This window comes from Electrona antarctica (genome assembly GCF_951216825.1).
Source record: "Electrona antarctica genome assembly, chromosome: 8".
NCBI lineage: Eukaryota > Metazoa > Chordata > Actinopteri > Myctophiformes > Myctophidae > Electrona > Electrona antarctica.
This window is the reverse complement of record NC_136789.1, coordinates 30291874-30434373: the sequence shown is the minus strand read 5'-3', so window position 1 is coordinate 30434373 and position 142500 is coordinate 30291874. Positions and strand designations below refer to the sequence as shown.

At 44.3% G+C, this 142500-nt stretch overlaps 4 protein-coding genes across 4 annotated transcripts in view; 3 read left to right on the top strand and 1 right to left on the bottom strand.

Moving 5' to 3' along the window:
• p2rx5 (purinergic receptor P2X, ligand-gated ion channel, 5) overlaps window positions 1-35065 on the top strand; it is a 42518-nt gene extending 7453 nt beyond the window's left edge. The window contains exons 2-12 of the mRNA XM_079507868.1: window positions 3561-3711; window positions 6471-6542; window positions 9838-9913; window positions 10733-10817; window positions 11059-11139; window positions 12121-12262; window positions 23987-24120; window positions 24424-24517; window positions 24688-24753; window positions 33447-33535; window positions 34765-35065. Of these exons, the coding sequence (XP_079363994.1) occupies window positions 3561-3711; window positions 6471-6542; window positions 9838-9913; window positions 10733-10817; window positions 11059-11139; window positions 12121-12262; window positions 23987-24120; window positions 24424-24517; window positions 24688-24753; window positions 33447-33535; window positions 34765-35014 (1240 nt within the window). The 3' untranslated portion in view covers window positions 35015-35065. The remainder of the gene's footprint in view (window positions 1-3560; window positions 3712-6470; window positions 6543-9837; window positions 9914-10732; window positions 10818-11058; window positions 11140-12120; window positions 12263-23986; window positions 24121-24423; window positions 24518-24687; window positions 24754-33446; window positions 33536-34764) is intronic.
• Window positions 35066-41216: 6151 nt separating this feature from the next.
• Window positions 41217-44606, bottom strand: emc6 (ER membrane protein complex subunit 6). Its single transcript, XM_079507783.1, has 2 exons — window positions 44349-44606; window positions 41217-42427 (listed from the first exon to the last, which is right to left on the bottom strand). Exon 2 carries the CDS (start codon window positions 42352-42354, stop codon window positions 42022-42024), a length of 333 nt encoding a protein of 110 aa, XP_079363909.1. The 5' UTR covers window positions 42355-42427; window positions 44349-44606; the 3' UTR covers window positions 41217-42021.
• A 69-nt stretch (window positions 44607-44675) lies between these two features.
• On the top strand, window positions 44676-55714 carry shpk (sedoheptulokinase). The gene is made up of 7 exons (XM_079507291.1): window positions 44676-45069; window positions 45375-45516; window positions 47380-47554; window positions 48085-48237; window positions 48859-49034; window positions 50650-50850; window positions 52561-55714. Exons 1-7 carry the CDS (start codon window positions 44932-44934, stop codon window positions 52962-52964), a joined length of 1389 nt encoding a protein of 462 aa, XP_079363417.1. The 5' UTR covers window positions 44676-44931; the 3' UTR covers window positions 52965-55714.
• A 4425-nt stretch (window positions 55715-60139) lies between these two features.
• On the top strand, window positions 60140-110627 carry trpv1 (transient receptor potential cation channel, subfamily V, member 1). The gene is made up of 16 exons (XM_079507865.1): window positions 60140-60246; window positions 62142-62266; window positions 62690-62842; window positions 64574-64711; window positions 74030-74328; window positions 87103-87282; window positions 89938-90090; window positions 91319-91414; window positions 92230-92300; window positions 93287-93452; window positions 97153-97219; window positions 98088-98319; window positions 99483-99627; window positions 107264-107391; window positions 108944-109059; window positions 110493-110627. Exons 1-16 carry the CDS (start codon window positions 60167-60169, stop codon window positions 110612-110614), a joined length of 2271 nt encoding a protein of 756 aa, XP_079363991.1. The 5' UTR covers window positions 60140-60166; the 3' UTR covers window positions 110615-110627.
• The last annotated feature ends 31873 nt before the right edge of the window (window positions 110628-142500 follow it).

Below are 142500 nucleotides of genomic sequence, written 5' to 3'. Positions count from 1 at the left end.
TACGTAAGCATAGGATTTGACTCAAAGTGGATCTACCACATCTAAATCCGTTTTGATTGTTTCGGAGTAGAGGCTCAACGAAGGGAATAAGACGATTAAGGATAGACGATTAAGCCTATAGCTTTCAAGCTGTGATTCTCTGGTTTGGGAATACAGATGCTCCACATATTTGATGATCTATATTCCACCAGAAGCAGGCCATATTGTGCTTGATTTATTGGCGATACGGTAACGGTGTGCTGGTGGAAGAAAGATGTAATTGATGAATTATTATCTGATGAATTGAAAATGGTGGACCCTGCTGTAAACAAGTGTATAAGGCTTTATCATGGTGTCACCCACACAGTAACAGTTTTTGTATTGACTTGTGCTTTCGTTTGAACTGTACCTATTCTGCAAACTGTTAATACAATTTTCAATCAATAAATCAAACCATATCCATGATAAAAAGGAGCACTTTGAACCATTTTCAACCTTACATCTTCAAATAATTGGTCCTCACTAATGCTCATGATGAAATAGCAAACATTTTGCGTCTCATTGGTGGCCTATGGTCGGACCATTGAGAAACATGCAGTAAAAATGATATCATTGATGTTGATTTAATTCCAAGCTAATAGAAATGACAGCCTTTCTCTTCCTTGAAAGTTGAAAGCATGCAGAAATAAATCTGTTGGTCCGTTTGCCATTTGCAGTGTTAAACACAGCATTAACACCTCTGTAGCACCCCATATGTGTGCATTTTAGGTTTTGTGGTGTGGCTATAATTGTCATGTCAGACCTGAACAGTGTTTGTGGCAATTAAGTTTGTAGAGGATTGGAGCAATGGTACACCTTATTGGCAACGTGTGGCCCTCAGGTGCCCCTGGCAGCCGTAAGCTGGGTGTGGCCCCTGGGACCCCTGACTCAGTAAGCTGGGTGTGGCCCCTGGGGCCCCTGACTCAGTAAGCTGGGTGTGGCCCCTGGGGCCCCTGACTCAGTAAGCTGGGTGTGGCCCCTGGGGCCCCTGACTCAGTAAGCTGGGTTGTACAACGTGGCCCATGGTGTGATACATTCGATGTATTCTGGTATCTGGTATACTTACTTTTACTTACCTTATCAATCAGTCCATATTGGCTTATAGAGGGTATGCGCATGCATAAAGTGAGTGGCAAATCGAGTGGCAAAGTGAGTTTAACATTGTTTAACGTTGTTTAACCCATTTTGGGCGGGAACCCCTTTTGGTGTTAGCATCATGTTATGCTTTAGCTATTGAAAAATAGCAGATCTACAAGCTCATAGCGCGCCACCGAGTGGCGCGCTACGAGCTTGTAGGTCTGCTATTTTTGAAAAATCGTTCAAATGTGGCACAAGTCATTGAATATATATTTCAGAGTGAACATTTTTAACTAAAATATTTGCTTCTGGGGGGTCCCTGGAACTACATATTTTGAGATGGGGGTCCGTGGCCCAATAGAGATAATTCTGGGGGTCCTTGACATGAAAAAGGTTGAGCACCACTGACATAGAAACATGGGTTTTTCAGATTTCTTTTAGGATTTAGATTTTTTTAATTTACAGTCCAAAATGGGTTAATGGGATTTTCTCTGTGTCTGTGAAGCCTTTTGAGCTGCAATGAAAACAGGCAAAACTGTGAAAACAGTGACATCTGCTGCTGGCAAACCCCATTGCCATATATGGGATTTGCTGGCTCTTACATGTTACATCACACTCCACAGGAAAATCACTTGTTTGAGCCAGAAAACCCCAGACCACAGAAAATCTACTGAATGTTAAAAGTTCAGGGTTTTTTTGGGTGCAATTGCGCTCAGAAAACCTAGTGTCATTACATAGCTTGTCCAGCATTGTTCTGATTACTGAACTCAGCCAAGAAGGAACACATTGAGCCACACCAGCTACCTCCATCAAACTGGTATCTAGGGCAAATATATGGTACCATGTTACCCATACCATGTTTCCAGTCATGGACATGTCTGGAAGTCACTGGGGATTAGAAAGCTCTTGATTGCTAGGATAGAAATACATCTTACGATGCACTTTTGGGAAAACCTTTCAAATGACACCAGTGCACGTTGGCCTCCCTGTATGGTATGGTACCAACCAATCTGAGATCCCATCGGCAAAAAAAACGAGTTCCTTTGAAATTGAGTCGCAGCGCTCTGAATCTGTCTTGAGAGATTAGGTATCAAGTTAACCAAGGCAGGGTGGTTAAGTTAAACGGCAAGGTGCTAACTAAGTGCAATTTCCCATCGACAGCCCATACATCCAAACAGCAAAGTCCTATCTGATTGTATTAAACGACGTCAAACTCAACAACATACGAAAAGATTGAATTATCCTGTTGGTTTCATAAAAATCACACCTATGTGAACTGAGTGGTGCAAGGTCTTATATAGCCTGATCAGCTGTGGTCTGACGTAATGTCAGTGACCATAGTAACCATGCTCATTTTTTTGGTACAAACGCGGGTACACGGGTACAAAGCCAGTTGTTGGAGTGGTTTGCACCACTCAAAAATCCACCGTAGACATGTTATGAGCTACTTTCTGTCCTCGCAGGTGATTATTTTTCTAAGTGTAGGAGTTTGGAAGTGCTCGTTTATCACTCAACGGCCCTGCGTAGTGCGTAGTGCGTAGTGCGTAGTGCGTACCGCCTGTTTTGAATGTGCACATAATACAGGACAGGAGGCAGCAGGACGTTGCTTTGTTGAAAGCGAGCGCTTCCAAAATCTGATGGCAAAGATGGCCGCGGTCTGCAAATGGTCAATTAGTTCCTTCACTTAGGGTCAGTGGAGGCTATGTATAGAGGGTATGCGCGTGACATCATCATCATACCTGGAAGTTATGCGGGAAAGCCTACTGAGTGGAAAAAAACTACTTTTCTGGCCTTGATATCCGATACTGTACATCCAAACAGAAAAGTCATATCTGATTGCATTAACCCATTTAGGCCTGACGTCGAAATTAAAAAAAGGTATTCTGAAAGAATATATATTCAAAGATTTGTGCCACATTTTCACGATTTTTCAAAAATAGCAGACCTACAAGCTCGTAGAGCGCCACTCGGTGGCGCGCTATGAGCCTGGAGATCTGCTATTTTTCAATAGCTAAAGTATAACATAATGCTTAGTTAACGGCCACGCTACACCAGGCTTTTCGCGCACAAAACGCGCGCGTTTACCCTAAACGAATTTAGGTCCAGTCCTATTTTTAAAAACGCGCGGGCCGCGCGTTTAGGGTAAATGCGCGAGAAAAGCCTGGTGTGGTGTAGCGTGGCCGTCAAACACCAAAAGGGGTTCCCGTTCAGAATGGGTTAAACGACGTTAAACGACATTAAACTCACTTTGCCACTCGATTTGCCACTCGATTTGCCATTCACTTCATGCATGTGCTTTCTTCCCAGGTGAAATTGGAACATTCTTTTTCCGTTTCCGTTTCATTCTTTCCCCCCCCCCCCCCTGATTTTGAAAAGATTCAGATTTCATGCAAAAATGTTTTTGAAAGAGTGTTAAAAAACAAAACAATGAAACTCTAAGCTGAAGGTTTCACTGTATTCCACAGGTGGGTCTTTGTTGTAAAGAAGGGCTACCAGGAGAGAGAGGAAGCTATTCAGAGCTCCGTCATTACCAAACTCAAGGGTGTTACGCTAACCAACAGCTCCCACTCTGGGCTTCACCTTTGGGCTGCCGAGGACTACGTCATACCCCCAAATGTGAGTTCCTAAATATAATGTCTGTGTGTTGTGTTGTGTTGTGATAAGGCGGCGGCGGTGGCTCAGGGGTAGAGTGGCTGGATGGATGGTAACCGCAAGCTTGTCAGTTCGAACCCAGGCTCCCCCAGAGTTAGTGTCAAAGTGTCCTTGAGCAAGACTCTGAACCCCTAATTGCTCCTGATGTGCTGGTTGGTGCCTTGCATGGTTTCCACCGCCATTGGTGTGTGAATGTGTGCGTGAATGGGTGAATGTAATGCACAATCTACTGTATGTAAAGCACCTTGGATAAAAGGCGCTATACTATATAAATTATAATAAATGACAGCAAAAAGATTAGGCAAAATAATCACACAAATTACATATCTCAATTTAAGATTTCTGGATTTTCATAAACTTTTTTTTCCCCCTAAATTCTTTAGTCAAGTAAACAAATTCCCTGCAATCATAAAATACAGGCAGTACTATCTAAAGCACAATATAATTTAGAGCAATTATCGACGCATTAATCATATCGAATACCAGCTCAGTGGCCTTGTGGTTAGACTGGGACTGGGAGGTCGGGGTTCGATTCCCGGCCGGGTCATACCAAAGACTTTACAAATGGGACCCAGTGCCCTGCTTGGCATCAAGGGTTGGATTGGGGGTAAGTCCCTGCGACATACTAGTGTCATGTCCAGGGGGTGTACTTGTACATCAAGCTGCCTCACGCTACGCCCTGTGGGCCTCATGGCTCGGCAAGGCTTACTTACTTAATCATATCAAATATCAGACAGAATTTACATCACTCCTTTTCTTAATAGATAAAAATGTATCGAACCTCTAAACCAGTACAATTAATTCACCCTTTTGGTTTTCTGTGCAGTCTGATCTCCCAGACTGGACTTCATTAGGAACACAGACTTAGCATCATGTGTAGGAATGCAACACAGCTGTTGGTCTACACCAGTGGTTCTCAACCAGTGGTCCGGGGACCACCAGTGGTCCTTGAGGGGGTTCCAGGTGGTCCCCATGCAGCTAGAATGATGGAGAGTTGGTAACCAAATGGACCCCTAGTCTATAGAGATCTTTAACTCTTGAGAGTGTAAAATGTATGCCCTCATGAGTTAGATTATTGTTAAACATCTGCATTACTTATTTTACAAGAAGTCGACACGATTAGAGAATGTAGAATAATAGTTTTTTTGATCAACGTCTGCCTCTTCTCTCTACTAATGGTAGCAACATCAATACAGCATGGATCTTATCCAACGATAACAACAATATTCAAAGTTTTGTGTCTGTCAAATGCTGAATAAATAATGGACCTTGATACAAAAAGGGTTGAAAATAAACTGTTATCGTTGCTGTCGGGCGGAAACAACCTAACTCCTTTTTTTTCATAAATCAGTGCTATGAACACACTTTACGTCTGTGTTGTTTCATAAATCAGTGCTATGAACACACTTTACGTCTGTGTGTTGTTTCATAAATCAGTGCTAGTATGAACACACTTTACGTCTGTGTGTTGTTTCATAAATCAGTGCTATTGAACACCCTTTACGTCTGTGTGTTGTTTCATAAATCAGTGCTATGAACACCCTTTACGTCTGTGTGTTGTTTCATAAATCAGTGCTATGAACACCCTTTACGTCTGTGTGTTGTTTCATAAATCAGTGCTATTGAACACCCTTTACGTCTGTGTGTTGTTTCATAAATCGGTGCTATTGAACACCCTTTACGTCTGTGTGTTGTTTCATAAATCAGTGCTAGTATGAACACGCTTTACGTCTGTGTGTTGTTTCATAAATCAGTGCTATTGAACACACTTTTCGTCTGTGTGTTGTTTCATAAATCAGTGCTATTGAACACCCTTTACGTCTGTGTGTTGTTTCATAAATCAGTGCTAGTATGAACACCCTTTACGTCTGTGTGTTGTTTCATAAATCAGTGCTATTGAACACCCTTTACGTCTGTGTGTTGTTTCATAAATCAGTGCTATTGAACACCCTTTACGTCTGTGTTGTTTCATAAATCAGTGCTATTGAACACACTTTACGTCTGTGTTGTTTCATAAATCAGTGCTATTGAACACACTTTACGTCTGTGTGTTGTTTCATAAATCAGTGCTATTGAACACACTTTACGTCTGTGTGTTGTTTCATAAATCAGTGCTAGTATGAACACCCTTTACGTCTGTGTGTTGTTTCATAAATCGGTGCTATTGAACACACTTTACGTCTGTGTGTTGTTTCATAAATATTGAACCAATGGAAAGTAGTAAAAAACGCTTTGAACAAAACCTTTTAGTTCCATTGGACCCTCAAACCGTCTGCTAAAGCAACTAACTCCACCACCTCTCACCCTCTCATGGGAGTAATTGACAATATATAAAGTCACAACACCAACTTTGATGAGGCTGTATTGCTTTGTTTTCAAAATATAAGGTTTTCTTAATTTCCTGAAAAATGTATATTTTTTTCATTTCCTGAAAAAATGAGCATTTTGGAATTATGAGGTTTCCTCCCGACAGCAGAGATCTATAGTTAGGTGGTTTCTTGCCGACAGCAGAGATATACTGTTACGTTCTTAGCTTACGCATGTTTCATGATAACTACTTTTTATATTATGTGATGTATACCATGCTTTTTTGTTATTGCTTCATGTAAATCGCTCTGGATTAATGTAAATCGCTCTGGATTAAGAGCGTCTGCTAAATGCCTAAATTGTAAATTGATATACAACAAGTCATAAAACATGAATGTCTTTATGTTTCTTTGTAGGGGGAACAGGTGTTCTTTATTGTCACAAATTACATCGAGACACCAAACCAAAGACTTGGGTTCTGTGCTGAGGTGAGTATATATAATGGTCACGTTGTGCCGACAGCAAGCTACACCACAGTCTCCTTTTATAGTTATCTGTATATATGCATATTTCGGTTTTATTAAATGTTTATTCATTATTATTCACCATGAGTTTCTACCAAGTTAGACTAGCTATATTCGCCCAGGCGGTGGCGTAACCGTCTGGGCACCCGACTGGTAATCCAGTCGCAGTGTGCCGCGGGTTCGACTCCCGAGCCCGACACGGCCTTTACTGCATGTCTTCCCCCATCTCTCTCCCGTTTCCTGTCAGCCTACTGTCTGTCCCTTCAAAAAAACAAACAATAAAAGGCGTAAGCCGGCAAAAAAAAAAAGATAAAAAAAAAAAAAAGACTAGCTCTATTCCACCAGGTGCTCCACATAAAAGACAATACAATACGACATACACACTGTTCTTTAAATAAACACATACATTCAACAATTCTTACTACTAACCCAGTGGTTCCCAAACTTTTTCATGCCAAGGACCCCCAAATTGACACTAATTAGCCCCGTGGACCCCCATTTAAAAAATATACGGTATGCCAGGGACCCCCATAAGAGAAGATTCTTACGGCTCTAGCAGTGATTCTCAACCCGTTTAATTTCAAGGACCCCCCCAGTTTGAAATGCATTAGAGTCTACGGCCCCCCATTTAATGGCATTTCTATCTCTGAGACCCCCATTTATATTGTAAAATCAATGCTAATTTAACTCTGAGTGTACATATGGAACCAAATGGACCCGTTGGGGTCCATTTGGTTCCATGTGTACACTCTCTGAGTTACAGACCCATAAGGTTCCAAATGATCATTTAGCTGGGTCCCCCCTGGAACTCCCTCAAGTACCCCCTGGGGGTCCCCGGACCCCACTGTGGGAACCACTGTACTGACCCATTCGGACTGTGCATGACTGTGACAATAAAGATGATTAATTCGGTACCATTACACTGCCTTCCTGAAATAAGGAAGTAAAATATATAGATAAATATGATTCATTTCAATATGCAAGCTCATTTGTAATCTCAACACATCCGGACACCATGTAATTAGAGCCTACATTACTGACAGTAAAGTAAAGAATTTTTTTTTTTCCAAACAGTGATTCAGCAAATCACATTGTTCTACAATCGAACCATATACTTCTAGCTTTATTGATATAGATTTGTAACTTATGCTGCGTTCACACAGGCAGATGCAAAAGATGCAAAGATGCAAAGCTACTGTACACAGTGTATTTGTAGCTGTTGTAGCTTTTGCGGCAGCTACAAACGGCGGATGCATCTTTGCATCTTCATGTCATTGGCTTCCATTGACAATGAATGGCAGACTGTAGCTTTGCATCTTCATGTCGCTGGCTTCCATTGACAATGAATGGCAGACTGTAGCTTTGCATCTTCATGTCGCTGGCTTCCATTGACAATGAATGGCAGACTGTAGCTTTGCATCTTCATGTCGCTGGCTTCCATTGACAATGAATGATAGACTGTAGCTTTGCATCTTCATGTCGCTGGCTTCCATTGACAATGAATGGCAGACTGTAGCTTTGCATCTTCATGTCGCTGGCTTCCATTGACAATGAATGATAGACTGTAGCTTTGCATCTTCATGTCGCTGGCTTCCATTGACAATGAATGATAGACTGTAGCTTTGCATCTTCATGTCGCTGGCTTCCATTGACAATGAATGGTAGACTGTAGCTTTGCATCTTCATGTCGCTGGCTTCCATTGACAATGAATGATAGACTGTAGCTTTGCATCTTCATGTCGCTGGCTTCCATTGACAATGAATGGCAGACTGTAGCTTTGCATCTTCATGTCGCTGGCTTCCATTGACAATGAATGGCAGACTGTAGCTTTGCATCTTCATGTCGCTGGCTTCCATTGACAATGAATGGCAGACTGTAGCTTTGCATCTTCATGTCGCTGGCTTCCATTGACAATGAATGGCAGACTGTAGCTTTGCATCTTCATGTCGCTGGCTTCCATTGACAATGAATGGCAGACTGTAGCTTTGCATCTTCATGTCGCTGGCTTCCATTGACAATAAATGGCAGACTGTAGCTTTGCATCTTCATGTCGCTGGCTTCCATTGACAATGAATGGCAGACTGTAGCTTTGCATCTTCATGTCGCTGGCTTCCATTGACAATGAATGGCAGACTGTAGCTTTGCATCTTCATGTCGCTGGCTTCCATTGACAATGAATGGCAGACTGTAGCTTTGCATCTTCATGTCGCTGGCTTCCATTGACAATGAATGATAGACTGTAGCTTTGCATCTTCATGTCGCTGGCTTCCATTGACAATGAATGATAGACTGTAGCTTTGCATCTTCATGTCGCTGGCTTCCATTGACAATGAATGGTAGACTGTAGCTTTGCATCTTCATGTCGCTGGCTTCCATTGACAATGAATGATAGACTGTAGCTTTGCATCTTCATGTCGCTGGCTTCCATTGACAATGAATGGCAGACTGTAGCTTTGCATCTTCATGTCGCTGGCTTCCATTGACAATGAATGGCAGACTGTAGCTTTGCATCTTCATGTCGCTGGCTTCCATTGACAATGAATGGCAGACTGTAGCTTTGCATCTTCATGTCGCTGGCTTCCATTGACAATGAATGGCAGACTGTAGCTTTGCATCTTCATGTCGCTGGCTTCCATTGACAATAAATGGCAGACTGTAGCTTTGCATCTTCATGTCGCTGGCTTCCATTGACAATGAATGGCAGACTGTAGCTTTGCATCTTCATGTCGCTGGCTTCCATTGACAATGAATGGCAGACTGTAGCTTTGCATCTTCATGTCGCTGGCTTCCATTGACAATGAATGGCAGACTGTAGCTTTGCATCTTCATGTCGCTGGCTTCCATTGACAATGAATGATAGACTGTAGCTTTGCATCTTCATGTCGCTGGCTTCCATTGACAATGAATGGCAGACTGTAGCTTTGCATCTGTCCGTGTGAATGCAGCATTATATTCCCCCCCCCCCCCCCCCCCCCCCCCCAACATGACCATTTATTACTTGCCTGGTTTACACAGTCATTGTATGCAAGCATCTAGTTTGATTACAGATATTCTAGATAAGTGAAAAGGGATACTGTATACAATTTTATCATCACTTTCAAATGTTTTTTTTTGTGGCTTTCGCCTTTTTTACTCGCTGCAGGGTGTTTCGTTTGACCTCTATAAAAGAAAAGAACCCCTTTTAATAGATTATTTTTGACTACAGATTAGCATCTTCAAGCTGCGTAAATGGTGTCATATACTCATTGTCCCTCGCAGAGCCCCAAGGTTCCAGACGGACAATGTTTAGAAGATGATGACTGTACGGAGGGTGAAACTGTAATAGCGGGCAACGGTGAGAACTGCTCGTCTACTAATACAGGGATTCTCAACGTTTTTGGCTGGGGACCCCCGGAAATGCTTTGGCCATGTCTCGCGACCCCCCGGGGTCACGAGACATGGCCAAAGCATTTCCGGGGGTCCCCAGCCCCTCCCCACCCCCAATACAAATCATAAATGAATACTGAAACCAGATATAATCATTAAGGAAAGTTTATGCATGTACTATGTAAACTCTTCATTTCCATTTTCCAGCCATTCATTAAAAAAAATCATTAATTATTATTATTTTTTATATATAATTTGGGGACCCCTCAAAAAAATGTGGCGACCCCCCGAGGGGTTGCAACCCACGGGTTGAGAACCCCTGTACTAATATACAGTGATATTGGAGGGTTGGAGAACCCTATTAATACATTACATTGTATTCACATTTGTAATTATGTTATGTTCAAAGTTATCTGACTTTTGTTTTGGGAATCTGTTAATGTTAATGTAATGAGTATTACGACTCATGTTCTGTTCTAAGTAGGATAGGCATTTATAAGCTTTTAGCTTCTGCCTATTCCTGTTGATCATCTTCATGTTTTGTTTTGTTTTTTGTAACAGCTTCCATTCATTGTCTGTAAATATTGTATTTGAAACTGAAGGATGATCAAATAAACTAAACTAAACTAAAGATAAAGGTCATTTCTTTCATAGTTTGGTTACATTTTCAGCTCAATGAACAAATATTTTTCCTTCTTTCTATCTTTTTTTCTTTTCTTTCTTTCATATTTTAGCAGAACCTTTCTGTTAAGATCCATACCCAAGAATCTTTCTTTCTCTTTGTCAGGATTAAAGACTGGATTGTGCGTAAACAGCACTGGGACCTGTGAGATTCATGGCTGGTGTCCTGTTGAATACAACAGAAGACCAATGTGAGAATCAACTATTATCTTATCAATATGTATCTAGACCTCTGTGAATTCACTCCTTACTATTAGAACTGACCTAGGCCAAGGCTTTAGGCATTTAATCTGCAGATATGTCCCACTACATTCTCACTACAATCGTTTGTATTTACTGACATACAGTTACGTAAGTCTATTTATTACGCAAGTCTATTTATTACTGCTACTGCATGGTTTTAACACAGTCATTCCTCTCTTTAATTTCCAGAGAGCCCTTATTGTCCGAGGCAGAAAACTTCACCATCTACATCAAGAACTTTGTCCGCTTTCCTAAATTTGAATTCTCCAAGTGAGTGCTTATTAAGTGGCGCAGTGACTGCTATAGCTATACGGCTCCACACTTTTAAGAGCAGGCTGTAGAGACATGCTGACCGAAGGGGGTGTAGATATCCTGATGCCTGGTTAGAATAGCTTTGAGACTAGTGCAGGGGGACGTACTATTTATATACCGTAGTATATGGCACTGGCGAGAGAACAGTCATCTGAGATGTCCTTGACAGCAGGCCTTGCCCCGGACAGCAGGCCTTGCCCCGGACAGGTGTCAGATCAGAGGGGGTCTATCCTGCTAGCTGTGCTGCTCCCACAGCGGTGTTGTTTTTCCAAATTCAACAATAAAGCGGAGTGACAAACAGAGCCCATGAATAATTCATCTGTCATGATCTCAAGAGTTATTACGCAGCCCTGAGGCCAATGTTTCATTGCCATATGCACAGCCAGCGCAGTGTGCCGTGCCAAATGGATTGTTGTATGGAGACTCTGCTCGTTGCTATGTTTAAATGGATTGTTGTATGGAGACTCTGCTCGTTGCTATGTTTAAATCGTGACGTATGCGGTCTGAGAATGTCATAACTGTGACAGAGAAGTATGCATATGACATTAACCCATTCAGGCCTGACGTCGAAATAAAAAAAACGTTCGCTCTGAAAGAATATATATTCAAAGATTTGTGCCACATTTTTACGATTTTTCAAAAATAGCAGACCTACAAGTTCATAGCGCGCCACTCGGTGGCGCGCTATGAGCTTGTAGATCTGCTATTTTTCAATAGCTAAAGTATAACATAATGCTTAGTTAAAACACCATAGTTAAAAGCTATAATATGACACAGATGCGTCCTCAGGTCTAAATGGGTTAACCTGTTACTTGAAATGCTCGACACCGCCACGCTTGGCATGTGGCATTATATGAAGCATGATGTTACGTGCCGCATGTTGAAAGCCTAAATTGGAAACGGCCTAATTCCGCTGTGTATTTAACTATTTGGTCTTAGGTCTAATGTCCTTGACACGTCCGACGACACATACTTGAAGAGATGTTCCTATGACGGAGAGAACCATCCTTACTGCCCCATCTTCCGCCTGGGAGACCTGGTCAGTAGGACGGGACACGACTTCCAGAACATGGCTGTTAAGGTATTGTGTTAATACTCTCCAACTCACCAATAGATTGAGCAAATATTTATTGCGACCCACCGGTCGCATTTACTATGAAAACGTGCATTTTCCGTCAGTCAGTCAGTCCGTCCGTCCGTCCGTCGGTCCATCCGTCACCGTCAGTTCTCAACAGTCCTGAAAATTATCCCATTTTGACCTGAGATCCGATTCTAAAAATGAAAAAGCTATGTTTCTATGTCAGTCGCTCTTCGATTTTTCAAAAATAGCAGACCTACAAGCTCGTAGCGCGCCACTTGGTGGCACGGTGGCACGCATATGTTGATCTGACCTCATCAAACCCTGTACACTCAAGACCCCCTCCATATATGGCCAGTACAGAATTCATTCCATATGTTGATCTGACCGCCCCATGCCAAAGCGCCAGCATTCGCCCAGCAGTCTGCTGTCACCCAGGCAGGTAGGACTAGGACAGGGGTCTTCAATAGGCGGACCGCGGTCCACGACCGGACCGCGGACCACGACCGGACCGCGGACCACCTCTCTGTGGACCCTGGGCAATTTTTATTTTATTTTTTGAAAATAAAAATAAAAGTTTTCTTTGCCTCAACACAATACCTCTCATTTGCTGTGAATTTCTGGAGGGGAATATTTGTGAAACATTTTATTTCCATACTCCCCAGTATTGGTTGGTTGGGACTGGGGATCCGATTTGTATAAGCTTGCCTTGGTGTGACTGTACTAAACAGGCATAGAGCCCCGCTCTCCGCTGGCCGCTGCGTGGCCCGCTGCGTGGCCCGCTCTCCGCTGGCCGCTGCGTGGCCCGCTGCGTGGCCTGCTCTCCGCTGGCCGCTGCGTGGCCCGCTGTGTGGCCTGCTCTCCGCTGGCCGCTGCGTGGCCCGCTGCGTGGCCCGCTCTCCGCTGGCCGCTGCGTGGCCCGCTGTGTGGCCCGCTCTCCGCTGGCCGCTGCGTGGCCCGCTGCGTGGCCCGCTGCGTGGCCCGCTCTCCGCTGCCCGCTGCGTGGCCCGCTGTGTGGCCCGCTCTCCGCTGGCCGCTGCGTGGCCCGCTGCGTGGCCCGCTGCGTGGCCCGCTCTCCGCTGCCCGCTGCGTGGCCTGCTGTGTGGCCCGCTCTCCGCTGGCCGCTGCGTGGCCCGCTCTCCGCTGGCCCGCTCTCCGCTGCCCGCTGCGTGGCCCGCTGTGTGGCCCGCTCTCCGCTGGCCGCTGCGTGGCCCGCTGCGTGGCCCGCTGCGTGGCCCGCTCTCCGCTGCCCGCTGCGTGGCCCGCTGTGTGGCCCGCTCTCCGCTGGCCGCTGCGTGGCCCGCTCTCCGCTGGCCGCTGCGTGGCCCGCTCTCCGCTGGCCGCTGCGTGGCCCGCTGCGTGGCCCGCTCTCCGCTGGCCGCTGCGTGGCCCGCTGTGTGGCCCGCTCTCCGCTGGCCGCTGCGTGGCCCGCTCTCCGCTGGCCGCTGCGTGGCCCGCTGCGTGGCCCGCTGCGTGGCCCGCTGCGTGGCCCGCTCTCCGCTGGCCGCTGCGTGGCCCGCTGCGTGACCCGCTCTCCGCTGGCCGCTGCGTGGCCCGCTCTCCGCTGGCCGCTGCGTGGCCCGCTGCGTGGCCCGCTCTCCGCTGGCCGCTGCGTGGCCCGCTGCGTGACCCGCTCTCCGCTGGCCGCTGCGTGGCCCGCTCTCCGCTGGCCGCTGCGTGGCCCGCTGCGTGACCCGCTCTCCGCTGGCCGCTGCGTGGCCCGCTGCGTGACCCGCTCTCCGCTGGCCGCTGCGTGGCCCGCTCTCCGCTGGCCGCTGCGTGGCCCGCTCTCCGCTGGCCGCTGCGTGGCCCGCGCCGCGCTCATGGGACCGGACCTTAGTCTTTTTCAAAAACTATTAGTGGACGTTCAGCATTTCTAGTTGAGGACCCCTGGACTATAGTCCAGTAATAATGTAATTTGACCTCTAACTAATTGCAAAAAAAACAAACTCAACTGATTTTGCATCTTCAATATATCCTGAATAACAGAAAGAAAGTTGCCTGGAATTGTCTGAGGGGAAAGTGTTGAAAATAGCCTGTACAGTATGGCCACCATTGACATCCTATTATAAGGCAATATTTTCTAAATTTCCTTATGCTTTAAGTAGCATGTGACATATCAAACTAGGTTGTTGTCATGATGCTGAAGCCATTCCAAGCATTAGTTTTGCATAAAAACACTCATTGGGCTAAATTTGGCCATAGCAACTTGCCAAAATGTAATGAGGTCAGCACATTTGGGCAAGTTGCTATGGCCAAATTTAGCCCAATGAGTGTTTTATGCAAAATGAATGCTTGGAATGGATTCAGCATCATGAAAACCCCCTAGTTTGATATGTCACATGCTACTTAAAGCATAAGGACATTTAGAAAATATTACCTTATAATAGGATGTCAATGGTGGCCACACTGTACAGGCTATTTTCAACACTTTCCCCTCAGACAATTCCAGGCAACTTTCTTTCTGTTATTCAGGATATATTGAAGATGCAAAATCAGCTGAGTTCGTTTTTTTTGCAATTAGTTAGAGGTTGATCCTGTATTTTCCATAGATTTCCTGTACTACTAGGACATCATCATTCTTTACCACTGTGTAAAAGGAAAAAAGGACTAAATCATATCTTAGTTTTTAATCTACAGTCCCATTGCAAGTTGCTTTACTCTGTCCTCTACCCTGAGCCATCCCACCCTAGTTGCTCTACTCTGTCCTCTACCCTGAGCCGTCCCACCCTAGTTGCTTTACTCTGTCCTCTACCCTGAGCCGTCCCACCCTAGTTGCTTTACTCTGTCCTCTACCCTGAGCCATCCCACCCTAGTTGCTCTACTCTGTCCTCTACCCTGAGCCATCCCACCCTAGCATAAGGACTCTGTCCTCTACCCTGAGCCATCCCACCCTAGCATAAGGACTCTGTCCTCTACCCTGAGCCATCCCACCCTAGTTGCTCTACTCTGTCCTCTACCCTGAGCCATCCCACCCTAGCATAAGGACTCTGTCCTCTACCCTGAGCCATCCCACCCTAGCATAAGGACTCTGTCCTCTACCCTGAGCCATCCCACCCTAGTTGCTCTACTCTGTCCTCTACCCTGAGCCATCCCACCCTAGTTGCTCTACTCTGTCCTCTACCCTGAGCCATCCCACCCTAGCATAAGGACTCTGTCCTCTACCCTGAGCCATCCCACCCTAGCATAAGGACTCTGTCCTCTACCCTGAGCCATCCCACCCTAGTTGCTTTACTCTGTCCTCTACCCTGAGCCATCCCACCCTAGTTGCTCTACTCTGTCCTCTACCCTGAGCCATCCCACCCTAGTTGCTTTACTCTGTCCTCTACCCTGAGCCATCCCACCCTAGTTGCTTTACTCTGTCCTCTACCCTGAGCCATCCCACCCTAGTTGCTCTACTCTGTCCTCTACCCTGAGCCATCCCACCCTAGCATAAGGACTAGGGGTTAACTCTGTCCTCTACCCTGAGCCATCCCACCCTAGCATAAGGACTAGGGGTTAACTCTGTCCTCTACCCTGAGCCATCCCAAGTTGCTTTACTCTGTCCTCTACCCTGAGCCATCCCACCCTAGCATAAGGACTAGGGGTTAACTCTGTCCTCTACCCTGAGCCATCCCAAGTTGCTTTACTCTGTCCTCTACCCTGAGCCATCCCACCCTAGCATAAGGACTAGGGGTTAACTCTGTCCTCTACCCTGAGCCATCCCAAGTTGCTTTACTCTGTCCTCTACCCTGAGCCATCCCACCCTAGTTGCTTTACTCTGTCCTCTACCCTGAGCCATCCCACCCTGCTTTACTCTGTCCTCTACCCTGAGCCATCCCACCCTGCTTTACTCTGTCCTCTACCCTGAGCCATCCCACCCTAGCATAAGGACTAGGGGTTAGGTTGCTCTACTCTGTCCTCTACCCTGAGCCATCCCACCCTAGTTGCTCTACTCTGTCCTCTACCCTGAGCCATCCCTAGTTGCTCTACTCTGTCCGCTACCCTGAGCCATCCCTAGTTGCTCTACTCTGTCCTCTACCCTGAGCCATCCCACCCTAGCATAAGGACTAGGGGTTAGGTTGCTCTACTCTGTCCTCTACCCTGAGCCATCCCACCCTAGCATAAGGACTAGGGGTTAGGTTGGCTGTAGTGAAGTTGGTAGGGGTGTCAAAAAAAATCGATTCGAATTAGAATCGCGATTCCCGTTATGAACGATTCAAAATCGATTCATAATTTCCAATTTAATTAATTCATTATTTTATTATTATTATTTTTATCTGGTTACAGTTACAGGAGTTTTCACTACATGGTGTTTGTGATATGAAATGTAAGCTCACCCTAATCACAGTAAACATCAGGTCTTCAGTCATTTTCAAGTTACTGTAGTATAGTCACTTCAGTTGGCTGGAGTAGATCAATCGAGAATCATTTTGAATAGAGAAGTTTGAATAGAGAAGTTTTTGGATTGAGAATCGAGTTGAATCGACTCGTGACCCCAAGAATCCGAATCGAATTGAATCGAATCGTGGAACACCCAAAGATTCACAGCCCTAGAAGTCGGTCAAATAGAGTAGGCAGGTGTCCGGCGTGGAGTGAGATATTCTGAAGCCAGATTTGAATTTGTAGTTTTTCGTTTTTGTTTTTCTTCTTTTTTGTTTTGTTTTTTTAGATACTTTTCAACCTATTCATTATACTAACCTCTCTATGACCTCTAGAAACAGGGCGGTAGTTACTGGGGTCTAATTTGATTCCTTTTTGACAATGAATGGAGCATTTACGTCATATGTGGCATGGACGGGCACATCGGCTGTTTGGTTAATTATGGGTGGCCGAGGACCTCTTGTGGTTGAGATGAGGTCTCGTATTTTCTTCTAAATATTTTCAAACAATGTTTACATTCTTAACTTAGCTTTAGGATGTTAGGATCATTTTGTGTACATTCTTTATGTTAGTACAGTATTTGTTTTCACTAGGAACGCAAGCGTGTGTCGGCTGTGGTTCTTATTTGAGTTAATAATAGGGGTTGTGTGGCATCAAGGCGCATGCGCAGGCTGGCTGTGGTCAGTCGGAGAAAGTCTACAGAGTGGACGGTCCAGTGTTATATTACCTGCTGCTGCTACTGCTAATACTGCTGCTATTGCTACTACTGAAGCTCATACTAATGCAAAATCAACCACGTGTAGAGTGCACACGGGTCGGTCATAGGAAACTGTACACAGTATAGTTAGAGTGTGTGTGTTTGTGTATGAGTGTGTTTTATAAATAAATGACAAAAGGCAAGTCGTTGTTTATTTAAGTTTAGCAATATTGTGTGGTTGTGTTGGTTGAGTAATACCATTGATGTCCAACTGTAGACTCCCCCATGCGGAGGGCTTTTAGTGAAGCTGATGTTATGTTTTAAGGTTCATAAGTTGGGACCAAAAGCATAGGGAATTTAGTTTCATAATATCCGTACAGTAATATAACAACGACCGACCCGTGTATCAGCTAGTGCACGGAAAGTCAGTGTTATTGCCAAAGAATCGACAAGCGGCCCTGCGGGAGAAGCAAGGCGTTGCTGCGTCGAGGACCTTGTTGTTGTTTTCCCGTGAAGGAGGCGGGAAGACGACTAGAGGGACGCCATTGTTCAGCTCCGGAGGAGCTACGGGAGGAAGCGCCGCTGTTGACGTTAACAGCCCCTGCGAGCAAAGGGAGCGCTCGTGGGAGGACGACGCTCTGTTCATAATAAAGCTTTTATTCACGTGTGTGCTTTGCTTATGACTGTTGCTGGTGGAGGTCGCTGACATTGCCTGTTGTTGCTGCAAAGAACTGCAGAAACTGTGATGAATGCTACCGAGCTAAAGCTAAAACCCACACAACAGCTAACCTGCAAGTGCTCGCTAAAGCTTGTTTTGTACATTGACTTTGCTGGAACCCACGTAATTACTTGTTGCCAAAAAGCTAACCTGGAAATGCTTACAGACATTGACTTTGTTACACAAGTTAGTTGCTACGTTCTATTGCAAAGTATTATGCTACCTTGCTAATAACAATAACATAGCTAACGTGACCACGTCAATCCTGCGACGTCATCTGGAGGTGAACTTTCAACCGGAAGTGATCTGCATCCAGGCAGAGTGGTAGGTCTTACAAGGCGGCCATTTTGAGTGAGGCGAACATTGGAGCGGCACGTACTGACGTATTGACATTTGCAAGTGTACTGAATACTTTTGGCCACTTGGTGTCACTATGGCATCACCAATAGATGCCACAAGAAAGAAACGTTCAAATGCACAGAGAGACCTCACAAAGAAAGTTAACAAGATAGCAGACTCTTTGGACCTTTGTAGTGGGGACGAGCTGAGAGATGAACAAAGGTTTATGAAAGCTTGTTATGATGAATTCTGGGACATCCAGGATGATTTCCTCTGTGCCCTAGAAGAGGATGCAGGTGACCACGCAAAGGAGGTGGCAGAAGTAAAGGAGAAAGGGGAGAGCGGTCGCAAAAGGTATCGTGAGACGATGCAGCAGCTCCAAGAGACATTATGGAAAGACACTGTGTCAGGCCAGTTTAATAAAGTGAAAATTAGCCTGGGAGCCGAATTTGAAAAGGCCAAAGGGCTTTTGCAAAGTGAAATAACAGCATCTCAGTGTGGGGACATGTATGAGCTTTTGGACGCTGCTGTCACAGAACTTGATGGGATAGTAGACAAGTGGGCCCCTTTTGTCCCCAAAGCAGAGGGCGCTGTGTTGCGAGAGTGCGCCAAGGACAATACCCGTGAGATGAAGGACACTGTGAGGGCATTGAAACGCCAAATGCGGGGGAGTCGGGCAGGAAGTGAATATGGAGACACTGCAGAAAAAGTTGTAGATCTCAAGCCTGTGCATGTTGACAACAAGCAGGATTTCACTTTCACCACCAGCCAAAGCGGGGCTGGCGGTCCCTTGCTGGGTGGGCCCCCAGACCTTTCACCTATGCCATCGCTGCAGGGCATGAAGAAGGAGGAGGATTCCAGGTTCCAAGGTATGTCTAGTAGTGGTGGCGGGAGACACGTGCCTGGCACATCTGCCCCAACAAGGGGGGCGGTGGCGCCGAGACTTACACTAGCACCTATGACTCTGCCAAAATTCAGTGGGGATAGGAGGAATTATTACCACTGGAAAGACTATTGGAGGAGAATAGAGTACTTGGCGGAGCCGTCTGGTACTGAGGAGTTGCGTTTTTTCCATCTGCTGGACAGTATCACTGGAGCGGTGAGGAACGACCTTCGATTGGATAACTGTCGTGATTCAGCAGATGTTTTCCGCGTTTTGGAGAGTCGTTATGGAAACGTTGGGCAGATCGTGAATGACATTATCATGGAGGTACAGGAATTCCCAGCAGTGCGTGACAACCAGCCAGGAGAGGTATTGCGGCTAATCCAAACAGTGGAGAGGGCTGTGATGGAGCTGACTGATTTGCAATGCGGGGATGCAATCAACAATCCGTTGGTGGTTTACGCACTCGAAGGGAAGCTACCGCACGAGATGCAACAACGGTGGTTGTTATTTCGGTGCGATCCACAAAATGGCGTGACTGTACAGGATCGGTTTAACAAACTTTTGCATTTCCTTCAGGACCAGACCACGGTCTTAATGGAGATGGTGCAACTGCAGACCAGGCGGCCGGGTTCACAACCGCACACCAAACCGAATGACAGGCCGGGGGGTGGAGCACAAGATAAGCGTGCTTCTACCAGGGCAACGGTGAGCATGGGGAAGAATGGCTCATTGCAAGGTCCCTGTGAAGTGTGTGGAGAGGATGGACACTCAGGACAGTTGTTCCGCTGTAAGATGTTCAAAAAAGCCAGTGCGTCTGACAGGAGGGCCCATGTAGAAACAGCAAAGGCATGTTTCAGATGCCTGGGACCGCACGGTGGGCAGTGCAAACGGAATAACTTTTTGTGCTATAAGGAGGAGTGCAAAAAGGGCAATGCTCTGTCTGATCACCACTATTGGTTGTGCCTTAAGCAAAACTCACAGGGACAATGCGAAGAGGAACAATATGAAGAAGAACAATGCGAGAAGGAGGCGGTTGCAAAAAGAGAGTCCCGTGGCCGAACCAAGGAGATGGAGGCCATGTTTGAGAAGGCAAAACTTACGCCAGAGCAATTGGACATAATTCGGAAAGCTTGCACTAACAAGGTGTCTACAACGGTGTGTGCAGACGGTGATGTGCAAAAGGAGCTGCCAGCCCTCATGATGCTGGTTGAAGTCACAACCAGACGTGGGGACTGGCTGGGTGCACTAATCGATCTGGCCTCGGACACAAACTACATCACCCACAAGGCAGCAGAGGGGCTGGGGCTAGAAGGAGAGCCTGTGAAGCTAGTCGTGCACGGAGTGGGGGGAATGGTATGTGAAGTTGAGACGAAGAAATACCGCGTGTGCTTGAAGGTCTTGAAGAAAGGTGCTTCTTTACCACATGACCACAAAATGACGTGCTACAGTCTGGAAGAAATTGCCAGAATTGACTGTGCAGTTGACCCCAGGCGTCTGGCGGAGCTTTTCCCGGGAGTTAGGCCTGAAGAGCTGAGGCGCCCAAAGGAAGTGGAAATGCTAATTTCAGCCCGTGAAGGGCGCCTTGCACCTCAACGAATGGAGCAGTGCGGTGACCTTGTGCTGTGGGACTCTCCACTGGGGAAGACCGTCAGTGGGACGCATCCCGATTTGTTTGAGAACAGTGAGTTGACGGCAGGGCAGGCGTTGACACATTTCGCCTTGTCCATGAGAGCAGGAGCCGTGAAAGTGGAGGTTCCCCGGTGCTGTCTGGAGCAAAGCGGCATGGAGGTCAAGGTCACGGCTGCATGCAACGCTGTGGTGCCGATGAGCGTGGGCAACGAGCCGGCTGGATGTGTCGCTCCAGTCGTTATGGATGAGGCGGACTGCTTGTCTCAGGTCGGTGCTGGAGTGGAGGTGAGAAGCGTCGTCGTGTCCCTCAGCGACACCCACAGAGAGAGTGGGATCTTAGCGGGGGTTGTAGCCAGTCTCAACACCGGGGGTTTTCACCTTGACCCTTGGGTGCACCAAAGTGGGAGGGACAGAGTTGTAACCCAGCTGGCAGAATCGGATCAGAAGAGCGACTTCATCGACAGCCAGATGGTGTGGAGTGCCGTCCAGGGGGTGGGTTTCTGGTCCCAGACTCTTACCGTGCCTTGTATGGGCAAGTTGCGCGGGGCTGGACCTGTGGCTGACTGGAAGGAAGGAGCTTGCCGGGTTCTAAACGGACCAGTTGAAGCGAAACTGCAGAGAAAAGCTTTCTTTGTAGTTGATGATGGAGAGTGTTCGGTGGTCGACGTCGTGGGGTCCACGCCAGAAGCAGCTGTGGGGTCTCTTGCAGTGGCGTCTGACAGCGGAGAAAATAAACTTTGGGGACTGGGTCTCGAGGGCCAAGTGGTCCTGTCGGGATACGGTGCCTTGGCCAGGCTCTGTGGGGTCGGAGGTTACATGCTCAGAACTGTTCACACCTGGTTGCTTGGCAGGACTGGCGATCAAGAGCAGTGGGAGGAGATGCTCACAGTCAAGGAGCGTGAGGCTTGCTGCCCAAATGAGTGGGTCCTTCTCTGCGACCGTGGTCGTTTCCGTTTGAGTCTTAACTGGGTACACCCACCTGATCCTGATTGAAAACCAACAGTAGATTAGGATTTAGGTCCTCATTGAAACATTGAAATACATTGAAAGACTTTTTGTGTGCATTCATGTTTATTTGTTTTGATTTTATACTAACGGGTAGGCGGCTGAGCTGACCTCCTTCTTTAGGAAAGGTTTAAAGGTTCACTGTTGAGAATAACCTGCGTGCCTTCTTGACATATGCTTGAATTCTTTATGCACAGTTTAGAGATTTGATTATTTTATGGATGCTTTTATTGGTGACTATATCAGTGGGAGTTTGTAGCCTATTCGGTTAGTTAACCTCTAGACTAAGTGGGAGGTGTTTGGTTAATTATGGGTGGCCGAGGACCTCTTGTGGTTGAGATGAGGTCTCGTATTTTCTTCTAAATATTTTCAAACAATGTTTACATTCTTAACTTAGCTTTAGGATGTTAGGATCATTTTGTGTACATTCTTTATGTTAGTACAGTATTTGTTTTCACTAGGAACGCAAGCGTGTGTCGGCTGTGGTTCTTATTTGAGTTAATATCCAAAGGGGTTGTGTGGCATCAAGGCGCATGCGCAGGCTGGCTGTGGTCAGTCGGAGAAAGTCTACAGAGTGGACGGTCCAGTGTTATATTACCTGCTGCTGCTACTGCTAATACTGCTGCTATTGCTACTACTGAAGCTCATACTAATGCAAAATCAACCACGTGTAGAGTGCACACGGGTCGGTCATAGGAAACTGTACACAGTATAGTTAGAGTGTGTGTGTTTGTGTATGAGTGTGTTTTATAAATAAATGACAAAAGGCAAGTCGTTGTTTATTTAAGTTTAGCAATATTGTGTGGTTGTGTTGGTTGAGTAATACCATTGATGTCCAACTGTAGACTCCCCCATGCGGAGGGCTTTTAGTGAAGCTGATGTTATGTTTTAAGGTTCATAAGTTGGGACCAAAAGCATAGGGAATTTAGTTTCATAATATCCGTACATCGGCTATTTCTGTCCTACACAAAGACTAAATTCCCATTGACAATGAATGGAGAATTTCCGTCATAATGTGACTGAGCAAATAGACATGTTTACGTCATGATAATGTATCATGATAATGTGTTCCTCATAGGAATAGACTATGTGACAACCAGGTATAGTCTGGTGACCACCGGAGAGACGGGTGACAGCCAGAATGTAGACGGTACCCTGGGAGTAGTATGGGTTAGCGCCCCAGCCTGAATCCTCCGTCAGGAGGAAGCCCATAAAACCTTCGGTGGGCAGGAGGGCCATTCGAGCCGCAAGCGGAGCCGGCAGTACCACCGTTGCCCAGGTGGAGCCTGCAGAACCATTGCGGCTCAAGAAACCACCACTCCTGAATGTGTGTCTGGTGCTGGGAGTCTGGTGCAACGCACAGGTCCTCGCTGTACTCCTGGTGAGAGCAGGAGTGGACCTGGTGAGACGTAGGAGGGGCTCGGACAAGAGTCAACCCACAGAGCCTAGTCCCTCCACATGCCAGAATTGTACCTCCCAGTCCCGGCAGAGTAGTTCCGGAGTGGATCCAAAGGATTGTGTGGCCCTGGTCTTTCCATAGTGGGTCTGATCGAGGGTAGCTACTGGGACGTAAGTCGGGACTTGATCACCCCGGCTGGGTCACCCGAGTGAGGGGTATGATGTTCGCGAGACCCGAAACCCCGATGACCTTGGGATACATCACTGAGGATACGTCTATAGTGCATCCAAGCGATGTACAGTATTTTCGTTCTATGATGATACGGGTGTGATTTTTATACAGAGGGGTGAATTTTGCGGGATGTGCCTCTGGCTGATGGAGAGGTTTGTTATGTGGGCAATGAATGGAGCAATAGAGGGGGAGGGGGGTCTGCGTCTCTGAGGAATTTGGACGGCATAGGTGTGATTTTTATACAGAGGGGTGACTCTCAGTCTCTCACTAGTTTGAAATCCTGTGGGATGTGCCTCTGGCTGATGGAGCGGTTTGTTATGTGGGCAATGAATGGAGCAATAGAGGGGGAGGGGGTGGGGGGGGGTCTGTGTCTCTGAGAGATTTGGACGGAATATTGTCGTGGCCAGTGGCCTTGTTTTGCACGCTAACGTCTCTCTCTCTCTCTCTCTCTCCCCCCCCAGGGTGGTTCAGTCGGCATTCTTATCGAGTGGAACTGCGATCTGGATAAGGATTACTCACAGTGTAATCCACAGTATAGTTTTACACGTTTGGACATGAACCTGAACAACTCTGTCACGTCGGGATACAATTTCAGGTAGATATATTTTCCTATGCTGTGTATGTGTATTTTAGTACATAGAAGATAGAGTACAGTATTTGATCAACCCATTTTGACCTGAGATCAGATTCTAAAAATGTCTTCTACATCCTGACAGTTTTCTGAAAAAGCTATGTTTCTGTCAGTCGTTCTTCGATTTTTCCAAAATAGCAGATCTACAAGCTATGAGCTTGTAGATCTGCTATTTTTCAATAGCTAAAGCATAACATAATGCTAACACCAAAAGGGGTTCCCGCCTAGAATGGGTTAACTTGATTTCCATGAATGATTTCCCCCCAGATATGCCAGATACTATAAAGACGAAAATGGTGAAAGCTACCGGACTTTGTATAAAGTGTTTGGGATTCGCTTCGATATAATGATCAATGGAAAGGTACAGTAGGACAGTGATTTTAACTTTCTTTCTTTAGAATGAGTAGAGACGTTTTGGTGTTGACATTTAACTTTCTTTCTTTAGAATGAGTAGAGACGTTTTGGTTTCTTTCTTTAGAATGAGTAGAGACGTTTTGGTGTTGACATTTCAATCTTTTGCTGTTTTTTCAGGCTGGGAAATTCAGTATCGTTCCTACATTAATTGCCCTTGGGTCTGGCCTTGCTTTGATGGGAGCAGTGAGTATTGAAATATTCAATTTACTGTATATACCAGTGTGTGTTTGTCCAATCACTCCCAAAGTTTAAGATAACACAAGAAGGGGTCTTTTTTTCCTTTTTGTTTTTAACCCATTTTGCCCTGACGTCATTTTGCCCTGACGTCCTTGACATTTTTATGTCAAGGACCCCCAAAAATATTTCATTGGTCGCCGACCGCCATATGAAAATATGTTGTTCCAGGGACCCCCCCAGAAGCAAAGATTTGAGTTCAAAATGTTTGCTCTGAAAGAATATATTCAAACATTTGGGCCACATTTTCACGATTTTTCAAAAATAGCAGACCTTCAAGCTCGTAGCGCGGCACTCGGTGCTGCGCTATGAGCTTGTAGATCTGCTATTTTTCAATAGCTAAAGCATAACATAATGCTTAAAACACCAACAGGGTGCCCAAAATGGGTTAATGACTCAATGTTTATTACTTTTTCTAATTTTACACAGAAACATTAAACGAAAACTTTAAATACAAGAATCGGGCATACAAATAGACCGCAAATGAAACAAAAACTAAAGAAAGAAGTCAATGGAATGCTCTATATGGGTCAGGGGATCTTAGTATAATCTTATCTGACAGAAGGAATTGACTTTAAAGAAACACGTTTTTTCTGTTTTTTGACGTTTGTTTCTGAACAAATATCAAATATTGGTTCACTTTTCTAATATTCTAGCCCACAAAAGAAATCTGGACCATGCTTAAATTTTCGGACCGAACCTTGGTATTTTGGCATAACCTGATCAACTGTATGAATTGAATTTTAAAAAAACACATTTTTTCTGTTTTTTGACATTTGTTTCTGAACAAACATCAAATATTGGTTCATTTTTCCAATTTTCTAGCACATACAAAATATCAGGACAATGCTCCAATTTCTGATTGTATCGACCCGTTTGCCGGGATCTTAGTATAATCTGATCGACAATAGGAATTGAGTGGACCACAAGTGTTCTGTTTTCTGATGTTTATTTCAGAACAAACATCAAACATTGGGTCATTTTCCCAATTTTCTAACCCACAAAAAAATCAGGATAATGTCATTCGTATTTTACCATTATTTGATTTTGAACTGACAATGGTAAGAGCTTTTTAAAAAAAAATCTATTTCTTAAATTTTCACCCCAGTACAAAAAGCAAAACATAGGCCCAATATTCAATTTTCTAGCCCACAAAGAAATCATCATCATCATTGTCACTTAGGTCACATGGTCTTCAACTTCACAATAAAAGCTGTGGTCTAGTCAGCGGACAGGCAGGCAGGCAGACAGGCAGGCAGACAGGCAGGTAGACAGGCACAGACAGACAGACAGACAGACACTTAGAACATTGACATACAGTTTTATACCTCAATGCCATACACTAGGCTATAATAATAATAAAATATATATATATATATATTTATTTTTTCCAGATTTTTTTGCGGCTTTCGCCTTATCTAACTATAAATGCACCACGTGTGTACGTGTGTGTGTGTGTGTGTGTGTGTGTGTGTGTGCCTGCCTGCCTGCGTGCGTGCGTGCGTGCGTGCGTGCGTGCGTGCGTGCGTGCGTACGTACGTAACTCGACAACCCTTTGCCCCACCAACTTCCATCCATGAGTCAGTGGCATGCACCGTTGTCCAGAAACACCACAAAAGGCTCTGGTCATGCTCTGCCAGTGGACCTAATGAGGCCAAGTCCCCTAACCTGTGTAATTTCCAGCCTCTGCCTCAACCAATTGATTGCCATGGCAACCCCACACCTGCCAATTGATTACTTAACCAGTTTGCACTCTTCAAATGAACCCTTACGGATCAATTTGGTTCCATTTATACTCTCTCAAGTTAAATCAACACTCTGGGTGCTATCATTCAGTTTATTTTATAACACAAGGCGAAAATGACATGGGTCAATATATGAAGAATTGACCCTGACTCATTGACCCTAAGCTCATATGTATCTTAGACCAGTCTTAGGCAGCAGATATGGGAATGACACGTACCGTATCCCCCTCACCAGTGACCATGCAGCTGTTTGGTGCAAGGAATCGGATATCACATTTTCTAACTCAAAATAAAAGTTTACAGAAAAGAGGTTACTCTAGGTCTAGGGTATAGGTGACAAAAAAATGGGAAAAAACAATAGTCTGGTTTCCTACAGCAACCACACTAATAATCATTATTTATTATTATTATTACTTTTATTATTTTTATTATTATAGCGACCGTAGGTCGCAGTTTATACTATGAAAACCTGCATCTCGTGTCCGTCATGCCTCAAGACATGCTCCATGCATATATGGCCAGTACAGAATTAATTCCATATTTGTGCTGACCTCATCAAACCCTTAGATCTCCATATATGGACCTGACCTGTTCTGACATTCCATATGTTGATCTGACCTCATCAAACTCGCTCCATATATGGCACGTGTCATGGAGAAGACTGGATCACCTAGATCTGCATATATGGACCCGGCCAGTAACCTGACCTCATAGACACCACCATAGATTTATAGTTGAACTCCTGCTTTTTAACTGTGCAGTATAGAAGCTCTTTGCCCTTCTCACCCTCAGGGCGTCTTACTGGTAATTATTATTATTGGCTGGTAATCCAGTCTGGCAGTGTGCCGCGGGTTCGACTCCCGATCCCGACGGCCTTTACTGCATGATCACCCCCCCATCTCTCTCCCCATTTCCTGTCAGCCTACCTATCCCTCTATTAAAAAATCACACCCGTGTAAAGTGAGGGGCACTAATATATTAAAGTCTAACTCATGTTGATTAGGTGATGTAATGGTGATGACGTAAAACAGTGCAAACACAAACATTAAACGCCATTAACAATAAAGAGACAATATGACGTAATAAGGCACATTATGACGTAAATGTTCCCTTCATTGTCAATGGCGTTTACAAAACAAACATTAAATTATAGACAAACATTAGCGCCCCTCAAACTAGACCTGTACGTGCCCGCTGGCCACCGGCCTACTTGGGAACGATGCAACTTGGGTACCTAATAATATGCGTTGTCATAGCACCTGTTTTATCTGTCTGTGCCCCTTTTGTGCCCATACTGTATATGGAGATCTCCGTAGTAGGCAATACCCGTTGTCATAGCACCCATTTGCCACATGGAGATCTCTGTATATGTCTGTCTGCCTGTGTCTGAAGAGTGCAAACTGACTGTGAAAAGTGGACTGGTTAAGTAATCAATTGGCAGGTGTGGGGTTGCCATGGCAATCAATTGGTTGAGGCAGAGGCTGGAAATTACACAGGTTAGGGGACTTGGCCTCATTAGGCCTCACACACACACACACACACACACACACACACACACACACACACACATGCACGTGCATTTATAATTAAGGCGAAAGCCGCAAAAAATATCTGGAAAAAATATATATATCTTTATTATTATTATTATTATTATTATTATTATTATTATTATTATTATTATTATTATTATTATTATTATTATTATTATTATAGCCTAGTGTATGGCATTGAGGTATACAACTGTATGTCAATGTTCTAAGCATCTGTCTGTCTGTGCCTGTCTGCCTGCCTGTCTGCCTGCCTGCCTGCCTGTCCGCTGACTAGACCACAGCTTTTATTGTGAAGTTAAAGACCATGTGACCTAAGTGACAATGATGATGATGATTTGTTAGTGGGCTAGAAAATTGAATATTGGGCCTATTTTTTGCTTTTTGTACTGGGGTGGACATTTAAGAAATAGATTTTTTTTTAAAGCTCTTACCATTGTCAGTTCAAAATCAAATAATGGTAAAATACGAATGACATTTTACTGATTTTTTTTTATGTTGATGTTTGTTCTGAAATAAACATCAGAAAACAGAGAACACTTGTGGTCCACTCAATTCCTATTGTCGATCAGATTATACTAAGATCCCGGCAAACGGGTCGATACAATCAGAAATTGGAGCATTGTCCTGATATTTTGTATGTGCTAGAAAATTGGAAAAATGAACCAATATTTGATGTTTGTTCAGAAACAAATGTCAAAAAACAGAAAAAAAATGTTTTTTTTTAATTCAATTCCTACAGTTGATCAGGTTATGCCAAAATACCAAGGTTCGGTCCGAAAATTGAAGCATGGTCCAGATTTATTTTGTGGGCTAGAATATTAGAAAAGTGAACCAATATTTGATATTTGTTCAGAAACAAACATCAAAAAACAGAAAAAACGTGTTTCTTTAAAGTCAATTCCTTCTGTCAGATAAGATTATACTAAGATCCCCTGACCGTATCGACCCGTTTGCCGGGATCTTAGTATAATCTGATCGACAATAGGAATTGAGTGGACCACAAGTGTTCTCTGTTTTCTGATGTTTATTTCAGAACAAACATCAACATAAAAAAAAATCAGTAAAATGTCATTCGTATTTTACCATTATTTGATTTTGAACTGACAATGGTAAGAGCTTTAAAAAAAAATCTATTTCTTAAATGTCCACCCCAGTACAAAAAGCAAAAAATAGGCCCAATATTCAATTTTCTAGCCCACTAACAAATCATCATCATCATTGTCACTTAGGTCACATGGTCTTTAACTTCACAATAAAAGCTGTGGTCTAGTCAGCGGACAGGCAGGCAGGCAGGCAGACAGGCAGGCAGACAGGCACAGACAGACAGATGCTTAGAACATTGACATACAGTTGTATACCTCAATGCCATACACTAGGCTATAATAATAATAATAATAATAATAATAATAATAATAATAATAATAATAATAATAATAATAATAATAATAATAATAAAGATATATATATTTTTTCCAGATATTTTTTGCGGCTTTCGCCTTAATTATAAATGCACGTGCATGTGTGTGTGTGTGTGTGTGTGTGTGTGTGTGTGTGTGTGTGTGTGAGGCCTAATGAGGCCAAGTCCCCTAACCTGTGTAATTTCCAGCCTCTGCCTCAACCAATTGATTGCCATGGCAACCCCACACCTGCCAATTGATTACTTAACCAGTCCACTTTTCACAGTCAGTTTGCACTCTTCAGACACAGGCAGACAGACATATACAGAGATCTCCATGTGGCAAATGGGTGCTATGACAACGGGTATTGCCTACTACGGAGATCTCCATATACAGTATGGGCACAAAAGGGGCACAGACAGATAAAACAGGTGCTATGACAACGCATATTATTAGGTACCCAAGTTGCATCGTTCCCAAGTAGGCCGGTGGCCAGCGGGCACGTACAGGTCTAGTTTGAGGGGCGCTAATGTTTGTCTATAATTTAATGTTTGTTTTGTAAACGCCATTGACAATGAAGGGAACATTTACGTCATAATGTGCCTTATTACGTCATATTGTCTCTTTATTGTTAATGGCGTTTAATGTTTGTGTTTGCACTGTTTTACGTCATCACCATTACATCACCTAATCAACATGAGTTAGACTTTAATATATTAGTGCCCCTCACTTTACACGGGTGTGATTTTTTAATAGAGGGATAGGTAGGCTGACAGGAAATGGGGAGAGAGATGGGGGGGTGATCATGCAGTAAAGGCCGTCGGGATCGGGAGTCGAACCCGCGGCACACTGCCAGACTGGATTACCAGCCAATAATAATAATTACCAGTAAGACGCCCTGAGGGTGAGAAGGGCAAAGAGCTTCTATACTGCACAGTTAAAAAGCAGGAGTTCAACTATAAATCTATGGTGGTGTCTATGAGGTCAGGTTACTGGCCGGGTCCATATATGCAGATCTAGGTGATCCAGTCTTCTCCATGACACGTGCCATATATGGAGCGAGTTTGATGAGGTCAGATCAACATATGGAATGTCAGAACAGGTCAGGTCCATATATGGAGATCTAAGGGTTTGATGAGGTCAGCACAAATATGGAATTAATTCTGTACTGGCCATATATGCATGGAGCATGTCTTGAGGCATGACGGACACGAGATGCAGGTTTTCATAGTATAAACTGCGACCTACGGTCGCTATAATAATAAAAATAATAAAAGTAATAATAATAATAAATAATGATTATTAGTGTGGTTGCTGTAGGAAACCAGACTATTGTTTTTTCCCATTTTTTTGTCACCTATACCCTAGACCTAGAGTAACCTCTTTTCTGTAAACTTTTATTTTGAGTTAGAAAATGTGATATCCGATTCCTTGCACCAAACAGCTGCATGGTCACTGGTGAGGGGGATACGGTACGTGTCATTCCCATATCTGCTGCCTAAGACTGGTCTAAGATACATATGAGCTTAGGGTCAATGAGTCAGGGTCAATTCTTCATATATTGACCCATGTCATTTTCGCCTTGTGTTATAAAATAAACTGAATGATAGCACCCAGAGTGTTGATTTAACTTGAGAGAGTATAAATGGAACCAAATTGATCCGTAAGGGTTCATTTGAAGAGTGCAAACTGGTTAAGTAATCAATTGGCAGGTGTGGGGTTGCCATGGCAATCAATTGGTTGAGGCAGAGGCTGGAAATTACACAGGTTAGGGGACTTGGCCTCATTAGGTCCACTGGCAGAGCATGACCAGAGCCTTTTGTGGTGTTTCTGGACAACGGTGCATGCCACTGACTCATGGATGGAAGTTGGTGGGGCAAAGGGTTGTCGAGTTACGTACGTACGCACGCACGCACGCACGCACGCACGCACGCACGCACGCACGCAGGCAGGCAGGCACACACACACACACACACACACACACACACGTACACACGTGGTGCATTTATAGTTAGATAAGGCGAAAGCCGCAAAAAAATCTGGAAAAAATAAATATATATATATATATATTTTATTATTATTATAGCCTAGTGTATGGCATTGAGGTATAAAACTGTATGTCAATGTTCTAAGTGTCTGTCTGTCTGTCTGTCTGTGCCTGTCTACCTGCCTGTCTGCCTGCCTGTCTGCCTGCCTGCCTGTCCGCTGACTAGACCACAGCTTTTATTGTGAAGTTGAAGACCATGTGACCTAAGTGACAATGATGATGATGATTTCTTTGTGGGCTAGAAAATTGAATATTGGGCCTATGTTTTGCTTTTTGTACTGGGGTGAAAATTTAAGAAATAGATTTTTTTTTAAAAAGCTCTTACCATTGTCAGTTCAAAATCAAATAATGGTAAAATACGAATGACATTATCCTGATTTTTTTGTGGGTTAGAAAATTGGGAAAATGACCCAATGTTTGATGTTTGTTCTGAAATAAACATCAGAAAACAGAACACTTGTGGTCCACTCAATTCCTATTGTCGATCAGATTATACTAAGATCCCGGCAAACGGGTCGATACAATCAGAAATTGGAGCATTGTCCTGATATTTTGTATGTGCTAGAAAATTGGAAAAATGAACCAATATTTGATGTTTGTTCAGAAACAAATGTCAAAAAACAGAAAAAATGTGTTTTTTTAAAATTCAATTCATACAGTTGATCAGGTTATGCCAAAATACCAAGGTTCGGTCCGAAAATTTAAGCATGGTCCAGATTTCTTTTGTGGGCTAGAATATTAGAAAAGTGAACCAATATTTGATATTTGTTCAGAAACAAACGTCAAAAAACAGAAAAAACGTGTTTCTTTAAAGTCAATTCCTTCTGTCAGATAAGATTATACTAAGATCCCCTGACCGATACAATCAGAAATTGGAGCATTGTCCTGATATTTTGTATGTGCTAGAAAATTGGAAAAATGAACCAATATTTGATGTTTGTTCAGAAACAAATGTCAAAAAACAGAAAAAAAATGTTTTTTTTTAATTCAATTCCTACAGTTGATCAGGTTATGCCAAAATACCAAGGTTCGGTCCGAAAATTGAAGCATGGTCCAGATTTATTTTGTGGGCTAGAATATTAGAAAAGTGAACCAATATTTGATATTTGTTCAGAAACAAACATCAAAAAACAGAAAAAACGTGTTTCTTTAAAGTCAATTCCTTCTGTCAGATAAGATTATACTAAGATCCCCTGACCTATATGAGTTGTTCTGTAGTCTGTAAATATGGTTTCTGATCAAAATTGCATTCCTAGCACATCTATCTTATTTGGGTTTTCTTTTAAATCCCTTCTTAACATATCTTTTTTTATTAAAAGGACTTGCCATAATTTGATTCCATTTAATAATGTTTTTATTTATCACTTAACTTATATTTTACTTTATATTAACCCATTTTGGGCGGGAACCCCTTTTGGTGTTTTTAAGCGTTACGTTATACTTTAGCTATTGAAAAATAGCAGACCTACAAGCTCATGAGCTCATGAGCTTGTAGGTCTGCTATTTTTTAAAAGTCATGAAAATGTGGTGCAAATCTGAATATATATTTTTTTAACTCAAATCTTTGCTTCTTGGGGGGCGTCCCTGGAACAACATATTTTCAGACGGGGGTCGGCGGCCAATTACATATATTTTTTGGGGTCCTTGACATGAAATATTGAGAACCACTGATACAGACACATGAGGTATTTCAGAAAACCATCAGGATTTAGAAGACATTTTTTTAAATTTCGACGTCAGGCCTAAATGGGTTAAGTCGTGTTTTTATTCTGCTGCTGAATCGATTTAACATTTTCTTTTCAGTTTTATGCAAAGCACTTTTGTTTTGCAAATAAAGTTAATTATCATTGGCTCGCAAACACTACAGTAGGGTTTTAAATGTCAACACTGTTCCTTTCTCCAGGGAGCCTTTGCGTGTGAACTGATCCTGCTCTACATGATGAACACAAGCTCCTTCTACCGAGAGAGGAAGTTCGAAGTCATCGATTTCAAGTATGACTCAGTGGTGTTTGAAAAGACATGCGAACAAGATGAAGCCATACAGTAAAACCTCAGTGTTCATTAAAGATGGAATACCGTGATCCCCCCCCCCCCAAAAAAAAAACATGATCATCAGGTACTATGATAATACTAGGAGAAAGATTGTTTTTGGCTTGGTCTTCAACCAGCCAAAATTCTCACATGTCTCCCCCCCCTTCTCCGCTCCCTCCATTGGCTCCCGGTCGCTGCCCGCACAGAATACAAAACTCTGATGCTGGCATTCAAAGCAACCAAAGGTATGGCGCCCCCATATCTTGCAAGTATGATCAAACCCTACAAACCCTCCCGCGCACTCAGATCAGCCAACGCAGGGAAGCTGGAAGTACCCTCACTAAAAACGCCGGGACAACGCTATACACGTCCCAAACTCTTCTCCCTTCGTTCTGGCTCCAAAACTATGGAATGCACTTCCCATGCACTTCCCAATCTTCCGCCATAGTCTGAAAACCCACCTTTTCAGACTCCATCATGGCCCGTAGCACTTACCCTAGCCCCTTAGATAGCACTTTTTGTAGACTTAGATAGCATTTTATACAGACTTATAGCATGTGATGTAGACAGCACTAGGATTGCATTGTATGTAGTCATAGCACTTTATAGTATATATGTATAGTTTATATGTATAGTTTCATTATTATATAGATATTCCACTGTTACGTTCTTAGCTTACGCATGTTTCATGAAAACTACTTTTTATGTATGTGATGTATTGCCATGCTTTTTTGTTCTTGCTTAATGTAAGTCGCTCTGGATTAAGAGCGTCTGCTAAATGCCTAAATTGTAATTGTAAATTGTAAAAAAAGTGTACAGAAAGTGTTTCACCTGAACTGAAGCCTCACGCACAGCTGTTGTATGATAAAGGGGGAGGGGTTAGGGGAGGAGATGATATTGTGATGTCACTATATCACTGTCATTTCGATTGGGCCTTTTGACTTTCAGCTTTCAGGAAGAAACCAAAAATACACATTGAAGACATATTTCAATATCCTAACCACACCTGGCCGGGGGTCTATTAAGAGTAATGTTAACTCCATAGACAAAAAATCGCGGCTCTCCATCTTTATCAATTCCAAACAAACTGAGAATGTAACCAAAATGTAACCCATTGCATTTTGTACACGCTCAGAGTCGAATTGACACGCGTTGCTTTTCTGTAAACCTGAAAGGATGTACTTTGACAGGAAAGAGATGGACCGGGCTAACTCCAAGCACAAGACGGGCCACCGCAACAAAAAGTCCAGGAAACAGGCGGAGGACCCCAACTCGCTGAAGGACGAGGCAGCCCACGACGCGTCTCCCTCTTCGGACACCGAGCCGGAGAAACAGCCCACTATTCCTCGTAACACCGGACAGCGGTACTCTGCCGTTATCACACAGCCTGGCGGCGGAGAGGCCAAACAGCAGCATCTCACTTTCGCGCCCAACACTTAACAGCTGATGAACAACCGCGGCGGTCCCTATACTGTGTGTACAGTGTTAATATTAGGCAGTGGTGGAAAGTAACTAAGTACTGTACCTAAGTACAATTTTTGAGGTGTTTGTACTTTTACTTGAGCATTTTCAATTTCCAATACTTTTACTTCTACTACATCTCAGAGGCGAATATTGTACTTTTACTCCGCAACATTAATTTGACAGCTTTAGTTACTTCGTAGATTTGGATTATTATTTATAAGGCATACATTGCCCACTTCAGCCCTATAAACATTTTGGCCATTTGAAAATAGCCGGTCTACAAGCTCACAATGCGTCGCATCGCGACGCATTGTGAGCTTGTAGATCGGCTATTTTCAAAATATTTTTTTTATACATTTGAAAACCTGAAATGAGACATTCTGCATAATGAATACTTTCTACTTGTGGTACTTCGAGTACATTTTGATAGCAATACTTTCGTACTTTTACTTGAGTACATTTTGAATTTCCGGACTTTTACTTGTAACGGAGTAGTTTTACATTGCAGTATTGATACTTGTAACGGAGTAGTTTTACATTGCAGTATTGATACTTGTAACGGAGTAGTTTTACATTGCAGTATTGATACTTGTAACGGAGTAGTTTTACATTGCAGTATTGATACTTGTAACGGAGTAGTTTTACATTGCAGTATTGATACTCAAAATGTGAGTACTTTTTCCACCACTGGCATTAGGGTGTGGTTTGATGAACAAGAAACTGTGATTTTTCCTCCACCTCTCTTCGATCAGCACATCTGCTCCATATTGCATTTATTATTAATGGAGTACTGCATGTTATGATTTAAGGTATCTTAGGGGCAGAGGGACAGGTAGGCTACTGTAATATCCTGCTGTATGCTCCTTCAGACCTTCACCAGGAACCCAGGGCAGATTATATACTACTGTAGGATGGACGTTTTTTTGTTTTTGTTTTGTTTCTTTTGTTCAGGCAATTGCAATTCATTGGTTTCCACTTTCTAAGGCTAATCTAATGTGCCATAATGTGTTATAACTAAGGCAGGGGTTCTCAACGTTTTTTGGCTGGGGTGGGGACCGCCGGAAATGCTTTTGCCGTGTCTCGCGACCCCCGCCCGCCCCCCTCCCCACCACCAATACGAACTGACTGCAAAAATAACCTTAATAATAGAGAAAATAAAACAAATAAATACTGAAACCAGATATAATCATTAAGGAAAGTGTATGCATGTACTCTGTGTACTATGTAAACTCTTCATTTCCGTTTTCCAGCCATTCACTTTTTTTTGTGTTTTTTTAAATAATTTGGGGACCCCCCCCAAAATAATTTGGCGACCCCCCCCCACCTGCGACCCACGGGTTGAGAACCCCTGTTATAAGGTGTCAAAACCTTTTCCAAGTACCTTAAATGTATAGGCTTGTTATGAGCTATGATGAAATGGAAAGATGTCTAAAGTCGTTTTAAAGTAATGATTTGGGAGACATTTATGTGGGTCCAAAGAGAGACATGGTGAAAACCTGAACACTGTGTGAAAGGTCTTTTAGGCCTCACTCAGACCTTTACTGCATTGCTGTATGCTTGTTGGATGAATGTTGTGTAGTGTCATGGCCGCCCCAATGCATTTCCAATGGAAGTCACATGGTTTGTAGTCCACATTTTGGACTACAAGCTGTTGTATGGCTTTCGGCTGTGTTTCGACTGCGCCCCTCCCCCTCATACAACACAAATGTGTCAAACCATGTGACTCCCATTGGAAATGCATTGGGGCGGCCATGACGCTACACAACATTCATCCAACAAGCATACAGCAATGCACTAAAGGTCTGAGTGAGGCCTTATACATCTCGACTGAGCCGTTGTGAAAGGGATAAGTACTTTATATCTGTTAAAAGCATGCTTTATGCACTATGTTGTATCGGCTGGGATAGTTTTTATTAGTTTTAGTTTTTATTTAGTTTTATTTTGCTGTAGCTGTGTTGTGGCTATTAAAGGACCACTTCACCACTTTTCAACTTCTCTTCCTATAATTGGTCCTAACTAATGTTCATGATAAAACACCACCATTCTCTGTCTCATAGGAGGGCTGTGGGCAGTTCAGAAACCCGTCCACCAGTGACATCATCGATGGTGAATCCAAGCTAATAGAAACGGCAGGCTTTCTTTTCCTGAAAAGTTGCAATGCAAAAGTTGAAGCCATCGTTCACACGATAATAAAAATCTAAATATATTTTAAAAAAAATCTGCCTAATGATGTCACTGGTGGACGGGTGTCCGAACTGCCCAAAGCCCCCCCCATGAGACACAGACCGAGTAGGAAAAAAATGGTGGTGTTTTATCATGAACATTAGTGAGGACTAGGGTTTAATGCCGGGATCCCGGGATTTCGGGTCTCCCGGGCATAGGGCACGCAATTTCCCGCCCGGAAATTTCTTCGGGACCCGTCGTCCCGGAGTTTTTTTTTTTCTTGTAGGGAAATTACACTAAAGGGGTTTTCACACAGTGCGCGTTCTTTCCCCTTATCTATGAGTGATCAAATGTCCAATCTGAACCCTCCCATCATTTTCAAACATGTTTGATGATATTTATATGGAATTATGGATTACACTCGAGGGCTGCAATGGGAACTGGAGCCAGCGGGACCCAACGTAAATGTTGGCGGCGCGGGCGGTATTTAAATAGCCTATACCTGCGGACGGGCAGGCACGGCCGGTCAAGATGAAATCAGTGGGACCCCGCAAATCCTGCATCCTCCCGCAATTAATCAGATAGGGCCTACAGAGTTTATATACACTTTAGCAAAATATGAATGTCTGACAGTCAGACATCTTCAGGCACGCTCCCAAAGCTGCTGCACCTGTCAATCATTAGCCTAATCAGTCACTCTGTGAGAAATTGTGTGTTTTACGGACGGAGCGAGGAGTTTCCTTTCTCTGTGATGGACATTGTCACTTTTTGCTTTTGCCTGCATGTGTGCAGCAATAACGTGAAACGGAACACAAACAAAGATGAGTAGGCTACACTTTGTTTTATAATAACCACCAGCACGCAGCGTCTCTCTCTCTCTCTCTCTCTCTCTCTCTCTCTCTCTCTCCCTCTCCCTCTCCCTCTCTCTCTCTCTCTCTCTCGCTCTCTCTCTCTAATAATCAGTGTGCTGTGCACTGGACGTGCTGGCTAATTTAACACCCAATCGGACTTTTCATAAAGCGGGATGATCACATTCTCTGCAGCGGAGAAGGGGACCCACTGCATGCTCAAAGGGTGAAAGACCATAGCTAAGGTATCTATGTGAAAGACGTGAGGTCGTTTATTTTTTTCCCCGTGCTTAGTCACATTAGTGCAAACTCCTGTGTCCCTTTTTCTGAATAGCGTAGTAGGCCTAATACATTATTAATATTTTAATGTAATACTTTTATTGTAGGATATGCTCATATTTCGTTCAAATAAAACGTTTTAAAACAAAAAATATCACTATTCTATTGAACATATGAAGTATCTATACATATAAATGCATTTTGGTGGGGACTTTTTTTCTTTTTTTTCTGACGGGAATTCCCGCGGGAGCCCGGGAAAAGGTCCGCAAATTCCCGGGAATTAAAATGAGCCAAATCCGGGAAAATATTAAACCCTAGTGAGGACCAATTATATGAAGAGATGTTGAAAAGTGGTGAAGTGGTCCTTTAAGAACACACAGCATTGAATGAGTGAATTATTATTTATTATAACTTATTAATAAGGGCCTACATAGCATGCTGTGTACATTTATAGATTAGTGTTCCGATATATTGATGAGTGCAAGAATTTGAAACGCGAGGAATACCCTTCCTCTTTGTTGCTCCTGTTCATATTTATTGAATGGTCTTTTTGTTGCCATGTGGTATGTTTTATCCTACCGACCACATGGTCTTATATGTATCATAGAAAACAGTATGTCTGTCAGTCAACAGGTGTTATGGCAATATTTATTTCAAAAGTCCAATAAGATTTCTTAACCATAGTGCAGGATGGAGGGACATCATCTGACATTTCTTTGTGTGTACAGCAATTCTTTACATTTAGAGCTATAATTTACGGTAGAATATTTTAAAATTTGTATTTTACTGTCCTGGCCACTATTAACCCATTCAGGCCTGACGTCGAAATTTAAAAAAAAAAGTTTTCTAAATCATGACAATTTTCGGAAAGATTTGAGGCACATTTTAACGATTTTTCAAAAATAGCAGACCTACAAGTTCATAGCGCGCCACCGAGTGGCGCGCTATGAGCTTGTAGATCTGCTATTTTTCAATAGCTAAATTATAACAATGTTTAAAACACCAAAAGGGGTTCCCGCCCAAAATGGGTTAATGGTTAATGTGGTTAAACGCTAACGTGACATGGATGCGTTCCAGGTCTCAATGGATTAACCCCAAATAGCCACTGGAATTCTGTGTAGTTCCGTGACGTCAATATTGTTCAATAAAGGGGTGTTTTTGGGTGTGGGCATGATTCTATCAAGGTATTTTCACCTGGTTCAATAGTGTGGTGACGTTCACTGTTAAATAATATAGGCCTGTTCAATGTTTTAGAAGATTTGCAAAACTTTTTTTTAAATCTTCAGAGCATTTGACCAGACTGCATATGGCCGCCATTCAATGGCCACCTTCCTAGTCCCCAGTCTTCCTGCCCACTCTTCCCCCCCAAAAAAGGCCTACTCTTCTGGGTGCCCACATTGCCCTACTAGTGCCCAGCTTTGCTGTATTCCTCTCACCTAATAGGCCTATCTCACAGCCCGTTTTTCACGCCCACTTCCGGTAAATAGTGGTGACTTTAACATGAGCATTTACACGTTTTTTTTCTCTGGAGAATCTAAGTACATTTTCTAATGTAAAAATGTGACAGACCAATATTATTATGAAGCAAACAATATGGTAAATCAGCTCGAACAGATAGAACAAACCTTACCTTGAGAAAACAAAAGTTGTAGACTTCTTAAATTACCTCTGTTAACATGAAGCGTCTATGGAGTGACGTCACGCTATCACCACTAACCCCGAAAGGGGGCGTATTAAGGGGGGCGGGGAAATTCTGTGAGATAGGCTTATTGGTTGAAGTTGGCAACCCACATGAAAATGTATTTTCTGGCTGGAGTGGGAGATATGGGGAGACCTCTGTTACTGAACAAATACACTAATAGCAATGATTACTATATCAGAATATAGAAACTGATGTTATTTCACAATAAAATCCTTGGTGGTAATTCAACAGATATACATTTGTGTACTTTGCAGTTGAACTGATTACAAGGACATTCAAATTGGCCCGTGCAGAACAAGGGCATCTCCGGAATACCTAATATAGAATAATAAAAGTTGAGCACAAACAAGACTGGTTATAAGTATAGAGGCAATGTTGTTGTGAAAGTGATGAGTATCACTGTGTTGTAGGTGTGGGAAAAACATTGATTCAGTGATACATCGTGATTTTTAATGCCACGAATATCAAATCGTCAAGTTCAGAATCCCTTTTATCCCTCGTATTTGTATTTATTTCTTCATGCCAGAAAGACTGACTGATGTTATCTGGCACCATTGAAGTGTATGCTTGAACCTTTCATGGTCTATACCAATATCGAATCACAATATAATTAAGAATCGCAATATAAATGGAATCGGCACCCTAGGTATCGATATCGTATGGAATCGGGAGGTAAGTGAATCGTCCCACCCCTACTGTGTTGTGGCTATTATTCACAACACACAGCATTGAATTAATGTAATGCAAACACCCATTTAGACCTGTGAGGACCATTCTACAAATGCCATCTTTCTGTCAATCGTTCTCAAAACATTTTCATGTCAAGGACTCCCAAAAATATATGTAATTGGCCACGGACCCCTATCTGAAAATCTGTTGTTCCAGGGACCCCCCAGAAGCAGATATTTGAGTTAAAAACGTTACGCTCTGACAATATATATTCAAAGATTTGTGCCACATTTTCACGGAAATAAGCAGATCTACAGGCTCGTAGTGCGGCACTCGGTGCTGCGCTATGAGCTTGTAGATCTGCTAGAGTATAACAATGCTTTAAACACCAAAAGGGGTTCCCGTCCAGAATGGGTTAAGAGCCAACAAATCCTACTTTGTAGATGTTTATACATAAGATTCATGCTCTTATAAAATGACGCAGGGAGCGAAATAATTCGAAATACAAGGAATACCCTTCCTCTTTGTTCCCGTTGATATTTATTGAATGGTCTTTTTGTTAGTGTATAACAGTCATGTACGTTTTATCCTATCGACAACTGGCTATAGAAAACATGACTAGTACAGGTATGTCAAAAGGTCTTATGGCATCAAAAGGTCTTATGGCAGTATTTATTTCAAAAGATCCAATAAGATTTCTTAACCACCATAGTACTTAAAAAAAAAAAGATTTGAACACAAAATCAATTATGCAGTCGATTTGATCCGTTTGGCTACAACCTAAGTTACCTAGATTGCTGCGGCTTGTAACCAGCTATGGGTGTCGTTAACAAAGACCAACAGTTAAACTCTAAATAAATTAACACTCGCTGCAAAGTTTAGTGCAGGAGGGATATCGGAAACGTCTTTTGTGTGTACAGTAAATCTTTACATTTTGTCCACTATATAGACTTCATATAATAGATTTCAAAAATGTCATTAATTTCCTATCTACAGTACAAATAGTATTAAGGACACAGAGTAATCTAGTAAGAGAGTGGCGACACTAGCGTTGACTCCCATTGTAACGATGGAATGCGGAAGTCCTCATTCTATCTCAATGGGATAGTTCCAGCCATAGGAGCAATGTTTGGAACTATAGCCCATAAGGCACCCGCTTTGTCTCAATGGGATAGTTCCAGCCATAGGAGCAATGTTTGGAACTATAGCCCATATAGGCACCATCCGCTTTGTGGCGAGATCAAAGCGTGTCGCTTACTCTCCTACTCTACACTCTGTAAGACGACACGCATCCGTTTCACCGTGGCATATCATCATCATCATTAGTATACGTGCACCATTCCGTAAAGGAAAGTCCAGAACAGGACGTAGGTGAACAGACCCCCCACGAGGCCGCCGGTGAAAAGCAGCCGGCGAGACTTGAAGCACTTGTTCCAGCGGCGTCCCGCCTTCAGGATGAGCAGCAGGGAGAGGAGGAAGGAGGCGATCAGGTAAAATACGAAGCCATAGAGTCCGGTCAGGCCGAGGATGCCCGCCGTGGCCCCCGACAGGGCGGACACCGAGGTGCGGCAGTAGTCCAGCACGGCCGCGTTGCCCCGCACCGCAATCTCACTGATGAACTGTGGTCCCTCGCGCTTGGCTAAGATTGCCGCCATGACGACGTCGGCGAAAGTCCCGTCTCTCTCTCTCTCTCTCTCTCGTAGATTTTCCGGAGGGAAGCTGTCGTTGCTGGAACAAAAAAAGCAAAATCCCACATCGGTTCAATGTCAAAAAGGTGGTTGACATCCCAGACTGGGAATACACATCCAAGACCTTAAACTTAAGTTTAATGACTAATATTCCGGACTTATGCACCGGATGCGGTGTTGTGAAGGTAGAGGTACATTCATTGTTCCACTGTCTGTCCAAATTGGAGGAGTTTTGGAGGGACGTTACACAGGAAATACAGAGGAGCTTTTAATATTGTAATGTACCAGAACCAAAATGATTTCAAAGTCAAAAGTCGTACGATTTGTCACACAAGTTACCGCAGTGACATTTTGTTCTCCGCATTTGACCCATCTCTTGTGAGTGCCAAGCAGGGAGGCATTGGGTCCCATTCGATCGGTTATGACCCGATCGAACACCACCGACCTCCCAGTTACAGGGCGGACACACTAACCACAAGGCCACTGTCTGTCTGGTCAGTGACTATTTCTGCTATGCCTATATCCAGATGGACACACTATAAAAGCACATGAACGAACATTTACAAATGTTTAAAAAAAAATGTGTGTGTCTTTTACAAGTTAAAAGAGTAATAGCAAGCATTAACCTGGAAGAGGCCACGGACTATTTCTGCAGCAACGTTACAGCATCAGGCTTTGCAGACAAGCACTGTGAGTGACCGACATCACACTGTATGTACAGTACAGCTAATTAGCCACGTTAGTAAATAGTAACATATATAGTACGTCTCTAAATGTTATTGATTGATTGATTTATTAAAGTTTGCAGAATTACAGTACATGATTGATTGATTGTTTATTTATTTTCATGTCATGCACAGCTTGTGCCCAACCCTCATGGGTTTATAAGACACCATTTCACAGTTGCAATTACAGCATGTTTTACATTACATAATTTATGCATTTACAGCATGTTTACATTACATCAGCCAACGCAGGAAAGCTGGAAGTACCCTCACTAAAAACGCCGGGCCAACGCTCCACACGTCCCAAACTCTTCTCCCTTCTGGCCCCAAAACTGTGGAATGCACTCCCCGTTGCAGTCAGAACTGCGGCATCACTCTTCCGCCGTGGTCTGAAGACCCACCTTTTCAGACTCCATCATGGCCCATAGCACTTATCCTACCCCCTTTGAAACAGACTTATAGCATGTCATGTAGACAGCACAATAAGTGCATTGTATATAGTCATAGCACATCATAGTAGCCTACATATGTATAGCATAGTATAGTATATATGTATAGTTAATATGTATAGTGTCATTATATAGATATGTTCTAGTTACGTTCTTAGCTTACGCATGTTTCTTGATAAATGCATTTTATATATGTGATGTATTCCCATACTTTTGTTCCTGCCTAATGTAAGTCGCTCTGGATTAAGAGCGTCTGCTAAATGCCTAAATTGTAAATTGTAATTGTAAATTGTTACATAATTCATTATATTACACCTCGGATGTATACAGAGTACTCTGCCTTCTTTCCCAAGCTTGACAGATAAAATCTGCTACAACGAAAGTCCCCTTGGCAAAACATATCTCCATTTTTACAGTCCTTTAAATCTAGGAAATCCCCACATATAGAAGACATCTTATTAACCAGAATATCCCTTATGTCATCGTATTTAGAGCAGTTTTACATTTCAAGTACAACTTTACTCAATACAAAAACTGCGAATAAAGCATTACACTTGTGATTAATTGAAAATGGTGGGCCCTCTTGTAAAACAAGTGTAATGCTTTATTGGGTCGTCCACTCACTGGGTTTTTGTATTGAGCTGTGCTTGAAATGTACTGTAATTCTGCACACTGTTAAATCAATCAATCAATCAATCAACATCTTTGATACTACGTATATTCTCTACATATATGCAGCTGTGTGTGTCGTTAGCTTTATTGCTAGCTTTAGCTAACATCTTCTCACCTGCAGGCTCGTCCACAATGATGTGCTGTCAGTGTGTGTGTGTGTGTGTGTGGTGCGCGCGCTCAGCTTCACTCCTCACGAGCACACAACCGTCGACGTTCAACAACCAACTAACAGTCGACGCCGATATGTTTGTGTCTGTCTGTCGTCTTTAGGAATGTAATAATAAATAATATCACAATAAAACAACGGTCATTCTGAGTTGCTGCGGTTCAGTTCGAAGTCGGCCATGTTGTTTTCGAAAGGCATTGTGGGTAGGGGAAAAAAACTACATTAATGGACGGACAGGACAACGTCATCTTGCTTACGTGACGTCATCATGATACAAGGAGGAGGAGACGTTAAAAATGTATCCTTTTCTGTTCTGCTTGCTATGATGAATGACGACCCAAATAATGCCACTATAGTGTAGCTTTTTATAAAATAGCTTTAAAAATATAATATTGTAGATTTCGTTAAACGTAAAACTGTGGCCGTTGCTGCTGTCCATAGGGTTGTGGGAATTTAAGACAAGTGGGTCCAATGTACCACAAAACAGGAAGACATAAAAACAGTGCCACTGTCTGTCCATATAACTGTAACCATGTCAAAGTATGTGCTGGGCTTAGATGTCGGAACCACCTCCATAAAGGCCGTTCTGATAGAACACGGGTCTAAACGTGTGGTCGCGCAGCACTCCGTGGAAACAACCTCTGATATCGACGACTGTAAAGAACTGCAGGTAAGCTTTAAGTCAAGTGTAGTAGTTTAAACAGTCAGTGATACATATGCAGTGCACCATGCATGCACCACCACTCCACTAGCCTAAGATTTAGACTCTCGTAGATGTATTTATCGATTCTGACAATGTCAGAATCGAAAAATACATCTATGAGAGGCTAAATCTTAGGCTACACCACCACAATGTCTGACAATGACAAGTGTTAGTTAGGCCTACATCTGTTCTGTTTGTAGTGACCAGTGCTGACCACTGCACCAATGAATGCATGTGTTGTGTTGTGTTTTGTCTGTCATGATACTATCCAGGCTAAAGAGCAGGACACTGGCCAGATCATAAGAACCCTGAACGAATGCATCGCTTTCCTGCCGAGGGACAAGCGGCAGAATGTCGTCGGGATCGGAGTGTCTGGACAAATGCACGGCGTTGTGTTTTGGAAGGCAAAGAGCGGTAAGAAGAAGAAGAATTAATGTCATATAAATGTCACTGCTTTGTTTATGTATGTTCTCTCACTGACTGGCTGGCTGGCTCTCCTGATGCTGTCTAGTCTGTCTGTGCCTTTTCTGACTGTCAGTGTGTGGTGTGTCAGTTCCCCCTGCTGGAGGCTCTCAAGAGTTGCACTCAGGAGTTTGCAACCTTTTTCACATGAAGATCATTTTTGTGATAGTCGGTGTGTGCCATAATATAATTATGACAGAACATCAAACTTAAATATTCCCATCTGATTTATTTTGATTGTCCATACAGAGGATACACATAACCTTTTAGAAATGTTTTCTTTCACATGATCAGGATGTAATGATCATTAAACTGAGAGCAATAATAACCCACCTATATCTCCTAGCCTGGCTAAAGTCAGACTCAATTAGGCATTTAGCAGACGCTCTTAATCCAGAGCGACTGACAATAAGCACAGGGCTTTAAGTTCTCTGTCCTGGGGACTGATTTCAGTCCTGAGGATTTCATAGGGGTCATTTAATGAGATCAGTGCAGATTTGCAAAAACAAAATGCAGTCTTGGGATTTTTTTTGGCTTTAATCCCTGAATAAGCAAGAACAGAAGGCAATACATCACATACATAAAGAGTAGTTATCATGAAACATGCGTACATATACTATACTATACTATACTATACTATACTACAATTTACAATTTAGGCATTTAGCAGACGCTCTTAATCCAGAGCGATTTACAATAGGCAAGAACAAAAAAGCATGGGAATACATCACATATATAAAATGCATTTATCATGAAACATGCGTAAGCTAAGAACGTAACTAGAACATATCTATATAATGACACTATACATATAAACTATACATATATACTATACATATGTACTATGGGCCATGATGGAGTCTGAAAAGGTGGGTTTTCAGACTACAGTGGAAGATTGGGAGTGATGCTGCAGTTCTGATTGCAACGGGAAGTGCATTCCACAATGCAATTCTAGTGCTGTCTACGTAACATGCTATAAGTCTGTATAAAATGCTATCTAAGTCTACATAAAGTGCTATCTAAGGAGCTAGGGTAAGTGCTACGGGCCATGATGGAGTCTGAACTCTGAACAGGTGGGCTTTCAGACTACGGCGGAAGATATCACACTGTCCACCGGCTGATTCGCGTCTGGCTTATTAGCCAGGCTACCTATATCTCCCAGAATCCCTACCCCAGTCATGTAGATGTGAGTTAACTGACTAAACCTTAATATTTAACTGTCTCTGTCTCACTATACAATTTACAATTTAGGCATTTAGCAGACGCTCTTAATCCAGAGCGATTTACATTAGGTAAGAACAAAAAAGCATGGCAATACATCACATACATAAAGAGTAATATTCAAGAAACATGCGTAAGCTAGGAACGTGAGAGTGGAATCTCTATATAATGAAACTAATAACTAACTATACAATATAAACTATACATATATACTATACAATACTATACATATATACTATAACGTGCTATGACTACATACAATGCAATTCTAGTGCTGTCTACATTGCATGCTATAAGTCTGTATAAAGTCTACAATAAGTGCTATCTAAGCATAAGTGTCTCAGTGTGCCAGACGTGATCACCCTTCCCAGGCTGTGCAATGTTGGCACCCGTGCCTAAGGTTGCCTACCCCAGTACTACAGTGTAATAATTAGTGGTGGAAAGTACGGTAACTACTAACTAGGCACATTTTTTACTTTGACTTTACTGTACAATTTTGAGGTAGTTGTACTTTACTTGAGTGATTCCAATTCCCAATACTTGTACTCTTTCCACCACTTGGTAATCATCACCATCGTTCTTTGTTCTTCCTAGCTTGTGATTGGTCCACTGGAGATTTCTTCACGGCCAAAGACTCCAGTCAGCTGATCACCTGGCAGGACGGGCGCTGCGGCACTGACTTCCTGTCCTCTCTTCCCAAGCCACGCTCGCACCTCAGTGTGGCCACGGGGTTTGGCTGTGCCACTATCTTCTGGTACATGAAACACAGGTCAGTCCATTAACCCATTCTGGGCGGGAACCCCTTTTGGTGTTTTAACTAAGCATCATGTTATACTTTAGCTATTGAAAAACCAGGTTGGCGGAGGGAGTGTAGAGCGGAGGGAGTGTAGAGCCCAGGATCACATTTAGCTAATGCACTCCCTCACCAGGTTGGCGGAGGGAGTGTAGAGCCCAGGATCACATTTAGCTAATTGACACTGGGTGAAAAGAATGGGTTACAAAATCGTGGGATAAGAATGAGTAAATTAGTAAAAAAATAAAATAATCACCCTTTACCCCTGATGAAGACCACCTCAGGTCCAAACATGTTGGTGCTGTATTAAATAAAGGCTGTTGACTCTTTTAACCTCGAGAGCCCAGATCTCCTTCTTTTAAAAAAAAAATCTGACGTGCATGTGCACACGTTGTACTTTCTTTCTTTTTTCAGGGAATTCACTGGTAGACCTGGTAGATATCTGTAACCAGAGTTTCAATCCATTCTTGGAAATCTAAAAATAATGTTCTCTGACCTGACCGCAGAGCAGAGTTCCTGGCGGACTTCACGGTAGCAGGGACTATCCAGGACTACGTGGTGTCCATGCTCTGTGGTCTGGAGACCTGTGTGATGACCGCCCAGAACGCAGCCAGCTGGGGATACTTCAACACCGCCACTAGCCAGTGGAATGTGGACATGTAAGCATTGGTTGATGATCATGTTATAGGGTGGGGGAAAAATCACGGCACTCCCATCTTTAATGTCTTACTGTATATCACTCCCATCTTTAATGTCTTACTGTATATCACTCCCATCTTTAATGTCTTACTGTATATCACTCCCATCTTTAATGTCTTACTGTATATCACTCCCATCTTTAATGTCTTACTGTATATCACTCCCATCTTTAATGTCTTACTGTATATCACTCCCATCTTTAATGTCTTACTGTATATCACGTGCTGTTTGCATTTCCGACTAATACAGTATTAAAAAGATAGAAAACTAGCGATATTAGAATAGCTTTTGTGCATGTCCTGGCTGTACTAAAGTACTTTTGTGCATGTCCTGGCTGTACTAAAGTACTTTTGTGCATGTCCTGGCTGTACTAAAGTACTTTTGTGCATGTCCTGGCTGTACTAAAGTACTTTTGTGTGTACTTATACTGAACTACATCCTATTCACACTTACTTGTATACTTGCTGTGTGTATGCTGCACGTCAACTAAAAGCATCTGTTTGTGCGCGCGTGTGTGTGTGTGTGTGCGTGCGTGCGTGCGTTGCGTGCGTGTGTGCGTGCGTTGCGTGTGTGCGATATAGTTTGAAGAGCGCTGGCTTCCCGGTGCACCTGCTCCCTCAGTGTGTGGCATCCGGTTGCGTGGCTGGAGGGACGTGCAGGGCCTGGCATGGCATCCCTGCACTCACACCAGTGGGGGCGGCCCTGGGAGACTTCCAGTGCTCCGTGTACTCCTGCATGACCGCCCCGACGGACGCCGGTGAACATATATAACATTACACACCGAGGGCTTAGCTACCAGTGGTGTAGAGGGTAGGCAGCCTTAGAGCTTAGCTACCAGTGGTGTAGAGCAGGGGGTAGGCAGCCTTAGAGCTTAGCTACCAGTGGTGTAGAGCAGGGGGTAGGCAGCCTTAGAGCTTAGCTACCAGTGGTGTAGAGCAGGGGGTAGGCAGCCTTAGAGCTTAGCTACCAGTGGTGTAGAGCAGGGGGTAGGCAGCCTTAGAGCTTAGCTACCAGTGGTGTAGAGCAGGGGGTAGGCAGCCTTAGAGCTTAGCTACCAGTGGTGTAGAGCAGGGGGTAGGCAGCCTTAGAGCTTAGCTACCAGTGGTGTAGAGCAGGGGGTAGGCAGCCTTAGAGCTTAGCTACCAGTGGTGCAGAGCAGGGGGTAGGCAGCCTTAGAGCTTAGCTATCAGTGGTGTAGAGCAGGGGGTAGGCAGCCTTAGAGCTTAGCTACCAGTGGTGTAGAGCAGGGGGTAGGCAGCCTTAGAGCTTAGCTACCAGTGGTGTAGAGCAGGCGGTAGGCAGCCTTAGAGCTTAGCTACCAGTGGTGCAGAGCAGGGGGTAGGCAGCCTTAGAGCTTAGCTACCAGTGGTGTAGAGCAGGGGGTAGGCAGCCTTAGAGCTTAGCTACCAGTGGTGTAGAGCAGGGGGTAGGCAGCCTTAGAGCTTAGCTACCAGTGGTGCAGAGCAGGGGGTAGGCAGCCTTAGAGCTTAGCTACCAGTGGTGTAGAGCAGGGGTTAGGCAGCCTTAGAGCTTAGCTACCAGTGGTGTAGAGCAGGGGGTAGACAGCCTTAGGCACGGGTGCCAACATTGGCAGAATTTAATTGGCACAGGGGGAGGGTCATCACTGGCATAATAAGTGTGAGACGGAGAACTTTATTTAATATTCCAAAAAAAGTTTAGTCTGATTAGTCTTAATTTTCAAATTACATCCATAATTGTAACATAATTGTAACATTCATTCAAACTCCTCCTATGACTGGGGGGGGATTCTATGAGACAGGTGGGTTATCGCTTGAGTTTAATGCTCCTTACACTTTTTATTTTTATTTTATTCTTTTAACCTCATGCCATCTGGACAAAGATACAGAACCTTGCCATGGAAAAAGGTCCGTTTTAGTCGGAGTTTTGTCCCCTCAGCCATCGCGACAAACAAACAAACTGCCCCTATGGTTCTGTATACAGTGGGGAGTCTGGGGACCTCATGTTTTTGTATTGTCTTGGTGTTATGTGCTATGTGTTGTTTTTTGATGTGGGTGTTTGAACAGACTGTGAAGACAAATATCCTTCGAGACAATAAAGATTATTATTATTATTGATCATAAGATCTTCCCCAGCAATTCCTATTAACCCATTTTGGTGTTAGCATTATGTTATGCTTTAGCTATTGAAAAATAGCAGATCTACAAGCTCATAGCGCGCCACCGAGTGGCGAGCTTGTAGGTCTGCTATTTTTGAAAAATCGAAGAACGACTGACATAGAAACATAGCTTTTTCAGAAAACTCTCATTTTCAAACAGACATTTTTAGAATCTGATCTCAGGTCAAAATGGGTTAATATATACTATGTTCTTATCCCTCTTGTAATGTCCTAGTTCTCAACATAAGCACCTCAGCACAGCTGACCTACGCAATGCCTGGTGGTTTCAAGCCTCCAGACGTTCCTCAGCCCATGTCTTCCGTCTCTCACGTGCCCTACTTTGACGGCTCCTACTTGGCTGTGGCAGCGTCACTCAATGGAGGAAACGCCATGGCCACTTTTGTGGGAATGCTTGGCGCATGGATGAACGAGCTCGGTAGGACATTTTCACCTATGTATTAACCCATTTTGGGCGGGAACCCCTTTTGGTGTTTTAACTATTGAAAAATAGCAGATCTGAACTTGTAGGTCTGCTATTTTTGAAAAATGTGCCTCAAATCTTTGAATATATATTATTACAGACTTACAGAGTGAACATTTTAACTCAAATCTTTGCTTCTGGGGAGTCCCTGGAAGAACATATTTTCAGATGGGGGGGGGGGGGGCGGAGGCATATCACATTTCACATTTCATCCACCATAATTATCTGCCCTGATACTTATCGGCCCGATATCAGGAATTATGGCATCATCCCGATAAATCTGATTATATTATTATTAGGGATGTGTAAATGTGTCCAAAATGAAAATCGATTTGTATAATTAAATATTAACGATTCATTATTATTATTATTATTATTTTCTTTTTAATTTTTATCCCACGATTTTGCAACCCATTTTTTTCACCCAGGGCGTGTTCGGAAATAGCGCACTGTGCAATGCAAAGTAATAGGCGAGTGCGCCCCGGTGCCCTATTTCCGAACACGCCCCCAGTGTCAATTATCTAATATAATCCTGGGGGCTACCTGGGGGGGGGGGGGGGGGCAGCAGACTGACCTCGTGCTCCCTTCTATGCATGAGGAGTCCAAGCTGCTTCTTTTCACCTGACAGGGAGGAGTTCTGGCCAGGGGGAGGTTCTGATAACATTATTAACAGATAATATATTGTATATTCTTTATTTTATATGTGACCAGATTTGACCGAGAGACTGCCATCGTGCAAATTCCAGCTTTTCACCAGAGGAGAAAAACTTTTTTTCCCTTTAAAAAAAAAAAATGAGTTGATATCACAGGCAGACTCTTCACATACTAGACTACTAGAGCATGCCTGAACTAAGTGTCAGAGCTGAAATCGACATGTAAATATGAAATAAATGCCCAAACATGTAGCTAGGTGTAATGTTAGAGACCACAGAAGTGATCCTTTCAAGCCTGTTTTCTCAACTCGCTGTTTCTCTGCAAGACATTACTCTATAAGCCACATCTCCAAAACTGGTGGGTCAAACTGAACAACCAATATGTCAATTTGAAGCTATGATTCCCTGCTTTCATATGACATGAAAAAACTAAAATTCAAATTTGGTCACATATATTCTCATATGCTTGCAGTTCTGCTAAGTGATTAGTTGTATCTGCTGACAAAGCACCCTGATGCTTTTTTGTCATAGGTATTCATGATATACTGTATTTGCTTAGGTCAAAACTATGTTAAATGTACCCTTACTCACTAGTATGTCTTTTTGAGTGGTGAGGAACATCAATGTCCCTATGTTTGTCCCTATGTTTAGAGTACCAACAGGGGGCACTGTTGCACCACTCACTTAAGACTGGTCTGATTTCAATTTATTATCGGTTATTAGTATCAGTATCGGTCTTGAGAAGCAGGAAGTTATCGGTTTTAACCCATTCTGGACGGGAACCCATTTTGGTGTTTTAACTAAGCATTATGTTATACTTTAGCTATTGAAAATAGCAGATCCACAAGCTCATAGCGCGCCACCGAGTGGCGCGCTACGAGCTTGTAGGTCTGCTATTTTTGAAAAATCGTAAAAATGCGGCACAAATATTTGAATATATATTCTTTCAGTGGGAACGTTTTTTTTATTTCGACGTCAGGCCTAATCTACACCGTTCTGCTATTTTTTTTAGGAGTGGAGATCAGCGATCCTTCAGGTCTGTACGAGAAGCTGATCTGCCGCGCTCTGAGCCAAGAGAACACCGACCTGACGGTAAGGCCCACCCTCCTCGGAGAGCGGCACGAGCCGCGCGCGCTGGGCGCCGTGCTGGACATCTCCGCCGCCAACCTGTCCCTGGGCCACGTCACCCGGGCGCTGTGCCGCGGCATCCTGGACAACCTCGCCTCCATGATGCCCGCGGCCTCGCTGCGGCAGGCCGGCGTGAAGAGGGTCATCGGGACGGGCAGCGCCCTCTGTCGCAACGAGGCGCTGAGGCAGGAGGCGGAGAGGACGTTCTGCCCTCAGCACGCGGTGGAGTACAGCGAACATGTGGACTCGGCGGCGGGCGTGGCCATGGTGTTCTGTGACAGAGTTTGACCAACGTTGTATCGTTGGCCCACCACAACCAGCGCGCAGATACTCTACTGACTTTTCGGGGTGGAGGCCCATATTACAAATACTTGTAATACAAGCCCTTAAAGGAGAATTCCATACTAAAAGGCTTTCTTACCTTTCTTTGTAGTTGTTACGTCCCCACCAAAGAGGTCCAGGTGTTATTTTGTGCAAAAGCTCCTTATTGGCTATTTCCCCTACCATAAGCCCTAAATGAATTGCATTGAATTGAATGGGGCTATGGGGTGTTGTGCTAATTCGCTTATTTCCATCGCTCAAAATTATATATTTTTTGTATTCATAATGTAAATAATATCCCAAGCGGCACACTTTACTACTTATTTCGATGGAAATAAGCGAATTAGCACAACACCCCATAGCCCCATTCAATTCCCATTCAATGCAATTAATTGAGGGCTTATGGTAGGGGAAATAGCCAATAAGGAGTTTTTGCACAAAAAACACCTGGACCTCTTTGGTGGGGACGTAACGACTACAAATAACACCTGGACCTCTTTGGTGGGGACGTAACGACTACAAAGAAAGGTAAGAAAGCCTTCTAGCATGGAATTCTCCTTTAACACCACCACAATTACAGTACAACATAAATGATACACAACCAACAGACAACTAATGTAACATTTGGCCCAGACGGTCGGCCCACCAGAGGGTCGGCCCACCAGAGGGTCGGCCCACCAGAGGGTCGGCTCACCGGGCATATGCCTGCTATGTCCTGTGGCCAGTCCACCCCTGTCGGATGCAGGGGTCATCATCATTGTGGTGGACATTTTTGTCAAAATGCTCTTTTTTTCTGCCACGGACATGCAAAACGAGCGGACAATAATATTAGCAGAAAAGCATAAAGATATGAGGTAGCCCTGAATGACCATAACAGGTCTGTGAGTTAACACAATCCATGCCATTTCTCGAGATATCTCGAGAAAAGCTGTTATTACCATCTTGGCCATTCACAAGATCACGAGATTTGATTAAGGAGCATCAATCCAGCTTTAAAAATAATATTTTACCTTATTTTAGCTCCTGTCGCTATAGCCTCCATAGGCCTCCCATGGTAGAAACAGCCTACATCCCAATCCTCTGTGCACGCACATGCACATGCGGTTATTAGTGTTTAAAGTGCTCAGAATGGGATAAAGTACGATGTTGGGATCTTAATAAAACATTAATTAGAGGTTGCGATAACCATAATAATAGTCAGATCGGCAGAACACATGTATCCGCGAGCGAGCCTGGCCCGGAAATGGAGGACAATCTCTTCCGGGTCGGCCGGATAACGCTTCTTCTTCTCTGCTTATTATGTCGCGCGTTTCACTGGCACTGGCCTCACGCTACACCGCCTATGGTAACGGGAGGGAATGTATGAGGTGGTCGTTGCAAAGAAAACCTTTGAGAACCACTAGTACTAGTTGGACTCGTATGCCATAGTGTGTCATAGTAGTAAATCAGTGACATACATATTCTGAAGAAAACCTGGAGACTGGCATTCAGTAAGTGGGGTTTATGATCAAAATAAGGACATTACAATGCTGTGTAAAACAGAACGTCTAACGGACAAGGACAGGTCTTTGCCACACAGTGTTGTTTTCGTCGACTAAAACTAAGACGAAAAATGTTCGTCGACTACACTGACAAAAACTAAATGGAAACTAAGCTATGATGACAAAAACTAAGACTAAATATACTGACGATTTCGTCAACAAATAAACTAGACTAAAATGTTAGGGAGGGACTAGTGGACAAGATATCCAGTATAAGTCATTTTACACTTGTTTTACATGGCGAAAATAGCCGATCTACAAGCACACAACTTTGTTGTGTGCTTGTAGATCGGCTATTTTCAGCAGGTGTAAAATCAGTCATTCCGACGGCATCAAGGCCTGCCAAAATACATTTTTGACAAATCTTATGCTATTTAGTCAACTAAAACTAGACTAAACACTAAAACATTCCAGGTGACTAAAATGTGACTAAAACTAAAATAAAACGTTTCAAGAGACTATGACTAAAACTAAAATCAAAATCTGCTGCCCAAAACATCACTGGGGTCATCAATATGTCCGTACATGGAAGGACAGATGGTGGTGGGATGGAAAACCTCAGGTCCAAAACAGTTTTTAGAAAATGTTTATAAAAGAAAACGAACCCCGTCATTATTATTTAGCCACAACACAAGCTCTTGTTAATCCTTTTCATTGGTTAAATATTTATATATTTAAAAAAATTAATTTAACCACCAAATTACTTTCCCTTTAACATTTATTTTAAGAGCTTGCGAGCCGCGACGTGACGTGTTCTGAGCTTGCAGATCGGCAACTTTTGGTGTAACTTTTGTTATATTTACATTTTAATGTATTAATTGTGATAAAGTATGCTGTCCTTTTGTATGTGTTGTGGAATAATGGCTGGGCCATCACTGAAACGCCTCCAAAGCTAATCTGGCTAGTGCCTTTTTACCCAGGCCTGTTTGATTCATGTACAGTCAAATCATGCATACACTTAATGCTGAGAGTGTAAAAATGGATTGGGTTGGGGTGCCTGGTGCGTTGGGGCAGAGGCAAGAACCTGAGTTTGAATCGGACTCATGTCTCCCTTCTCTTTGCCCTCGGTTTCCTGTCTCTCAAGCAAAATCTGCCAATTAAAATACGGTAAAAACAATTAAATTACTTCATGTTAACATGTCTATCACAGTACCTAGCTCATATATAAACATGAATTATATATTGTTACATTTAATTGCATTCTTTTGTTCATTCTTTATCTCAATCTTGTAGGTTTTGTAAGGAATTCATTCTCAAGTTGAGTAGAATTACATATTTATTTTATTGTGCATTCTCGACCCCATATAAATCTGTTCAAATAAAAGCAGAAGCATATTCTCTGCAGCTGATATCAACCAGTACAGGCAGACACTTGGAGACCACACGCCCAGTCACAGGAACACAGATGCAGACGCAGTATACACGCTGAGAGACACAGACACAGTATACACGCTGAGAGCTCAATAAGCAGAAAGCCACGAAGAGAGAGAGAGAGAGGCAAAGCACACAGGAAGCTCTGCACAATAATTCTGATACAAAAAGGAGAGACAGGAAAACCTTTGACTGCATAGTGTTCAAAACGGTAAGTAGTTACTTTTGATTTACTTAAAGAATTGGTCTTTTCTTGACCTGACTTTTGTTGTTGTTCTGTGATCTGACACTATTATACATACAATGCACTTGACTGTGTTGTTGAGAAATATGACTGGACTGTGTGATTGATGTATGATTGAACATTGCAGACTTTATTGTAAGGTTTGGAGTCTTTGCAGGGGCACCGTAACGGAGAATAGAGGAACTGAATAGTCAGGGTACCAAGTATCTTTCTCTGTTGCATGTAATAGTCTTGTTGGTGTATATTCGCAAGGAGCCAAGACACAATTTACGTGTACAGGGGCTGAGGGTTTCTTTGCTACACCACACCCCCCCAAGTATTCTATTGAAGAGGGCGATGCTTCCTGCATAACTAGGTCTTTAGACTAAAATGCACATTTTTATTCTGTGCATTTGGAAACAAGGGACAAGCTATATAGGACGTGTCATGCGCATTCGGTATGGACTCATGGCATCATAATTAACCCATTTTGGGGCGGGAACCCCTTTTGGTGTTAGCATCATGTTATGCTTTAGCTATTGAAAAATAGCAGATCTACAAGCTCATAGCGCGCCACCGAGTGGCGCGCTACGAGCTTGTAGGTCTGCTACTTTTTAAAAATCGAAGAACGACTGACATAAAAACATAGCTTTTTCAGAAAACTGTCAGGATGTAGAAGACATTTTTAGAATCTGATCTCAGGTCAAAATGGGTTAAAATGTAGAGACCGGAAGTATTTATAGATGCGTGACATGTATGCTCATCGTGAGCATTTTACGTGTCTTTGTTGTTTTTGACGCCTTGCGCTATGGCAGTATAACGGTCATTGTTGCTGTCTCAGCCCCGACCAAAGAGTCAATACATCAATGGCCACGGAAGCCTTTTAAAAGCTCCGAGACGTCCGGTAATGTGCTCTGATGCTCTCAGGAGAGGAGATGGTCACTCTATCTGGGCTCTCTTGCCTCCCCCGCCCGTAATCTCATCACCGCTACCAAACCCTGAGCATCCCCACGAAACACAATTACACTGCCCTTGCAATCCACACAGCATCTGGCCCAGTCTACGGTTCGCACACAGAGGCTCTTCCGTCACATTGGATTTGGGACCTTTTAGGAGCGACGTTGGCTCGGTGCAGTAGGACTTTATACCATGTAAGTTAAAAAAATAAATACTTTAGCATCGTATAAGTTTGTTAGGGATGTTATCGGAGGTAAAAGGATAAAAGACTGTCGGTAGTAACCTTATATGACCGTGGTTTTCAACCCTTTTCATCTCAAGGCCCATTGTTTGTTCGGCATTTAACCCAAAACTCTTCTAAATCGTCCAGTTTTCTGAAATAAATATTTTCACGATTTTTAAAAAATAGCAGACCTACAAGCTCGTAGCGCGCCACTCGGTGGCGCGCTATGAGCTTGTAGATCTGCTATTTTTCAATAGCTAAATTATAACGATGTTTAAAACACCAAAAGGGGTTCTCGCCCAAAATGGGTTAAGCCACGGACCACCGTTTGATGAGATTTTGCCTCGCAGACCCAAAACGAAAAAAAATATTTTGTTGTCGTTGGATACCATTTTGCCCACAATTCCATTGATGTGGTACCATAGGAGAGATAACAGGCAAACGTTGATCAAAATTGATAACAAATTACAATATTTGACATGCTCTGATTGTGTAGACGCTGGAATTTGCACGATGGCAGGCTCTCATTCAAATCTGGTCACATTTAGCTGGGGACCACCTGGAACCCCCTCAAGGACCACTGGTGGTCCCTGGACCACTGGTTTGAAAACCACTGCCTAATGACAATGAAAGTACAGTAAGCATGAAATATGGTCTTGATGCAAGGAATGTGAGGACATCATTTGTGGGGGACAAATCAAATTCAATGTCTGTCTGATTGGAACGCCAATAATACACGTGAATAATGCACCGTGACAGAATGACATCATCATTACGGTCATTAATGCACACACACACACACACACACACACACACACACACACACTCACACCTTTTCAACAAAGAGGCTTGTCTGTTTCATGTATGCGTTGCACACAGTGGCGTGCACAGATAGACACTAGGGGGTGCTAGAGCACTCCCTGCCCTTTTGGCAATGTGCCCTTTTTTTTTTGGTCCACTGTACAGTCTGTGGACCAACATGGTCACATTGATCAATTATTGATAAAAAAAAGCTTCTAGTATATTATTTAGGCCCCAAAATCTATAAATCTCACACTATTATGGCAACCGGCCGGTTCCACTCGCTGCACAAGGTGCCCTTTTTTTTTCACTTGAGCACCTGCCCCTCTAAATGTCTGTGCACGCCACTGGTTGCACACACTTGATAGGTTTCTCCAAACCAACTCCATGTTTTCCAAACGGATACTGATCGTTTTGATATAGTATAGTATAAATGGTAGCATTATGTTTTGCTGTGCCATCATATTCCTCTTCTGCATTCCTCAGAGGTTCCATATTGAGTCACCCATGCCCCATTTTCTTAGTTGAAAAAAGAGAACAAGAACAAAGGGTTACTGACGTTCCTTGAGAGATTTTTATTATTAGATATTTGACATGATTTATCATTATACATGACATGATTTGTCTCCGATCAACCTTCTCATAAATGTTCATTCTGGAGGCATGCCATACTGACAATTCTTTGTTTATTCTGAAGGGGGGAAAAAATGAGTTTCCATAGCAAATGTGGTGTTTACTTCATTGATAGAATACTTCTGCTAAATAAAGCCCTTTGTTAGTCATCTTGGATGGGGCATCACATGTCTGCATGTGCCAGACGGTACACCTAAAGGCTATTCATGGTCAAACAGAGACTAATAAATGAGGAATTGAAGTTAGCCGTGCTGTGCCTGCATGAGTCATGTGTGTGTGTGTGTGTGTGGAAGTACAAAGCTTGTTTTATGCTCTATTCCAGGGGTTCTCAACCCGTGGGTCGCGACCCCTCGGGGGGTCGCCAAATTATTTTAGGGGGTCCCCAAATTATTTTCCAAAAAAAAAAAAAAAAAAAAACATTTTATTTTCATGATTTTTCAAAAATAGCAGACCTACAAGCTCGATCTGCTATTTTTCAATAGCTAAATTATAACAATGCTTAAAACACCAAAAGGGGTTCCCGCCCAAAATGGTTTAAGGTTATTGTAGCAGTCAATTTATATTGGGGGTCGGGAGGGGGCGGGGCGGGGGTCCCGAGACGTTGCCAAAGCATTTCCGGGGGTCCCCGGCCCAAAACGTTGAGAACCCCTGCTCTATTCCAGGGGTTCTCAACCCTTTTCATATCCAGGTCCATTATTTCTTTGGCATTTGAGCGTAAAATGAAGGGTATATTTGGTTTTCATTTTACGCTCTCAAGAGTTAAAGATCTATAAGGGTCCATTTGGTTAGCAACTCTCCATCATTTAGCTGGGGACCACCTGGAACCCCCTCAAGGACCACCGCTTGAAAACCGCTTGCTTTATACTGTTTTATTTAGTGATGCGCCGAATATTCGGCCGCAGAAAATGGCAATTTTGGCCTATTCGGCCTAAACCTAATAGGCAGAAAATATATCACCGAATAGTGTATGCAATTAATGCATTCAAAAGAGCTGAATAAACGTTTTATGGACCCATAATAGTGATTATTATTTAAGTTAAGTTTTGCCATAACCATTTCTTTTGCCATAAATCAGGTAGCTTTAAGGTAACAGCAATGGTAGGAAAAAAGATATATAATATTAATCATATTCGGATATTCGGTTTTCGGCCAACTGTTTCCTATATTCAATATTCGGTTTCGGCCAAGAATTTCCCTTTCGGTGAATCCCTATTGAACCCGTGCCTTCCTGCGTCCTCCAGAGCTGCCCTGTGCCCTACTGTAGGTCAACATGAGCAGGCCACAGAGCCCCGGGGCTCCCGTGTTCTCCCTGGAGACAGACGACCGCACGGACGAGGAGAGAGCCCGGGGTAGAGACACCGCGAAGGACCGCGTGGCGTCGGCCCTGGGGATGGGCAGCTCCGACCCACCCAGAGCCCCCATGGACACTGGAGGACAGTACCAGGAGGACATAGAAAGAGCCAAGCCCCAGATTAAGTTTAATCTCAACTTCTTTGACAAGTGAGAGAGAGTCACTCGATTTTCAATTCAAAGGAGCTTCTTTGGCATGAGAAAACACACGTTTACATTGCCAAAGCAAGTGTCAAAATATAATTAAAAAAAACAGTTGGGGAAAATGGGGAAAGCATATACAGTTGGAGGGGGTAGAGCATTTTGTAAACAAATAGCAGCAATTATTTTGCAGTCACTTTAGGACAAATGGCAGCGTTTCTTTTCCTCAAGACTATTTAAATGGCATACAAAAAACCTCAGATTTAAGATGTGTTTAAAGGTAGTAGCTCTATGATAAGTAATTCACTCTTTTAAGGGCATTTTATTCTCTTATTATATGAGCCAACAGAGAGTTACGGTCAACAGGTACGGTCGCCCCTTTTCCATCTCGCACCACTACTCTACTCTACCTGTAAATAACAAACATCATTCATGTTGGTGATTATATAAAAGGTATTATCATATTAATTTATCCAATGGGCATATCCACAGGCATAATAGCATGATGATGCCATTACAGAACATGGGCTACACGGAAGAAATGTGTTTAATAAAACGAAATTAACTGCTAGAAGGTCCTAAATGAACTTAATTAAGCAGTCACCGTCTCTGTGTCATGTTATTCTTTCCTAATTTTACAGAGTATAGAGATCGACTACTATACTATGTAGGTTCACACTCTATAACATACGACGAATTAGACCGTTCCTCACCCAGGAATCATCCCAGCTCCTAATCCAGACAACAGTCCTGTCAAAACTTGACTATTGTAACTCTCTCCTTACTGGCCTACCGGCATGTGCACTGAAGCCTCTCCAACTGATCCAAAATGCCGCAGCTCGCTTGGTCTTCAACCAGCCAAAATTCTCACATGTCTCCCCCCTGCTCCGCTCCCTGCACTGGCTCCCGGTCGCTGCCCGCACAGAATACAAAACTCTGATGTTGGCATTTAAAGCAACCAAAGGTATGGCTCCCCCATATCTTGCCAGCATGATTGAACCCTACAAACCCTCCCGTGCACTCAGATCAGCCAACGCAGGGAAGCTGGAAGTACCCTCACTAAAAACGCCGGGACAACGCTCCACACGTCCCAAACTCTTCTCCCTTCTGGCCCCAAAACTGTGGAATGCACTTCCCGTTGCAATCAGAACTGCAGCATCACTCCCGATCTTCCGCCGTAGTCTGAAAACCCACCTTTTCAGACTCCATCATGGCCCATAGCACTTACCCTACCCCCCTTAGACAGCACTTCTTAGACTTATATAGTATTTGAAACAGACTTATAGCATGTCATGTAGACAGCACAATAAGTGCATTGTATGTAGTCATAGCACTTCATAGTATATATGTACAGCATAGTATAGCATATATGTGTAGTTTATATGTATAGTGTCATTATATAGATATGTTCTAGTTATAGTTTATATGTATTAGTGTCATTATATAGATATGTTCTAGTCACGTTCTTAGCTTACGCATGTTTCGCGATAAATGCATTTTTTACATATGTGATGTATTCCCATGCTTTTTGTTCTTGCTTATTGTAAGTCGCTCTGGATTAAGAGCGTCTGCTAAATGCCTAAATTGTAAATTGTATACAATCAAATAAATCTGTATACAAGATCATTTCAGATTTCAGAGAGGGAGGGAAATACTAAATTAACTGTTAACTACATTAAAACATTTCGCGGGGGCGAGTTGGTAAAGGGGCGAGTCGTCTGGTATTCAGTAACAGTACTGAGGGCACAACTGTACCTACAGTAAGCACTTGCTTGTATTAGCACAATGATATGCTGCCAAAAAGTCATAACCATATTGTTGCCTTTATGGAAACACATGTTGTAAAATAATGCCTGTTGACACAAAAGCTGCAAACATGACTTTTTTGTTTGTTTTTTTTGTAGAGGAGATCGCAAGAGATTTGACATCGAAATGTTGTTTGAAGCAGCGGGCAGCGGGGATGTCATGAAGCTGGACGGCCTTCATCAGTACCTGACGAAGAACATGAAGAAACTCACCAACTCAGAGTGTGAGACACACTGTTCTACAAAATGTCTTCTAAATCATGTTTCTATACTGAGTGGTTCTCAGACCTTTTCATATCAAGGACCCACATAATTATCTTTATTTGGCCGCCGACCCCCATCTGAAAAATATGTTGTTGTTCCAGGAACACCCCCAAATGTTTGAGTTAAAAACGCTCACTGTGAAAGAATATATTCAAAAGATTTGCACACATTTTCACGATTTAAAAAAATAGCAGATCTACAAGCTCGTAGCGCGGCACACAGGGCCGTGCTACGAGCTTGTAGATCTGCTATTTTTCAACAGCTAAAGTATAAAAGAATGGTTAAAAGCCGTTAAAAGCTAAGGTCACACGGATGCGTCCTCGGGTATGAATGGGTTTTAACTTAAGTGCATTACAGTTTGTCCTTTTGCTTTATGTCCTCAGATCAGTCCTATGGTAAGAATCCCCTGCAGAAGGCTCTTCTGAACCTGAGAGACGGGGAAAACAAAGTGGTGGAATTTCTCCTGGAGATTTCCGAGAGAATGGGAGACGTCAAAGACTTTGTGAATGCGGCATTCACAGACAGCTACTACAAAGGTAGATTTGTCGCTCGTGTCTCTCGTTGTTGTCTTTCTGCTAGTCTTTCTTTCAGTCTGTCCCCTGACCGGGCACAGATTATGGCTTGTGCCAAGTGAGGGGCCCTGCGCTAATGGGGGGCCCCTGTCTGTTAGCCTGGCTAATAAACCAGACTCAAATCACACTGTAGGCAATTTATTTTTGCCAACGGCTGATTCGCGTTCGATTGGGGGAGTTTTGGGAGGCCTTTGTGATTTATTTTGTGTACAGGGACTATTTTCACTTGAATCCGTCCATGTCTCTGACCCTGTCTCTCACAACTCTATAGCCTCAGATACATATACGTTCTGAAAGGCTATGAGATTGATCTTGTATTTATTTTGTTTGTTTTTGGTTCACAATCTCAAAACTAGTATCCTATACATAAAATAAAGTATATGAGAGACAAAACAAATTGTAAATAATCAACATATTCGGTGTACTGTACTGTACTGTACTGTACTGTACTGTACTGTACTGTACTGTACTGTACTGTACTGTACTGTACTGTACTGTACTGTATGGTGGGTCGTTACAGAATTGGAGGACAATTTATGCATCACCATTCACACTACAAACACACAAAGCTGTGCATATACGGGTCATAAACCATTAATATAATAATCTGATTCGTCCAAAACACATGTTGTGGAACACAATTTCAATGCATATTTACTATTATCTTTGTAAATTGTCGAAATAAAAAAAAGTCGTCTGAAAGAATATATATTCAAAGATTTGTGCCGCATTTTCACGATTTTTCAAAAATAGCAGACCTACAAGCTCGTAGCGCGCCACTCGGTGGCGCGCTATGAGCTTGTAGATCTGCTATTTTTCAATAGCTAAAGTATTACATAATGCTTAGTTAAAACACCAAAATGGGGTTCCCGCCCAGAATGGGTTAAAAAAAAATCAAATAATTCTATTAATGATTACAAAAGACATCAACAAATGAACACAACATTTTCTTTTTAAAATATATTGGTCGTCAAGACGGTAGTACAAGAGAAGAATGTCTGGAGCTCTGTGATATTTCTTTTTACAAATATCTTGGAAGATGTTTTCTACAAAGAAACTTATATTGTGCATTAAGTTTACATTAAATGGAAATTTGTCTTTTACATTTTGTCTCAGAACAAGTATAATGTATACACAACAAGTGCATGATTTAGTATTTTATTATTTGACATTTCAGGGGGGGGAACAGTAAGTCCTTGGAATGACTCATGCATTGATGTGTGAGTCCACCAGGTCAAACAGCTCTCAGTTCAGTTCAACTATGGAATGACTCATGCATTGATGTGTGAGTGCACCAGGTCAAACAGCTCTCAGTTCAGTTCAACTATGGAATGACTCATGCATTGATGTGTGAGTGCACCAGGTCAAACAGCTCTCAGTTCAGTTCAACTATGGAATGACTCATGCATTGATGTGTGAGTCCACCAGGTCAAACAGCTCTCAGTTCAGTTCAACTATGGAATGACTCATGCATTGATGTGTGAGTCCACCAGGTCAAACAGCTCTCAGTTCAGTTCAGTTTTATTTTCATAATGTTGGACATACAGTACATGCATAACAAACATCATTTTAATTGTCTTTCTTTCTGAGGAGAAGCCATAGGCTTGTCGGGCCCTACCCCTGGAGTCCATTTGCATATTTAGGTGCACATGTGTTGTAGACTGATATCTCCATATTGATGTGTGAATCCACCAGGTCAAACAGCTCTCCATATTGCCATTGAGAGGAGGAGTCAGTATTATGTGGAGCTGTTGGTTAAGAAAGGAGCCGACGTACACGCCAAAGCCTGTGGGAAGTTCTTCCAGCCACAAGATGGCCCCAGCTTCTACTTTGGTGAGTGCTCTTGCTTTCTCTAGCGGCAGCCAATGCATGACGGTGTATAGGGTGAAATCACACCTGAGCTATAATCTCTGAGAAATATGGGAGGGGATGTGGAGGGGAAGGTAACCCCTCCCCATCCCCTCCCCTACTGGGCGGGGTTTTCCTTTTCTTTTACATGAGTTGGGCGTGTTATAATGCAGGGGTTCTCAACCCGTGGGTCGCGACCCCTCGGGGGGTCGCCAAATTATTTTAGGGGGTCCCCAAATTATTTTCAAAAAAAAAAAAAAAAAGATTTAAAAAAAACAAACAAATTTCACGATTTTTCAAAAATAGCAGACCTACAAGCTCGTAGCGCGCCACTCGGTGGCGCGCTATGAGCTTGTAGATCTGCTATTTTTAAATAGCTAAATTATAACAATGCTTAAAACAATGTAGTAGACTCTGGAAATGCATTACAGCAGCCAGCTCGTAGCATGGCTCGTTAGGCAATAGACTTTAAAATTTGACTAAAATTAAATGAAGTTTCATTCCAAAAACTATGACTAAAGTAAAATAGAAATTTGCTGCTAAAAACAACACTGATGCATTAAAAAAAAAAACACTTATGACTGCAACAAATAGCTTAAGTATAGCGATGCTCTATTCTATGAGGTCTGCTGGGTAAACTGGACGACAAGGACCTTGTCATGGGCTCTGTTTCTACTAAACAGAGCCCATGGCAAGACATTTGGGATCAATAGAAGTAGGAACACGAGCCCATCTAGATCGGACCATCCGGACCCCCCCCCCTCTCCCAGAGAAGAAGAAGAAAAGGAAAAAATAACTGCGTCTCAATCATCCGAATCATCCCATTCGTCGTAGAAGTCTTCGTCGTAGAAGTCTTCGTCGTATAAGTCTTCGTCGTTGGAATCGTTAAAAGAATCAGCGGATGCAGCCCTGACGGCGAGGGGGAGGGGCTTGCTCCAGGAGGAGGCGGGGCTACCGTCCGCGGCGGTGTACGCATACAGACACCGGTAGTTGCCCTGGTGGGTGTGGTCTGCTGCGGGACGCAGGAAGCAGGCGGAGCCGTGGGCGGACGGCCTTTGGTCTATGTCCGTGGAGTCGAGCCTGAGGTCGAAGTAAGCGTCAGGGTGTTCCTTCGGGAAGGAGCAGGTGATAGCGAAGCTGAAACCCTCCAGCACCTGCTGCTGGCCTCCGGAAACACTCTTCATGTTGGGGGAGACGCTGATGACCGCCTTCAGATCTGAAACAAGACAAGGAGGTGATTGGCTGAAACGGAAGATATGTACCAAAACAGCCTGACAGGTTGAAGCTATATATTATTCATTGTCAGTTTGTATTTGTCTCCAGTTATATAAATGTTATGTGTAGCCCCCCCAGTCCGGATTCACCTTTCTGTCCGGAGTAACCCTCCAGTCCGGATTCACCTTTCTGTCCAGAGTAAACCCCCGATCCAGATTCACCTTTCTGTCCACAGTAAAGTTGTGCACCTTTCGGTCCTGGTGGTGGTGGTGGTGGTGCTGCAGCTGCACCATGGGCTCCTCGTGGCCTTCCTCGTGGACCGTCCTCCATGATAGTTTTTTCTGCCGATACAGATTTTTCCCGATCCGATATTTATATTTTATAGAACAAGTTTATGCCATATATCACAACAGTCCAATATCCCAAATCACAGACAATTTCCAGTCTAATAACATGATATAATATTGATACTAGGGATGTCCCGATCACGTTTTTTGGCTCCCGATCCGATTCCGATCATTTGAAAATGACGTGATCGGGACAACCCTAGTCATAAATGTAAACAGAGGTACAGTCAGACATCAAGGCTGAAGCTCTGCCATCTCACCTCGACATAATGGTCTTTTAGAAGGTGAAGGCTTACACATTTCATTCCACCGAGCAAAACGCTGAAACACAACCAGATGACAACATGTTATAGAGGTTATCATAATGATGATGATTAAAATATAATAATAATAATAACTAGAAAAGTCGCAATTTTGAAAAATTGCGACTTTTCCGCAGTCGCTTACATAGGCCCCTCCCACTAATATTTGCTACAACCTCTGTCCAATTTTCAGCCAGTCAGTCAGTCAGTCAGTCAGTCAGTCAGTCAGCCAGCCAGTCAGTCAGTCAGTCAGTCAGCCAGCCAGCCAGCCAGCCAGCCAGCCAGCCAGCCAGCCAGCCAGCCAGCCAGCCAGCCAGTCAGTCAGTCAGTCAGTCAGTCAGTCAGTCAGTCAGTCAAAATCCCCATACAAGGGGAAAGCCCCCATGTATGGTGCCCAGGTCTCGTGACATCAGGGATGATAGTAAATCAGGGATCATAGTAAATGTGACCTGTTGTCGCAATTAAGCCCATATATGGAGATCCCTGATGTCATCAATATTAGTATATGGAACCTGGCTGTTAACATATACAGAACCTGTTCTGACATTCCATATGTTGATCCTTCCCATCCATCCTTCCTCTTCGATGTCTCCCTTTTGACTGATACCTGTTCATTTAAACTCTAGACGGGCCCGTCCCAAAGTTATTTGTGCAGCCACGCCTGAAAATCAAACCCTGTACACTCAAGACACTGCCCCCGCTGCCACCCTTAGATCTCCATATATGGAGCTGACCTGTTCTGACATTACATATTATATGTTGATCTGATCTCATCAAACCCTGTACACTCAAGACACGCTCCATATATGGCCAGTACACGCAACCTCGCCCTTTAGGCGTCAGGCGTCTTACTGGTAATAATACACACACACACACACACACACACACACACACACACACACACACACACACACACACACACACACACACACACACACACACACACACACACACACACACACACAGGACAGACTGTAATGTGAAAAGGTATTTACCCCATCCTCGTCACTTCTGTGAACACAGTCGATGGAAGGGTGGTCTGGACACCAGCCACACACCATGCACCGTACCTGGAGCAGACAGACAGGCAGACAGACAGACAGGCAGGCAGGCAGGCAGACAGACAGGCAGGCAGGCAGGCAGGCAGGCAGGCAGGCAGGCAGGCAGGCAGGCAGGCAGGCAGACAGGCAGACAGGCAGAAAGGCAGACAGACAGACAGACAGACAGACAGACAGACAGACAGATAGCTCATTTATTTTACAATTTTTCATGTACTAACTTCTCTTCAACTGGGATTTCAGATAATGGTCTATAGATGCAAAAAAAAATGAAAAATCCAGGCAGAACTGCAGAAGTGCTTCACTGCAAAAATAACTAGTTAATTTGATTGGTTCATTCATGACCGACACAACAACAGCACGTTCTCACGGTAAGCATCACAGCTATAGCAACCCATCCCTTTTTTGGCTTCTGTGCCTTTATTGATAGTTACAGTGAAGACGGACAGGCGAGACGGATGGAGAGACATGCAGCAAAGGTCGTCTGGAACGCGTGACGCGCTGTCAGGCCAGAGCCTATATGTGGTATGGACCACTAGGCCAGAGTGACGCGCTGTCAGGCCAGAGCCTATATGTGGTATGGACCACTAGGCCAGAGTGACGCGCTGTCAGGCCAGAGCCTATATGTGGTATGGACCACTAGGCCAGAGTGACGCGCTGTCAGGCCAGAGCCTATATGTGGTATGGACCACTAGGCCAGAGTGACGCGCTGTCAGGCCAGAGCCTATATGTGGTATGGACCACTAGGCCAGAGTGACGCGCATTAGGCCAGAGCCATGTGGTATGGACCACTATGCCAGAGTGACGCGCTGTCAGGCCAGAGCCTATATGTGGTATGGACCACTAGGCCAGAGTGACGCGCTGTCAGGCCAGAGCCTATATGTGGTATGGACCACTAGGCCAGAGTGACGCGCTGTCAGGCCAGAGCCTATATGTGGTATGGACCACTAGGCCAGAGTGACGCGCTGTCAGGCCAGAGCATATGTGGTATGGACCACTAGGCCAGAGTGACGCGCATTAGGCCAGAGCCTATATGTGGTATGGACCACTAGGCCAGAGTGACGCGCATTAGGCCAGAGCCTATATGTGGTATGGACCACTAGGCCAGAGTGACGCGCTGTCAGGCCAGAGCCTATATGTGGTATGGACCACTAGGCCAGAGTGACGCGCTGTCAGGCCAGAGCCTATATGTGGTATGGACCACTAGGCCAGAGTGACGCGCATTAGGCCAGAGCCTATATGTGGTATGGACCACTAGGCCAGAGTGACGCGCTGTCAGGCCAGAGCCTATATGTGGTATGGACCACTAGGCCAGAGTGACGCGCTGTCAGGCCAGAGTATATATGTGGTATGGACCACTAGGCCAGAGTGACGCGCTGTCAGGCCAGAGTATATATGTGGTATGGACCACTAGGCCAGAGTGACGCGCTGTCAGGCCAGAGTATATATGTGGTATGGTATGTGCCTGGACCACTAGGCCAGCGGGTGCCCTACACACAGACCCTTTTGATGTACTATTTCAATTCAATTCAATTCAAAGGAGCTTTATTGGCATGAGAAAACAAACGTTTACATTGCCAAAGCAAGTACAATACAATACAAACAGTTTAAAATGGGGAAAGTATACAGTTGGAGGAGGTACAGCATTTTGTAAACAGAGCTATGTCACATTGCATCGTTATACACATGTTATAAGAGGTTTTTTTAAACAAATTCTTTGCAGTCACTTTGGGACAAATGGCAGCATTTCTTTTCTCAGGACTATTTAAATAGTATACAGGAAAAACTCAGATTTAAGATCTGTTTGAAGGTAGCAGCTCTGTTTACATGTGCAAGGTCCAGCGGTCTACTTGGTACAGATAGTCAGAGATTAAAATAGGGTGCATTCTTTGCATCCCAAAACGCAGTTTATAGTTAAGGGACGCAATAAAACAACGACCTCTGCATCCACGGGATGCACTACTGTACTACTGTACTGTTTGTTTTAGTTATAATAGTAGCTTTAGTTATAATAATCATTTCTTCTGTTTTCTACATGAATATAACCACATTAAATGAAATGAGTTAAATGCTGCAATTTGTAAAAATGGCACAAACAAAAGACTCCTAACGTCATTGAAGTGGGACTCATAAACATTTATTTCACACACATACCTTTCTCCTTTTGAACGGACACTCAGGGCGATGCCGATGATTCGCATATCCGCTAGCCTTGCCACAGGTCGTTGCCCGTAGACGCACGTCTATCCTCACTTGGTTGTACGAGATCTGCAAGAGACCAAGAAATGAACCAAAAAGCATGAATTTATCTTCTCAGGATAGACATGACATGAACACTGTATATATGTGCTACAATGATGTCTAGAGACCATGAGCAGTTGAGACCGATAACGTCCATAGTAATTATAAATGATGGTCGGGACAAAAAGGCCTTTTCGGAAAGAATACATTATGGACTTGGTTGGTTATTCGTCTCACCTGCTCAGTTATAACCTTTAATGTGTGTCGTCACAATGGGTGACAGAAGCACAGTGGAGTGGGTGGGGCTTAGCGAAGGGCTAACACAAAAAAAATCTTCTAAATCCTCCAGTTTTCTGAAATAAATATTTTCACAATTTTTCAAAAATAGCAGACCCTACAAGCTCTCTGTGAGCTTGTAGATCTGCTATTTTTCAATAGCTAAATTATAATGTTTAAAACACCAAAAGGGGTTCCCGCCCCCAAAATGGGTTAAAGGGATATTTCACTTTAAACATTAAAAATGTAACAATCCCATGCATGTCCTATGTCTATGCTGATGTTTTGGACCGGTCAACTGCCCGGGGGTGTTCACATAAGAACTGCCCGGGGTGTTCACATAAGCCTGAGTAGACGTTAAAATGACCAATGGTTTTGGTCATTTTAGTGAAATACCCCTTTAAATGAAATACCCCTTTAAATTCAAGTCACTTCAATAAAATATTATAGGACATAATGCAACAACATCACCTCCTTCATTGAACCCATTTTGTCGAAGTTCAGATGGCCGTAGTTCAGTTGGTTGTTCCCTATCCTGATGGCCCGGTCCACATACGTCTTGAGTTCAGCGGATAGTTCATGATAGTTTGCTGTGTCTGTGACGCAGACCACAGCGCTCAGCAGGAACAGCGTGGACGCAACAAGTCTCCTCGTCATCCTCGTCTTCTCCCAACAAACACACACACACACACCTTCAGATGGAGGACGGTGGAGTGCATCTGGTCAGACCTTCTTAAAGGGCAGCAGGTCTCGCGGCGTCAGAAGGTCAAAGTGCAAAGAGCAGCGGAGGTTTGGCGTGTTGTTTGGTCATCGCTTTCTCCACCAGCGGCTGGTCGTCACAGTCCAAACTCTGATGATTGATCTGTCACTGATTGATTGATTGATTGATTCATCATCATGACTGATAAGCTGACTCTATGAAGACATGTAGTAGGCCGGGGGGGAGGGGGGGGGGTGCTCAAACATTGCGTTGCGATCTATCAGTAGATCAAAACATATATATAATTTAAATAAAACATATATATATATATATATATATATATATATATATATTCTATGATCTAGAAACTGTTGAAATGTATACGTTTAAAAATAACCTGAATCCAGGCACCGAGTGCCGCGCTACGAGCTTAGATGTAGGTCTGCTATTTTTGAAAGATCGTGAAAATGTGGCGCAAATCTTTGAATATTTATTCCTTCCGAGAGAAGGTTTTTAACTCAAATCTTTGCTTCTGGGGGGGGGTCCCTGGAACTACATATTTCCAGATGGGGGTCGGCGCCCAATTACATATAATCTTGGGGGTCCTTGACATGAAAATCTTTGAGAACTACTGACACAGAAACATAGGGTTTTTCAGAAAACTTTAGAAGCCGTTGTTTTAGAATCGTCTAAATGGGTTGAGTATACTAAGTATACTTTGATGGCATTACTTTCACTCCAGTACATTTTGATTACCGGTCTTTAACTTTGTAACAGTTTCTACATTGCAGTATTGACACTTTTACGGAAATAACAATCATTGAGTACACACGCACGCACCCCCCCCCACACACACACACACACGCACACACACACACACACACACACACACACACACACACACACACACACACACACACACACACACACACACACACACACACACACACACACACACAGTCGCACGCACGCACACACACACACACACACACACACACACACACGCACACGCACGCACGCACACACACACACAGATAAACACATTCCTCACAGCAGCATCACATGGTCAGATCATCCAGTGTTGTTTGTGGCAGCACAATTAGATTTTAGTTTTAGTCATAGTCTTTTGAATAGTTTTCATATAGTTTTAGTCACCTGGAGTGCCTTAGTGTTAGTCTAGTTTTAGTGGGCCTTGTCGTAATGACTGATTTTAGACCTGAGGACGACTCTACAAATGTTTTCTAAATCCTGACAGGTTTCTGAACAACCCATGTTTCTATGTCAGTGGTGCTCAAACATTTATGTCAAGGACCCCCAAAAATATATGTATTTGGCCTCCGACCCCCATCTGAAAATATGTTGTTCCAGGCCCCCCCCCCCCCCCCCCCCCCATGCAGAAGCAAAGAGTTAAAAACGTTCGCTCTGAAATATATTCAAAGATTTGCGCCACATTTTCACGATTTAAAAAAATAGCAGATCTACAAGCTCATAGCGCGGCACTCGGTGCCGTGCTATGAGCTTGTAGATCTGCTATTTTTCAATAGCCAAAGTATAACGTAATGCTTAAAACACAAAGGGGTTCCCGTCCTGAATTGGTTAATATTTAATCATATCTTGTAGGCCTAGTATTTAGATATTTGATATTCATTTTAGCCCCTTCCTATACAAACCCATTGTAACTTCAACCTCCATTTTAACCATTTTAGATTAATTGAAAACACCAACATCCTTTTTTCTGGTTACTGATAATGTCCTTATAATATGTGAGGTGCCCGTGTCTTTTTTTAATTACTTTTTCATTTATTAAAATAAAAATAACACGTAACAGTGTATTCATGATGTTTAGTAGTGTGCATACAAAGTTGTACACTGATCGGTGTATAGTTATAGGTGAAAACATGAATTGTCCTGTTATAGCGCCACCATGAGGCTGATTTACTGTATATGTTTTAAAGTGGCATTTCTTTTTTCTGCCTAGTGGGAATGTGCGCAAGCTGTCTTCAGGATTTGAGGCATTTTGTTCAAACTTTTGTTTTGTGCAAACTTGTTTTGTGCAAACTTTGGCAGGCAATCTTAGCCAATCGGGATGGAATATGGAAAAGCGGACAGATCCGTGTTGATCACATGATGACTTTTGCTGCGTGTCTCTCCCCTTCTCTCTCTCCCTCTTTCCTTTCTTTTGCTGCGTGTCTCTCCCCTTCTCTCTCTCCCTCTTTCCTGTCTATCTTCACTTGATATACTATCAATAAAGGCAGAAAAGCCAAAAAACTAATCTTAACCCATTTTGGACTGATGTCGATTAAAAAAAAGGCTTCTAAATCCTAACATTTTCCTGAAAACCCCATGTTTCTATATCAGTGGTGCTCAACCTTTTTCATGTCAAGGACCCCCAGAATTATCTCTATTGGGCCACGGACCCCCATCTGAAAATATGTAGTTCCAGGGACCCCCCAGAAGTCAATATTTTAGTTAAAAATGTTTGCTCTGAAATATTATATTCAATGATTTGCACCACATTTTCACGATTTTAAAAAAATAGCAGACCTACAAGCTCATAGCGCGCCACTCGGTGGCGCGCTATGAGCTTTTAGATCTGCTATTTTTCAATAGCTAAAGTATAACATAATGCTTGAAACACCAACAGGGGTTCCCGCCCAAAATGAGTTAAAGATGGAGTGCCGTGATTTTTGTACGTTTTCTATTTTGCATGTGTCTATGGAGTTAACATTACTCTAATATACCCGTGTGGTTATAATATTCAAATATGTCTTCCCTGTGTGTATTTTTGGTTTCTTCCTGAAAGCTGAAAGCCTTTCAATCAAAAGGCCCAATCGAAATAACACCGTTTTAGTGACATCATAACCCTAACCCCTCCCACATTATCATACAACAACAGCTGTGGATGAGGCTTAAGTTCAGGTGGGTGGTGCTAAGGTGAAAACCAGGCATACTTAATGAACCGGTGGGCGTGGCCACATAAAAACATTTAACATTTTTAAAACTTTCTGTACACTTTTTTGAAAAATCTTCCTCCTAGTATAATCATAGTACCTGATGATCATGTTTTAGGGGTGGAAAAAATCACGGCACTTCATCTTTAAAAAAAAATATATCTGCTGTTGATAAGAGCCCAAAGTGTTACAGTACCTGATTTCCACCTCCAGGGGAGCTGCCTCTGTCGCTGGCGGCCTGCACCAACCAGCAGTCGGCCGTAGACTTCCTGTTGGAGAACGAGCACCAGAGGGCCGACGTGCGCGAGACGGACTCTCGGGGCAACGCCGTGCTGCACGCCCTGGTGGCGGTGGCCGACAACAGCGACGAGAACACGGCCTTCGTCACCGCCATGTACGACCACGTGCTCACCTCCACCGCCAGGCTCCACCCCAAGTGGAGGCTGGAGGACATCGAGAACAGGCAGGGACTGACGCCTCTGAAGCTGGCCGCCAAGACGGGCAAGATCGGGGTAAGTGAAGACCACGAGTCCATACGAGTATATTAGCCCATTTCGACCGGAGACCAGATTTATACAAAATGTCAGTGGTTCTCATTCATTCATCATTCATCATTAGGCATGTAACGATTCACTCAACTCACGATACGATTCGTATCACGATATGAGGTTCACGATACGAATTTTCACGATATTAAAAAAAATATATATTTATATATATATAAAATTCTGTTTTTTTAATTTTATATAATTTATCTTCCCCCTTGAGATTTTTTATTTAACTACATTGCAAAAGAAGTAGCATTACTTTTGACAGTGCAGAAACATAATTGTCTTCACAGACGTTTAGCAGCCTTGCATTTAGTACAAACTATTTAGTTCTCAAACTATTTCATGTCAAGGACCCCAAAAATTATGGTGTTGGCCGCCGACCCCCATCTGCAAATATGTTGTTCCAGGAACCCCCCCCCCCCTGCAGAAGCAAAGATATGAGTTAAAGTCGTTCTGAAAAGAATATATATTCAAAGATTTGCGTCACATTTTCACGATTTTTCAAAAATAGCAGATCTACAAGCTTATTTTTCAACAGCTAAAGTATAACATAATGCTTAAAACACCAAAAGGGGGTTCCCGTCCTGAATGGGTCAAAAGCCTGATTTAGCAGCTCACAAACCTGATATCTCTGCTGTCGGGAGGAAACCTCATAACTCCAAAATGATCATTGTTCAGGAAATGAAGAAAACATAATATTTTGAAAACAAAGAAATACAGCCTCATCAAAGTTGGTGTTGTGACTTTATATATTGTCAATTACTTCCATGAGAGGGGGAGAGGTGGTGGAGTTAGCTGTTTTAGCAGACAGTTTGAGGGTCCAATGGAGTTAAAGGGGCATTCCACTCATTTCCAACATTTTACTATGTCATAAATATACCTTAGAGCTGTTGTGTGGAAATAATAAAAAACGTCCCCCCCATTCTGTGTTTCCTAGAACTGCAATTATGAAAAAAATCATTAACATGGTGAAACACATCTTGATGACATCATCAAGATGTGTTTCACCATGTTAATGATTTTGTTCAGACCTCTAGTTTCCACTCTCTTGATATGTTGTTCCCCAACTCTTGGAGAGTATTTAGGCCTTTTACTGGAGGTCCCAGCCCCTAGAATGACCCCAGGAGGAAGTGTTGACCTTTACTGAATTGCTTCAGTTGAATGAATGAATTAATGAATGAATGAATGAATAGTTTATTTCGGTGCTTTACATTTACATGTTAAGTTTCATCATTTGCATTTAAGTTTTTTTTGAGTGGTGTAAACCACTCCTACAACTGGCTTTGTTAGTCTGTCTGTGCTCAAAAAATGAGCATGGTTGCTATGGTCACCCAGTTCACACGGGTGTGTGATTTCATTACGTCAGACATTACGTCAGACCACAGCTGATCAGTCTATATAAGACCTTACACCACTCAGTTCACACGGGTGTGATTTCATTACGTCAGACATTACGTCAGACCACAGCTGATCAGTCTATATAAGACCTTACACCACCCAGTTCACACGGGTGTGATTTCATTACGTCAGACCACAGCTGATCAGTCTATATAAGACCTTACACCACTCAGTTCACACGGGTGTGATTTTTTTTTTTATTTTGTACATGACTATTGCAGTGTTTAGGTTGACTATATATCTTCGAATTTTAGTGTGTGTTTGCAGATGAATAGTGGGTTTGTAGCTGCAAGATATTCAGTTTTTAAGTGTTCCCCCATACCTCCACACAATACGTTAAGTATGGAAGTATGAGGGAACAATACAACGTGTATAGTGAATCTTTATTTACTAGATCATTTATTTTATATAATATAGCTATTGTTTTTTAAATTGTTTTTGAAATTTTACATGTGATTTCCAATTTAATTTAGTATCTACTATGACACCTAAGAATTTATTTGTATGTACTTGTTCAATTTCCATGTCATTTATTGTTAATTTAACCGTGTTATCTATTATTTTATTACTAAAGATCATGTATTTTGTTTTACTTAAGTTCAGCGATAGTTTGTTTGTGTCAAACCACTTCTTGAGTGCTTCAAGCTCCTCCACTGTGCACATAAGCTGTTTTAGGTCTTTTCCTGAGCTGTATAAGCTTGTGTCGTCTGCAAATAGGACACATTTAAGTGATGTCAGTGCTTCACATATGTCATTTATGTACATAATAAATAGTTTGGGGCCTGAATTTGAGCACCTAAATTCAGATTTGGGCACCGTAGCATGTGGTTTTTAAGTGGTGGGCCTCGGGTCATCCTAGGGGCTAGAACAGGGGTGCCCACACATTTATGACGTGAGATCTACTTTCAAAATGACCAGCTCAACAAGATCTACCCACTGAAAAAATAAGTGTACCATTGCTGAAAATAGTTTAAATATATAATGTACCTGGGGGGGCTTTGGAATAGGGAGAAATTATGACAGGCAGTTTCTGCTGTCAAAATATGTCCCCCCCCCCCCGTATTTAACTTAAACGCCCAATGCATTCTCAATGGCAATAGCAGAAACTTTGGCATGCTACTAGTCCTACATACTTACACCTAGAAACCCCATTCAAACCTATTTAGGTTAATCTTACGGTGGACATGTTTGCCTGAAAAGAAATCTTTGAAATGTTTCATAGTTTTAGAATGGTTTCACCTGCAGGCCCTATTATTAACACAGCAACATTCTCTTATTGTCTCCACCAGGCCATGAGCCGGACAAGTTTTCATTACGAAATGAGTGGGCAAAACCATACCTATATTAAATTGTTTAGAATGTCAATATAAGTAAATTAATATATGATAACACTTCCACAGGAGCAGCTTTTTCATATTTATCACACATTTTGTTATTTTCACCTATATACATGATGGGTGAATAGGATGAAAAAAATTAAGAACTAGTGATCACCATGAAACTTCCCTAGTTGATTAATTACATAAAAACAATGATTTATTGTATTACAAGTTTTCTGAAATTGTATCTTTAAATATGCAAATTAGGCATTATATAGGAAAATATGCCTGATTTCGCCTAACTTTCCCGAATTAATATTCAATCCAAATATTGGATTGAATATTGTATTGACAGTCAACATTCTTATTTCATTTTGTTAACATGTCAAAGGTTTTAAACGAGGGAATATTCAATGTCCATATAGTAGCCAATGTATCATCTAACTATAAATGCAAAGTCTGTCTGTACAGCTGTACGTTTGTAATCCATGTAACTCGAGAACCGTTCGCCCCACCTACTTCAAATTCGACACACGTGTTCCACACCCCCACAGGGAGTGCAGTGCCCGGTGTCGAGTTGGTCGGACCCATGGTTGTCCAGAACCGCCACAAAAGGCCTCTGCCCGGGCCACTGACATCACAAGGCTCTGCCTCTGCAACTCCATATTTGGGCATGCCTAAATACGGGTTCGTCCCACCGACTTCTGACATCTGCATAGACCCCATATTTGGGCATGCCTGACAAAGATGGGCATAAATGGTGATACCGCTGACATCACTTCTGACATCACGAGCTCAACAGCCAGCTAATAGATGGCAGTTACAGAATACAGATCACCTTTTTTACATGCCAATATGCCCAAAGGTACCCGAGCCTACCGCAACTGGATGCGTGACGCACAACAACGTGCACGGAGAGCTGAGTCAGACAAAGCACGAGATGCACGCCTAAAGCTGCAAGATCTGTGGTTGGTGTCAAATTTGCACACTCAGTCCACGCATCACCCTGTGTCCAACCGACATCATCTATCCATTCACTCTGCCCCGCCAACAGTTTCCAGTCCGACCCTGCTTCGGCATGACTGTCAATATGTCTCAGGACCAGACACTACACCGAGTTGGGGTCTTCTGCATGAGGGACTTCTTCAGCCATGGCCAGTTCTATGTGGCGGCCAGTAGGGTTAGCAAATCAAGCAGGCATTCTTGCTCGAGATGAAGAGACAAACAAGAAGTGACAGTTTATCAGCAATGTTGTTGTTTTTAAGTGCAGTGCCCGGTGTCGAGTCGGTCAGACCCATGGTTGTCCAAAACCGCCACAAAAGTCCTCTGCCCGGGCTCTGTGCAGGGCCCCTGCCCAGGCTCCCACGGACTGGTAAATTCAGTCCTTTATTTCCGAGTGATAATCAGGCCCTCTTCTTGGGGGTGGTTATTGCATGTTTGTAATTTGCACATTGATGTGCATTTCAAGCCATGTCAAGCACGTGCATCCTGGGAGCTTGCATTTGCGACTGCAGCAGCTGCAACACTACATCAGGAGCTGGAGATCCCTGCATCCATTCGACAGTGCGCCAACCATCATCATTTCTGGCCCAGCCATGCTGAACTGGGCTTGGGACTTGCAGGTGTTGTTGAAGACTCCCTCTCCAAATGCCAGCCTGGTAGTTGGCACGCATGGCATGCATGAAAAGACAGTCCTTGCATGGTGTCAGCTGGCTCGACTCAAGTGCCCCACGTTGTGCACAGAAAAGCTGGTTAGTCCGGGAGCCGTGGGGCTGAACGTGGTTTCGTCAGATAAAGTTTCTTTCTCAACTGATTCTTGTAGCTTGGGGTCACCTCTCACAAATTCAAAAGGGTGCCAAATCCCTGAAAATAAAGTTTTATGGTATTTCATGCGAATTACTTGGTCTAAATGCATCAAATTTGCTTTCTACATGCGTTTGTGGATGTGGATAGGCACAATGTAGTAGATTTATGATGAATGCATTATTAACTAGAACTGCACTCTGTCAAGTGCCTACTTGCTTGTTGCACACAAGTAGGCCTGGCCTACTAGTGCGCAAGCAGAGCGTGCAAGTACTGTAGACCGCTACAAACGTTCAAATCTCAGCCTCTCTGTGAAAGAACGTTTGCAATATTGAATTATTAGGTTTAGCTATTTGCTACGTACCTTGCTTTTGGAGGAAGAAAAGTAGTATTTTGAAGTATGGTAATGATTACTTGTGCCTGTTATGGCAGTGGTGTCAGATTACATACATGTATGCATAGGGGCATTACCTTTAGTCCACCCAACACTGTACCATGTCATCGTTACGTCACCTTCAATAACCATGAATTACACCCTGGTATTGGTACATATATTCATCACGTCATATGCTCATATGTCTATATATGTATATGTCTATATGTATGTATATGTAATTTCTGAGTTGATTAGTGGTATAATGTGGTTACTCGGGTGGTCTGATGCGTATGTCCCTTTAATCCACCCGACACTGAAACATATCATTACGTCACCATCGTAAACCAATTATACCCTGGCATTGGTACATATCTTCATCACGTCATGGGACATACGCTTCGTAGCATGACGGAGAACATACCTGCACGGTCTGCTTCCGTATGTCCCGTGCCAGCATATGACGTCATATCATATGCTGCTAAGGGACATTGGTACATATCTTCATCACGTCATGGGACATACGCTTCGTAGCATGACGGAGAACATACCTGCACGGTCTGCTTCGTGCCAGCATATGACGTCATATCATGTACTGCTAAGGGACATACGCATCGTAGCACCTGACTGATAACATTACTTGCACGCTCTGCTTGCGCAAGTAATTAATGCATATTAACCCCTTCATGCCTCAAACCCCCAAATCCCATAAAATATATTGTTTAAATGCATCAAATTAGCTTTCTAGAGTGTTTATCCGCATGAATGTGGATATGTACAATATATTTGATTTCAGAATAGGGCATTTTTAGATATTAACCCCGTCATGCTTAACACAGCAAAAGCCCATAAAATAGGCCTACAATAATTAATGCAAAAGCAACAAATTTGCATTCCAAAATAAATGCTTATTTGGAAGTGGTCATGTCCACATACCTCCTTTCCTATGAATTAACTCGATCACTTATTACTTTATTACACTTATTACTTTTATTACTTCATTACACTTATTACTGCAGGTCTTTAGGGTTCAGTGGCCTGATAGATCTGTCTTTTTCCATCAGAACTACTCTCGGTCTCATGCTGGTGTAAGATGCCCATCAACATTTTGCCACAAAGATGTTTAAAAGTGGGGGATCTATACATTCTCAATTAATCTGGTGGTGGTAGTGCAGCTGGTTTGAAGTACATGCATGACCTTTCCCATTCTTTTCTCCCAGACTAGTAGTCTAGTTTCCTCCATAGTTTCCTTAACGGAACAGGACCTGAAGGTCCAGAATGCACTTGCTGGAATGCCTATAGCACAAGATGAGTGTGGAAATCAGACCTGTCTGTAGCTACAGTGATTGGAGGAGATGTATCATGATAGGACATGGTATTTCTAGCTGACCCCCGTCTCCCTGGCATCTCTGCTGACTGACCTGATATTGTAATCACAGTAGACCTATATCTCGAAGATTAGGTAGACATCACTGTCAGACAGGTATGTGGTTGACATCAGCTGGATGGTCCAAAGGTCTGATCCATCAATGACAGTGACATCTGCATCAGCAGCATTCCTCCCGAAGTGACGTCTTCAATGTGGACAATCACTTCTTTTCAATGTACAGTATTTAAAGAATCGATTTTCACTCATCTTCTAACACTGTGCTCATGCTTCTAATCTTTTTTTTTTTTTCTTGGACTTTGTCTTTCTACAACAAACAAATAGTACAGTCACTGGAAGGGGGTATCATGCACCCCCCGGAATTATACTTCTAATCAGTGTTTTCTTATTGGAAAAGATGTGCTGAAAATGATGAGCTATGATAAAAAGTTGTCAAAATGTCCCACCTACCTCAAAACCCCCTTTTTGGTATATGGCTCTGGCGAAATTGTGTAAAGGCAAATATTAATTCACTAAAATTACATAAATAGACATGGTGGTCTGAAATTGGTCATGGAGTATCTTGACACATAGGGGTAAGTAGCAGAACAGGATTTGGTTGGTTGCTACCATTATATTCTTAAATATGACCCACATCATCCTCAGAAACACCAAAAAATATGGTGTCCGCTTGACTAATAACAACAAAGATGGTTATTTTCCAACACATTATGGTGAGTATCACTGCCTCACTTGTATATAGAAAACTTCTCATATCCCCAAGCTTCAATTTGAGCCCAAGATAACCTTTCTATCTTGTAAATTACTCTTTCTGTCACCAAAATTATGAACTATACCTCAAATCGGTGAAAATTGTATATTCAGTCAGTATCAGCTATACATTTGGAATAAATGAATGAATGACTGAGTTTTAACTCACTCCACATCATGGAATATTTCTTACTTAGCTATGTTAAAAAGTTTGCAAAGTGTCCCATCTACCATTTCTATGCAAATGAGTGCCTCCATTATCAAATTAATCGATTTTCACTATATCTCAGCCAATATTGCACTTAAATGAACAAATAAGGTGTCTAGACCTATGTTTTGAGGGTCGAGGATCTCAGTGAAACTATTCCTAAAGTGACCACATGTGCCCGTGGCATGCTGGTGTACAAATCAGTGCCGATTAAATCAATTCCTCTATCTCGTCGGCTTCTTGTCCATGCTCTCCAGACAGTGTCAAGGAGATCAACCAGTGAGGTTGGTAGGACTGCACCGCAGGACACACTGGATTAAAAAACTCTTTAGTTTCAACCCCCCCTGCCCTTCATCATAGGGTTTTGGTTTTTCCAAAAAAGCTTCATCAGCTCGCTTGTATAAGACACGATGGTTCTCTTCAGAGCAGAGTAGCATGGAGGAAGACGAGCCAGGTCAACTTTAGATTTAGAAATTAGTTTGTCATCTGCTCCCACCACTGTTTCACTGAAGACTCACAATTCAAATAGCTCTATAGCTCAAGCCAAGCCATGTGGCCCATAGGGCAGGAGCCTAACAAGTACACTCCCTGGCATGACTAGTATGTCGCAGGGACTTACCCCAATCCAACCCTTTGGTATTACCCAGCTGGGGATCGAACCCCTGACCATCCAGTCTCAGGGCGGACGCTCTAACTACAAGGCCACTGAGCTGTTGATGATATCCAGGGCCTCTTACGGGTGTGTAACTTTACAGTGTGTACAGAATGGAACCAAATGGACCTGTAAGCCTTGCAGAGCCATGAGGCCCATAGGGCAGGAGCCTATCTCCTGTTTCTGTAGTAGGAGGCAGCTTGATGTACAAGTACACCCCCTGGACATGACGCTAGTATGTATCAGGGATTTACCCCAATCCAACCCTTGATGCTGAGTGCCAAGCAGGGACAAGCAGGGATGTACTGGGTTCCATTTTTCGGAGTCTTTGGTATGACCCGGCCGGGGATCGAACCCCGACCTCCCAGTCTCAAGGCAAACGCTCTGACCACAAGGCCACTGAGCTGTTGATATGCAGGGCCCCTTACGGGTGTGCAACTCTGAATGTACAAATGGAACCAAATGGACCTGTAAGGGTTATGGGGGTCCTTCAAATGTGCCTTGTGCTACACTATATGGAACAGATCCTTAATTAGTATAGTTGGAGCAATTCATCTGTCTGCTGTATGGACAGAGTTGCGAGTCTTCAGTATGGTAAATGGTGCATTTATAAAGCGCCTTTATCCAAGGCGCTTTACATAGACACACACATTCACACACACATTCATACACTGATGGCAGCGGAAACCATGCAAAGCACCAACCTGCACATCGGGAGCTGTTAGGGGTTCAGTGTCTTGCTCAAGGACACTTCGACACTAACTCTGGGGGAGCCCGGGTTTGAACTGGCAACCTTGCGGTTACCATCCAGCCACTCTACCCCTGAGCCACCGCCGCCCCAGTGGACGTCACCCGTGCCAAGTTGCTGCGGACAATGGTGGGGGCAAATGACAAACTCACTTCTTAAATCTAAAGTTGACCTGGCTCGTCTTCCTCCATGCTACTCTGCTCTGAAGAGAACCATCGCCTTATACAAGCGAGCTGATGAAGCTATTGTGGTAAAAACAAAACCATATGAAGGGCAGAGATGGTTGAAAATCCTTGTCATTGGAGACCATGGACAAGAAGACAAAGAAGACTGATGAGTTCTATGAACACGATGACTGATTAATGTGACGTTTGTGCATTTTGTTCTTTATGGTGCAGGCTAGGGTGGTCACTGTTTGTACACTGTTTACATTTTTGCCTTTGAGTGTGTATAGTAATAGGATGGAATACTGTTACAGGATTGTGTGACTGTTTGAATTTTGTACTGCATATTGCAGGCCATTCTATAGCGTGTATACTGCCGTATACTATTGTTCATACTAAGAATGTTTTTAGTTTTTGATGTTATGCTACAGTATATTCTAAATTATAAAGCTTGCTTAAATGCACAGCACCTGTCTACCTTATTTGTAAAAGTTATATGCAATATTGGTATCTCTTACTTGGTATAAATGTGACTTTATTGTAATGGCAGCACTGATTTGTACACCAGCATGCCACGGGCACATGTGGTCACTTTAAGAATAGTTTCACTGAGATCCTTGACCGGTTGACCCTCAAAATATAGGTCTAGACACCTTATTTGTTAATTTAAGTGCAATATTGGCTGAGATATAGTGAAAATCGATTGTTTCATAACTAATTTGCATAACAATGGTAGATTGGACACTTTGCCAACTTTTTAACATGGCTTATTCAAGAAATATTCCATAATGTGGAGTCAGTTCAAACTCAGTTATTCAATCATTCATTCCAAATGTATAGCTGAAACTGACTGAATATACAATTTTCACCGATTTGAGGTATAGTTCATAATTTTGGCGACAGAAAGAGTAATTTACAAGATAGAAAGGTTATCTTGGGCTCAAATTGAAGCTTAGGGATATGGGAAGTTTTCTATATACAAGTGAGGCAGTGATACTCACCATAATGTGTTGGAAAATAACCATCTTTGTTGTTATTAGTCAAGCGGACACCATATTTTTGTGTGTTTCTGAGGATGATGTGGGTCATATTTAAGAATATAATGGTAGCAACCAACCAAATCCTGTTCTGCTACTTACCCCTATGTGTCAAGATACTCCATGACCAATTTCAGACCACCATGTCTATTTATGTAATTTTAGTGAATTAATATTTGCCTTTACACAATTTCGCCAGAGCCATATACCAAAAAGGGGGTTTTGAGGTAGGTGGGACATTTTGACAACTTTTTATCATAGCTCATCATTTTCAGCACATTTTTTCCAATAAGAAAACACTGATTAGAAGTATAATTCCGGGGGGTGCATGATACCCCCTTCCAGTGACTAGACTAAAAGTGCTGCCTCTTTTCCAATATGCATGTTCATATTTATACCTTGCTTATTCGATGATGCTGTTTATTATTACTGTTCATCGGTGTTGAGGACCCCCTCTAAAATGAGATGATGCATCTCAAGGGGCTTATCCTTTCAATAAAGGTATATACATTTGCATTCCATCCTCTGTGAACATGGCAGTTAAGACTGGTGCCAGCTCATCGGCAAGGCCATCCTCCACATGAACATCACAGTCACTAGACAGGAGTACGATGACCATTGAATAGATATAATTTAGGTCATACACTTTGGAGTGTATCATTTGAATTGGATTTGGCTGTTGTTGCCACCATCTTCAACCTGAAAAGAAATATGCTACAGTTTCACTAATACAGATGGTATAGAAAGCAGATTTGATACATTTGACTTGATTATTGTGCATACAATCTCATTCCCAAAAGATGTATTTTATGGCATGTTGGGGTTTTCAGGCATGAAGGGGTTAATAATATGCATTAATAAATAATGCATTAATCATAAATGTTATACATTATACAATGTGGATTGCATATCCACATTCATAAACACTGTAGAAATCAAAGTTGATGCATTTAGACCAAGTATTTTGCATGAAATACCATAAAACTCTATTTTGGGTGGATTATTTTGTGTTTCGGGCATTAAGGGGCTAATAACAAAAAATGCCCAAGGGATATCACTGGGCACCCTCTTGAATTATTAAGAGGTGACCCCATGCTACAAGAATCAGTTGACAAAAAAACTTTATCTGACGAAACCACGTTCAGCCAAAAATCACCCTTCGGTTCCTGGACTAGGTGGCGTTATGTGTTGATGTCCTCATTCAGCACTTATTTTCAAATTATTCCATTTGTGTGCAGAATTTTGCATTAAAAAGCCATTTAAGCATATATGAAAGTATTGAATAAGTAAAATTACTATTCCAATCAATTATCCTACTTGAATTATGCAGAAAGGTGTGATTATAGGTCTCTACACAATAATGGCTCAAACGTTGATCATATATTTTTGTAAGAATGTGTGTGGTAATATAGGTGTCCACATATTCAATGCATGATAACGACCACTAAGCTATGTGTCTGCAATGGTTATCATGCCAAACTATGAAGTAGAGATGCACAACAAGTCAAAAAAAATCACACCAGCTTTGCCCACCCATTTGATTCTATAGCTATGGCCCTGGCTTGTGTTATCACACTATAATAGTGTTTCTGATTATATCTCTAGAGTTACAAAACGTATAAACACATGTTACCACTCATATTAAAGCTTAGAATGGTGAGCAGTTTTCTATAGCCATTAGGAACATGTTGGTTCTTAGCACACACTTCCAAAATGGGGATATGTGCAAGCCTTATTTTAAATTTCTTAGATGTGTGTGTGCAAAATACTGCATTAAAAGCCCATTTAAGCATATATGGAAGTTTTGTGGAAGTAAAATAACCATTCCAATTGATTCCCCATATTTGAATTATGCAGAAAAGTGGTTTCATTGGTCTCTGCACAAAGTAAGGTTCAAAAGTTGTTCATGTATTCAATGCATGATAACTACCACTAAGCTGCTAGTCTGCGATTGTTATCATACAAAAATGTGAAGTAGAGATGTACAGCTAGTCAAAAATTCAAACAAGAATTTGCCCACCCATTTCGTAATTAACGCGCAAATTAGGGGGGTCTGGCTCATGGACTAGAGAGTATGTTTTGCACTCCGTCCGTGTGTGTGTGTGTGTGTCCGTCCGTCCTTCCGTCCGTCCGTTACCAGCTAATCTCCGGCACCGTTAACCCGGTTGATGCCAAACTTTGCACACACATTCCCTGGATGCCAACGATGAACCTCTGCCCCACATTTTCCAGAACGGCCTGTTATAGCGCCACCATGAGGCAGCTTTTTACATGTTTTACCTAAAACTGCACTGATCTGCGTGAAATGTTACATGCACACTCCTTAGAGGCCAAGGACAAACCTTTGACCTGCATTTTCCGCATCTGCCTTTTATAGCGCCACCAGGAGGCCGACTTTTGTAAAACATATTTTTTGATATTACTCCTCCAGATTCTGTCCAAAAATCTCACAAATCGTTACACAGTATCTCTATGGTCATGTGCTCAAGTCGGATCTGTCCGATATTTTATATTCCATCCTAATTGGCTATAATTGGCTTTCACAGTTTGCAAGATTGCCCCGTTTTGAAGAAAAGCCTCAAATCATGAACGCAGCGTACAATTTACGTGAAATCTTTCACACATTTTCTTACTAGGCTGAGGAATATATCCCCCACCCTTTTCACATTGGCCTGTTATAGCGCCACCAACAGGTTGATTTTTGCAAAACACATTTTTGGAACAAAATGCCTCAAATCATCCATTGTGGAGGCCACAACCTGACCTGGCTTGGTGGAGACCTGTGCCCCGAGGGGCACTTTTTCTAGTTTCAAAGTGGTATCGCCTTCATTTGAGTGTTTTCAGTCTTGGCTAAGTTTTTTTGTCGTTCCTATTCTCTATTTGTTCCCCCCAACAGATTTTCGGGCATATCCTGCGTCGGGAGTTCAAAGAGAGTAACACCAAACACTTGTCCCGTAAGTTCACCGAGTGGGCTTACGGGCCGGTCCACTCTTCCCTGTACGACCTGGCCTCTCTGGACTCTTACAAGGACAGCAACTCCGTCTTGGAGATATTGGTCTACGGCAGTGACATTCCTGTAAGTCACATCATTATACATTCAGTCACCTATACCAATACCATATTGTAATTTATTACGTGCACGGTGCAGAGAAGGGCATCTTGTTACGAATTTCAAACAATACACCTAACGTTTCAAAATACACTATAAAATACAAAATAAACTATAAAATGATACGTAGCTGGCGGAGTTAGTTCAGTCAGATATACTTGAGCGGGTTCATGCTATGCTCAAAGGACATAAATGTATTTGAGGGGTTAATATGCTGCATTACTATGTGGGTGTATACAGTGTTTGCAAGAACCACATGTCATTCGCTGATGTGGCAGTCAGCTGACCAATTGGGCAGGGTATTTAAAGGACCACTTCACCACTTTCCAACATCTCTTCATATAATTGGTCCTCACTAATGTTCATGATAAAACACCACCATTTTTTCCTACTCAGTCTGTGTCTCATAGGAGGGCTTTGGGCAGTTCGGACACCCGTCCACCAGTGACATCATCATTAGGCAGATTTTTTTTTAAATATATTTAGATTTTTATTATCGTGAGAACGATGGCTTCAACTTTTGCATTGCAACTTTTCAGGAAAAGAAAGCCTGCCGTTTCTATTAGCTTGGATTCACCATTGATGATGTCACTGGTGGACGGGTTTCTGAACTGCCCACAGCCTTTCTATAAGACACAGACTTGAGTAGGAAAAAATGGTGGTATTTTATCATGAACATTAGTTAGGACCAATTATAGGAAGATAAGTTGAAAAGTGGTGAAGTGGTCCTTTAAGCTCACCTACAGTGTTTCCACACTTGAGCAGACAGGCGCGGCCGCTTTCCGCTGTCTGCCGGCGTCTTTTCCGGGTTTTTAGACAGCTGGTGGATGGAAATTAAGCTCCACCCACGCGGCTGAATGCCGCGACGGCCAGATTCCCGGAACCGCTTGCCCCAGCGGCATTCAGCCACGTGGGTGGAGCTTAATTTCCATCCACCAGCTGTCTAAAAACCCGGAAAAGACGCCGGCAGACAGAGAAAACGGCCGCGGCTGTCTGGTAGGTCTGGCAACGCGTATATCTTTTCTACGTCCGAGCATAGACATGGTAACGCCCGCCTGCTTCTGATTGGCCTACCGACACTGCCCGTCTTGCCTGTCCTCCGAGATGCAAGGGTTCTCCGTGGTGGGAAATAATACAAGTACAAGAGAATGGCAACACGCAACAGTAACTTGTAACTTTAATTTTTGTAGAAGAGGCAAACCAATATTGTTTGTGCCGTTTGCTTTGATTGAATAATTGATTGAACACGTATGTACTATGATTTGATTTGGCTGTGTTCTAAATTAAAGTGTTAGTGTTGATTATCGTGTATTAATCTAATTATAGTAAACTAATACTGTTATACTAAAAAAGATAAAGATCAAGGGAAAAGAGACCTTTTTACAGTACAATAATGTTTCAAGTTTACACATAAACAGGCCAACGGCATAAACAATATTAGTTTGCCTCTTCTACAATAATAAAAGTTACTGTCGCGCGTGCTAAGCTGTCATTCTCTTGTATTATATCGTACTTGTATTATTTATTTCCCACCACGGAGTAACCTCGCGGCAGACTATCCAGCTAACTAGCTATCTTCCACCTCAGAGGAAACTCTGGTAAGGCCGGCAGTGTCGGTAGGCCAATCAGAGGCAGGCGGGGCGTTACCATGTCTATGCTCGGACGTAGAATAGATATACGCTCTGGCAACAGCTAGAGACTGCATGCTTCTTCCTGCCTTCCTCTGCATATGGTTCCTGGTTGTTGTTATGTACTGTTTGCTCCAAGGGGCCAGTGAGGCTATTCAACGTTGAAGCTCTGGGCCCTAGTGGTAGGAGGAGGGACTACAGGCGGACCCGTGGATTCATGACCGGGAAACCCCGTGCAGCTGGGCTTTAACATTGAGCGCTCGGTTGCACTTCCGCATTTGACCACCAACATTTGGTGGTCAAATGCGGAAGTAGACGTTCTGAGACGGTACTTCCGGCAGTCTTCCGGGTGCTTCAAAACGCCACTGAGCAACTTCCACTGACATGAATAGCTGGGGGGGCGGAGCTTCGCGTCAGTTCAGTCTCTATCCTTTTATATACTCTATGGTTTGCTCCCACCACCACCCCAGCACCACCGGTGGGCTCTGTTATTTATGTTCCCCATGGGGGGTTGTTTTGCTCCCACCACCACCCCAGCACCACCGGTGGGCTCTGTTATTTATGTTCCCCATGGGGGGTTTTATTGTATATCTATCTCCCTGCTCTTAATGTTTAATGATGGTGTATAATTGTGATGAGCAGGGAGAAAATTGCAGCAGAGCCACGACAAGATAAAATATTATATTATAATTATATGTATTATATTATATATAATAAATATTGGTTAAATAGGTAGTTGTAGTGTATAATTGTATAATTGAATAGTAATGAAAGTGAATGCTAATTGCTAATAATAACTAGTAGCTAGTAATAAAATAAATCAGACCCATCTGAGTGGTACTGTACTGTACTGTACTGTACTGTACTGTACTGTACTGTACTGTACACAATTACGGTGCAAAATTGTGCCCCATATTGTGACCCCACCGTGGACCCACTGCCGTGTCTCTCTTTAATATTTTGTTCTGAAACACAACAAATCATCTCCTTTCAGAATCGTCACCAGATGCTCCAGCTTGAGCCTCTGAGCAGACTGCTGGAGGAGAAGTGGAACAGGTTCGCAGGTCGCATCTTTTTCCTCAACTTCCTGGTCTACGTCTTGTACCTGGTGGTGTTCACCATGGTCGCCTACAACAAGAAGGACAAGGTGAGCCAGACACGGAGGCAGCACCAGGCTCTGGGAGGGACAAGGTGAGCCAGACACGGAGGCAGCACCAGGGCCGCGTGACCCAAAAGAGAAATTATAGACATTCTCCCGGGACCCAAACTAGTAAAAAGAATAGCAGATCTACAAGCTCAAAACGTGATGCTTCGTGTTGTATACTATAAAACATTGGCCAAATTGTCAAATAGTATAAGAAAGAGGAAATGATTGTGAAAATAGCCGATCTACAAGCTCACAGCGGCTCATCTGTGGAACCAAGTCAAACTAAACGTAAATGCCTCCTACATGCCAAGGGCTTGTCAGGGTGAACCCTAGCTCAAATATGATTTGAGGGGTCACAGCCTGTAAAGGTTGAGAACCAATACCAAACGAGTCGCCCATTTACCAACTCGCCCCGGGCGAACTGCTCAGCCTGGTATTCCTAAAGTAAAGTAAGTCAATTATGCTTAAACGGTTAAACCTAACTTATTCCTAAGTACCTTAACCTCAGTAAAACTATGGCTAAACCTAACCCTATTCCTAAACTTAACCTCAGTAAAACTATGCCTAAACCTAACCCTATTCCTAAACTTAACCTCAGTAAAACTATGCCTAAACCTAACCCTATTCCTAAACTTAACCTCAGTAAAACTATGCCTAAACCTAACCCTATTCCTAAACTTAACCTCAGTAAAACTATGCCTAAACCTAACCCTATTCCTAAACTTAACCTCAGTAAAACTATGCCTAAACCTAACCCTATTCCTAAACTTAACCTCAGTAAAACTATGCCTAAACCTAACCCTATTCCTAAACTTAACCTCAGTAAAACTATGCCTAAACCTAACCCTATTCCTAAACTTAACCTCAGTAAAACTATGCCTAAACCTAACCCTATTCCTAAACTTAACCCCAGTAAAACTATGCCTAAACCTAACCCTATTCCTAAACTTAACCTCAGTAAAACTATGCCTAAACTTAACCCTATTCCTAAACTTAACCCCAGTAAAACTATGCCTGACCCTAAACTTATTTCTAACCTTATTCGCAGTCAAACAAAATATAGAATACAAGAACCGCCTCACCGAGCGGTCGGCGTGAGGTCGGCGGGAAAGAAAACGATGGCGAGATGGATTATGGGCGACTGTAGGCCTACCTGGCTGTTACCTTGAGAAGCACTTCTATAGGGTAGAGGCTCACACACTGATCCTTGTTGTCCGGTCCTCCCCAGCCACCGTTCTCCATCCAGCACACCACAGACGGATACCTCTACCTCTCAGGTCAACTGCTGATGGCACTGGCCTCCTGCTACTTCTTCATCAGAGGGGTATGTGTTCACTAGTGGCCTCCTGCTACTTCTTCATCAGAGGGGTATGTGTTCACTAGTGGCCTCCTGCTACTTCTTCATCAGAGGGGTATGTGTTCACTAGTGGCCTCCTGCTACTTCTTCATGAGAGGGGTATGTGTTCACTAGTGGCCTCCTGCTACTTCTTCATCAGAGGGGTATGTGTTCACTAGTGGCCTCCTGCTACTTCTTCATCAGAGGGGTATGTGTTCACTAGTGGCCTCCTGCTACTTCTTCATCAGAGGGGTATGTGTTCACTAGTGGCCTCCTGCTACTTCTTCATCAGAGGGGTAATGTGTTCACTAGTGGCCTCCTGCTACTTCTTCATCAGAGGGGTATGTGTTCACTAGTGGCCTCCTGCTACTTCTTCATCAGAGGGGTATGTGTTCACTAGTGGCCTCCTGCTACTTCTTCATCAGAGGGGTAATGTGGGCGCTGTTTTGTTATGTGACAGTTGGACGGGCACCGGCATCACAAACCCTCAGAAAAATGGCACAAAGATGTTTTTATTTATTTATGTTGGGTAGTAACATTTTGAGGTATTTGTACTTTGCTTGAGTGTTTCCGATTTCCAATACTTTAACTTCCACTCCCCTATGTCTCGGATCCAAATATTGCATCCACTACATTTATTTGAAAACTTGAATTACTAGTTACTTTGTGGATTTGGATTATTATTACAAAACATTCATTAAGCCAACTTTACTCAAGTACATTTTGAATTCCAGACTTTTACTTGTAACGGAGTAGTTTTACATTGCATTATTGATATTTTTTATTTTTGTCTAAATCCCCAGATACTAGACATGAAGAGGAAACGTCCAAAGCTACAGACACTGCTGATTGACGGCTACAGTGAGATCCTGTTGTAAGTTGCCACGGCCCGTGCACTCTCTGCTTTAACCCATTTTGGCCTGACATCGAAATTTAAAAAAAATATCTCTTTAAAAAAAAAATCTGAAAAACCTCATGTTTCTGTATCAGTGGTTCTCAATATTTCATGTAAAAAAGGACCCCCCAGAAGCAAAGATTTGAGTTAAAAACTGAAACTCTGAAAGAATATATATTCAAAGATTTGAGGCACATTTTCACGACTTTTAAAAAATAGCAGACCTACAAGCTCGTAGCGCGCCACTCGGTGGCGTGCTATGAGCTTGTAGATCTGCTATTTTTCAATAGCTAAAGTATAACATGATGCTTAAAACACCAAAAAGGGTTCCCGCCCAAAATGGGTTAAAGTAGGCCTATGAAAGAATCACTGGAAGAAATATCAGATATCACATCAGATGATGAAAGAGTACACGACGACACGTGTAATATTTTTCTGCTTGCACACAAACTATGCATTAAAAAAAGGCCCAGTCTTTGATCATCACATCAGAGAAGCGCGTGTGTGGCTGCGTGCGTGCGTGCGTGCGTGCGTGCGTGCGTGCGTGCGTGCGTGCGTGCGTGCGTGCGTGCGTGCGTGCGCAAGCAAACCTTGCTGTATGTCATGGCCTGCTCATTATGCACTGTGTTCCTGGCAGTGTGCGAGCTGTGCGTTTAGAAGCGGCTTTGTGTTTTTGCATACAATGTTTTTGCATCTCTCTGGGGGGAATCGTTGTTATTATATGTATATTCTGCTTTATAGTTTTGTGCAGGGCCTCTTGTTCCTGGTCTGTGTACTGTATGTAATCTGCTTTATAGTTTTGTGCAGAACCTCTTGTTCCTGGTCTGTGTACTGTATGTATTCTGCTTCATAGTTTTGTGCAGAGCGTCTTGTTCCTGGTCTGTGTACTGTATGTATTCTGCTTTATAGTTTTGTGCAGAACCTCTTGTTCCTGGTCTGTGTACTGTATGTATTCTGCTTCATAGTTTTGTGCAGAGCGTCTTGTTCCTGGTCTGTGCCGTGCTGTACTTCTGTGGGAGGCAGGAGTACCTGGGCTTCCTGGTGCTGTGTCTGGCTCTGAGCTGGATCAACCTGCTGTACTTCTCCAGAGGAAACAGACACATGGGGATCTACAGCGTTATGATACAGAGGGTACTATAGCGATGGCTTCATAGCACAGTCGCATCCACGCACGCACGCACGCACGCACGCACGCACACAGCGCTATGATACAGAAGGTACTAGCGATGGCTTCATAGCACAGACACACGCACGCACGCACGCACGCACTACACTACACTACACTACACACACACACACACACACACACACACACACACACACACACACACACACACACACACACACACACACACACACACACACACACACACACACACACACACCAGTGGTGGAAAGTAACCAAGCACATTTACTTAAGTGCTGTACTTAACCCATTCTGACCTGAGATCAGATTCTAAAAATGTCTTCTACATCCTGACAGTTTTCTGAAAAAGCTATGTTTCTGTGTCAGTCGTTCCTCGATTTAAAAAAAATATCAAATCTGCTATTTTTCAATAGCTAAAGCACAACATAATGCTAACACCAAAAGGGGTTCCTGCCCCCAAAATGGGTTAAGTACAAGTTTGAGGTCTGTGTACTTTAGTCGAGTATTTCCAATGCACTGTGAGCTTGTAGATCGGCTATTCTCAAAAGATTTCCATTCATTTGAAAGCTTGAAATGGGGTCACATTCTGCATAGTGGGTACTTTCTACTTTCGGTACTTTAAAGTACATTTTCAGTTTCAGTTTCATTTTTATTTTTATTTATAGTGCAACGTCACCCCAAGGGGTCTCTGTGCACTTCACAACAATACACAGCAAAAAAACAGCAATAAAAAAAAACACAATAGCACAGTAACACAATAGCACAGTAGGGCTTCACTCACACCTTTCGATCTAGCATACAACATTGTTGGATGCTAGATGTAAACAAAGGGTTTGTTTACATCTTGCCCCAATGCATTTCCAATGGAAGTCACATGGTTTGACACAACATTTTTGTTGTACGGCTTTCGGCTGTGTTTCGACTGCCCCCCCACCCCCTCATACAACAAAAATGTTGTGTCAAACCATGTGACTCCCATTGGAAATGAATTGCGAGCTTGCATCAGTAAACAAGTCTCATGCATCAGCTATACAACAATCTGTTGCGAAGGTGTGAGTCAGGCCTAACACAATAGCACAGTAACACAATAGCACGGTAACACAATAGCACGGTAACACAATAGCGAAGAAACACAATAGCACGGTAACACAATAGCGAAGAAACACAATAGCACGGTAACACAATAGCGAAGAAACACAGTAAAGCATAATACAGTGTGTCAACACACATGGCTGACATCAGTACCATGCGATAGGACACAACATCAGCACAGATGGCTGTAAAAATGTGTTCAGAAGATCCATTAATATAACATAAGGTTTTAAAACTACAGGTGAATATAGTGGGGAACCATAATGCAGGGGGAAGAAATGGGTTTTAAGTCTAGATTTAAAATGATGTCTAGTGAGTTTGGCATCTGGAACTGTTTGTGGGACAGCATTACAGAGACAGGGGGCACGATGTGTGACTGCTCTGCCCCCCAAACGTTGTTTTATTGTGGAGTGTGAATGCTCTGCCCCCAACCGTTGTTTTATTGTGGTGTGTGAATGCTCTGCCCCCAACCGTTGTTTTATTGTGGTGTGTGAATGCTCTGCCCCCAACCGTTGTTTTATTGTGGAGTGTGAATGCTCTGCCCCCAAACCGTTGTTTTATTGTGGTGTGTGAATGCTCTGCCCCCAACCGTTGTTTTATTGTAGTGTGAATGCTCTGCCCCAAACCGTTGTTTTATTGTAGTGTTTGAATGCTCTGCCCCCAACCGTTGTTTTATTGTAGTGTTTGAATGCTCTGCCCCCAAACCGTTGTTTTATTGTGGAGTGTGAATGCTCTGCCCCCAACCGTTGTTTTATTGTGGTGTTTGAATGCTCTGCCCCCAAACCGTTGTTTTATTGTGGTGTGTGAATGCTCTGCCCCCAACCGTTGTTTTATTGTGGAGTGTGAATGCTCTGCCCCCAACCGTTGTTTTATTGTGGTGTTTGAATGCTCTGCCCCCAAACCGTTGTTTTATTGTGGTGTGTGAATGCTCTGCCCCCAAACCGTTGTTTTATTGTGGTGTGTGAATGCTCTGCCCCCAAACCGTTGTTTTATTGTGGTGTGTGAATGCTCTGCCCCCAACCGTTGTTTTATTGTGGTGTTTGAATGCTCTGCCCCCAAACCGTTGTTTTATTGTGGTGTGAATGCTCTGCCCCCAACCGTTGTTTTATTGTGGAGTGTGAATGCTCTGCCCCCAAACCGTTGTTTTATTGTGGAGTGTGAATGCTCTGCCCCCAACCGTTGTTTTATTGTGGAGTGTGAATGCTCTGCCCCCAACCGTTGTTTTATTGTGGAGTGTGAATGCTCTGCCCCCAACCGTTGTTTTATTGTGGAGTGTGAATGCTCTGCCCCCAAACCGTTGTTTTATTGTGGTGTGTGAATGCTCTGCCCCCAAACCGTTGTTTTATTGTGGAGTGTGAATGCTCTGCCCCCAACCGTTGTTTTATTGTGGAGTGTGAATGCTCTGCCCCCAACCGTTGTTTTATTGTGGAGTGTGAATGCTCTGCCCCCAACCGTTGTTTTATTGTGGTGTGTGAATGCTCTGCCCCCAACCGTTGTTTTATTGTGGTGTGTGAATGCTCTGCCCCCAAACCGTTGTTTTATTGTGGTGTGAATGCTCTGCCCCCAAACCGTTGTTTTATTGTGGTGTTTGAATGCTCTGCCCCCAAACCGTTGTTTTATTGTGGTGTGTGAATGCTCTGCCCCCAAACCGTTGTTTTATTGTGGAGTGTGAATGCTCTGCCCCCAACCGTTGTTTTATTGTGGTGTGTGAATGCTCTGCCCCCAAACCGTTGTTTTATTGTGGTGTTTGAATGCTCTGCCCCCAACTGTTGTTTTATTGTGGTGTGAATGCTCTGCCCCCAACCGTTGTTTTATTGTGGTGTGTGAATGCTCTGCCCCCAACTGTTGTTTTATTGTGGTGTGAATGCTCTGCCCCCAAACCGTTGTTTTATTATGGTGTGTGAATGCTCTGCCCCCAACTGTTGTTTTATTGTGGTGTGAATGCTCTGCCCCCAAACCGTTGTTTTATTGTGGTGTTTGAATGCTCTGCCCCCAAACCGTTGTTTTATTGTGGTGTGTGAATGCTCTGCCCCCAAACCGTTGTTTTATTGTAGTGTGAATGCTCTGCCCCCAACCGTTGTTTTATTGTGGAGTGTGAATGCTCTGCCCCCAACCGTTGTTTTATTGTGGTGTGTGAATGCTCTGCCCCCAACCGTTGTTTTATTGTAGTGTGAATGCTCTGCCCCCAAACCGTTGTTTTATTGTGGTGTGTGAATGCTCTGCCCCCAAACCGTTGTTTTATTGTGGTGTGTGAATGCTCTGCCCCCAAACCGTTGTTTTATTGTGGTGTGTGAATGCTCTGCCCCCAACCGTTGTTTTATTGTGTTGAGTTTTCCAGCATCTTGGGATACCAATACTTTTGTACTTTTACTCAAGTACATTTTGAATTCCGGACTTTTACTCGCAACGGAGTAGTTCTACATTGCAGTGGTAATACTTTTACTTAAGTAAAAAAACAAATTGAGTACTTTTTCCTCCACTGCACACACACCCCTCACTGCAGCTGGGATATACTATATGTTGCTAAATAGCACTTAATAAATAATCAATATAAATTGGGCATCTAATACGGTCTTCTTTGTTCTCCTCCAGATGATCCTTAGTGACATACTGCGTTTTCTCTTCGTCTACCTCGTCTTCCTGTTTGGATTCTCAGCAGGTATTCTTGCATGTCCTCTCAAACCATTAAGTCACTTCATGTCCTCTCAGACCATTAAGTCACTTCATGTCCTCTCAAACCATTAAGTCACTTCATGTCCTCTCAGACCATTAAGTCACTTCATGTCCTCTCAAACCATTAAGTCACTTCATGTCCTCTCAAACCATTAAGTCACTTCATGTCCTCTCAGACCATTAAGTCACTTCATGTCCTCTCAAACCATTAAGTCACTTCATGTCCTCTCAAACCATTAAGTCACTTCATGTCCTCTCAAACCATTAAGTCACTTCATGTCCTCTCAGACCATTAAGTCACTTCATGTCCTCTCAGACCATTAAGTCACTTCATGTCCTCTCAAACCATTAAGTCACTTCATGTCCTCTCAAACCATTAAGTCACTTCATGTCCTCTCAGACCATTAAGTCACTTCATGTCCTCTCAAACCATTAAGTCACTTCATGTCCTCTCAAACCATTAAGTCACTTCATGTCCTCTCAAACCATTAAGTCACTTCATGTCCTCTCAAACCATTAAGTCACTTCATGTCCTCTCAAACCATTAAGTCACTGTTTGGATTCTCAGCAGGTATTCTTGCATGTCCTCTCAAACCATTAAGTCACTTCATGTCCTCTCAAACCAGTAAGGATTCTCAGCAGGTATTCTTGCATGTCCTCTCAAACCATTAACCATTAACCATTAACCATGGATAGGAAATGGGGTTCGACTCCCGATCCCGACGGCCTTTGCCGCATGTCTTCCCCCGCATCTCTCTCCCCATTTCCTATCAGTCTACTTTCAACCTATCAATAAAGGCAGGAAAAAAGCCCTAAAAAATAAAGAAATAACTGTCCTCATTTTGCCGTCCCAGCGGTGGTGACCCTGCTCATAGACCCTGCCGGGACCACCAACGGCAGCACCGCCACTCCTCCCGATGCCGCAGCGACCAACGGCAGCAGCGGCGGCAGGAGTCTTTTTGGAGGGGCGCCACCCCCCGAGGAGAGGGAGGGCTGTCTGAAACCCACCTACCGAAACATCTCCTACACCACCCTGGAGCTCTTCAAGTTCACCATCGGCATGGGAGACCTGGAGTTCACAGAGAGGTACAGAGCTCATGGGAGACCTGGAGTTCACAGAGAGGTACAGAGCTCATGGGAGACCTGGAGTTCACAGAGAGGTATGGAGCTCATGGGAGACCTGGAGTTCACAGAGAGGTACAGAGCTCATGGGAGACCTGGAGTTCACAGAGAGGTATGGAGCTCATGGGAGACCTGGAGTTCACAGAGAGGTATGGAGCTCATGGGAGACCTGGAGTTCACAGAGAGGTACGGAGCTCCAAATGGGAGACCTGGAGTTCACAGAGAGGTACAGAGCTCATGGGAGACCTGGAGTTCACAGAGAGGTATGGAGCTCATGGGAGACCTGGAGTTCACAGAGAGGTACGGAGCTCCAAATGGATGCGGCTTGAAACCATTCCGGGGCAGCTTGGGGCGGCGGTGGCTCAGGGGTAGAGTGGCCGGATGGGAACCGTGAGGTTTCCAGTTCGATCCCTGTGGGCTCCCCCAGAGTGTGGAAGTGTCCTTGAGCAAGACTCTGAACCCCTAACTGCTCCCGATGTGCTGGTTGGTGCCTTGCATGGTTTCCAACGGCATCGGTGTGTGAATGTGTGAATGTAATGCACAATCTCTGTATAGCGCCTTGGATAATGGCGCTATATATACTAAATGCACCATTTACCAACCCGATTCCCTAAAGAAAATACCTGATGACAAGCTTATTGAGTACCCGGTATCAATAAGCTTTGGGCTTATCAAGCATACAATCAAGACCAGAGGCGATCAAGAAATAAATGTAATCACCCACGCTGGCACAAACATGTCTGTATACCTGCCAACCAGCGCTGTCCGGGTAAACAAAATGATGCTTTGAACATGTAATCACCCACGCTGGCACAAACATGTCTGTCTAAAAGTGTATACCTGCCAACCAGCGCTGTCCGGGTAAACAAAATGATGCTTTGAACATGACGGTACACACAACCAGTTAACAGTTTCAATATTATTTTCCAAAAGTAAAAAGGCCTGCTTCTCTCTGTTAGAAAAGTACCTTATTTGAAGGCAGTGGTAAAAGATACTGGCTCTGTTCTGAATGTATCGTCATCTCCCGTCTTTCCACAAAATAATAGAAAATGCTCGATAGTGGGCTCGATTAGAACCCAGCTCGATAAGCCTGATCCATAAAGATTAACGAGCTTCCATCCCTACAGGTACGAGTACAAGGAGGTGTTCTACGTGCTGCTCATCTCCTACATCATCCTCACCTACATCCTGCTGCTCAACATGCTCATCGCCCTCATGAGCCGCACCGTGGAGCAGATCACCGCCGAGAGCATGGGCATCTGGAAGCTACAGGTAACCTCTAGAGCATGGGCATCTGGAAGCTACAGGTAACCTCTAGAGCATGGGCATCTGGAAGATACAGGTAACCTCTAGAGCATGGGCATCTGGAAGATACAGGTAACCTCTAGAGCATGGGCATCTGGAAGATACAGGTAACCTCTAGATCATGGGCATCTGGAAGCTACAGGTAACCTCTAGAGCATGGGCATCTGGAAGCTACAGGTAACCTCTAGAGCATGGGCATCTGGAAGCTACAGGTAACCTCTAGAGCATGGGCATCTGGAAGCTACAGGTAACCTCTAGAGCATGGGCATCTGGAAGCTACAGATAAACCTCTACAGCATGGCATCTGGAAGCTACAGGTAACCTCTAGAACATGGAATCTGGAAGATACAGGTGACCTCTAGAGCATGGCATCTGGAAGATATACAGGTAACCTCTAGATCATGGCATCTGGAAGCTACAGGTAACCTCTAGAGCATGGGCATCTGGAAGCTACAGGTGAGCAGGTTAACCTCTAGAGCATGGCATCTGGAAGATACAGGTAACCTCTAGACTGCATGGGCATCTGGAAGATACAGGTAACCTCTAGAGCATGGGCATCTGGAAGCTACACAGGTAACCTCTAGAGCATGGCATCTGGAAGCTACAGGTAACCTCTAGAGCATGGGCATCTGGAAGCTACAGGTGAGCAGGTTAACCTCTAGAGCATGGCATCTGGAAGATACAGGAAACCTCTAGACTGCATGGGCATCTGGAAGATACAGGTAACCTCTAGAGCATGGGCATCTGGAAGCTACACAGGTAACCTCTAGAGCATGGGCATCTGGAAGCTACACAGGTAACCTCTAGATCATGGGCATCTGGAAGATACAGGTAACCTCTAGAGCATGGGCATCTGGAAGCTACAGGTAACCTCTAGAGCATGGGCATCTGGAAGCTACAGGTGACCTCTAGAGCATGGGCATCTGGAAGCTACAGGTAACCTCTAGAGCATGGGCATCTGGAAGCTCCAGGTGACCTCTAGAGCATGGCATCTGGAAGATACAGGTAACCTCTAGAGCATGGGCATCTGGAAGCTACAGGTGAGCAGGTTAACCTCTAGAGCATGGCATCTGGAAGATACAGGTAACCTCTAGACTGCATGGGCATCTGGAAGATACAGGTAACCTCTAGAGCATGGGCATCTGGAAGCTACAGGTGAGCAGGTTAACCTCTAGAGCATGGCATCTGGAAGATACAGGTAACCTCTAGACTGCATGGGCATCTGGAAGATACAGGTAACCTCTAGAGCATGGGCATCTGGAAGCTACAGGTAACCTCTAGAGCATGGCATCTGGAAGCTACACAGGTAACCTCTAGAGCATGGGCATCTGGAAGCTACAGGTAACCTCTAGAGCATGGCATCTGGAAGCTACACAGGTAACCTCTAGAGCATGGGCATCTGGAAGCTATACAGGTAACCTTTAGAGCATGGGCATCTGGAAGCTACAGGTAACCTCTAGAGCATGGGCATCTGGAAGCTACAGGTAACCTCTAGAGCATGGGCATCTGGAAGATACAGGTGACCTCTAGAGCATGGGCATCTGGAAGATACAGGTGACCTCTAGAGCATGGGCATCTGGAAGATACAGGTGACCTCTAGATCATGGGCATCTGGAAGATACAGGTGACCTCTAGATCATGGGCATCTGGAAGATACAGGTGACCTCTAGATCATGGGCATCTGGAAGCTACAGGTAACCTCTAGAGCATGGGCATCTGGAAGCTACAGGTAACCTCTAGAGCATGGGCATCTGGAAGCTATACAGGTAACCTCTAGAGCATGGGCATCTGGAAGCTACAGGTAACCTCTAGAGCATGGGCATCTGGAAGATACAGGTAACCTCTAGAGCATGGGCATCTGGAAGATACAGGTAACCTCTAGATCATGGCATCTGGAAGATACAGGTAACCTCTAGAGCATGGCATCTGGAAGCTACAGGTAACCTCTAGATCATGGGCATCTGGAAGCTACAGGTAACCTCTAGAGCATGGGCATCTGGAAGCTACAGGTAACCTCTAGAGCATGGGCATCTGGAAGCTACAGGTAACCTCTAGAGCATGGCATCTGGAAGATACAGGTAACCTCTAGAGCATGGCATCTGGAAGCTACAGGTAACCTCTAGAGCATGGGCATCTGGAAGCTACAGGTAACCTCTAGAGCATGGGCATCTGGAAGCTATACAGGTAACCTCTAGATCATGGGCATCTGGAAGCTACAGGTAACCTCTAGAGCATGGCATCTGGAAGCTACAGGTAACCTCTAGAGCATGGGCATCTGGAAGCTACAGGTAACCTAGTCTAGAGCATGGCATCTGGAAGCTATACAGGTAACCTCTAGAGCATGGCATCTGGAAGCTATACAGGTAACCTCTAGAGCATGGGCATCTGGAAGATACAGGTAACCTCTAGAGCATGGGCATCTGGAAGCTACAGGTAACCTCTAGAGCATGGGCATCTGGAAGCTACAGGTAACCTCTAGAGCATGGCATCTGGAAGCTACAGGTAACCTCTAGAGCATGGGCATCTGGAAGCTACAGGTAACCTCTAGAGCATGGCATCTGGAAGCTACAGGTAACCTCTAGAGCATGGCATCTGGAAGCTACAGGTAACCTCTAGAGCATGGGCATCTGGAAGCTACAGGTAACCTCTAGAGCATGGCATCTGGAAGCTACAGGTAACCTCTAGAGCATGGGCATCTGGAAGCTACAGGTAACCTCTAGAGCATGGCATCTGGAAGCTACAGGTAACCTCTAGAGCATGGCATCTGGAAGCTACAGGTAACCTCTAGAGCATGGGCATCTGGAAGCTACAGGTAACCTCTAGAGCATGGGCATCTGGAAGCTACAGGTAACCTCTAGAGCATGGGCATCTGGAAGATATACAGGTAACCTCTAGAGCATGGGCATCTGGAAGCTACAGGTAACCTCTAGAGCATGGCATCTGGAAGCTACAGGTGAGCAGGTTAACCTCTAGAGCATGGGCATCTGGAAGCTGCAGGTAACCTCTAGATCATGGGCATCTGGAAGCTACAGGTAACCTCTAGAGCATGGGCATCTGGAAGCTACAGGTAACCTCTAGAGCATGGCATCTGGAAGCTACACAGGTAACCTCTAGAGCATGGGCATCTGGAAGCTACAGGTAACCTCTAGAGCATGGCATCTGGAAGCTACACAGGTAACCTCTAGAGCATGGGCATCTGGAAGCTATACAGGTAACCTTTAGAGCATGGGCATCTGGAAGCTACAGGTAACCTCTAGAGCATGGGCATCTGGAAGCTACAGGTAACCTCTAGAGCATGGGCATCTGGAAGATACAGGTGACCTCTAGAGCATGGGCATCTGGAAGATACAGGTGACCTCTAGAGCATGGGCATCTGGAAGATACAGGTGACCTCTAGATCATGGGCATCTGGAAGATACAGGTGACCTCTAGATCATGGGCATCTGGAAGATACAGGTGACCTCTAGATCATGGGCATCTGGAAGCTACAGGTAACCTCTAGAGCATGGGCATCTGGAAGCTACAGGTAACCTCTAGAGCATGGGCATCTGGAAGCTATACAGGTAACCTCTAGAGCATGGGCATCTGGAAGCTACAGGTAACCTCTAGAGCATGGGCATCTGGAAGAGACAGGTAACCTCTAGAGCATGGGCATCTGGAAGATACAGGTAACCTCTAGATCATGGCATCTGGAAGATACAGGTAACCTCTAGAGCATGGCATCTGGAAGCTACAGGTAACCTCTAGATCATGGGCATCTGGAAGCTACAGGTAACCTCTAGAGCATGGGCATCTGGAAGCTACAGGTAACCTCTAGAGCATGGGCATCTGGAAGCTACAGGTAACCTCTAGAGCATGGCATCTGGAAGATACAGGTAACCTCTAGAGCATGGCATCTGGAAGCTACAGGTAACCTCTAGAGCATGGGCATCTGGAAGCTACAGGTAACCTCTAGAGCATGGGCATCTGGAAGCTATACAGGTAACCTCTAGATCATGGGCATCTGGAAGCTACAGGTAACCTCTAGAGCATGGCATCTGGAAGCTACAGGTAACCTCTAGAGCATGGGCATCTGGAAGCTACAGGTAACCTAGTCTAGAGCATGGCATCTGGAAGCTATACAGGTAACCTCTAGAGCATGGCATCTGGAAGCTATACAGGTAACCTCTAGAGCATGGGCATCTGGAAGATACAGGTAACCTCTAGAGCATGGGCATCTGGAAGCTACAGGTAACCTCTAGAGCATGGGCATCTGGAAGCTACAGGTAACCTCTAGAGCATGGCATCTGGAAGCTACAGGTAACCTCTAGAGCATGGGCATCTGGAAGCTACAGGTAACCTCTAGAGCATGGCATCTGGAAGCTACAGGTAACCTCTAGAGCATGGCATCTGGAAGCTACAGGTAACCTCTAGAGCATGGGCATCTGGAAGCTACAGGTAACCTCTAGAGCATGGCATCTGGAAGCTACAGGTAACCTCTAGAGCATGGGCATCTGGAAGCTACAGGTAACCTCTAGAGCATGGCATCTGGAAGCTACAGGTAACCTCTAGAGCATGGCATCTGGAAGCTACAGGTAACCTCTAGAGCATGGGCATCTGGAAGCTACAGGTAACCTCTAGAGCATGGGCATCTGGAAGCTACAGGTAACCTCTAGAGCATGGGCATCTGGAAGATATACAGGTAACCTCTAGAGCATGGGCATCTGGAAGCTACAGGTAACCTCTAGAGCATGGCATCTGGAAGCTACAGGTGAGCAGGTTAACCTCTAGAGCATGGGCATCTGGAAGCTGCAGGTAACCTCTAGATCATGGGCATCTGGAAGCTACAGGTAACCTCTAGAGCATGGGCATCTGGAAGCTACAGGTAACCTCTAGAGCATGGGCATCTGGAAGCTACAGGTAACCTCTAGATCATGGGCATCTGGAAGCTACAGGTAACCTCTAGAGCATGGGCATCTGGAAGATACAGGTGACCTCTAGAGCATGGGCATCTGGAAGATACAGGTGACCTCTAGAGCATGGGCATCTGGAAGCTACAGGTAACCTCTAGATCATGGGCATCTGGAAGATACAGGTAACCTCTAGAGCATGGGCATCTGGAAGCTATACAGGTAACCTCTAGAGCATGGCATCTGGAAGATACAGGTAACCTCTAGATCATGGGCATCTGGAAGATACAGGTAACCTCTAGATCATGGGCATCTGGAAGCTACAGGTGAGCAGGTTAACCTCTAGATCATGGGCATCTGGAAGCTACAGGTAACCTCTAGAGCATGGGCATCTGGAAGCTACAGGTAACCTCTAGAGCATGGGCATCTGGAAGCTACAGGTAACCTCTAGAGCATGGCATCTGGAAGCTACAGGTAACCTCTAGAGCATGGGCATCTGGAAGCTACAGGTAACCTCTAGAGCATGGCATCTGGAAGCTACAGGTAACCTCTAGAGCATGGCATCTGGAAGCTACAGGTAACCTCTAGAGCATGGGCATCTGGAAGCTACAGGTAACCTCTAGAGCATGGGCATCTGGAAGCTACAGGTAACCTCTAGAGCATGGGCATCTGGAAGATATACAGGTAACCTCTAGAGCATGGGCATCTGGAAGCTACAGGTAACCTCTAGAGCATGGCATCTGGAAGCTACAGGTGAGCAGGTTAACCTCTAGAGCATGGGCATCTGGAAGCTGCAGGTAACCTCTAGATCATGGGCATCTGGAAGCTACAGGTAACCTCTAGAGCATGGGCATCTGGAAGCTACAGGTAACCTCTAGAGCATGGGCATCTGGAAGCTACAGGTAACCTCTAGATCATGGGCATCTGGAAGCTACAGGTAACCTCTAGAGCATGGGCATCTGGAAGATACAGGTGACCTCTAGAGCATGGGCATCTGGAAGATACAGGTGACCTCTAGAGCATGGGCATCTGGAAGCTACAGGTAACCTCTAGATCATGGGCATCTGGAAGATACAGGTAACCTCTAGAGCATGGGCATCTGGAAGCTATACAGGTAACCTCTAGAGCATGGCATCTGGAAGATACAGGTAACCTCTAGATCATGGGCATCTGGAAGATACAGGTAACCTCTAGATCATGGGCATCTGGAAGCTACAGGTGAGCAGGTTAACCTCTAGATCATGGGCATCTGGAAGCTACAGGTAACCTCTAGAGCATGGGCATCTGGAAGCTACAGGTAACCTCTAGAGCATGGGCATCTGGAAGCTACAGGTAACCTCTAGAGCATGGGCATCTGGAAGCTACAGGTGAGCAGGTCACCCCCTAGAGCAGTGGTTTCCAAAGTGGGGTCCGGGGACCCCCAGGGGTCCTTGAGGGAGTTCCAGGGGGTCCCCAGCTAAATGATCATTTGGAACCAAATGGACCCTTATGGGCCTGTAACTCTGAGAGTGTACACAGTTAAATGAACATTGATTTTACAATATAATTGGGGGTCTCAGAGATAGAAATACCATTAAATGGGGGTCCGTAGCCTGTTGCATATCAAACTGGGGGGTCCTTGAAATGAAAATAGTTGAAAATCACTGCTAGAGCTGGCTGTAAAAATCTTCTCTTATGGGAGTCCTTGGCATAATCTTTTGTAATGGGGATCCGCGGGCTAATGAGTGTCATTTTGGGGGTCCTTGACATGAATACGTTTGGGAACCATTGCCCTAGAGCATGGCTTTGGCCATGTCTCGCAAATTTCCGGGGGTCCCAAGCCAAAAACGTTGAGAACCCCTTCCCTACCTAGAGCACCGGCAGGTAGATGCAGATTATGCAGAAAATGGTAATTTTTCAGGAAAATGAAAAATATAAATTTTTCAGGAAATTAAGAAAACCTTATATTTTTAAAACAAAAGCAATACTGCCTCATCAAAGTTGGTGTTGTGACTTTATATATTGTCAATTACTTCCATGAGAGGCTGAGGGTGGTGGAGTTAGTTGCTTTAGCAGACATGAGTTTGAGGGTCCAATGGAGTTAAGAGGTTTTGTCCCAAGCATTTATTTTACTACTTTCCATTGGTTCAATATTTTAGAAACAACACACAGACGTAAAGGGTGTTCAATAGCACTGATTTATGCCACACAAAAAAACCAACAACTCACAATTGGAGTTAGGAGGTTTCCTCCCGACAGCAACGTAATATACTATAGTAAAACATGTGAGCGTATGTGCTCAAGGGAGGGCAACATTTTCCCGAGATTCCTTGCGAAGCACCGCGGAAGCATGAGCGTGCGTCACAGAGCGCATGTTCGGGTCTGATAAGTCCCGGAAAAGATGCGCTGTGATTGGCCAGTAATCACTTGAGTGGCAGTGTGACGTACGTAACGTGCCTTCCACACTTCCGGCGTATACTTCCTCCCCCAGTGTAAATTCTTCCGCCTCTCCTTCAACACACATGGCTCCAACGAACTGCAGCAACCAATGAGGCATCTATTTTTTTTTAACCCATTTTGGGCGGGAACCCCTTTTGGTGTTAGCATTATGTTATGTTTTAGCTATTGAAAAATCAAAGAACGACTGACATAGCTTTTTCAGAAAACTGTCAGGATTTAGAAGACATTTTTAGAATCTGATCTCAGGTCAAAATGGGTTCATATCTATGCTTCAGAGGGCCATCACCATCATGGACCTGGAGAAGGGCCTGCCTCGTTGTCTGAGAGACAAGTTCCGCTCTGGGGTGGAGAAGGATCTCAGCGCCACGGCTGGAGGGGACCGCGACCGCCGACGGTGCTTCAGGTTTGTATAGTTCAGGGGTGGGTGGGCAATGTTGAAGATGGAGAGGGCCAACGTGTAGTTCCACACTCACTCCAGAGGGCCACTATAGTTCCACACTCACTCCAGAGGGCCACTATAGTTCCACACTCACTCCAGAGGGCCAACGTGTAGTTCCACACTCACTCCAGAGGGCCACTATAGTTCCACACTCACTCCAGAGGGCCAACGTGTAGTTCCACACTCACTCCAGAGGGCCACTATAGTTCCACACTCACTCCAGAGGGCCAACGTGTAGTTCCACACTCACTCCAGAGGGCCACTATAGTTCCACACTCACTCCAGAGGGCCACTATAGTTCCACACTCACTCCAGAGGGCCACTATAGTTCCACACTCACTCCAGAGGGCCACTATAGTTCCACACTCACTCCAGAGGGCCAACGTGTAGTTCCACACTCACTCCAGAGGGCCACTATAGTTCCACACTCACTCCAGAGGGCCACTATAGTTCCACACTCACTCCAGAGGGCCACTATAGTTCCACACTCACTCCAGAGGGCCAACGTGTAGTTCCACACTCACTCCAGAGGGCCACTATAGTTCCACACTCACTCCAGAGGGCCAACGTGTAGTTCCACACTCACTCCAGAGGGCCACTATAGTTCCACACTCACTCCAGAGGGCCACTATAGTTCCACACTCACTCCAGAGGGCCACTATAGTTCCACACTCACTCCAGAGGGCCACTATAGTTCCAACACCACCACGACGCATTTTGAGCTTGTAGATCTGCTATTTTTGCTATAATTGAATTGAAATCCTGAATTCTTTTTTTGCTGTTTTTCAATTGGAATCCTGAAAAGTAACATTTTTATTTAATTTCAATTGCATTTAGTTATACTACGTTAACTTTATGAACTTAAATGTAAATTGACATTGGACATAAAAAAAGACAACATTTTAATAGCAGTCATTAAGCTACCGATATAGACTGAAGTAATTAAAGCGGGTCATGTTTGCATGTTTTGTATCAGAATTGTGACAGCTGAAATCAACAATATATCAGTATTCCCACAGTAACCTGAGGGCCGCATTAAGTGAAGGTGGGAGGCCGCATGTGGCCCCCGGGCCGCCAGTTGCCCAGGCATGGTCTAGTTACATCTAAGGGCCGATTCATGCTCCTATTTTACCGCTGTTTCGGCGCTGTAGTGCCGAAATGATTTCGGCTCGTCAGAAGTTTTCAGTAGCACCGAAGAGCCGACTTTAGGACGGTAGCCGCCCTAGGATACATTGTGTGCAAGAAATGTGAACTGTAATTTTACATTGATCGCTTTCCATCCATTTCATAATAACAAACTAGAAGTGCAACAAAGGGGGGGTTTAGACTCTATTAACAATGTTTTTCTTCTCGAAAATGCACAACGCTGCTCCTGCGAGGGTAGAAGTGGACGAGCTCCTCTGACACTCCTCCTCCTTCTCCTCGGTGGCGGTCCGTCTCCATGTCTCTGACAGCTGACTGGCGTGTTCGCACGGCGCGCTATAATTGGTGCACGTGTTTCCTCCTGTGTCTCCAGGGTGGAGGAAGTCAACTGGAACATATGGAACATAAACCTGGGCATAATCAACGAGGAGCCGGGGGACCGCGAGCGGGCCGTCCCGTCTCCCGCGCACAGCCCGGCCGACGGCAGAGGTATGGATGGATGGAAAGACTCCAAAATGTCTCTGTGAACAATCACATAACGCAGGCGTTCTCAACCTGTGGGTCGGGACCCCACATATTCTTTGGGGGGGGGTCCCCAGGAGACAGTGAAGTGACCATTTATTAAGGGCTTTCAAGACCTTTTTAATACCTCAAAAGGAAAGAAAGAAAAGACAAAAACAATACTGCATCAAAAGTAATCAACAAAAACCTGGTGAAACACTGGTTGGTAAAATTGTCAAATATTCGGGGAAAAGTGAAAATAGCAGATCTACAAACACACAACGCCTCACATTGGAGGCATTGTGAGCTTGTAGATCTGCTGTTTTCACAATTTAAAAAAAGGAAAAGAAATCTCAACTGAACTCCTACAATATTGCAAGTGCTTCTCAGGGTGAGGGTCCCCATGAGTTCAAATGTCATTATTTTGGGGGTCCCAGCCTGAAAAGATTGAGAACCACTGCCATAACGTACTGTACACCAGGGGTTCTCAACCCGTGGGTCGCGACCCCTCGGGGGGTCACCAAATTATTTTAGGGGGTCCCCAAATTATTTTCAAAAAAAAATAATCTTTTTTCACGGTTTTTCAAAAATAGCAGACCTACAAGTTCATAGCGCGCCACTCGGTGGCGTGCTATGAGCTTGTAGATCTGCTATTTTTCAATAGCTAAATTATAACATAATGCTTAAAACACCAAAAGGGGTTCCCGCCCAAAATGCGTTAAGGTTATTGTAGCAGTCAATTTATATTGGGGGTCGGGAGGGGGCGGGGCGGGGGTCCCGTGATATTGCCAAAGCATTTCCGGGGGTCCCCGGCCAAAAACGTTGAGAACCCCTGCTGTACACTAGTGTTGATTTTAGTTTAGTCATATAGTCTTTTGAATAAAACTTAATTTCACATTTTAGCCGTCTGAAATGTTTTAGTGTTTAGTTGACTGAATAGCATAGGATTTTAGTCGACTAAATCTGCAGTTGATTCAGTCGGATAAAATGTACTTTGGCGGGCCTTGATGTCGTCATAATGGCTGATTTTACACTTGGTTACATGTTGAAAATAACAGATCTACAAGCCCACAACGGGTCACGCTGCGACACGTTGTGAGCTTTGTGATCTGCTATTTTCCGAGCGCAACCAAACATAAAATGACTTATACTGATTCTCTTCTCCACTAGTCCTGACATTTTAGTCTAGTTTTTATTTGTTGACGAAATTGACAGTACAGTATATTTAGTCTTAGTTTTAGTCATTATAGCTTAGCTTTTATTGAGTGAAAGTGAAAAAATGTAGTCGACGCACATTTTTCGTCAAAGTCTTAGTCGACGAAATCAACGCTGTTTTTTTTTTTTTTCTCTCTGAGATTTTCATAGTAGGCATGGTGTGACCATTTTCTTGCTCTGCAATTCATTTCCCCGTTTGTCCACAGGGAGGAGCTGGAGAGGCTACTTCAGGGAAGCCAGCCGCTACACTCGGCAGAGACATCATGGCCAACAAACACAACAACAACAGCCCACAGAGATGAGCCCTCTGTCCTCCAGTCCGGTCTGAAGCAGTGGCTCCCAAAGTGGGGTCCGGGGACCCCTAGGGGTCCTTGAGGGAGTTCCAGGGGGTCCCCAGCTAAGTGATAGTTAGGAACCAAATGGACCCTCTTGGGTCTGTAACTCTCGCAGAGTTAAATTAACATTGATTTTACAATATATATCCCAGAGATAGAAATAATGCCATTAAACGGGGGACCGTAGCCTAATTCAGATCAAACCTACATGGGGGTCCTTGAAATGAAAAGGGGTGAGAGTCACTGCTATAGAGCCATAAAAAGCTTCTCTTATGGGGGCGGCCGCGTCCTTGGCATATAATTTCTAATGGGGGTCCGCGACCGCAGGCTATAATGAGTGTCAATTTGGGGGTCCTTGACATGAAAAAGCTTGAGAACCACTAGTCTAAAAGAGACTGCAGGGAACGTGCACTGTTTCATGGGACCAGATGTTTGAGGTGGCGCTATAGGCTACAGTACATATAACACAAACATCGAATGCCATTGAATGACAATGAATGGCCAGCTTTGAGTGTTTGTACAAAACGCACACATTGTGTAAACACAAACATTGATGATGACGAAGGTGAGGACGCTAATTGTGATTGGCTGGAATGAGATGATGTATGATGATGGCAAGATCGAGCGCCCCTCACTTGACACGGGTGTGATTTTTCTATTTAATTTTGATTATTATTATAATTATTATTTTCAGCTCTCCACGAAACACAAATGATAGGATGTGCTACTGTGACTGTTCTGGCTGGCATCCTTCATCATGTCCCAGATGATAGGATGTGCTACTGTGACTGTTCTGGCTGGCATCCTTCATCATGTCCCAGATGATAGGATGTGCTACTGTGACTGTTCTGGCTGGCATTCTTCATCATGTCCCAGATGAGACCGACCTACTTTTGGGGGAGGGAACCCCTTTTTGGTGTTTTAAAGCAGGGGTTCTCAACCCGTAGGTCGCGACCCCTCGGGGGGTCGCCAAATTATTTTAGGGGGTCCCCAAATTATTTTCAAAAAAATATATATATATATATTTATTTTTTTTAATTTTATTTTCACGATTTTTCAAAAATAGCAGACCTACAAGCTCGTAGCGCGCCACTCGGTGGCGCGCTATGAGCTTGTAGATCTGCTATTTTTCAATAGCTAAATTATAACAATGCTTAAAACACCAAAAGGGGTTCCCGCCCAAAATGGTATAAGGTTATTGTAGCAGTCAATTTATATTGGGGGACGGGAGGGGGCGGGGCGGGGGTCCCGAGACATTGCCAAAGCATTTCCGGGGGTCCCTGGCCAAAAACGTTGAGAACCCCTGCATTAGGTTATACTTTAGCTATGGAAAAAATAGCAGATCTACAAGCTCGTAGCGTGGCACCGAGTGCCGCGCTACGAGCTTGTAGATCTGCTATTTTTTGAAAAATCGTGAAAATGTTTTTTGTCATGTTTTAGAATACGTTTGTAGAATTGAACTAGGTTAATATTAATAATACTGCCAAATCGGGTTATCGGTGGTGAGGAAATGACTGTATACTGTTATTTATTTTACAGTATTACTGCAGTGCTGTCACACTGTGACAACAAGTGTTCCCTATATATATAATATAGAGATATCTGGGCTGTTCAAATGCCAGGATAAATACGTCAGTGGACTTTAGGGGTGTTCCTTCCAAGGCTTTTGAAATCTCTTGTGTGCTTCCATCACCCGTATTGTCAGAAGAAAAGCCATCTTTTTTTTGCTATTACTATTGTTCCCTGCTTTTGCAAAAAAATAAAAAATAAATAAATCTTGTGTGAGTGTGCTGATGTTGAAAGCCCTCCCACTGTGTGCCCTTTATAGAATTCCCATTTCCACCAGCGCCAGACTGACTGGATCTACTGCAGCCAGACTGACTGGATCTACTGCAGCCAGACTGACTGGATCTACTGCAGCCAGACTGACTGGATCTACTGCAGCCAGACTGACTGGATCTACTGCAGCCAGACTGACTGAATCTACTGCAGCCAGACTGACTGGATCTACTGCAGCCAGACTGACTGGATCTACTGCAGCCAGACTGACTGAATCTACTGCAGCCAGACTGACTGGATCTACTGCAGCCAGACTGACTGGATCTACTGCAGCCAGACTGACTGGATCTACTGCAGCCAGACTGACTGAATCTACTGCAGCCAGACTGACTGGATCTACTGCAGCCAGACTGACTGGATCTACTGCAGCCAGACTGACTGGATCTACTGCAGCCAGACTGACTGGATCTACTGCAGCCAGACTGACTGAATCTACTGCAGCCGCCCTCATGCAGATTTCACAGCTTGCTTTGTCTACTGTATACGTCTCGCTTCTATTAGACAAGAGGCTCGGATCGATGGCATGAAAGCAAATAAATTGGTGCAATTACTACCTCAAGCACTGGCTGTCATGACGGCCTGTGCAGGACATGATGTGGCATGGAGAAGGTGGGGGGGGGCTTTTTTTATTTTTTAGCAACACCCTTAACCCATTCAGGCCTGACGTCGAAATTTAAAAAAAAAAGTTTTCTAAATCATGACAATTTTCGGATAGATTTGAGGCACATTTTAACGATTTTTCAAAAATAGCAGACCTACAAGTTCGTAGCGCGCCACTCGGTGGCGCGCTATGAGCTTGTAGATCTGCTATTTTTCAATAGCTAAATTATAACATAATGTTTAAAACACCAAAAGGGGTTCCCGCCCCAAAATGGGTTAATGGTTAATGTGGTTAAACGCTAACGTGACATGGATGCGTTCCAGGTCTCAATGGATTAAGACATTCATCAGTAAAGCTTATTATTTAAGATTTAACCGCGATGAATGAATGCAGAGAGGTCTGGTGAAATCTTTCAAAATCAGCTCTTTTTTAGGCGCTGACCACCGTGTGAACTTGGCTTTAAATCATTGATGTCGTCAAAGAGCAGTGATAGAAGAAGTATGTGCATTTTCAGAGGTGCTAGCCCCCTCCTATGCCCAGCTTTCCTGGCTGAGCAAAGTACATCTATATCTATAAATGGACCAAGTCTCTGTGTGTGTATGTGTGTACGTCTGTCTGTACATCTGTAATCCACGTAACTCGGGAACCGTTCGCTCCACCTATTTCAAATTCGACACACTCGTTCCACACCCCCACAGGGAGTGCAGTCCCCGGTATCGACTCGGTCGGACCCACGGTTGTCCAGAACCGCCACAAAAGGCTTATGCCCCGGGCCACAGCTGACATCACAAGGTCTCTGCCCGGGCCAGACTCCATATTTGGGCATGCCTAAACCGACTTCTGACATCATTCTAACATCATTCTGATATCTGCATACTGCATAGACTGATTAAACTCCATATTTGGGCATGCCTTACAAAGAACTCCATATATGGACATAAAAGGGACACAGACATAATATCTGGGGGTGGGGCATGCATTTCCAACTTGCATCGTTCCAAGTAGGCCAGTGCCCAACGGGCACCGCTCTAGTTGAAGAGAAAAGTGAAGACGCCAAATGTGATTGGCCGGAATGACATTTGTGATGATTTGATTGGCTGAGCACGGAATGCGATGTATGATGATGATGTATGATGATAAGAGCGCCCCTCGCTTCACACGAGTTTTTACTTTGTATACCACAATGTCGAAATATATAAGTAAAAATCCTGTATTAAAAATGTACATGAGTTGTTTGTTTGCGTCCAGGACAGGCTTCAGACACGCCCCCCCCCCTCAGGAGAGTTCTAGTATCCGGACGGGTGGTAATGGGATGATTTCTAGGTCATTCTACGTATCGGGTGCTCTAATTCAGGGGTTCTCAACCACTGGTACTAGTACCACTAGTGGTACTTGAGCCCCCTCTGGTGGTACTCAGAGGAGTGGCCCCAAAAAAGGAGAAAAAAAGACAAAAGTGGAATGAAATATTGATATGAATACAGGTATTGTTCTGACTTGGTTGAAATAGGCTCTCCATGCAGCCGTGCTGAAATGAGCATGACAGCACACCTAGCCGTAAGATTTTAGGACGGATCACGATTAGAAATATATCAGTTATGCATCAGAGCAGCAGCAAAATTGTCTTAGGAAAGGAACAAAAACAAAACAATTTAAAGAATAAATTACATTTTCCTCCTGTGTTAATAACAGCTGAATAGGATGGGGCAGGTCTACGCTCCTGTATTTAACACTGAATAGGATGGGGCAGGTCTACGCTCCTGTATTTAACACTGAATAGGATGGGGCAGGTCTACGCTCCTGTATTTAACACTGAATAGGATGGGGCAGGTCTACGCTCCTGTATTTAACACTGCATAGGATGGGGCAGGTCTACGCTCCTGTATTTAACACTGAATAGGATGGGGCAGGTCTACGCTCCTGTATTTAACACTGAATAGGATGGGGCAGGTCTACGCTCCTGTATTTAACACTGAATAGGATGGGGCAGGTCTACGCTCCTGTATTTAACACTGCATAGGATGGGGCAGGTCTACGCTCCTGTATTTAACACTGAATAGGATGGGGATCAGTTATTGTGGCGGTACTTGGAGTGCCAGATATTTTCTGTGGTGGTACTTCAGTATAAAAAGGTTAAAAACCCCTGCTCTAATTGAGCGCTCTACATCCTACGTCCATCCATGATCCACCACTTTGGTCCCAAACGAGATACCAACCTTAGTCCAGAAGTTCCACTTGCAACATCTGAAAATGTCCACAATGTCAATGTTGCAGGTACATGTATCTCATAAACAATGTCAATGTTGCAGGTACATGTATCTCATAAACAGGTACATGTTTCAGGTACATGTATCTCATAAACAGGTACATGTTGCAGGTACATGTATCTCATAAACAATGTCAATGTTGCAGGTACATGTATCTCATAAACAGGTACATGTTTCAGGTACATGTATCTCATAAACAGGTACATGTTGCAGGTACATGTATCTCATAAACAGGTACATGTATCTCATAAACAGGTACATGTTGTAGGTACATGTATCTCATAAACAGGTACATGTTGCAGGTACATGTATCTCATAAACAGGTACATGTATCTCATAAACAGGTACATGTATCTCATAAACAGGTACATGTTGCAGGTGCATGTATCTCATAAACAGGTACATGTTGCAGGTACATGTATCTCATAAACAATGTCAATGTTGCAGGTACATGTATCTCATAAACAGGTACATGTTGCAGGTACATGTATCTCATAAACAGGTACATGTATCTCATAAACAGGTACATGTTGCAGGTACATGTATCTCATAAACAGGTACATGTTGCAGGTACATGTATCTCATAAACAGGTACATGTTGCAGGTACATGTATCTCATAAACAGGTACATGTATCTCATAAACAGGTACATGTATCTCATAAACAGGTACATGTTGCAGGTGCATGTATCTCATAAACAGGTACATGTTGCAGGTACATGTATCTCATAAACAGGTACATGTATCTCATAAACAAAATAGGCAGATTGCAGGAGGAATCCTATTATATGGCCTTTCCTCAATGTTTCAACTGTAGGTCAAAGGTTCCACTACAGGAGATCTCAACATGTACTGTAGCCTAATGGGTGGAATACCTGGAAGCTTGCTGAGAACATGGATGCTCCCAGAAGATGGACCATAACCATTTCATCCTATCCTCAGGCCTGCTCCTTGTCCTCCCTCAGACCAGTGTTATTTTTGGCAGCAAATTTTCATTTCGTTTTAGACACATTTTACCTGGAATGTTTTAGTGTTTAGTGTTTAGTCTATATCATAGATATCGTAAGATTTTAGTCGACTAAATCTAAATCAAAATGTGTTTACTGTCGTAATGACAGTTTTTTTTCACTTGAAAGATCGGCTGAAAATATTTTCATATATTCATATATTTTCAGCATGCAACCAAGTGTAAAATGACTTATACTGGATCTCTTGTCCACTAGTCCCTTCCTAACATTTTAGTCTAGTTTTTATTTGTTGACAAAATTGTCAGTATATTTAGTCTTAGTTTTAGTCAACATAGCTTAGTTTTCATTTAGTTTCCATTTAGTTTTCGTCAGTAAAGCTAAATGGAAAGACGTATAGTCGACGAACATCGTCTTAGTTTTAGACCAACTATATCAACTTCGTACACAAAATAGCTCATGATCAGATTTCCACATTATATTAATCAAGAGCAACCCATTTCGCTCAACAACTTGATTTACAGTAGGCCTACGAAAACAGGACAATTCCACATACGTATTTATTGCCTGCATGTGTATTGCAAAACACATGCACAGTAATCACCCATCTACTGTACACGTCCCGTCACTTATTTCCCTTTTTGCAGACAGGAGCGCCTATTCACAGCTTTGTGTGTGTTAGCTCCGTTTGGAACCTCACTCAGAGAAGAGGTTCCGTGTCAGGATATCCCTGTGTTACTGTAGCATTGCGCGGAAAGCGTGGATTGAACCCAGGCCTCCCACTCGCCAGACCACCGCACAACCTGTCCCGATTGGCAGGGCTGTTGCTGGTCTTGGATGGGGGGCTACAATATATAGCCCCCAGTCGATAAAAAAAAAATAGCAGACCTACAAGCTTGTAGCGCGCCACTCGGTGGCGCGCTATGACCTTGTAGATCTGCTATTTTTCAATAGCTAAAGTATAACATAATGCTTAGTTAAAACACCAAAAGGGGTTCCCGCCCAGAATGGGTTAACACTCGTTTTCTGCCAGAACATTCAAATGGATATGAAACTAGAGGACAATATCTGACTCCAAGTCTTAGGAATTGATTACTGCGTGAGTACATGCAGACAGTGCTCCACGTTTAAATGCCAACGTGGTCAGTTTGCTAACCGTGCGCGGATAGGACTGATCTATGGCTGTGTATTTGGAATACGTGAAATGTAGATCACAGACATTCTATAAGGTATTTAGAACAGGGCCAGTTCCATGGTTAGTTCCATGCCTCTCGGCGCCCAATGCGAGATTAGTAGAGGTATTTTGAGCCAGGTTGGGGCATCTGGTTAGGATGCCTCTCTGGCGTCTCCCTAGGGAGGTCCTCTAGGCACATCCCACTGGGAGGAGACCCCGGGGCAGACCAAGGTGCAGTTGGAGGAAACACATCGGCTCACTGGCCTTGGAATGTCTCGGAATCCCCCAGGAGGAAGCCACTAATGTTGCTCTGGAGAGGGAAGTCTGGAGCAGTCTGGTGGAGCTATTGTCCCGCGACCCGACTACGGATAAGCGGTTGAAGATGGATGGATGGATGGATGGATGGATATTTTGAGGGCTACACAGCGCCCCTAGTGACCGGTTGCCCTAAGTGGGGCAGGCTGTTCTGCCTGCCCCCCGGGCTGGCCCTGATTAAGAATATTGGAAAGGTTATTATTAGGAAAGCCAGACAGACAATAATAATGGCAGAAAATAAGCCTGTTGGCTGCTATAGGAGTGTCACAGAAAAAGTGAAACCAAGAGTGAAGAGTCACTTGTCCAACGGAGTAAGTCAAATGGAAAGATGTATTACTTGTCCCGGACAACAGGACAAGTCTTATACACCTGGGAAAAACTGAATCCATTCTCTTTGGCTCTATTAGTAATCTCAGCAAGGCAAATGGCTTCTTGGTTAGAGTGGGTGACAATGTTATCACACGTAAAGATGAAATTACCTACCTAGGTTCCATCCTGGAGGCTAATCTTTCCGGTGATAAAATGGCCACCAACGTAATCAAAAAAGTCAACCATAGAACAAGATTCCTCTACAGGATCTCCTCACTGATCAACAAAAACACCTTGAAGACCTTAACAGGAGCCCTTGTACAGGGTTTCTTTGACTATGCATGCACCTCCTGGTACCACAGCACCTCAAAGGCCCTTAAAACCAGGCTCCAGACTTCCCAAAACAAACTGGTCAGGCTCCTACTTGATCTAGCCCCCCGAACCCACCTCACCCCTGCCCACTTCGACAGGCTGGAATTGCTTAGGGTCGACGACAGAGTACAGCAACTTGCAATGGGTCTGGTCCACAAGATTCGATACACCACCAAGATACCCATGTACCTGTCTAGATACTTCCTTAATGTTAACGAAGTCCACACCCACAACACCAGAGGGAGTGCAACGAACCATGTGCAACCCAGATTCGGCACAAACAAGGGACTAAATTCTTTTCGCTCCTATGCCACCAAAATGTGGAACGCCCTACCAACTGTCATTAAGACATGCGAATCCCTTGACTCCTTCAAAACCGCTCTCAAAGGGCACCTACGGATGGCTGCAATTCGAAACTGGCCCCCGTAAAATCTGAATCCCCCCCCCGCCCCCCCCCCCTTTTTTCCCCTCACTGTATATATTTATTTTCCCTTTTTACCTCCTTTTTGATGAATTCCTGTTCTGTCTATAGAAGTGTCTATTTGTACGTCTCTAAATGTTTTGATGATTTGAACATGGTGGACCCTGTTGGAAACAAGTGTAATGCTTAATTGGGTCGTCCACTCACAGTTAACAGCCTTTGTATTGAGTTTGTGCTTGAAATGTACTGTAATTCTGCAAACTGTTAATAAATTCTTCAATCAATCAATCAATAAGCCCTGCTGAATTTCACCTGTACCTTTAAGGGGGGCAGCGGTGTTGTGCGCAGGACCAGAGCCACTGAAGGAGAGCGGCGTCATTGAGGGGGCAGAAAAAAGCGCTCGAGCTCCGTTCATGCAGCCCTGGAGAGTGACAAGCTGGAGTTTGAAATGCATTGTTTTCAACGAGGGCGGCGCGAATATCAGAAATTTTAGGCAATGTGTGCAACATGACAACTGTTTTAAAGTATTGCACAGTGACAACTAAAGTCTCTGTAATGTTTGTGTTGTAAATCACTATCTAAAATAAAGGGATTTAAGATCATTAAAGCTGGGCTGTTGCCTATGAGTGCAAGGACTTTGTCACTGAGCCGCTGAACTCGATTTTATAATCTGACCGAGTGATCGACAGTAGGAATTTGCAACTGTTTTTTTTTTGTTTTTTTTTTAAGTTTGTTTGTGTTTCAGAACAAACAAAATATTAGCTAATTTTCCCAATTGTCTAGTCCACAAAAGACATCTGGATAATAGGCCTACTCCAATTTTCTTAGTATAGGCTATAATCTGATCAACAGCATCAACAATACGTGTTGTGATGTTTGTTTCAGAAACAAACATCAAATATTGGGTTCATTTTCCCCAATGTTCTAGCCCCACAACATAAATCTGGATATAATAGGCTAAACTCCATTTATTTTTCTGACCCCATGAAGTGAACGCAGTTGTCACAAGCACTCTGAACTCTCTCATGTGAACGGCGCTGGAACGCACCCACCAGTCCGTGCGCATGCTCCGGGGAAGTTAGCTGCCGCAGACAGCAGGCAGGCAGGCAGCGCAGCGCAGCAGTGATTCGGCAGCGCAGGCGGCAGGGCAGGCAGGGCAGGCAGGGCAACAACACTACACTAAATTACTAGAAAAGAGATCTGTACAGTTATTTATTTTTTTGTATCAAAGCGATGACGACGCACTGAGCGATGGAGCTGAACGGAGAGTAAGTACAGCCTCTAGTTTCTTTGAAAACGTATAACAGCATCCTAGACTAGTCCTGTATGCTATATTTTATATCCGCGACATTTTTTATTCCATTATTTATGCCACACAAATATTGCTCAGACGGTAACAATGGAGCTCACTGTGTGTGTGTGTGTGTGTGTGTGTGTGTGTGTGTGTGTGTGTGTGTGTGATGTCTGAACTGAAGCTTTTAATGTGTAGTACTCCATCGCTCGTGAGCCGGGTGGGTGGGTGTCGCTTGCCAAAAAAGAAACAGGTCTACAAGCTAGCGAGAGCGACAACATGAGAAGCATAAACGCCTGGTGTGTGTGTGTGTGTGTGTGTCTCTCCTAGTATAAGTAGGCTATAGGTGTTTTCTAATAAGCTGTCTCTAATAGCTGGCTAATTGTGTTTTTAGACCGCTATAGTGAATAACAACCAACCAACCAGCAAGTGGCATATAGGATAAAATGGTTCCCTCATTCATTCCACTTGAAAAGTATAATTATGCGTTTTGGTCACATAATCGTGACATGGCTTTGATTTGTATGATTTGTGTTAGCCTGTATTCTATAATAGTAATGCAGGTCCCCCCCCCCCCCCCCCCCCCCCCCAATCTAACATGATCACCATGCATCCATCCTCCGGACAAAGCATAATATAGGTGGACTATTCATATTAATAAGCAAGTTAGTTGGGTTGTAAAGTTGGTGAGTCGTGGTTGCATTTGATGTCGTTCTTCACACACACACACACACAGGGCTTTTTCATTGTATCACTCTCACAGCTTTTCAGTCATTTGATTTAGCCTAAGGTACTTATTTAGGGCTGGCCCGGGGGCAGTTCTTATATGGGCATATCCCCCCCCCCCTCTGGCTGGCCTGGTCCTGATACTGGTGTAATGGTAATATAATAACACGCTTTACAGTTGAGGACAGTAAGAACAAACTGATTGTGATGATGACTTTTGCAAATTTTCGTTTTAGGTCGTAGTCTCTTGAATAGCTTTCATTTCGTTTTTTGTCATAATTTTAGTCACCCGGAATGTTTCAGTGTTAGTCTAGTTTTAGTTTTTCATAAGATTTTAGTCGACTAAATCTACAGTTGATTTAGTCGACTAAAATGTATTATGGCGGGCCTTGATGCCATCGAAATAACTGATTTTTTCACTTGCTGAAAATAGCCGATATACAAGCTCACAACGCGTCGCGAGCTTGTAGATTGGCTATTTGCAGCATGCAACCAAGTGTTAAATGACTGGATCTCTTGTCCACTAGTCCCTATCTAACATTCTAGTCTAGTTTTTATTTTGTTTTCGTCAGTGAAAATAGGTAGTCGAACATTTTTCGTCATAGTTTTTGTCGACGAAAACAACACTGGAGTGGATGATGATGATAATGATAACAACAAGCAAGTGTTAAAGTCAAGATAACAATAACACATGATACAACATGGTTGACCGTGCTGCACTGAGAAGTAGTTTTCACATCATCATCATCATCATCATCATGGGAATATTAGGTTTTGCTAAAGCTCTGGTCCATTAAAAAAAAGGTTTGGGCATAATAATAATAACGTTTAATGGGCTCTCTTTGGTCTTATAAAAGCCAAAAAGGTTTGGAAATTGTGACCGATCACATTTCAGCAATCCCAACCCGGCCCGGCCGTGCACTTTAACTAATGGTGGGGTCGGGTCTTCTTATTGATCTATAGGGTCTCTCGCTCCAAATCTAATGTTTACAGTTTAACCCATTCTGGGCGGGAACCCCCTTTTGGTGTTTTAAGCGTTATGTTCTACTTTAGCTATTGAAAAATAGCAGATCTACAAGCTCGTAGGGCTGCTATTTTTTTTTTAAATCATGAAAATGTAGTGAAAATCTTTTGAATATATATTCTTTCAGAGCGATTTTTAACTCAAATCTTTGCTTCTGGGGGAGGTCCCTGGAACAACATATTTTCAGATGGGGCTGCGGCGGCCAATTACATATATTTTTGGGGGTCCTTGACATGAAAATGTTTGAGCAGGACTGACATAGAAACATAGGGTTTTTCTGAAAACTGTCAGGATTTAGAAGGCATTTGTAGAATCGTCCTCAGGTCTAACTAGGTTAAGTCTGTGTTGTGTTGAAGGATAGTGAGTCTGGCTGGTGGTGGTGTGTCTATTCCAGGCTGATGGTGTGATAGTACAGTAGTCTGTGTTGTGTTGAAGGATAGTGAGTCTGGCTGGTGGCGGTGTGTCTATTCCAGGCTGATGGTGTGATAGTACAGTAGTCGATTGTAGATAACAGTCTTGGAAGCAACATCCTATGTGTCAATGTTTTCACTAGACTGGACTATTGGGCTAATGATGACGTCGCAAAGTACGATGATGGGGGGGGGGGGGGGGGGGAGGGTTTGAATTGTTGATTGTTAAATGTGTTATTGGAGATAATAATGAAAGACAAAGTACACCAAAATGCATATAAGTGTGACTATCTGCAAAAAGAATATTCATATATTTAGAAGACTGTTTATATATTTCCCTTCTCATGGGAGTTTATTTAATTTAGGTCGTTTGTGCGGGAGCACAACAGCTGGGATGGGTTCCAGCTGTTTTGTGTGTTTTATGAATGCTTTTTACTCCCATCTTGAGCTCAACATTAGTCCCCCAAAAGTGCAGTTTTTGCATTTGTAGCCGTGATGCCCTACATTTCCAAAGGGTGGATAATTAAATTACAGACCTTGTTTCCAGAGAAACGCAGGCTCCTTGACTCGGCGCGTATCATAACCCATTTAGACCTGGGAACCATTCTACACAAAATGTCTTCTTCTTAAATTCTGACAGTTTTCTGAAAAACCTAGGTTTCCATGTCAGTGGTTCTCAAACTATTTCATGTCAAGGACCCCCAAAAATATATGAAATTGGCCGCCGACCCCCATCTGAAAATATGTTGTTCCAGGGACCTCACCACAGAAGCAAAGGTTTGCGCTAAAAACGTTCGCTCTGAAAGAATATATATATATAAAGATTTGCGCCACATTTTCACGATTTTTCCCAAAAAATACCAGACCTACAAGCTCGTAGCGCGGTACTCGGTGCCGCGCTATGAGCTTGTAGATCTGCTATTTTTCAATAGCTAAAAGCGTAACATAATGCTTTAAAACACCAAAAAGGGTTCCCGCCCAAAATGGGATAAAGGACTCAGGGATCCCTTTTCGCTTCTGGGTGCTATTTCTCCCACAACCAAATGAAGCAATCTGTTCTCTCTTGATGCCAAAAAAAAAGGGTCAAATGCCCCTTTTAAAGATTAATCTGTCAAATGTACAGAAGCATGAGATGTAAAAAATGAGCAGTAGCTTAAGCCATTCAGGCCTGACGTCGAAATAAAAAAAACGTTCGCTCTGAAATAATATATATATTCAAAGATTTGTGCCGCATTTTTACGATTTTTCAAAAATAGCAGACCTACAAGTTCATAGCGCGCCACTCGGTGGCGCGCTATGAGCTTGTAGATCTGCTATTTTTCAATAGCTAAAGTATAACATAATGCTTAGTTAAAACACCAAAAGGGGTTCCCGCCCCAAAATGGGTTAAAAGCTATAATATGACACAGATGCGTCCTCAGGTCTAAATGGGTTAATCAGGGTAAGTTTGTTTATGTCGTCAAAGGCTTAATGACTCATTCATTACTCGATAAGCCGTCTCTCAGTTAAGTGCTCACAGTGCACTGCTCAACGAATCCATGTAACATCCAATAAAATAACACACGGTTCTGTTGGACATAAATCAATTCCTTTTTGCTTCGACTTGTTATCGCTTTGAAATCATTTGTCTTTTTTTGTTGTTGTTGCAGTTATTGATAAAGAGCTATAGGACAAATGGCTGAATGCTATGTTGTGGTCGACCGTCGAGGTACAGATAATATTGGAGTTGGAGTCTTCATTCTTCATGGAATGTCAGCATATAACAGGGGAATGAAAACGTTCAACCCAATTAAACAACTTTAATCCGTTCTGGGCGGGAACCCCTTTTGGTGTTTTTTTTAAGCATTATGTTATGCTTTAGCTCTTGAAAAAATAGCAGATCTACAAGCTCATAGTGCGGCACCGAGTGCCGCGCTACGAGCTTGTAGGTCTGCTATTTTTGAAAAATCGTGAAAATTTGTTTTTAAGTCAAATCTTTGCTTCTTGGGTGTGTCGGCCTGGAACAACATATTTTCAGATAGGGGTCCGCGGCCAAATACAGATAATTCTGGGGGTCCTTGACATGAAAAAGGTTGAGCACCACTGATATAGAAACATGGGGTTTTTCAGAAAACTGTGTAGGATTTACGTAGAAGACATTTAGTAGAATCGTCCTCGGGTCTAAATGGGTTAATGCTATATGTTCATTAACCCCTGGTGGACCATCATATCATTTGCCTTTTTATATGCACAAACTGTGTAGACCAGTTCCCAAACTTCTTCATGTCAAGGACCCCCAAATTGGCACTCATTAGCCCGCGGACCCCCCATTTGAAGAGATATTCCAGGGACCCCCCCCCCCCATAAAGAGAAGATTTTATTTTTTACGGCTCTAGCAGAGATTCTCAACCCGTATAATTTCAAGGACCCCCCCCAGTTTGATATGCATTCGTCTATGGACCCCTTTTTCATGGCATTCTCAGAGTTACAGACCCAATAAGTGTCCATTTGGTTCCTAACTATCATTTAGCTGGGGACCCCCTGGGACTCCCTCAAGGACCCCCCACTTTGGGAACCACTGGTGTCTTTGCAGTATGACTTTTGCTCTCTTTAAAAAAAATGATGTTTATAATGGTTTTCCAGCCAACTTGTGCCTCATATATTGGACTGTATTGATTCGGAATTTGGGAAAGGGAGGATCATTTTCATTAACCCATTTTGGGCGGGAACCCCTTTTGGTGTTTTAAGCATTATGTTATACTTTAGCTATTGGAAAATAGCAGATCTACAAGCTCATAGCGCGCCACCGAGTGGTGCGCTACGAGCTTGTAGGTCTACTATTTTTGAAAAATCGCGAAAATGTGGCGCAAATCTTTGAATGTATATTCTTTCAGAGTGAACGTTTTTAACTTGAATCTTTGCTTCTGAGGGGTTCCTGGAACAACATATTTTCAGATGGGGGTCGGTGGCCAAATGCATATCCTTTTTGGGGGTCCTTGATATGAAATATTGAGCACCACTGATACAGAAACATAGGTATTTCAGAAAACTGTCGGAAGACATTTTTTTAAATTTCGACGTCAGGCCTAAATGGGTTCAAAGGGTGAATGAGCAGAAGTTTATTTGGCTTACAGTACAATTCCTTTTAAATCAGTTCCTAAAGTACTACTTGGTGAATGTTTCGGTGGCGAAATGCCCAGCAGTATGAGGACATTGTACTGTATGCCTATGCCTACGTGATTATTTATAGGCTGGTTTGAGTGGAAATATGAAAGCCAAAGTAGTGAGTCCGGCATGAATATGATATATTCATAGTAAGAAATATGGCATAACACACTTAGGGCTGGCTGGGTGATGACTGGTCAGACGCCATCACCAGTGATGACTGGTCAGACGCCATCACCAGTGATGTAAATAGGTTTTCAGTGTAATGAGTCCCGGGATGCAGGGATGGTCTTTCAGATGAGTCCCAGGGATGGTCTTTTAGATGAGTCCCAGGTATGGTCTTTCAGATGAGTCCCAGGGATGGTCTTTTAGATGAGTCCCAGGGATGGTCTTTTAGATGAGTCCCAGGGATGGTCTTTCAGATGAGTCCCAGGGATGGTCTTTCAGATGAGTCCCAGGGATGGTCTTTCAGATGAGTCCCAGGGATGGTCTTTCAGATGAGTCCCAGGGATGGTCTTTCAGATGAGTCCCAGAGACATTTTATGAGTCCCACTTCAACAACGTTATTAGGAGTCATATTTTTTTTTAATGATTTGTACTTTATTAATTTTCTTTTGTATATGAAACATTGACAGACATGGACAAAACACAACCAAAGAAATGCATAACAAAACAAACCCATAACAAAACTAAACAAAACAATATAACAGATGCACAGAAATATCCCGCAGTCCACCCCAGCCCCAATTCCAGACATATTCCTTCAGTGTATTTTTCTAAAGTTGCAGCCCGTTCAGAGCTCACTCAGAGCCAGAAACTAATCAGAGTCCTGATACGTGCATATGGTAAAAGCCCCATTTTAAGTCATAGTCGTCCATCCTATTGAGCAGCCTGTATGACAGTCGCTCGTAAGCGGCCAATAGTCCCATCGATGCATCCCAGAGGGATGGAGCAGGTGCAGATGGAGCCTTCCAGTCCTTGACCAACAGCCTCCTACCTGACATAATGGCCGTTTGTATCCATTCAGCTAAAGGAGGAGCAACATGCCTCAATGTGGCAGGATCCCCCAGAATGAACAGACTGGGTGAAAAAGTAATGTGTAGGCCTGTTATTCTCTCCAGTCTTTCATGTATAGCATTCCAATATTCCTGAATTTTGGGACAGCCCCAAAGCATGTGTAAAAGTGTACCGTCTCTATCCTGACACCTCCAGCATTCAGGACCATCAGTCAAGCCGACCCTAAACAATCTTGATGGTGTCCAATATATTCTATTAATAATTTTGAATTGAATCAACCTTGTACGTAGTTCTCTTGACATTTTCCTTCCATTCCTAAGAATTCTAACCCAATCACCATCTGATATTGTAAGTCCTAAATCCCTTTCCCATGGTAACTTGGATGTGAATGTACACTGGTCAGAGGTATTTAGGAACATGGCATAGTATGTAGAAGCCTCATGACCCAGTCCAAATATTTTAAAAATAATTTCCACTGTGTCAATTTTAGAGGGGGGTGATGTGAGAGAACCAAAGGTTTTTACCAATAGGTGTCTCAGTTGTAAGTACTGCCAGAAGTGATTGTGTGGTAGGCCAAATTCTGTTCTTAATTCTTCAAATGATTTCAAATTGTTTTCTTGGTATAGATCTCCCAAAACCTTTACACCCCGTTGATACCATGGGTCCCAGAGGAAGGGATTTTTCCCTATACAAAGTTTGGGATTTTGCCAGATGCCAGCTGACCAATGGAGAAGGGGATTGAACTTAAACATACAAGCTATTTTCCTCCAAACCCAGTGAATGTGAGACATAATCGGGTGTGATTTGCTAATTGAGTCCAGTTTAGTTGTGATAGGAGTAGGAGTCATATTTTGAAAATGCACCCTATTTTAATCTCTGCGCATGAATATGGCATATAACACACATAGGGCTGGCTGGGTGATGACTGGTCAGACGCAGTAAAGGCCGTCGGGATCGGGAGTCGAACCCCGCGGCACACTGCAGCCAGACTGGATTACCGGCCAAGGTGCCTGGACCGCTGAGCCACGGGCCGGCCCAGGCCTCACATGGCATTATTGCTGCCCATATGTTATGTGTTCCAGCCAGACAGGGCGTTATTTCTGCACATAAGGTCCAAATCATACCGGATCCCAAATATTAGGCCTATTTCAAACGGCAGTAATAAAAAGAGGATGACATTAAAGGCAGCCAGACTGTATTTCTTGAAGACATCAGAGACACCAGGCTATGAATAACTATATGATCACATGAAGGTGCAAAGCATCAATAACCCGTTTAGGCCTGACGTCGAAATTTTAATTTATTTTTATTTTTAAAATGTTTTTTTTCTTCTGAAAAACCTCATGTTTCTATATCAGTGGTTCTCAATATTTCATGCCAAGGACCCCAAAAAATATATGTAATATGCCGCCGACCCCCCATCTGAAAATATGTTGTTCCAGACCCCCCCCCCCCCCCCCCCAGAAGCAAAGATTTGAGTTAAAAACTGAAACTCTGAAAGAATATACATTATATTCAAATATTTGAGGCACATTTTCACGATTTAAAAAAAAAATAGCAGACCTACAAGTTCATCTATGAGCTTGTAGATCTGCTATTTTTCAATAGCTAAAGTATAACATAATGCTTAAATAAAAACACCAAAAGGGGTTCCCGTCCAGAATGGGATAAGGGGGAACTGTTGGGGCAGCTTTATTCTTTTGTTATACTATTTCAGTTGTCGTTGGGATTCACTGAGAGCTCATTTAGAATACACTGATTAGTCACAATTACGATTCGGTGATTGTTTTTTTTTTTTACTGCGAAATATAACTTGGCCGAATCGAATGGGCGTGTTTTTGATGCAATAATTATTGTCCGTGCTGGAAACTAGACACAGGAGCCACTTGGCTGTCGCTCATTTTGTGTTTTATTCAAAAGCCGAGGCATTTATTTGATGTTGCTTTTTTTTCGGAAGCGCCACTTGAATTGGTAATTTGGTACGTGCTCTTTGCGATGCGTAGCTTTTTATGCTGTCATATTGTAGAGAGGGTCCTTGTTTTGATGCTGTCATATTGTAGAGAGGGTCCTTGTATTTTTATCTCTTGCAGGTGTTTTATGCAGGGAAGAGGTTATTTGCCTCTTCCTTTTTTTCTTAACCCATTTTGGACGGGAACGCATGTGTGTCGCCTCACAGCTAGTTTTAACCACTTTTAACCAATTTAGCTGTTGGAAAAATAGCAGATCTGCTTTTTTTTTGAGTGGTGTAAACCACTCCTACAACTGGCTTTTTTGTGCAGAATAAATGAGCATGGTTGCTATGTTCACCCTGTTGTAATGACGTAATGAAATCACACCCGGGTGAACAGGGTGAACATAGCAACCATGCTCATTTTTTCTGCACAAACAAAGCCAGGTAATGAAATCACACCCGGGTGTGATTTCATTACGTCAGACAGACCTTACACCACTCAGTTCACACGGGTGTGATTTTTATTTATATATATATATTGTAAATGTGGCGCAAATCTTTGAATATATATATATTCTTTCCCAGTAAACGCTTTTAACTCAAATCTTTGCTTTTGGGGGGGGGGGGGGGTCCTCCCTGGAACTACATGTTTTGAGATTGGGTTCCCGGGGGCCAATCATTACAGTATATAATTCTGGGGCATCCTTGACATGCAAATAGTTTGAGAACCACTGATATAGAAACATAGTTTTCTTTCTGAAAACTGTCAGGATTTTATAGAAGAATTTTGTAGAATCAGTTCTCGGGTCAAAACGGGTTAACATGACTCGCATTTTTGGAATTTCACCCATGTGCTGAATTTCGCTCCCCCCCCCCCCCCCCCTCCCTCCCTCCCTGGCCCTGGGCTGGACTACAGGATAGGGATCTGTCTGCCATCCCTCCCTACCTTTCAGCTCCACAGTCACTAGCAGCTGTCTCACACACACACACACACACACACACACACACACACACACACACACACACACACACACACACACACACACACACACACACACACACACACACACACACACAGCTCTAGCCAGGCCAGTATGCACTCAGGGAGAGACTATAGCTGTCAGGCCGCGCTGTGTCTTCTCAGCCGAACACGTTGGTGTGTTGTTCAGAGATGGGGCAGGTGTTGTTCGGTAGCCTCGTTGTTGTGTGACTGACCGACTGGGCTGTGTCATGATGACTCACACCGTCGAGGGTCAGGAGCAGGGGTCGGGTGGGACTCGGGGATGGATGGGGCTAAAGCAGTGGTTCCCAAAGTGGGGGTCCGGGGTCCTTGAGGGAGTTCCAGGGGGTCCCCAGCTTAATGATAGTTTGGAACCAAATGAGCCCTTATGGGTCCCTAACGGGTCCATTTGGTTCCATTTGTACACTCTCAGAGTTAAATTAACATTGATTTTAAAATATCAATTAGGGTCTCAGAGATATAAATGGGGGTCCGTAGACTAATATGCATTCGTTGAAATTAAAATGGTAGAGAGTGAAATGAATGAAATGATTACTATATTTACCCAGGGTATCTGGGCTAAGCTCAAGAACTTGTTTCCAGCCAGGCCCTGCTCATAGAACATTTCATCGTAGTGGTTCAATGCCTTGTTCAAGGGCACTTCAGCGATGGTAATTTTAACGTGTCGGACCGCTGATTCGAACTGGCGACCTTCCGGTATCAAGACCGCTCCACAATCCGTTCGGCCACCGCTGCCACATAAGTCAGTGCTAGAGCCGTAAAAATATTATCTTATATGGGGGCTGTGTCTGTGGGCTAATTAGTGTGAATTTGGGGGTCCTTGAGGTGAAAAAGGGGGCAGCTTTCTGAATACCTTACGGCTTGCAGAACAGGGGGGCAGCTTTCTGAATACCTTACGGCTTGCAGAACAGGGGGCAGCGTTCTGAATACCTTACGGCTTGCAGAACAGGGGGCAGCGTTCTGAATACCTTACGGCTTGCAGAACAGGGGGCAGCGTTCTGAATACCTTACGGCTTGCAGAACAGGGGGCAGCGTTCTGAATACCTTACGGCTTGCAGAACAGGGGGCAGCTTTCTGAATACCTTACGGCTTGCAGAACAGGGGGCAGCGTTCTGAATACCTTACGGCTTGCAGAACAGGGGGCAGCTTTCTGAATACCTTACGGCTTGCAGAACAGGGGGCAGCGTTCTGAATACCTTACGGCTTGCAGAACAGGGGCAGCTTTCTGAATCCCTTACGGCTTGCAGAACAGGGGGCAGCTTTCTGAATACCTTACGGCTTGCAGAACAGGGGGCAGCGTTCTGAATACCTTACGGCTTGCAGAACAGGGGGCAGCTTTCTGAATACCTTACGGCTTGCAGAACAGGGGGCAGCGTTCTGAATACCTTACGGCTTGCAGAACAGGGGCAGCTTTCTGAATCCCTTACGGCTTGCAGAACAGGGGGCAGCTTTCTGAATACCTTACGGCTTGCAGAACAGGGGGCAGCTTTCTGAATACCTTACGGCTTGCAGAACAGGGGCAGCTTTCTGAATACCTTACGGCTTGCAGAACAGGGGGCAGCGTTCTGAATACCTTACGGCTTGCAGAACAGAGGGGGCAGCTTTCTGAATATCTTACGGCTTGCAGAACAGGGGGCAGCGTTCTGAATACCTTACGGCTTGCAGAACAGAGGGGGCAGCTTTCTGAATATCTTACGGCTTGCAGAACAGGGGGCAGCGTTCTGAATACCTTACGGCTTGCAGAACAGGGGGGCAGCTTTCTGAATACCTTACGGCTTGCAGAACAGGGGCAGCGTTCTGAATACCTTACGGCTTGCAGAACAGGGGGGCAGCTTTCTGAATACCTTACGGCTTGCAGAACAGGGGCAGCTTTCTGAATACCTTACGGCAGAACAGCGGATTGATTCGCTAGTCTGTGACTGTGGGTTTGCTATTAACCCATTTAGGCCTGACGTCGAAATTAAGAAACAAAATGTTCCCATGTGTTCCCAAATGTTCCTATGTCAAGGACCCCAAAAAGTATATGTAATTGGCCGCCGACCCCCATCTGAAAATATGTTGTTCCAGGGACCCCCCCCAGAAGCAAAGACTTGAGTTAAAAACTCGGTATGTAACAATATATATTCAAAGATTTCAGGCACATTTTCACGATTTTTCAAAAATAGCAGACCTACGAGTTCGTAGCGCGGCACTCGGTGCCGCGCTACGGACTTGTAGAGCTGCTATTTTTGAGTGGTGTAAACCACTCCTACAACTGGCTTTGTTAGTTTGTCTGTCTGTCTGTTCGTACCAAAAAATGAGCATGGTTGCTATGGTCACCCAGTTCACACGGGTGTGATTTCATTACGTCAGACATTACGTCAGGCCACAGCTGATCAGTCTATATAAGACCTTACACCACTCAGTTCACACGGGTGTGATTTCATTACGTCAGACATTACGTCAGACCACAGCTGATCAGTCTAAATAAGACCCTACACCACTCAGTTCACACGGGTGTGATTTCATTACGTCAGACATTACGTCAGACCACAGCTGATCAGTCTATATAAGACCTTACACCACTCAGTTCACACGGGTGTGATTTTTAAATAGCTAAAGCATAACATAATGCTTTACAACACCAAAACAGGGTTCCCGCCCAAAAGGGGTTAAGCTATTTAGTTTAGTGCGTCTTCACATGGCGCCTGGAGTGCAGGAGAATTAGCCTAATTTGAACTCGGTATTTGTTGGTTTGCTGTTATGTTCTGCTGATTTCTCTCTTTTTTTTCTCCTTTTTTTTTTTTTGCACAGTAGCTGACTTGCTGGCAGCTCCAATTAGGGCAAAGAAGGCATGCTCCTGCTGCTGTAGAGCGGGTGAATAATCAGCCAGACTATAGTCCTCCAGCTTGGGAGTGTTCTAAATGCCAAGACCACAGGGCCTTATGAAATTGTTTTGTCTTCGGCTCCAGGCAAATCATAGAGGAATCTTAAGCTTCCTAGCGACTCCGCTCGACGCGACGGCAGCAGGAACAGCAACAACAACGGCATCCAGGCAGCAGCAGGAATGAGGGCTTGTTGGTCTAAAAGGCAGCATCTGTGCGTCTGATCATCATCAGGGTAGTTGTGGACTCCTCTGCGGGGCCACTGGGGACGGAGGAGAGGTTGTTTATGCAGCGCCCCCATGAATGATCTCACAGGAGCAGAGCAGAGAGAGGAGAGCAGAGCAGAGCCGGGACAGATACTGTTATCTGTTTATGGCATGCGATAAGGCTAGCCCCGGTTGGTTCAAACACCCCCCGGGCCCCCCCCCCCCAACCACCCCCCCCCCCCCCCCCCCCTCCCCCCCCACCACCCTCACTCCGTGTAACGAGAGGTTGCCAAGCGAGTCACATATCATTCCCAGTAATCCTAATAGGCACTATTAGCAAGTCTGCCACTATTGCTGCTGCTCGTTTTTCCGACATCCATGCCAACTGCCGGCATCAGTGGCGTGCACAGATAGACACTAGGGGGTGCTAGAGCACCCCCTGCCCTTTTGGCAATGTGCCCTTTTGAAAAAAAAAACATTCTTTTTTTTTTTTTTTGATTTTTCAAAAATAGCAGATCTACAAGCTCGTAGCGCGCCACTCGGTGGCGCGCTATGAGCTTGTAGATCTGCTATTTTTCAATAGCTAAAGCATAACATAATGCTAACACCAAAAGGGGTTCCCGCCCAAAATGGGTTAAGGCAACCGGACGGTTCCACGCGCTGCACAAGGTGCCCTTTTTTAACTTGAGCACCTGCCCCTCTAAATGTCTGTGCACGCCACTGGCCGGCATTATACCTACTGGCCACTGGTGGCTCTGTTGGTTCCTGCCAATAGCAGTTAAGCATGAGGGGGGGGGGGGGGTGACAACTTAGTTAAAACCCTATATACTTTTTTTGACAGCCCGTGTTGATTTTGACAGCACATTTTTTGATTTTTGTTTTAGTCATAGGACTAAATAACATAGCATAGCATCAGCATGCAACCAAGTGTAAAATGACATATGCTGGATCCCTTGTCCACTACTAACCTTTTAGTTTAGTTTTTATTTGTTGACACAAAAACGGTCAATATATTTAGTCTTAGTTTTAGTCATAATAGCTTCGTGTTCATTTAGTTTCCATTTAGTTTTTGTCAGTGAAAAAAGGTAGTCGACGAACATGTTTTGTCATAGTTTTAGTCGACGAAATCCAGTCCCCCAGAGGTCTATTAGACATTACAACACCCCCCCCCCATGTTGTGAGCTTGTAGATCTGCTATTTTCACTGAATGTTCTCCCCAGAATCATAGAGTTGAAGTTGTTAAGTGTGGCCGTGCGTTGAATACCTGTCCTATTCAGGGTATTATTAAAAATCACACCCGTGTGAAGTGAGGGGCGCTCTTATCATCATACAATCGTCATCAGAATCTGGCCAATCGCAATTTTGCGTCCTCACTTTTCCGTCTTCACATTTATCTTCAATGTTTGTGTTTACGCACACACACACACACACACACACACACACACACACACACACACACACACACACACACACACACACACACACACACACACACACACACACACACACACACACACACACAAAGTGGCCATCGGATCTGAGCTTAATGTCCCCGAGTACATGTCCTGCCCAGGGGGCAAGCTGGGGTGGGTACGGTGTGTGCTGTACCGGGAAGGGATGGAGGAAGCTGCATGGGTACGGTACGGTGTGTGCTGTACCCCAGAGGGATGGAGGAAGCTGCATGGGTACGGTACGGTGTGTGCTGTACCCCAGAGGGATGGAGGAAGCTGCATGGGTACGGTGTGTGCTGTACCCCAGAGGGATGGAGGAAGCTGCATGGGTACGGTGTGTGCTGTACCCCAGAGGGATGGAGGAAGCTGCATGGGTACGGTACGGTGTGTGCTGTACCCCAGAGGGATGGAGGAAGCTGCATGGGTACGGTACGGTGTGTGCTGTACCCCAGAGGGATGGAGGAAGCTGCATGGGTACGGTACGGTGTGTGCTGTACCCCAGAGGGATGGAGGAAGCTGCATGGGTACGGTACGGTGTGTGCTGTACCCCAGAGGGATGGAGGAAGCTGCATGGGTACGGTACGGTGTGTGCTGTACCCCAGAGGGATGGAGGAAGCTGCATGGGTACGGTACGGTGTGTGCTGTACCGGGGAGGGATGGAGGAAGCTGCATGGGTACGGTACGGTGTGTGCTGTACCGGGGAGGGATGGAGGAAGCTGCATGGGTACGGTACGGTGTGTGCTGTACCGGGGAGGGATGGAGGAAGCTGCATGGGTACGGTACGGTGTGTGCTGTACCCCAGAGGGATGGAGGAAGCTGCATGGGTACGGTACGGTGTGTGCTGTACCCCAGAGGGATGGAGGAAGCTGCATGGGTACGGTACGGTGTGTGCTGTACCGGGGAGGGATGGAGGAAGCTGCATGGGTACGGTACGGTGTGTGCTGTACCCCAGAGGGATGGAGGAAGCTGCATGGGTACGGTACGGTGTGTGCTGTACCCCAGAGGGATGGAGGAAGCTGCATGGGTACGGTACGGTGTGTGCTGTACCGGGAAGGGATGGAGGAAGCTGCATGGGTACGGTACGGTGTGTGCTGTACTCCAGAGGGATGGAGGAAGCTGCATGGGTACGGTACGGTGTGTGCTGTACCCCAGAGGGATGGAGGAAGCTGCATGGGTACGGTACGGTGTGTGCTGTACCGGAGGGAGGGATGGAGGAAGCTGCATGGGTACGGTACGGTGTGTGCTGTACCCCAGAGGGATGGAGGTAGCTGCATGGGTACGGTACGGTGTGTGCTGTACCGGAGGGAGGGATGGAGGAAGCTGCATGGGTACGGTACGGTGTGTGCTGTGCTGTACCGGAGGGAGGGATAGAGGAAAGAGAAGAGTACTGCCAAGGCAGACAACCCACAACACTCCAGGTTAGAGAAAAACTCCTTCTAGGTGCATCAAGGCTCGATGATGCACAATAGAATGAAGAAAATACCCAGCACTCAATACATGTCCTTTTTCACATGATTTTATTTACCTCTGACGAGCAGACAACCTCAGAGGTAAATACAATCATGTGAAAAAGGACATATATTCATTGAGTGCTGGCATTTTCTTTCATTCTGTTAGAGCGATGGAGGAAGATAGCCAAAGAGGTGCATGGTCAGTGACCCGCTTAGTTTATCATGGCCTGGACTGTGTGCCACTTCTCAAGGCCTGTGCCTGTGTGTGTGTGTGTGTGTGTGTGTGTGTGTGTGTGTGTGTGTGTGTGTGTGTGTGTGTGTGTGTGTGTGTGTGTGTGTGTGTGTGTGTGTGTGTGTGTGTGTGTGTGTGTGTGTGTGTGTGTGTGTGTGTGTGTGTGTGTGTGTGTGTGTGTGTGTGCTTCCGCCCTGTGTGCCACTTCTCAAGGCCTATGTGTGTGTGTGTGTGAGTGTGCGTGCGTGCCCTGTGGCCTGCCCTGTGTGCCACTTCTCAAGGCCTCAGTGTGTGCGTGCCCTGTGGCCTCAGTGTGTGTGTGTGTGTGTGCGTGCCCTGTGGCCTCAGTGTGTGTGTGGGTGTGCTGTTTTTGTGTGCTTAAAGCGAGTTAGAATGGGGGGCCCTTCATAACCTCCTAACCCTCTCTGGTCCTGTGCGCTGCTAGCTCATTGTTGTCCAGAGTGAATGCTATCTCCACTCCGTGCCTTGAAAAGTAACCAGATGACATTCTTCTTGTTGTTTTAAAAAAAGAGCCCAGGGTTGTGTGTGTGTGTGTGTGTGTGTGTGTGTGTGTGTGTGTGTGTGTGTGTGTGTGTGTGTGTGTGTGTGTGTGTGTGTGTGTGTGTGTGTGTGTGTGTGTGTGTGTGTGTGTGTGTGTGTGTGTGTGTGTGTGTGTGTGTGTGTGTGTGTGTGTGTGTGTGTGTGTGTGTGTGTGTGTGTGTGTGTGTGAAAAGCGCTTGAAAGGATATAGGGCGGCGAAGGCTGTGACCTTCAGAGTCTAATCTCTGGCATGTCATTCAGTTAGGCCGTTTGAAGCAAATCCCAGGCTTTTCTTTCCTTTCCCTCATCACCACCACCACCACCGTCGCTGATAGCGATGTAGTGAGTGAGTGGAGCCGAGCAGAACTTCCTCTGCAAGCGTTGGCGAGCAGCATGAAGTCAAAAGCAGTCAGCTGTTAGTTTTTTATTGGAAATCAAAGGAGCCAGGAGCTCTCCTTTAGCTACGGAGCTGAATCCTTATAGAGGGTATGCGCATCACCATGCTTAACCCTGACCTCAAAATTAAAAAAAAAATCTTCTAAATCCTCCAGTTTTCTGAAATAAATATTTTCACGATTTTTCAAAAATAGCAGACCTACAAGCTGTGGCGCGCTACGAGCTTGTAGATCTGCTATTTTTCAATAGCTAAATTACCAACATAATGTTTAAAACACCAAAAGTGGTTCCCGCCCAAAATGGGTTAAAGTGAATGGCACATCGAGTGGCAAAGCAACATGCAAAGTGAGTTTAACACTGTTTAACGTTGTTTAATGCAATCAGATTTTTCTGTGTGGATGTATGGGCTGTCAAGGCCAGAAAGTAGTTTTTTGCCACTCAGTAGGCGTTCCTGCATAACGTCCAGGTTTGATGATGATGTCACGGGCATACCCTCTATTCCGAGCTGAAACGTTATTCCAAACGCGCGTGTGTGTGCGTGTGTGTGTGCGTGTGTGTGCGTGCGTGTGTGACACCTACATAAGTGCCAAGCAGGGAGGCATTGGGTCCCATTATAGTTGTCTATGACCCGGCCGGGGATCGAACCCCAACCTCCCAGTTTCAGGGCGGACACTCTAACCACAAGGCCACCGTCTGGCTCTTAGCCTCTTATTACGAGGATCCATATTGTCACCCACAGGCCTCTGTTCATACGCAGGTTGCTTGTGCTGTCATCAGCGACGACATGGAACATGGAACGCACCGCAGGGAAGAAAAGCTATCTGTGTTTGTCGGGACTCTTTCATCAGACATCTTTCAGCAATCAGTGATTGACATATCTGTTGCCATTTCCCTCCTTTGTTTGCGCCTGCTGAGCTCATGAGCAAATGATGAAATTGTACATCGTGTGTGTGTGTGTGTGTGTGTGTGTGTGTGTGTGTGTGTGTGTGTGTGTGTGTGTGTGTGTGTGTGTGTGTGTGTGTGTGTGTGTGTGTGTGTGTGTGTGTGTGTGTGTGTGTGTGTGTGTGTGTGTGTGTGCGTGTGTGCGTGCGTGCGTGCGTGCGTGCGTGCGTGCGCGCGCGCGCGCGCGCGCGCGCGTGCGTGCGTGCGTGCGTGCGTGCGTGCGTGCGCGCGTGCGTGCGCGCGCGCGTGCGTGCGTGCGAAAAGGGGTGGTTGTTTACAGAAGAAGCATTGAATTAGTCGAGCTAAATGTCAAATTGTATCACGATAGCGCACAACCTTTATGTGTTACTCAAGACTATGTGTGCCCTGAAGCGCCGTCCGTAACAACAGCCACAGAATGTGATTGCAATGATGACGAGATGGGGACCATATAGCCTAGGAGGATGGGTGGCCACTGGACAGACATATAGATGGATGGGTGGCCACTGGCAAGACATATAGGACGATGGGTGGCCACTGGCCAAACATGAGGCCCATTTAAAATAAAAGTAGCCCACTCATGAGTCTGGACCGGAGCCAACATCAAACCGTTCAGTCACAGAAGCAGTAGTCTTTCCATAGCTGACTTATAGTTCCCTGCGATGCACCGCAAAGGGTTTACAAGGACATGCATGGTGCGTCTGTGTAATGATTGGCTAATAGCTCTAACGTGGGACGTTAGGTGCTTAGAAGATCTAGCTTAGTAGCTCACAGGGTTCAGGGTTGCCAAGTCTGCTTGTTTCCCGTCAACATTGGCTTGTTTTTTTGAGTGGTGCAACCACTCCTATAGACAGCTATGTGTGTCCCTGGGTCCCTGGGTCTGTTCACTGGGTCTGTGTCACTGTTGCGCAGCCTAATACGCACACACATACTAACTAACTACTAACTAATATACATATGATGATTTGGGGTGTTACAGTACAGTACAGTGTAGGGATGGGTCCGATTTGTCGACAAATCGATTATCGTTAACGGGACCCAAAATCGATTATGAAAATTAATAATCGATAATCGGGGGGAAATTGTTTTTTCTTTTTTCTTTTTAATGAAAATCTTTTGGAAAGGCAAATCTGTCATCCAAACAGGACAGGGCTATAGGCCTACCAAAGTGTGCCTGGGATGTGTCTGTATAGCTGCATGAGGAGTGTGAGTCATTGAGTGTGAGTGGAGATTGATTCTAATCAAGATACATGTTTGGAGGATTTAGCAGGTGTTGGGAATTTACCTAATCAGGCCTAGGCTGGGGTTGCTATGGTGATCAATTGGCGTGGGGCTTATCGATTTGTCGATAATTGATTAATATTGAATTATGCTAATCGATTTTAATTTTTGACACATTTACACATCCCTAGTACAGTGACAGTACAGTACAGTACAGTAGAGAGACCCCCACACGATAACTGTCATTTCTCGACCGTTTCGGCTCGCCGGCCCGGCACAGGGCCGGCACCCTGGCCGCGTTCCTGTGTGTCTGGAACTTCCGGGGACCCCCACACGTCACGGAGTTGCACCACTCACTTCACACAGGTGTGATCTTTTTTCCAAAGTCGCGGGTTGCGTTTTTTTGGGCTTGTTTTAAACATTTGGTGGCTTGTTTTGAATATATACCAAACAAGCCAACATTTCATTGATATATATGCTATAAATACCCGTAGGTTTGCAGTGTGAATCACACTGAGTGACAGAATAGGTCTGGTGTCTCTACTATGTGTGTAATAGTATAATAAATGACCAAAACATTCATAACTATTAGACATGCATGAAATTTGGTATTTATTAGTATTATATGGCAATATTATTGGGCTTGTTTTGGCTTGTTTTTCGAGGGAAGATTTGGCTTATTTCTCTCACAAGAGTTGGCAACACTGGTACAGTAGCTCACCTTTGAGGAGAACCCTATTCTCAGAGGGAGTGGCGTGCAGAAATAGCTTGAAGTCAAACTATAGCTTCTCCCAACCCTGTGTTTCTTCACTAGTCCCATCCAGAAGAACACAGTTTGCCGGCCACTGTTACAGAGCTGACAATGAGGTTATATCTTCCCTTCTTCTCTGGAGTCCTGCCTCAAAGCAGACCAGAGGTAGAAAACTGTCGTTCCCTGATGTCATCGCTAGGGACACATGCATCAGTAAGCAGGGGATGTCAATGAAGGACCGGAAAGTCTGGCGTGGCATTGTGAAATCTATGATCTCGACCGCGGTCGAAAAATGATGAATGATGATAGCTTCTTCCACAACCACACACACATGACTGTAGTGTACACGCAACGCAACACGTATACAAGCAAGTGTGTCATGCAATCATAACCCAACTCCCCTCTCCCCCTTGAACGGGTCCACGTGATATGAATATGAACAGCAAATGAACATGGATGAAAGCAGATACGACCTGTTAATTATATCATGAATTTGGATTCGATCATATCAGTCCGTTGGTCGAGGTGCCCCTTGAAGCGCAGGGCCAGAGGGGTCGTCTGTCCGTTGGTCGAGGTGCCCCTTGAAGCGCAGGGCCAGAGGGGTCGTCTGTCCGTTGGTCGGGGCGCCCCTTGAAGCACAGGGCCAGAGGGGTCGTCTGTCCGTTGTTCGGGGAGCCCCTTGAAGCGCAGGGCCAGAGGGGTCGTCTGTCCGTTGGTCGGGGCGCCCCTTGAAGCGCAGGGCCAGAGGGGTCGTCTGTCCGTTGGTCGGGGCGCCCCTTGAAGCGCAGGGCCAGAGGGGTCGTCTGTCCGTTGGTCGGGGCGCCCCTTGAAGCTCAGGGCCAGAGGGGTCGTCTGTCCGTTGGTCGGGGCGCCCCTTGAAGCGCAGGGCCAGAGGGGTCGTCTGTCCGTTGGTCGGGGCGCCCCTTGAAGCGCAGGGCCAGAGGGGTCGTCTGTCCGTTGGTCGGGGCGCCCCTTGAAGCGCAGGGCCAGAGGGGTCGTCTGTCCCTTGGTCGGGGCGCCCCTTGAAGCGCAGGGCCAGAGGGGTCGTCTGTCCCTTGGTCGGGGCGCCCCTTGAAGCTCAGGGCCAGAGGGGTCGTCTGTCCGTTGGTCGGGGCGCCCCTTGAAGCTCAGGGCCAGAGGGGTCGTCTGTCCGTTGGTCGGGGCGCCCCTTGAAGCGCAGGGCCAGAGGGGTCGTCTGTCCGTTGGTCGGGGCGCCCCTTGAAGCACAGGGCCAGAGGGGTCGTCTGTCCCTTGGTCGGGGCGCCCCTTGAAGCTCAGGGCCAGAGGGGTCGTCTGTCCGTTGGTCGGGGCGCCCCTTGAAGCTCAGGGCCAGAGGGGTCGTCTGTCCGTTGGTCGGGGCGCCCCTTGAAGCTCAGGGCCAGAGGGGTCGTCTGTCCGTTGGTCGGGGCGCCCCTTGAAGCACAGGGCCAGAGGGGTCGTCTGTCCGTTGGTCGGGGCGCCCCTTGAAGCGCAGGGCCAGAGGGGTCGTCTGTCCGTTGGTCGGGGCGCCCCTTGAAGCGCAGGGCCAGAGGGGTCGTCTGTCCGTTGGTCGGGGCGCCCCTTGAAGCTCAGGGCCAGAGGGGTCGTCTGTCCGTTGGTCGGGGCGCCCCTTGAAGCTCAGGGCCAGAGGGGTCGTCTGTCCGTTGGTCGGGGCGCCCCTTGAAGCTCAGGGCCAGAGGGGTCGTCTGTCCGTTGGTCGGGGCGCCCCTTGAAGCGCAGGGCCAGAGGGGTCGTCTGTCCGTTGGTCGGGGCGCCCCTTGAAGCTCAGGGCCAGAGGGGTCGTCTGTCCGTTGGTCGGGGCGCCCCTTGAAGCTCAGGGCCAGAGGGGTCGTCTGTCCGTTGGTCGGGGCGCCCCTTGAAGCACAGGGCCAGAGGGGTCGTCTGTCCGTTGGTCGGGGCGCCCCTTGAAGCACAGGGCCAGAGGGGTCGTCTGTCCGTTGGTCGGGGCGCCCCTTGAAGCTCAGGGCCAGAGGGGTCGTCTGTCCGTTGGTCGGGGCGCCCCTTGAAGCTCAGGGCCAGAGGGGTCGTCTGTCCGTTGGTCGGGGCGCCCCTTGAAGCTCAGGGCCAGAGGGGGCGTCTGTCCTGGAGAGCTCTGACGTGTCTTTACTTTTCCAGACACCATCTTTCTGTCTCTCTGTGACCTTGCTTGAGCATAGCTAGGGTGCACACTCTTATTATAAGTAATGGTAACTGCTTTAAAGGGGCATTCCACTCATTTTCAACATTTTACTATGTCATTAATATACCTTAGAGCTGTTGTGTGGAAATAATAAAAAGTCCCCCCATTCTGTGTTTCCTAGAACTAGAGGTCTGAAAGAAAATCATTAACATGGTGAAACACATCTTGATGATGTCATCAAGATGCGTTTCACCATGTTAATGATTTTTTTCATACTTACAGTTCTAGGAAACACAGAATGGGGGGACTTTTTTATTATGTCCACACAACAGCTCTAAGGTATATTAATGACATAGTAAAATGTTGAAAATGGGTGGTTTTCCCCTTTAAAGGTCTACTTTATCCCATCAATAATTGTCTATTAATTTGAACTATTCAAAAATGCAAAGTAGTTTAGGGATAAGAGGTTTAGCATGGACGTAAACAGAGCCCATAGTCTGGCGTGCTGTACTTTGTGGCAAGCAGAATGTCCAGTGGAGTTTAGCAGGGGTAAGTGTGGCTGAAAGACTGCTTTCCTTTCCTTTCCTTTCCTCCACACTGGTACGGGGGTAGATCTCCTCCCCCTGTGCTGGTACGGGGGTAGATCTCCTCCCCCTGTGCTGGTACGGGGGTAGATCTCCTCCCCCTGGTACGGGGGTAGATATCCTCCCCCTGGTACGGGGGTAGATCTCCTCCCCCTGGTACGGGGGTAGATCTCCTCCCCCTGTGCTGCCTGTGGTACGGGGGTAGATCTCCTCCCCCTGTAGGGGGTAGATCTCCTCCCCCTGTGCTGCCTGTGGCACTGACACCTCCATTAGCCTTTTGATCAGCCGCAGTCTGCGAGG

Bases quoted from the DNA above. Each gene is read 5' to 3' on its own strand.
- shpk (XM_079507291.1), top strand. From the start codon at position 44,932: ATGTCAAAGTATGTGCTGGGCTTAGATGTCGGAACCACCTCCATAAAG. The intron at 48,238-48,858 runs GTAAGCATTGGT...TGTGCGATATAG, and splicing joins AGCCAGTGGAATGTGGACAT to TTTGAAGAGCGCTGGCTTCC. The intron at 49,035-50,649 runs GTGAACATATAT...GTAATGTCCTAG, and splicing joins GACCGCCCCGACGGACGCCG to TTCTCAACATAAGCACCTCA.
- emc6 (XM_079507783.1), bottom strand. From the start codon at position 42,354: ATGGCGGCAATCTTAGCCAAGCGCGAGGGACCACAGTTCATCAGTGAG.
- trpv1 (XM_079507865.1), top strand. From the start codon at position 60,167: ATGGACACTGGAGGACAGTACCAGGAGGACATAGAAAGAGCCAAGCCC. The intron at 74,329-87,102 runs GTAAGTGAAGAC...TCCCCCCAACAG, and splicing joins CCAAGACGGGCAAGATCGGG to ATTTTCGGGCATATCCTGCG. The intron at 90,091-91,318 runs GTGAGCCAGACA...GGTCCTCCCCAG, and splicing joins CCTACAACAAGAAGGACAAG to CCACCGTTCTCCATCCAGCA.